The sequence below is a fragment of the Dipodomys spectabilis genome, unplaced genomic scaffold, assembly GCF_019054845.1.
Source record: "Dipodomys spectabilis isolate Male_0828 unplaced genomic scaffold, ASM1905484v1 ptg000085l, whole genome shotgun sequence".
Classification (NCBI taxonomy): domain Eukaryota; kingdom Metazoa; phylum Chordata; class Mammalia; order Rodentia; family Heteromyidae; genus Dipodomys; species Dipodomys spectabilis.
The window spans coordinates 313,599-436,574 of NW_024870762.1; the positions used below are offsets into that span (position 1 = coordinate 313,599).

Genomic DNA, 122,976 nt, shown 5'->3' on the forward strand with positions numbered 1-122,976 from the left:
TTACATATTTTTTTTTTTGTGGGGGAGGTTGCAATATATAAATTTTTATTTTAATTAAGTTTTTATTGTGAGAATACTGTACAAAGGGGTTACAGTTACATGAGCAAGGTAATGAGTACATTTCTTATTCAGCATTGTTGCCTCCTCCTATGTTTTCCCCCTCCCATCCCTTCCCTCCCACCTCCTCAACTACACTACCCCACCCCCCACCCCCGCCTAAATTGTAAAGTTCATTTTTCGACATAGCATCTTGTACATCTCATTGTTGCAATGGGTCAATCTGTATCCCTATTTAAACAATTTGGTTTTTTTCCCTTCCCCTCCCCAGATTATACCAACACCAAATACAGTGGCAAACATGGGTTATACCATGGGGGAGGGACGTACAAAGCAACAAAGAAAATTGACTCCTCCACGGGGCTTTCTCTGCTTCGGTCACGAGGCAATAAGTTACCAGGTTATCTTTAGCTAGCTGACCGGATACTAGGCTAACCACAGCCCAGAATGTGTGGCTGGTGTGTGGGTGAAAAACTCCAAGGGTAGCCTGAAAAAAAAAAAAAAGGGGTGAATGGTATTTAGCTTACAAAGAGCCGAGATTGATTTAAATGTGACTTTTTTTTTTTTAATTTAAAAGCCAGTGCCAGTCTTCTATGGGTTCCACTTACAAATGTTCCCAGATTTGGATGTGAACCTAGATAAGTGTTCAAGACAGAATTCTTCTTGGCTCCAAAAGACTGTGTATTTTGGGTGCTAAAAGTGGAGGCCGCATATGGAGCGGGTGTAGCTCCAGCTGCAGAAAAGTCGGGCCCATCTGAAAAAGCCTCCTGGGCCTGGGTAGACCTCAAGTCTCCGCACACTTCTTTAGGTCTGTATCCCATTATAAAAGGTTCTTATTAAAGGTTTAACATATTCATGACACTGGTAGCATTTAAACACACATACACACAATTTTGGTTAATTTCTTATAAGCAGATTTTTTGGTCATTAAAAAAAAATATATTAAAAGATACTTTAGCTTGCCAAGTGCCAGTGGCTCATGCCTGTAATCCTAGCTACTCAGGGGGCTGAGATCTGGGGAGTGTGTGTTTTGAAGCCAGCCTGGGTAGGAAAGTCCTGGTGGGACTCTGAATCTCCAATTAACCACTCAAAAACCAGAAGTGGCGCTGTGGCTCAAGTGGTAAAATGCTCGCCTTGAGCACAAAGAGGCTCAGGGACCGCGCCCAAGCCCTAAGTTCAAGCCCCACAACCGACCAAAAAAAAAAAAAAAAAAGATGCTTTCACTCAACTGATATACAACGTGTATAAAAATAGTCTCCACAATGGAGATCCCATACTAAAGAGGTAAAAACAAACCAAGTACAAACTCCACGAGCCACCTGATGGACTCCAGTCTCTGGTTTGAGTTGAACACTAGCAGATCCTGGGCATCAGATTCCACGCAGGTCTCTGCTGCTTTGTTGTCCAGCCAGGAACGTGAGGTTCAGTTGGAGTCACACCCACGTACCAGTCCTCATCCATGACAGCTGCCCATGAGTGCTGTCGCCCCACATTCCTTTTCCTCTCTCCTACCCCATCCATCCGCAGGGATGGCCCCCGCCTGGACCTCCGGCCTGGCCCTGGACCCAGGCTGGACTCTGCTTCTTTTTTCCCGGCCCTGATCCTAGTCTAGTGTCTTCTTCCCTAAATCCTCCTACCAACATCTTGATCTCTCTCACGGCTTGTTAATGTGCACAGAGGTGGGACCGAGTGAGATGTGACCAACCCCAGCTTGGTCATAGATATGTGTTTAAAAATGAGAGTGAGACAGAGACACGCACCCTCCCCTGTCTTCACTAGGGTGAAGCTGGGTCTCGCCATTTATGGACTGGATAATTCAAGTAAAGTTCCCTGCGTCTGAGAGTCACGGTGCAGATGGCGGTGTACCGAGAGTCAGAGTGGGAGAGCGACTGAGCCTGAATCAGTACTTAGATTGAGATCCTCGCTGTTGCAGCCACTCGGGAAGGCTGTCTGCTCCCCTGAGACCCGGCCTGCCACACCCCTGCGCTGAGCAGAGCCAGCGCCTGAGCACCACAGTGTAGACAAGGGAACTCCCGAGAAGGAAGGATTGCTGCTACGGTGGAATCGTCACCAGTGACTGAGAGCGGCCCCTGACAAGTTCCAACTACTCAGTGTTCCCATCTTCCTTTGTAAAACCTGGAAGGCCGAGACTGTCACAGAGGGAAGGAGAAGAGGAAGATGAGTCTACTTGATCTTGACGAAAGACAGCAATGCAACCCAAAGGAAACACTGGAAACCAAAGTCATCCGAATGAAACTCAGAGACACCTTCACGAAGTATGTAGCGGTGATTCTACACACAGCACGGAGCACGGCAGGAAGGCCTGCGTTAAGTGAGGATGGGAGGGGAAGAAGAGAGAAGACAGACAAGAAGAAAGGCAGCAAAGACAGATTTGTGCTCCTTACGAACTATGACTCCACACACGCCATTTCTCTGATTCATCTTGACATGTCTTCACATTGCACTTGCAATAAGATCCGAAAGCCCAGTGCCAGTGGCTCATGCCTGTAATCCTCACTGCTCAGGAGGCTGAGATCTGAGGATCACACTTTGAAGACCACTCAGGGCAGGAAAGTCCTTGAGACTCTGATCTCCAACAAGCTACTCAGAAACAGTGCAGAAGTGGCACTGTGGCTCAAGTAGTAGAGTGCTATCCTTGAGCACAGCAAGGCTCAGGAACTATACCAAGGCCCTAAGTTCAAGCCCTAGGACTGACCAAAAAAAAATCCTAAGTCCTTGCTTCAGTTCATGAAGGCTCCCACCTTCCCTACCGATGACTCTTTCTGCTCTGCCCAGTTATTCCTGTGTTATCTGCTCAAGAACAGGTGTGATCTGCCTGCCTTCCCTCCCGCCTGCCTTCCCAGGCAGCCATCTTGTCTCCCTCGCCAGCCCCACACTTCCTAGGACTCCTGTTTGCACAAAGCCATTTCTAAGGAGGGTGAAGACCTTGAATTCACCTTACTACATACGCAGTCAAGAGTTCTGAGGTTCTAGGAAGAATTGATAGCCTGCCTTCCATCCCACAGGGCAGAAACCCCTTATGACTCAAGGTGGGGTAGACTAGTTTGGTTTTACCATCCATCATCCGTGTTCCTGGCCTATCAACACCATCGGCCGAAGGTGCCTGTGCTAGTAATTGACTTCTGTTCTGGTCTAGATGAGACCAAATAGTAGAATCTTAAACAAAATAAATCTCACCCCTCATCCGAGTGTGCCATGTAAGCAGTGCAGGGCACAAGGCTGTGCTGCCCGTGCTGTGGTCCCCAGGACTAATGTGGTCTCTGTGCCCCTGGGCAGGTTTAACTACCTCCCCTTCTCCCCTCCCCCCCCCCCGTCACCCCCTCCCCCCACCTCCTGGACAGTGGTGTAATTAGGCAAGATCGGATCTTCTCAGATAAAAGACTTACAGGTAAAGACAGAGCTCCAGTGTACTGCTGCTTCGTGTTCATGTTATTGTATTTTCTTAGCCCTTTTATAAAAATGTTTAACCTGCCAAGCACTGGCAGCTTCACCTCTGTCATCCTAGCTACTCAAGAGGCTGAGATCTGAAGATCACAGTTTGAAGCCAGCCCGGGCAGGAAAGCCTGTGGACTCTTTATTTTTTTTTGGGGGGGGGGGGGTCGGTTGTGGGGCTTGAACTCTGGGCCTGGGCGCTGTCCCTCAGCTCTTCAGCTCAAGGCTAGCGCTCTACCACTTGAGCCACAGCGCCACTCCCAGTTTTTGAGTGGTGGTTTATTGGAGATAAGAGTTTCTCGGACTTTCTTGCCCGGGCTGCCGTGATCCTCAGATCTCAGCCTCCTGAGTAGCTAGGGTTACAGGCATGAGCCATCAGTGCCTGGCAAGCCTGTGGACTCTTATCTCCAGTCAACTACCCCCAAAAAATCTGAAAGTGGAGCTATGGCTCATGTGGTAGAGTTTAGCCTTGAACACAGACTCTCAGGGACATCACCAGGCCCTGACTTCAAGCCCTGAGACAGGCATGTACACACACACACACACACACACACACACACACACACACACACACACACACACACACACACACACACACACACACACACACACAAGTTAAACCTCAGAATATTTTAAAGACCTGTTAGTTGGCTAGTTTTCTCACATAATGGTGCCATAATGATAGAATAAAATCCTTCTCATGATTCCCCAGTGACTCTAGGACTTCAGGACATTTCAATCCTCCACTTTACCACAGAGGAAGGTGCGTAAGTGATGGGTAAAATTACTCACATCCAGAACAGTTGTGCTTTGGTCCTGATTATGTAGCCTAAGTTACTAAATCCTTAAGTCAGATTTCAGATATTCTGGTCAACATGCTCAAAAAGGAAAAGAAGAAGGCTCAAGATGCTCTCCAGTTAGGTAACGTGGACAGAGGAGAAGCAAGACTCCCCCACAGCCCAGCCTTCCCACCTGGGAGCGCGGAGGAAGGACAGAAAACGCTGCAGTCCTTGGCTCCCACCCAGGCCCCAGACTTCAGCTCTTCCAGGTACAGATCCAGCCTGCTGCACAACAAAACAGGTCAGTTGACTAGATCTCCAGTATTCTTTTTTTTTTTTTTAATTTAATTTTATTTTATTTGTGAACATACTGTACAGAGGAGTTACAGTTACATGGGCAGGATAATGCGTACATTTCTTACCAAGCATTGCAGCCTCCTCCTTTGTTTACCCTTCACATCCCTTCCCAGCCTCCCCCCTCCCCCCCAATCCCAATCCTTCTCCTTCCCCCCCCCACCCCCCCACCCCCCCGCACCAACGTTGTAAAGCTCGTTTTGGACATGACAACTTGTACATCTCATTGTTGCAACAGGTCCACCTGTATCCTTAAACAACTGGTTTTTCCCCATCTCCTCCACAAGTTATACTGACATCAAATATAGTGAAAGCAGGGGTTATACTGTGGGGGAGGGACATACAAAGCAACAAAGAGATAATCTTATAAATGTGTTAGAAACACACGCATGAAAGAAAAAAACATTAAAATACACATCTAAGGGTTCATTTTCCTGACATCACATTATCTGACCTTTTCCGCTTGACTCATACATATACTAGATATTACAAATAAGGGAAACCATGGGACCTACGTTTCTTTGGGCCTGGCTTACTTCACTTAATATAATTTTTTCCAAGTTTTTCCATTTCCTAACAAATGGGGCAATGTCATTCTTTCTGATGGAGGCATAGAATTCCATTGTGTATATATACCACATTTTCTTTAGATCTCCAGTATTCTTAACCGTCTCTGATGGATTTCAGTACGGCTCCCCCTTGCTTTTAAATGTACAAGGATGAGCACTTTCCTGATATGCTTGTTGGCCATTTTTTTAAATCAAATCTCTTTACTAATCATTTTCCCCAATTAGATGACTAAGCTGAGAAAAAGCAATTGTGCGTTCCCACACCTTTCAGTGATGGAACTAGCTGAGTCCAGGGTAATAAGGAAAAGTTAATTGGAGGGATAAGGGAAGAAAGAACTCGCTGTGCCCCGCAGGGCGGAGACCGAGGTCAGGTGTCCCACCGCTCACGTGGTGGTGCTGTGTCTGCTACTAAATCCACACGAGCTGTCTACTGCCAGATCGTTTTGAAGTATTGTCACAGACATAACAGCCACATAATTAGCAAACATACTTTGTCAGATCACCAGAATGCACAGGGTGTCGCTAGGTGTGTCAGGGCCCACACATGTTTGTGTGTGCTGCCACATTCTAGACACGTGTGGCCTGATACAGTCACATGGCAATGTCTGGCTCTGGGAGCTGTGAGAAGTGCCAGGAGGAAGAGGTTCTGCGTCCCCTCTCTGGGACACATCAGATGACATTTTTTTGTACCAGCATGTGTTGGGATGGACGGGCCTGGCTCTCTCCAGGATACAGCTTGCAAATCGTGTCTGAGTACAGCACTCATTAAGGAGCACACATTTCCCTTAACAAAGACGACATTGAGAAGCATGGAGAGCGATTTTCTGATGTGTGACACCACATCCCTGCATATCTAACTTCTAACTCTCTGCCTTGTTTAGTGCCTCTACCCATCTGTAGAATGGGTTTGTAGTCCCGGGGAAACAAGAAAAAAATGCAATCTGTACTGCTTATTTTGATGGCCACAAACTGTAAAAAGGTATCACTCCCCTCCCCCCTCTCTCTTTCTCTCTTCTGTACAGCTTTGCTGTATTCTGCTATGAGTAAAAGCTGGTTGGGGGCATCTGGACTCGTGAATTCTTTAGTTTCTCCATCTGTGTAGTCATTCCCCTTTATTGAGCACATACTTTAGTGTGAGCCAATGCTAATTATTACTACAGTCAAAGTTTACATAGCCCTTGTATACATATGGTACCATGCTGAGTTCTCTGTTTGAATTATGTCATATACTCCTGTGCCCTCTCAGTACTTACAGATACGCAGAGATAAGAGCCACTGATGATTATTTCTCTTGTACTGAGTATAGTACTCTAGTACCTCTATAGTACAGAGTATAGTACTCTATTAAGTACCTCTGTAGTACTGACTACTTCCATAGTACTATGTATTGTACTCTATTCTTTCCATAGTACTGGGTACTTCTATAGTACCAAATACCTCAATAGCACTGAGTACCTCTGTAGTACTGAGTACCTCTATAGTACTGAGTAACTTCATAGTACTGAGTATCTATAGTGGCAAGCACCTCTAGAGCACCAAGTACCTCTAGTACTGAGTATCTCTATAGTAATAAGTATAGTACTCTATGAGTACCTCTGTAGTACTGAGGATAGTACTCTATTGAGTATGTACCGGTACCTCTATAGCACTGATCATATGTATACTACTGAGTACCTCTATAGGACCAAGTACCTCTATAGTACTGCGTATAATACTCTATTGAGTACTTCTATAGTACTGAATACTTATATAGTACTTGCCAGGATCTCTACCTCAGTGAAGATCAAAAAGATCCCAAAAGATGAGTGATGGTAAAGTGTGGCAGGAAGGATTGTCACAAGCTGAGGATACCAACTTCTTTTTTTTTAATTAATAAGATTTTTTTATTGTTAAAATACTGTACAGAGGGATTACAATTACATGAACAAGGTAATGAGTACATTTCTTGCCAAGCATTGTTGCCTCCTCCTTTGTTTCCCCTTACTATCCCTGCCCTCCCATTCCCCCCCCCACCCCCCACCCCCGTCAAAGTTGTAAAGTTCATTTTTCAACATAACGTCTTGTACATCTCATTGTTGCGATGGGTCCACCTGTGTCCCTATTTAAACAATTCGTTTTTTCCCTTCCCCTCCACAAATTATACCAACATCAAATACAGTGAAAGCAGGGGTTAAACCGTGGGGAAGGGACATACAAAGCAACAAAGAAATCATCTTATAAATATGTTGGAAACAATCGCAAGAAAGAAAAAACATTTGAGTCCTTATCTTGGGGTTCAACACCAACTTCTTGAGCAGCTTCCGGGGGCCCTTGTGGAGAAAGGGGGTTTTAGGATGCAAGGGGACCAGGCCTGGCTGGCGTCTGGGGAGTGAGCGCCTGGGTGCTAGGCATGTAGAGAGCAGATCAACAGAGATCACTGAGACCTCACAGCCAGGGCATCACGCAGGTCACAGAATGGAAGAGGCAGGGACATCCGCAGCCCTCGGGAGGCTGAGTAGATGGGTCTTGGTGGCTCACGGGACCTGGGGGAATGGGTAAGGACGAGGTCTGAGCGGCCAGTCAGGCTCTGCACATTGCTGAGAACAGCGTGTTCCTTCCCTGCTGCCCCAAGGACTGGCCCCCGCGGCCCCGGGAACACCACACCAGCACGGGCATCACTGCTGTGGGAGCCCAGAAAATGGCACCATACCTCAAAGCACATGGCCCCGAAGGCTGTGCAAAGAGCCTCAGCCAGCTCTGTTCCTGACCTCCTCCCGCTCCCTCCTGTCTCTCGTCTCTCTTCCTCTCCCAGGCCAGCCAAAGAAACTAGAAGCTCCCTCGACAAAGCCAGCAATAAAACCTAGACACATTTCTCTCTCACGCACCCTGTCTGTCTAAGAGCCGGCCATCAGGAAATTCTCTGAACAACACGTCTGACGGTGGATGGGAAGACCCTCGTTCCAGAAGGAGCGCTTCGTAGAACAAAAACAAGCCCTTCTCTCTAGGACTCCGAGTCTACTTCCTATCACATAAAAGGCTGATTGGCTCAATCTGCCTGGCTGTTAGGCTGTGGGTCTGTCTCCTTATGGGAGCTGGCTCATCACCCTGGTGCTGGGTGAGGCTTGCTAGCACCCTCTCTACCCCAGCACTACTGAGTCCTGCTGCTCACAGTCAGCACGTCACAAGCTGTGGCTCACGGTGGAAGGAGCTTTCTTTGGCCTGGTATTTCCCAAAGACACGTCAATGTTCTTTAACAATGTGCCCTCATCGCTTCCCAGCCCTTGCTATGTCACAGACCTTTCCTATTTCCATTTATTCCTATTTCTTCTCACTCAGACCATCTCCCATCTCAGAATTCTTCTTCCCCAGGCCTCTCCTAAGCCCTTGTCTCCCTTGTAAGTAGAGTCAGCTCTTTCAGTAACCCCTCTCCTCCTTTGACACTGCTATTGAGACAGAGTATAGTTTTATTTGGAGAATAAGTCAGCTTGAATTGAAAATTGCTAGAAAAATAATGGAAATTATTTGTAAAGTCCAAGTCTAAATGAGGTAAAAGCTTTGGAGGAGAGCCTTCCATTTGAGAGGGTTTGGAAGTTGTTTTAGCTGTCACTGGATCTGTTTCTAGCAAAAACTTTGAATAGGAGTCGGTTCACAAATGGACTGACAATGACTTAGCCATTTGGGGAAGGGATCCACGAGGGGGTTGGCTGTGCTTTTTTTTTTTTTTTCCGTGGAACTATGAATAGGGATGGAAATTATGGATGATGAGTCAGTGCTGCTAAGCAACAGGTAATGGGACAGTTGATCACGATGTTGAAGATTCTAGGGGCCGTTAGACTTCCGTGACTGCAGTGTTTTATCTAGGAGGAGCTTCGGTAAACTAAAGCAAATACAAAGACAATAATAATAGTAATCTTGTTTGGGAAGGTTTCCTGTCAAATGGAGGTATCATGAGTTTCTAGTAGTCCTCCCTAGGGCCGTTGCTAATGGAAAAAGAGTCTGTCTGACCACTCCTGAAAGCATCTCCCCACAACAGCCTTCCTTCTGTTCCCTGCTCAATGCTGAACACTAGAAAATGGAATAGAATGTATGGCCGTCTCACGGGGGAGCCCTGCAGTTAGGGCCTAGGCAGACTATAACATTTGATCACATTCAGCAGACACCATTAGCACACCTCTGTCCTATCTGTGTGTCTGTCTACTTACTCACCTTTCAGTCTAGTCATTTACTCCTCAGTCCATCTGTCCATCTACCTACCCACCTACCTACACATCTACCTGCCAGTCTACCTGCATGCATGCCGATCAACCGACCTTCCTACCCACCCGTCTGTTTTGGAAATCACCATCTATACCACTGCTGGCATTTTTTTTATCTAGTGAGGGAGATAAATAGATGGTGTGAGGAAAGCAAGAAAATGGCCTAAATCATTTGAACTTTCTCAGAAATACTGTGGAGCCAGTCACCAGTTCCAGACTCTGAGGAAAAGAAGGTGTGATTGGAAGAGGAAGCACAGATTGTAAGCTGGTGGAAGTCGATGAGCTGGGGATATCAAGCTGGAATGGAGGCCCACTAATGGCACTGATGGAGAGAAGGCAGAGGAGGATGCAGCCAGACGGGACGAGGCGGGAAGCAGCAAACAGCGGCTGGCATTGTGATGGTTTCTTGTTTACTTTCATCAACATGAGTGAATATTTGTCTAGAATCACCAAGAGAAGTAGGTGGAATACAGATCAACCTCCTCTCTCCACCTGGTCTGGAAGGAGTTAGGGGTCCATCTTTTCCCCACTGGCCCTGGAGTTTGGGGTGAAAGTCTGTGTTTATAGTCAGTCATGTTCACGAAGCACAATAGGTGTACCTGCTCAAGCAAATGAATTTTTCCAACAGGAAGAGTGCTGTACCTCCAAACCCCTTCCAAAAACTGCCAGGGAGAAGACCTGTGCTCAGGTCTGGTAGAAGACTCTGACCAAAGGGTCCTGGAAGACCAGCTGCCCACGGCGATTTACTTGTGAGCTCCCAGAACAAAGCATTCAGTCTGTCGAAGTAGCAAGTGCTATGCTGCTCCAGAGAAGATGGCAGCAATGGGACATGCATCCGCAGGAGCTGTGGGAAGCAGCAAGACTGGCCGCAGCTGTGGGATCAGTTCTCCCATTGATGCATTTAATTAAAATCCTTTGAGCGGAAGCTATACACCAGGCATTGTGTGAAGTGTCAGAGATTATGAAGTGAATGAGACCCAGGAAGTTTCTCAGAATGGAAAGGTAGTGGTGTGGGAAGCCAGCAGGTTGGTGATACCACAAGCATCTGGTTTGACTGCATTCTAGGAGTTGATGGACCAGCTCATAAAAAGCTGTAAAAAGAAAAAAAAGTGCCTCCGAATTTACAACTTTGTTTTCTTGGCAGTCATTAGGACTGTTTAACAGAAATGAACACAGTCAGATGTCTGTTTCTTGGAGATTAGTGGTAGCAATGCACAGAATGAATTGAAAACTGGAGGTAGGAGAGACGAGACGCTCTATGAACAGCCAAGCTAAGAAACCAAGAGAGCCTGCACCCCATCGGCCATGGACTGAGTGGATGTGATGAGTATTTGCCCATGTAGCTAAGAGAACCGATTAAAGTAAGGAAAGTCTGTGAGGCCCCCTTCTTCCCATCACTGGGTATAGAGATACACACTATCATTCTAAGTGTGGCGGCAGGCTGGGACCAGGAGTATGCAGGCCAGCCTCAGGCCATGGCATCAATGAGACCCCATTCAAAGAGAGGAAAGCTAGATGCAATGAGCCTGTTATCCTAGGAACGAGATGTGTAAAATAGATGGATCACAGTCCCAGTAGATGGGTGGGTGGGATTCAAGGATCTAACTCAAAACTAGCCAGCCTAAAATGGTTACATTAAGCTGGTTATGGCTCAGCGATGGAGTGCTGGCAAAAATACTGCTGTATCGTCCATTGGCCTGTAGCCATGGGGGTGGATAAGGAGGTCCAAGGAGATGAGGTGGCAGGAAGAGACAAGGGAGAGGGAGCAGAGGGCGAGGTGGTCTGCTGATTCCAGTCGTGACAAGCGGGAGTAGACCAAGGCTAAAGAACCAGCGCAGGGAGAATGGTTAGAGCAAGAGGGACCAGGGAGAGGGTGAGGCCGCCCTTCTCCACAGGTGTGGTCAACAGAAGCGGACGCTGCAGAGCGACCGTGAAGGTTAGAACTGCAAAAGCGTGTTGGGCTTGGAAGCGATCAGTGACCTGTGGCACAACAGCCCTGCAGAGGAGGCCACGGCCACTGTGCCAGATGGACGAGTTAGAGGTGAAGACAGACATGGCCACACGGACCCGTGGAGGCTAAGGAATTTGGAGGCCAGAGTTGCTAAATGAATTTCCTTTGTGGGTGTTGAAGACATTGAAGCCATTGGCAGGAAATGGGTGGAAAGAAAAGCCGTGAGCCAGGAGACCGAGTTGCTTAGAGCAGCCGGGGTGTTTGCTTACTCATTAAACCAATATCTACCCAGCAATCGTAAGCCGCATCCTTGGACCGAGCGGGCTACGAGGCCAGCGGGTACGCGCCTCAGAGGAGAAGCTTTTGGCTTGGTGTTTTTAAAAAAAAAAAAAAAAGGAAAGGAAAAATGATTCTTTTGAAGTAGTAGCCAGGGAACCAAAAGGAAGCCAACACTGTCCTCTGGCTTGTTTGGTATTTAGAGTGTAGCAGATGAACGTCTCTACATGATAGGGCTCCAGAGAAGGCAGTGTCTGATTTCAGCAGGAGGAGGCTGAAAGGGAAGACCTTGAAAATGGTGAGCATGCAGGAGAGGGGATGCTGGCAGGAGGACTCCGGAGAACGGGGCAGGGCGGCCTCCAAGAGAGGCCCGTAATGGAAGGAAGGGGTGGGTGTGATGAGGAAGCGGGGAAGATGCGAGATGACAGCTCCCTGGAGGGGGCTTACATTTTGTGGGTGGCCAAAGATGACAGGGCTAAAAGTCATGGCAAGACTGATTATCCTTGAGGCTACAAGGCCTGGTAGAGTGGAGCAAATTCTGTCTCTTCCTCTTTTTCTTTTTTTCTTTTTTTTTCCTTTAATGATACCCTTCTGAGAATTCCCTTTGAAATAAACTCCTCCTAGATGAGGTGGTGGATGAGTTGGAAGGAAAGGTCAGCTGGCTTCTAGAATGTTCCATACCCAATGAACTCACAGGATCCCATGGAAGTTAGGAGCAAGCTCATGCAGTAGAAAGTTCTGGGAAGGCATAGGGAATATTTCTCTCTCTCTCTCCCTCTCTCTCTCTCTCTGTCACTCTCTGTCTCTCTCTGTCTCTCTCTCTCCTCTCTCTCTCTGGCAGCATTTGGCCATGGCAGCTACTGCAGCTCTCTGCAGAACGAAGCTCTGACTCTGGGCCATTTGTGTATTGGTGACAGTAGTTTTGTGGCTTCGTAGATATGGGTCATTTCCAGAGTCGGTTGTTTATAAGACTGGTGTTGTGTTTCCTAAATTGTAGGCCCCTAAATATCTCTTCACTGTTGAGGTGCCTCCTAAGAGCACCCTCTAGAGGAAGCAGAAAACTAAAACAGGAAATCAAGGAGCATCAAGGAAATGCTTCCTTCCCTCTGTAGAGTGTGTGTGTGTGTGTGTGTGTGTGTGTGTGTGTGTGTACGTACGTACATACTCAGGGAGGGCCTGGGTGCCGTCCATGAGCTTTTTTTTTTTTTTTCCTTAAGGCAAGTGCTTACCACTGGAGCCACAGATCCACTTCTGTTTTTTTGGTCATTTATTAGCGAGTTTCCTGCCCAGGCTGGCTTCCCACCACAATCCTCAGATCCCAACCTCCTGAGTACCTAAGAGTTACCGCTGTGAGCCACCAGCACCTAGTCTTTCTTTCCTGTTTGATTTGAGTCAACTATAGAGCTGAAGACGTTTCATCCTCACCTCTGACTGTGTCCTCTCTGCGACTTTCCTCTGGCTATAATCTGAACAGAACTCGTCCCGAGATGAGAGACAGTAATTACACCAAACAGCGCACCTGCCTTCTGCCTGTATGCTGGAGAATTCCTTCGGTTCTTCTTTCATCAGCTGTGAAAGTCTGGGGGTTTTACCAACAAAGATGAAAATGGTTTCTGTCAGGGTGCTCAGAGGAGAATGGATGTATTTTAGAGACTGATAAGTGGATCCTGCCTTTATTTTGTAGTGTAAGACATGATGTTTATAAAGCATCTGTCAATTGCTCTAAGAACCTAAATCAGAATTCATCATTCCGCCCTCAGGACAGGTAGGCCTAGCTGGCCTTCCTTCTCGATTGTGTTCCTGACACTTACTATGGCTAGCGTGTGTGAGAGTGGAAGTGGCGGTGAGAAGAAGGCCTCCGTCCTCCGTGCACAGGGGAGGTTTGGTTTCAACGAGGGCCTTGGGCTCTTTTTGCAAAGCCAGTGTGTCCTCTTGATCTGCCCGTCCGCTTTCCTCAGCCAGAAAGCTCCGCTCAGAAGCTGAGCGCACGACTCCTTGCATTTGGGGCCTGTCTCTGTCCCTCCTTCCTCCTCTGATTGCCAGTGAGGTTACCGCCCGTGAAGCCAGGCTTCGGTACATCTGTGACTGGCTTTGCTTTTAGTTGTTCCACCTCATACTTTTGATAGGCAGGACATTTGAGGGTGGGAGGGGCTAAGCGCCACTTGAACCCGGCAGGCCGTGTCTTTGACAGGGCCTCCAAACTTACCAAGTGAGAATAGACAGCAGTCTGTTAAATTTTTACTAGAGCCCATGCAATGTCTAGTGAACATATACATAGGTGTGTGTGTGTGTGTGTGTGCAGATAGATAGATAGATAGATAGATAGATAGATAGATAGATAGATAGATAGATAGATAGATAGATATCACAGATTGTCAGTATCTGAACTGGGGACCCCTTGTTTTATCTGACAGCCCTGTTTCATGTGCCTGCCCCTGATCTTTGCGCTACCTTCTTGTGGGCAGTTTTTTGTTTTTGTTTTTGTCTGTCATGGGGCTTGAACTCTGGGCCTGGGCACTGTCCCTCAGCTCTTCACCTCAAGGCAAGCACTCTACCACTTGAGCCACAGTACCACTTCCAGTTTTCTAGTAGTTGGAGATAAGAGTCTCACAGACTTTCCTGCCCGGGCTGGCTTTGAACCACGATCCTCAGATGTCAGCCTCCTGAGTAGCTAGGATTACAGGCGTGAGCCACAGGCACCCAGCTTGTGGGCAATTTTTCTGAACCAAGGAGGGATAATGTTATCATGACTAGCATTTCCCAGACTTTGGCCTTATAATCCTGACCACATTTCACAGGATGGTGTGCTCTGTAGAACACTGCTTGGGAAAGCATACCATGCAATATTATCAATGAGTGTTGTTAGCTACATGGAGAATTCTCTCCGTACTCTATTTATTCTTCCAATTTATCATCTGAAGATTAGCACCCAATAATCACTAACCTAAAGGAAGCAGTACCTAAGCTAGCCAGTCTTAGTTTGAGCATGTACCAGCTCAAACTGTAGCATGATGAACTTCGTAGCTTGTTCTGAACATGCTCCCAGGATCCCTGGCATTTGTGTGTAGTTACTCTGGGAAGTTTTATAACTGAGTTCCCCATTGGGAATATGGCCCATTCCACTGAAAGGCTTTCCTAAAACAGACAACTTAAACCTAAGTATTATTTATATTATTTTATTCCACTGAAATAACCTCTGCTCTAACTTGACCAACCAAACAGTCAGAATAGGTACTTATGAACTTCTCCAGGCTGCCAGACTTTCTTGCTTCCAGATCTGAGCTCAGGGCATGACGTTAACAGATACAACCCAAAGATACTTATGTATAACTCTGAGACATACCCTTGACCTTGATGAAAACCAACTTGTGGCTACCTTGAATTTGGGGGGGGGGGGGAGGGATTTGACTTTTGTACTAGTGAGATGCTTACACATCTCTTTGTAGGAGTTTTTATTTCTCTAGAAACTCAACATTTGCCATTTGAATCATTTGAGTGACATTCGTAGCACACATGTGGCCTCAAGAGTTTATGGGTGTTAGACAATAATCTTCCAAGAAGCGTCAGAACACGTTTCTCTCCCTTCAGAGCTCATTGCCAGTGAGCGATCTCATGGATGCCTATACCCCGCCTGGACCTGGTGTGTCTGCTTGGCGCCCTTTCCTTTTATGTCTCATAGAAATTTATGCTAGTAGCATAAGCTAACACTTGGCATGTCCTTTTTACAAGACTGTAGTATACTACTTCATATTTCAAGTCCTGCGTTGTTCAGTTATTCCCACACACACACATTACAGTAAAACTCTCAATGAAATATGTCACCTCCATATTTAATAATCCACCGATATGACATGAAAAAGAGCACTTGAGCCTCTTTGAGTGTTAGCTGGCAATGCACAACACTTAGCAGATGAAAGAGTGAATAAATCATCTTAAAGTAGCTATGCAGATATACCAGGGACACTCACAGAGTGCACACAGCACATGAGCATGCACACACACACACACACACACACACACACACACACACTTTTCATCTTACCACGTCTTGCCATTGCTCTAGTTTTCACAATGTGCACTGACATAACCAGTGTCCTGCCATACTTCCTGGGATAGCACTTCTGCTGGTTCATGTGTTACATTCTAGTTGTGACTACTTCTTTGCGTCTGGTGGCTTCTATGCACACAGCATGTCTCCAGTCCTTTTTGTTCTCAGTGAGTGTCTTCCATCCACTGTGTCCTGCAGACATGCACGGGCCAGGGCAGCATTCACAGTACAGGAGATAATGGGAAAGTCACGCTCTGCCCAACGTGGCTTCTTTATGGTTCCTCTCACCCAGGCCCACAGCAGTCTCCTGGTGACATCCTACATGGCAGTAGACAGGATCTAGCAGTGTTCTCTAGTTGCTCTCTCTCTCTCTCTGAACCCACTGAGCTCTGTTAAACTGATAATGTCAGCATGGATATACAACAGATAGGCTCCTTTTACATTTCTCAAGCATAAGTAAAACCCTAATTGAGTATCATACTCAATTTCATTCATTACTTCACCACTCATTACCTCCCTCCACCTTAATTACATATGCAGTGTGAAATAACCAGTTCTTGCCATTAGCAAATCGAACCCATAGGGCCTCATTATCCACAGGCTCATTGCTTCCGTGTCCAATTAGCCATTGCTGTGGAAGAGCTTCATCTGACACAAGATAGACACAGGGTCGGAAACACCTTTTTTTTTTTTTTTCACCCACAAGGCAGGTGACATCAAGCCACAGGGGCGTCTGGTGTAGCAGGGTGAGGGGAGGAATCCCCATCCCTGAGTGTGATTCGCCAGCATTGCAGGTCCTCTGGTCCCTGCTGTGAGCAGTGTTGGGTGTCTCATCATGACGCTCTCCTTTCCATCTTCTCCTAATCCTTAACAGTAAAAACCAGCAGCAAGGCCACAAATGCTCTGCCCCAGAACCCCCTATTCTCCCCAGGCTTGAAGTATCCATCAGTGATAGTTTCGTTTGCATGAATGAAAGAAACACCTTAGGAAGCAAACCTGGGGGACAGCCATCTTTCTACCTGAGGCCAGCTCCTTCCTCTGCTGTGAGGAACACAAGTAGTTTGGGGGGACACAGACTTGGCGGGAGTTCTGTAGTATGGCATGTTCTCCAGACGCCTGGAGATCAGGAGCACCAGCCGTGGGGAGAAGGACAAGATGTAGTGTGGAAGGGAAGAGGATGGGTTTCAGTCCGAATGGTTGCTGTTCTTGCCTTCGCCCAGAGACGCCCAGGTCCCTGAAAGTCTGGTACCGCTGTCCTCCAATAGGGAGTTCCCTCTGGAAACTACAGAGGCCAGGATGAAGCAGGATCCACTCACAGGCAGCTAGGCAATAAGGCAGCCCCAAGTTTGCCACGTGTAGCCACTGTGAGGACTCAGACTGTCCTGCCGTCTCATGGAGACTGTGTGCTGACCTGTCCACACAACTGGCAAGGTGAGATCTTCAGTTTCACCAGGAATACTTGAAATAATCTCCTAAGACAAATTTGAATGAAGGTATGGGTCGAGTGGTAGATTGCCTGCCTAGCCAGCATAAGGCCCTGAGTTCAAACCCCATAACCAATAAAAAGAAAATCTATCAGATAACATTGTTTTCTTTGGCAGTCCATCCTGATCTTCCCACTCCTTCCCACTTACCCGCTAATTGTGGGTATGAGGTCATATCCATTAGTATATTATTGGTACTGTGTGTTTATATTTAAATTATTTATTTTAAATACAGATAAATAATACATTTGTACAAATAGAGTGTAGATAGACATGATCTGTTTTCTGATTTTTTATATAAATATGTTCACATAATCATAATATTTATGTTTATAGGGGCATACATTTCATATAAGAATCAAATATATAAATATAATAAACACTATATTTATAATTGATTTTATATGTGATCTATAAGCAGTAAAACCTATTCTTCATATATTACTTTAAAACACGAAAATATTAATATATACATTTGCTAAGTGTGTTTTTGTCTATACATATAAAAACTTACAGTAGTGTTCTTCCTCATAGACAGCCACAGAAAATAGCAGGTGTTACGTTGTGAATTTCTGTAAGTTCGCTCAGTGAGTTATCTAGTGCCTGGTCTGCGCCGGGCAGTTAGATTTAGGAGGACAGAAAGCTCTTCACCCACGTGACAACTGTGTGAGGTGCTGCCTTTTGAAAACTGCTGTGCTCAGTCAATGTCACTCCATTATATCCCTGTAGAGCCACCTAAGTCATTTGAACCCACACTCAGCCCGATGTCATTATGTGTTTTCATGGAATTACTGGAAATTGGCCTGGCGATCGGCCTGCTGGGTAGTGCCTTCAGGCTGGCTGGCGGCCCAGAGGAGCCCTGGCCGGTGGCCTTCACTGCGTACGGCAGAGATGAGGTCGCTGCGTCTCCCGCCTCCCTTCTCACGCAGAGATGGGTCCGTTGTTGCCAGGGTCGTCAGACTGTACATACAAAGAGTGAGAGAAGTCAGGAAGTCTTCTTTTCCTACTTGGGACCATGCAGCACAGGCTTAATGGTAAAAATGAAAGGCGGAGTGGGGAGAGGAGAGACAAAATGGAGCCGAGTCCTGAGTAGGGCAGGGATGGCAGAGGGAGGAAAGTGGGAGGGGCGCAGCTGGGCCACAGCGGCACGTGAGCCCGACAAATCAAACACAAGAAGGAGGTCTCTTTCGGTGTTAAACTCCAGTTTTTCGGTTCCCAGTTTGGTTCCCATTCATGATGTCCAGCTAGTCCTCTTTTGAAATCCTCCTAACCAACAAACACCTGCCCGACTGACTCTGTGAAACTCTCTGAGCTCTCTGAACTCTCCAGGTTCCACCCAGATGTGCGAAGGCCCTTCTGCCTTTGTGAACAGAATGAATTGTAAAACCTTCAAGTGTAGCTTGAAACCCAGTCCTTGGAATTGAAATGTTTTTCTTACCTCACCTGATCCACATGAATTTAATATGCATCCTATAACATAGTTTCAAATATTGGTAGAATATTTTAGTGACTTCTTTCTATGAGGAGAGCAAACTTCAAAGGCAAGAAGGCAGCATTCCTATAGATCTTCACCATCGGTCAGATCACACTAAGACCTTTCCACTAGGTTAGAGGGACAGGAAATAGAAGCAAGGCCTCTGAGTAAAAGGCTCTGGGGGAGTCTGAGTGGGCATCAGGTGCCTGAAGTTCAGGGTGGCCGCCATTTTGGTGAAAAACTACCTAGCTGGCAGTCCATAGACACGTAGACGCATAGCCCAAGCCAGCGTGTAGTGGGGAAGGGAGACTGGTGGAGAGAGGTTAGAACCTCACGCTGCCGGCTTGGTGGTACCAAGATGAGCCTCAGCCTTCTGCAACCAGGGCTGCTCACACACCCCAAGCTGTGGTCACATTCCCATGAGCTACAGGTCACTGGCCCAGGGGACTACAGATCCTACAAGACCTGAAAAGTTAACTGACAACTCCCAGAAAGCCTGGAGATAGCTCTCTTCATTACAGGCGACCATATCACAAAGCAAATATACAATTAAACTCTGTTTAATTAAAATTAATTAATTTTAAACTCTGTTTAATTAAAATCCTATTGAACAATTTTTTTAAATCATAGGATAAAAAGACAAGAATCTAGTCTAAAACAATGTCTAACCACCACTGACTCCTGACTCCCTCTGGAGAGACATGACTCCCTTTTAGTTCTGATTCTTTATACCAAGTTGGTTAGCAGGAGCCGCCACTAGAACCATCCCCTCCTGTTTGGAAGGCTGGAGGGATTGCTTTTGCAAGTTACTGGTCACAGGTCTTGGCTTTTGCAAGGTCACAGAGCTGTGACCTTCATGCTAAGGCCCAAGAGGGAGAGGAGGAGGTGTTTGCTCATAATCTTAATCCAAATATTTTACTCCCAGAGGAAACAGACAGATGGCGTGCTCCGTGGGATTTTGGAAGCGTTTTTGTTGTTGTTGTTTCCTGAGAAAGGAACTATTTATAGAAAGAATTAACAGAGAAAGTTCAAGTGCCAGGTCTCTGTTACTAGTCAGTAACTAGATATGTCCAATGCTACACTCGGGCACACATAGAACCCCTCCCCCCCCCCCCCCCCCCCCCCCCCGCTCTGGCCAGGCCTATCCCGTCCATCCCCTCTCCAGCTGTGGGCACTATTTTGCCATTTCTTTTTTTTTTTTCTGGTCCTAGAGTTTGAACTCACCCAGAACTGTCCCTGAGCTTTTTGCTCATGGCTAGCACTCTCCCACTTGAGCCACAGCACCACTTCTGGCTTTTTCTGAGTAGTTTATTAGAAATAAGAGCCCCCTCCTCCCCTCTCTGACTATGCTGCCCAGGATGGCTTCGAACCACGATCCTCAGATCTCAGCCTCTGCAGGAGCTAGGATTATCTACGTGAGCCACTGGCTCCTGACTTTATTTTGTCATTTCTCATGCTTTTGTCTGTTCTTGTCCTGTTCCCTGTCTCCCGCCACTACCTTTTTTTTGTTCATGACAGCTGCCCTTCATCCGTTAGGCGTCTATACGTGTGGGCACCCCCAGCAAGCCATCTCTCCCCTCCTGGCTATGGTCATCTACTCTATGACACTTCTCCCTCTCTGCATGTGGTTCTAACCATCTGGTGCGGGGGGTGTCTGCACCCCCTGAGCTCCGCCCTGCTGAGGACCTCAGGTTTCTCTATTCCCACTGCCCATCCGCACACACACACACACACACACACACACACACACAGCTCACGGCAAACCGCACTCTTACAAGTTCTCCATAGGACCCCAAGTTACTCTAAAGTTTGAGAATCACAGACCTCTTCTCTCTGTAGGACACCCTACATGCCTCGATGTCGGAAGGCTGCCTTTAAAGGCAAATGGCAAAGAATACGCTTCTCAAGTAACTTGGTTGACTTTCTAGTCACCAGGGGTTTCTCATGTGTGTCTTAGATGACGACTTGTAGAAATGTGAGGAGGAATGGCATGAGAGGAGGTTGCCTTGCGAAAAGGACCAGGACAAAGAATGTGTGAAAAGGACATTATAGAAAAGGTATGAAACTTGGCTGCTTGTGGCAGGAAGAAGGAGAAAGGGCAGCAGAATGAAGGACAGGCCAAGTGTGACCAGGTGTCATTTCTATCTAGAGGTCTCTTCCTGTAGAAACACAGGGAGCTGTAATAAAGGGTGACAAGTCCCCCTTTCTAACGTCCAGAACAGGTTCTGGTTCTGAGCCTTAGACTCATGCTATCATTGGCTGATTAGTAAAGGGATCAAATTGCCAGTCCCTTTCTTGGCGCACAGGCCACTTGCCTGGGATATCGGGGAGTTAAAACCTCCGCAAACCCACGCCCGGGGTCCGTGGGAGGCCTACCATCCCTCGGGTCTTCCTTAGGCTCAGCTCACCACCTCTCTGACAGCCCCACCGATCCTGGCGCTGACAGATCTGCTTTTCTTGGATCTGGACCGTCATCTTTAAGCAGGAATAGCGGGACGCAGCGTCAATCTGTGTCTATGCATTGGCTGCACAGCGCTGGATGTTTCTGTTGGAGCAGATCCTCTTGCTGACATGTTGGCAGGCCACCTCCTGTCGCTGAGGGGCATACAGAGACTGCAAAAGAGTGATGGTGCAGAATGAACACTTCTCCATGTCCAGTGTCGTCCAGCTGCTGCCCCGTGGAGGAGCTGGACATGCCATGAGGCCTGTGCTCCAAACGGCTGCATAAGCCGAGGCACCTAGTGCAAGAGACACTACTTTGGAATCTCTATTCTGTGACCCCAGCAATTAATCTGGCATGGTGACCATATTGTAAATATAGTGCAAACCTTAGATTTTTTTTTTGGGGGGGGGGCTTGTTGTGGGGACTGAATTCTAGGCCTGGGTGCTGTCCCTGAGCTCTTTTTGCTCACGGCTAGCGTTCTGTTTTTCTGGTGGTTGATTGGAGATAAGAGTCTCAAGAACATTCTCGCCCAGGCTAGCTTTGAACCATGATCCTCAGATCTCAGCCTCCTGAGTAGCTAGGATTATAGGCGTGAGCCACCAGCACCCAACAGACTTTTTTTCTTATTAAGTCATTTGATGAAGCACTATAAATCAAAGTAGAATTCCTAAATTTGCTGATTTTCCTGAAGGGTCTTACAAATACACAGATGAGTTCCAGAAGCCAAAACCTATATTTATCCAGGCTTTGAGTCCTCTTAGTCATACAATAAATGAACTAAATCTGTGCTCATCGTTCTGAGGTCCGCATGAAAAACATTCATAATTCATCATTATTAAGTGGCTTCTGTCGACTTCAGACACTGAACTTGATGGGTAGTTTCCCCACAAACAATATTTTCGCATGAAGATGAATTGACTTTCCCTGTGATCATCTCAGACTTGAAAAGGTGGTTCCTTTTTGTTTGTTTGTTTGTTTGTTTTCCTAAACTTTATCCCTTCTCATTATCCCCTTCAGTCCGGTCCAGAGGATCTGGGCCCTGTGGCTCTCCAAAAAAGCAGGAAGTTACTTATCTCCTCACAAGGTGACTACAGAGTCTTAAATGTGCGACATTGAGAGCTAATATGAAGTGCTTAAAGCAGAGACTGAGCAGAGAGAATAGCTAAGAAATACCAACAATGCGCTCCCTGTTACTGTCATTATGAGCCTGCATGAGGCCACGTGAAGTCCAGTGGGGCCTGGGCCTCCCCCGCTGACGTCCATCCATCCTGTGGTCAGGTAGCAAATGAGGTGCGACATGATGGTGAAATCCCAGGGACCTTAAGTAACTCTCCATCGGTAAATGGTGGGCACCAGGGCCAGAATATAATGGAATACGGATTGTGTGGGACTTGAAGAAGCGTAGCAGACGCTTTAGGGGTTTCTTATGAAGGAAGAGAAGAAAAATGAGCTGACAGCTGAGGGAAAGATAGAATTGCGGGGGGGAGTAGCTAGGACAGGGAGACTTTCACAGTTCAAACTTTAGCTTCCCTCCACCACGCAGCCTGAGATGGAATGATTCCCACTCTTAATCTCTTAGGCTGGGGTGCCCCCCGTCCCGCTCCATGGGTATCACCCATACATTCTACAAGACAGGAATTCTCAAATTAGGAAAGTTTGAAAGACGCTAGCTAACACATCCCTTCCCTTAAAAACCACACAGCATGCATCAGTCAAACGTCTAGGAACGCCTCCTGCCACACACACACACACACACACACACACACACACACACACACACACACACACACACACACACACACACACACACACACACACACACACCACTACTTGTTTAGTTTGACCTATTTGTCTTTATGTGTTGGGGGTGGGGGTGTGCATGTGCACCAGTACTGAGGATTGAACTCAGGGCTGCAGCGCGCTCTCTCTCTCGCTCTCTCACTCTCTTGCTCTCTCAGATTTTTTGCTCAAAGCTGGTGCTCTACCACCACTTGAGCCACACCTCCACTTCCAGCTTTTTGCTGGTTAATTGGAGATGAGAGTCGCATGGAATGTTCCATCCCAGCTGGATCTCAGCCTCATGAGTAGCAAGGATTACAGGCGTGAGCCACCAGCACCTTGTTTGACCTACTTTTTTAGACTGGTTTGATTCCAGCACCTCAGACCCCTGTTACTGCAAAACCTTTACTATACCAGAACATCCCTGCTTTTCACAACATCCCGTAGGAAGATGGAAATGAGATGTGAAGTTGGCCACTAAGGAAAGGTGTTTGGAGTGTCCATCAGCTCACCTGCCCTCCGGAGGCCCCACCCTGGCCAGAAAGCCAGGCCAGCACTGTGAGCCACTCTTGCTGCCTGTTTATGCCCAGGGCTCCCTCCTGTATTGCACAAATGACCAGCTGCTGGGATTCACCAACCCATGTGTGCAGGTCCCATTCTGGCCACCAGTGCCCAGGCTGCGTCCTACACAGCTGTCCCTCCACTGTCCCTCAATAGAACCGAGGACACTGTAGAGCTGGAGCCTTCCTTACAGGAAACGTGTCTGTTTTGTGGGTCTTAGGAGAATGTAGTTATCTCATCTGCTGAAAATGTGGTTGGTAAGTGTTTCGTTCCGGAGTGACCACCAGCATGGAGTGTGGGAGCCGCGGGTGTGGATTCTTTCCACCTTTCTTCCCTTCCCCTAAGTATGTTTGGCAGCCCCGAGGCCCCTGGGGTCCCCATGTCCACTTCCCCCCATCATGCTCCCTTGATGTGAAAAGCATGTTTGGAGGCTGATTAAAGACAAAACTGGCAACTGCTGGCTGTTGAGCAATTCTCTGCGGATTCACCGAGCTCTTATCTTGTCTTGTAAACTCACCAGAGACATTTCTTACGGATTGTAACTATTTTCCACTGGGGATACTTCTTCACTCATTCATCTTAATTATTATTTTTTTCCAACCCAAAGGATCAAGGATTGAGAACCAAGAAAATATCACAATCATTTTCTTTTTTTTTCCCCTTCACAAATGAAATGACCATTCTTTTACATCTGAACATTCGATTTTTGTATATTTTTTTAAAGCCTCTTGAGTTCTACAGGGTATTTATTTGTTAGGAAATTTAACCCGTATTTTATTGCCTGAATGATGTAGTTCCTCATATTCTGTTTAAAAAAAATTTCATGATGTGATGGGACTACCTCTTCTCTAAAGCCCATAATTAGTTAATCTATGGCTACAGTTTGGAAGCAAAATACGTCCCAGTGGGTTGATCCTGGGTGATACTTTTGGAAGGTGACAGGACGCTAGGACATTGAGACTAGGTAGGAAGTCCTGAGATCATCAGAGATGTGTTGTCAGCCCCTTTCTCAGTCCCGTGTTCCCGGCCACAAGGTGAGCACTTTGCCCACGCACACTCCCACCAGTGCCACCCAGCCAACCGACCAGAGGCCCAAACAGTGGATCTTCCGTAAACCCTTAAAACTGTCAGCCAGAATAGACGTTTGCTCTTTAGAAGTTAGTTATTTCAGTCACTTCATTATGGTGACAGAAAGCTAATGGTCACACCCTTGAACACACAATATTTTCTTCTGGGGCATTGAGTATTAACATCTGTCCCTTTGTCACCTTTTCCTGTCATGGGAATGGGCAGTGTCTCCTCCTAAGATATAAATATCCCCGAGACTAGAACTGGTCCATGATCCTGGGACTCGCGCAATTGAGTTAATGTGCAATTTTTGACTTAAAGGATTTTTTGTCAGTTGTGGGGCTTGAACTCTGGGCCTGGGCGCTGTCTCTGAGCTCTTCAGCTCAAGGCTAGTGCTCTACCACTTGAGCTACAGCACCACTTCTAGTTTTCTGGTAGTTAGTTGGAGATAAGAGTCTCACAGACTCTCCTGCCCGGGCTGGCTTTGAACCACGATCCTCAGATGTCAGCTTCCTGAGTAGCTAGGATTACAGGCATGAGCCACCAGCACCCAGCAAGGATTTTTTTTTCTTGAATGCACAATAATGTACTAGGAATGACTCCATGTCACTCATCAGATATGGTCATGAATTTCCAGCTACATGTCAAATCAGTAAACATTCCACACACAATAAAAAAGAAGGGAGAAAGAAAGAAAGAAAAAGAAGAAAGAAAGGAAGGAAGAAGGAAAGGAAGAAAGGAAGGAAGCAAAAAAGAAGTGGACAAGAATCCCTAAAGGATTAAAGAGGAAGTGGGTTCTTCGGTCACATTTTTTTCCAAGAACATCAAGCCAGTCAAGTTCTCACTGTTCTTGTAAACAGAGGATGTTGTACATGTGCTAGTTGTGCAACCAGAGCTGCTGTGGCAGGAGGAGGGAACAACGCTATGATGAAAAGACCCTCCCACCTCACCAGCTTGCATAGAAGGAGACCCGGGAAGGCTCTGCAAGCCTGGAGGGCTTCTGGGCAGAGCAGTATCTTCCTGGGAGCCAATAATGAGTATTGGGAGAGGGTAGAGAAAGGCCAAAGCAGCTGCTGAGAAGTTTCACACTGAGCGGAATGTGTACAGTGTGGAGATAGCCATGTGCTGTGGTTGGAGCAGCCCCACCAGATACCTCATGTTGAGATTTAATCCCCGTTGTGACATATGAAGAGATGGGACCAAGTGGAGCCCTTAAGAAGTGATTGGTCCATTCACTGATCCAGAGGCTAATGCATTTCAAGAGTAGGAGATACATTAATCCATTGATGGGAGACCTGTAGGGTTATCTGGGCTCTGTCTCTTGCATGCACCCCTCTAACTATGCAATGCTGTATACTGTCACAGGACCCTTCAGAGCCCCACCAAGAAGGCCTTTACCAGATGTGGCCCTAAGTCTTGGGTCTCCTGTTCTCCAGAACCATGAGCTGAATTAACTTGGGTTAGGGTTTTGGGGGTATTTGTTTGTTTGTTTTCCAGTTTGGGGGCTTGAACTCTGGGCCTGGTACTGTCCCTGAGCTGCTTTTGCTCAAGGCCACCACACTACTTCTCACTTTCCTGCCCAGGCTGGCTTCGAACAGCGATCCTTTAGATCTTAGCCTCCTGAGTAGCTAGGATTGCAGGTGTGAGCCATCTCCACCTGGCTTGACTTAACTTTTATTCCTTATAAGTTACCCAGTCAGTGGTATTCAGTTCCAGCAACAAAAAACAGAGAGGGATGCTATGAAGCAAGAACGTTATGCTATTTGGAAAATAGCCAATCTACCTCCTGTTTGGTTATCTGTAATAAGGGGTACACATGGTCTCTGGCATAAATAATTCAAATTCACAGACCATACTTCTCCCAAAGGCAATGTTTTTAATATCCCTACCATCAAACTTTTTCTAGAACTACTTTTTAAAAAATAAAAAAGATTCAGAAGACTGCCTAAGGTTTGGATCAGACTTCAACGGGAACAGAGAAGGAAAGAATCTGACATAACAGGCTCTCGGAAGGAATGAAATGACGGGAGGAATTTCGAGTCTTGGCTCCACCATTAATTACAGGACCTTGAGCAGGTCACATAGCCACTTTACCATCATCCACTGACCAATAAAACCTCAATGTCCTCATCTGTAAAATGAAGGGGTTGAACTATGGGGCCTCTAAGGCCCCTTCCAACTCTCAGATTCCAGAATGTACATGATTTGTCTTGCATAAATACATTGTGAGTCAGTCGGGATTGGCAGTGTTAGAACTAAAGAATTCTGTCACAGGGGTATATTCCCTGCGTTTTGTAGGAGGAAGAGGAAAAAGCCCAAGGCTTCTACCACCGCTTTCTCTGCACCAAGCATGTAATATGCATCCAATAAATGTAAGGGCCTGAGCTACATCCTAGGCAAATGTAAGCTTTCTTCCTTCTCCAAAGGGGTTTCTTTTCAGTTGTGAAACAGTCAGCTTCATGAAGGAAATAAGACCCAGGTTTATGGTTTAGATGTCAAAGAGAAAAGAAAGTCACATTAAATACAACCAGTTCTGTGATTTGGGCTGTGATTCTTCCTGTAAAAGTTCAGAGCCTGCAGAAAACATCAGGCTGGGGATCCAGGACCTAAAATCAGGCCCAGGGTGAGGTTCCTCGGGACCTTCACCTTGATCACCAGACTTCCGTAGACACTGTAACCAGCCCATGCACAATGCACAACGCACAACACACAACACCGTACACCAAGTCTCCTTTCCTCCAGCCCCAGTCAAATGTCCCTCCTCCTCCTTCAAGATTTCAGCAAGAAACCTTAATGTTTCTGCTAATGCTGCCCTCAAAACCATTGTAGATTTATGCACCTTTTGGCTTCCTACTGCTGACTGCTCCCAAAACCAAAGCCGCAGAGTCTGTATTTTATGTATAGGAATATCCCAATCACAGGAAAACAGTGCTGACATCTACTGGCTAGCTACTGCTGAGTACTAAGCCACTCCAAAGGTAATGACTTCAAACACAGACAGTAATTGTATTGTTCTCCACGGTTTCTCTCGATGAGGAGTCAGGGTAGTTCTGGCGTAGGGTTTTGCGTGTGGTGGTGGTTGGATGGGGCTGGACCTGGAGTGGCGAGGGAAGTCGATCTTCCCACTTTGTCCTGGGGCCTCTTCGTGCAGTGTCTCTCTGTGGACTTTCTCACAACAGGGCAGTGCCTAGCACCAAAACAGCTTGCTTCAAGTCCGTGGCCTGGCTCACAAGTCAGAGCACATTGCCTTTAAGGACCCAGCCCAGAAAGCCCACCAAATTCTATACAAAATACCAAGGGAAATAAATTAGGCCGTGTCTCAGTGGTGATGGGAACAGGGTTTGGAGGAACGTGAGCCATAGGTGATCCTCTAGTGACCACATCCCTGGATGGTGCCTTCGAAGGGCCTGCCACAGAGCCTGACCATTCGTGTGGCCACTGGGAAATCGTCACTGAGTCACTGCTACTCACCGTTATTCCAGGCGGGTTGTATTCCTGAGCCCCACAGCGTCTTGTGACATATTGTCTTAACTTTCTTCTCCCCTTCTAACCGTTGTCTTGAATTGCTAATAGAATGCTTTGGTAACTTTATATTGCATAAGAATCAGAGAACATTTGCAAAAAAATAAAAAGAAGAAGAAGAAGGAGGAGGAGGAGGAGGGAGGAAGGAGGAGGGAGGAGGAAAGAACATTAGAGCTAGGTTCTGTCATATTTATCCCATCCACCAACCTTTTTTTTTCTTTTTTTTGGTGGATGACAGACCCCAGAACTCAGCACAGCAGGGTTATTTGCCGCTCACACCCGGGAACCTACCTACCTTACGGGCAGTCAACGTCAGACTCAGAAAACTCTTGTTTGTTTCCAATCCAGAATGTATTTTCCCTGGTAGCATTCTCGCTGCTCTCCTCTGTAAAGATGTGAGAGACTTCACTTTTCCACCTTCAGTCCAAAAGTTGTTATTTCCTCTTATATGGTATTTTTCTTCTTGTTGTGGGGTCACCGTGTGCCGTGGGTTCACCGTTTGCCACAGGGTCTGCTGCACACAAACACAGCATGTGTCTGTGGGCGCCTGGAAGCATCCATGAGAACTCCCTGGTGCCAGGGAGACAAAGATGGAAAAAAGAACGCAGTCCTCCTTTTCCTCCCTCCCTCCCTCCCTGTCTCTGAAACTAAACCTGATAGCACCATACTCATTTCTGTTGTTGCTTTATGAATATCCTTGGAAAGCCACCAAGGGCCAGGTTTGTCCTCTGCATGTTTCCTGTGGTCCCTGTTGATGAAAATCGTTTGCACATATCCATGGGTGGAACTCAGCCAGAGGATAAGAACATAAATGTCGTGGGTCAGACACACACCACCAGCGGCTGACTTTTTAATGTATTTTCTGCATTCTGTTGTTCCCTGGGCTCTAGGAACTGCTGTAATGAAGACCTTCAGTTTGCTTTTTGAAATGACTGATAGCGGTATACAGTTATGGTGCCTCTAGGTTTGTCATAAGTAGGGTTTTTCTGAGATTTGGTTTGCTCGTTTGTAAGACCTTTATCCCTCCGCGCTTCCTCAGATGGTTCTCCCTCGCAGCTGTTTTCCCGGTTCTTTTTAACTGGCCACTGGAGTCCACCCGATGTCTACTGTTACTTGAAGGCACTGTGGCTGTTGTCACAAGTATTAGCCTTTTCTACTCTTTGTACTTCCTGTTTGGAGCTTTTTTCTGAGTGCTAGGATTCTTTGTTTTCTACTCTAGTTGAATTTTAAACCTTTACTCCTCTCATGACAAGTAAGAAATAAGTAAGTCAAGGTTATTTATTAGCAGCATTAATTGCATGGGTCCAGGCAGACCTTACGCCCAGCTGCATAGCTCTCAAGTTCATTACCATGACAATCCCTGCCTTTTAAATTAACATATGGGCACTGATTTGTGTTTGAAACAAAAACAGTGTAGAAAACTGTTGGTAGTTGTCTTTGAAAAAAAAAGAAAAAGAAACTGGAAAAAGATGAAAATATTCATCCCACACCAGAAATCCAAATGCTTAAAGGCAATTTAGAACACAGATTTTTTTTTTAAATTTCAAATCAGGACAAAGTAGAAAATACCTTAAAACCTATTTCCATAGTGGTTGTCACTTTAATTCAGGTAAAGACATGGAGGCGAGCTCTACTATAAAAAAGCCTTGGGTTTTTTTTTGTCGGTCGTGGGGCTTGAACTCTGGGCCTGGGCGCTGTCCCTCAGCTCTTCAGCTCAAGCCAAGCGCTCTACCACTTGAGCTACAGCGCCACTTCCGGTTTTCTGGTGGTTTATTGGAAATAGGAGTCTCACGGTCTTTCCTGCCCGGGCTGGCTTTGAACCGCGATCCTCAGATCTCAGCCTCCTGAGTAGCTAGGATTACAGGCGTGAGCCACCAGCGCCCGGCAAGCCTTGGGTTTTGAATCGTTTCCCTGCCCTTCAAATTGATGTCAGGGAGAAGGTGGCTCCAAGAGTCCCATATCAGATGGATGCTGTCAAATCTTAGAAGATAACATGACCTCTATGAAATCACTAACTTGGCTATTCTAGAAGATAGGTATGGTGATCTAGCTCAGAGTTACTGAAAAGTAATGGGGGACTGGCTCATGCACACTAAATCCCCAGTACTACAAAAGACAAAGCCTCAAATCAATCAGTAAGAATTTATATTATTGTTTATGGCTGCCAAGCAAGCCAGAATTCTAACGTTGGATTGGGGAGTGACTAACCAAGACAATCTCTTTCTAGCAGGAATGCGTGCATGGTACTGGTTGATCCAGGTGCTTTCTGAGCTGCTCTTTCCTGTGAAGTTTTGTTCTTTCCTCCATACTCTTTATATTCCTTACCTCATTGGGTCAAAGGTGATTACCACAGGAAGTGCTCTTGGCATTAGCACCGCCCCTGGAGAGGACAAAGCAGGGTTAGGTAGAGACATTGATCTACCCTGTACCAACTGCTATGCCAGGTCCTAAAGCGTCCCAAAGCCACCGAGGAGGCAGGCAAGGATAATATAGTCTGTTTGGAATATAGAAGGTACCATAAGATAAGCTCATGGGGTCAAGGAAAGTTCCTGAAAGAAGGAGGCATCTTTGCACCCTGAAGGGTGAATGGTAGTCATTAACCAGGCAGAGAAAGCAGCATGTGTGGAAATCACATGACAAACCACACAAGTTGATCACTAGACATGGATAAGAGCAATGGAATCAGGTGGAAGGTCTGAGCCTCAGGAAGCTGGGATGGTGGGATTTCCCCTTCCCCACTCTGCCAATCGAGTACAGTGAGTACCACGGGTGGCGATTCTCACTCTCACCGCTACAGTCAGCATCAACGGCACTGACTCACGGGTGAAAAGCTCATTAGGAAAAATACCAGGTCAAAATGGACAATTTGGGGAGGGTGTGTGTGTGTGTCTGTGTCTGTGTGTGTGTCTGTGTGTGTCTGTGTCTGTGTGTGTCTGTGTGTGTATGTGTGTGTGTGTGTGTGTGTGTGTGTGTGTGTGTGTGTCTGTGTTGGTCCTCGTGCTTAAACTTTGAGCGCCATCCCTGAACTTCCGGCTGAAGGCTAGCACCCTAAACCTTTGAGCCACAGCTCCACTTCCATCTTTTTGATACTTAATTGGAGATGAAAGTCTCACAGAGTTTCCTGCCCAAGTTGGCCTTAAACTACCAACCTTAGATCTCAGCCTCCTGAATAGCTAGGATTATAAATATGCGCTACCAGTACCCAGTTCATAATGGGCAATTTTTTAATCAAATAATACAGAAACCATGCATGACAGATGCAAGTGAGATTTTGTGAGATTTTGGAGGAGATAGATGGGTGGATAGACAGATAACACATATACACATACATACATGCATTCATGCATGCATACATACTCATGCAAGCATATAATTAGAGATTATCTGAATAAATTCTAGCCAAATAAATGGTCAAGGGTTAGGACTAATATTTACCTGAGATTGAACCCAAAGTCATCGAACCCCATGATGAAATACATTTCTGGGACGTAGGAATGGATGTGAAATTTTATGGAAAAGTAATCACATAATTGTATTATAAAAATTCGTACCTAGATTTTTTTTAGCAGTTTCACGTCCTAAGGCAGAAAGCAACCCCAGCCTGGAAAGGGAGCTCTTGGATTCTTTCTGTAGCCATTAAGCTTCTCAATTGCAAAACTAAAACCAGATACTGGCCTGTGTGCGGTGGGGGCTGCAGGTGCTTTCTGAGCTGCTCTTTCCTGTGAGGTTTCGTCCTTTCCTCCATACTCTTTATATTCCTTACCTCATTGGGTCAAAGGTGATCACCGCAGGAAGTGCTCTTGGCATTGACAGAACTGCTCTGGAGGATGAGCATGACTGGGTAGAGACCCTAAGCCGAGAAAACTATCTCAAAGAGGCCCAGGTAGGCCCCACCAGGAGCTTAAAAGATAAAAGATGTCTCCCTGGGATTGTCCTATATTAGGGTGCATTTGCCAGCCTTTGGGTGCTGGCTGCCCTTAGGAAGGAAACTTAATCTTTTTTTTTGTTAGTCATGGGGCTTGAACTCTGGGCCTGGGCATTGTCCTTCAGCTCTTCAGTGCCAGGCTTGCTCTACCAATTGAGCCACAGTGCCACCTGCAGTTTTCTGGTAGTTTATTAAAGACAAGAGTCTCACGGACTTTCCTGCCCAGTCAGGCTTTGAATCGCCATCCTCCAATCTCAGCCTCCTGAGGAGCTAGGATTATAAGCATGAGCCACAGGTGCCCCCCTGGAAATTTGATCTTAAATGAGGTAACAGCTTTCCATCTGTCCCTTTGGGGCACCAAGGATATGGATGAGCTGTCTGAGACCTTCAGATAGGGCTAGCCTTGGCCTTCCACGGGTCAGCCTCACTCTCAGCAGCTGGAGACAAAGTCCTTTGGCCCTGGTGGGAACATGGCCTCAATGTCCACCACAGCGATCTGATGTGGGTCTAGACTTGGAATTTCCCCTTCCAAAGACATTTAAAATGGCAGAATTGATACTGTGCTTTAGAGCTATCTCTAGAAGAAGTGAAAATCCAAGTCGTTCTTTATTTTTCATCGCCTTCAGCTTCAGTTGAATGAAGTTACTAAAACATAAATTTAGTTGTTAAATAAAAGAAATTATAACCCAAATTCTATTAGTGTTTATTGCTCTTTTAAATTTATAAATACCCATTGGCTCAGAAAGGATATAGTGCTGTTCTTAAGATCATTTGACATATTCTTCATTATTTATTGTAAATTTTTTAAATCTTTCCTTGTCATATATAGAATATCATACTTATTATAGCTCATTTTAGTCTTTTGGCAATAAATGTGTATTTATAGTCCATCTTACTGGTAATAAATTCAGACACCAATCAGATAAGGGGATTTTCTACTCCAGTTACCTCTAGATAGCCTTATCTATATTTCAGAGCGAGACGTCAGATATTAGTGATAAATTTAAATCACAGTGCGTTTTTATTACTAGCCCCATTGAGTTTCACACAAGCTGGGCACTCACATTGTCACTGGCCATTCGAAAGGTCAGTGATTCCAGAAACCATGTCACAGGTGTTATCCACCCCCTTGGATTCTCATGACTCAGCCCAAGCTGAATTTCAGGGTCTCCCTAATACATGCGTATATGTGTTTTTTGGCAAAACGTATTTCTTCTGTGCGTCCCCTTCAGATAGTTTAGAGACCGCTGTTCTGGTTAACACAGTACTGCATAAGACACCATCCTACCACATGGAGGTATGAAGTAAGAGCCGTTTCCTTAGAACTCGTGACTCTGTCCGACAGAGTCAGCCTGTGGCTGTCAGCTAAGCAGGGCTGAGGCTCCAGGACGGGTCACCCAGATCCTCGGTGCCCTGAAAGCTTTGGGTTCTGGGAGTGTGCCCCGTCCTCTCTGCCTCTCTAGGTCACTGCACGGCCGCTTCCATTGTCCACTGTGATCGCCGGCGCCCTCATACGGAGGAGGCTCGAGCTGCCCAGAAAGAAATGAAAATTGCTAATCTTCTTCTGAAAAGCAAAAAAACTGATCCTAGAATTGGCCTGGACTTGCTAATAACACACCCTATTGATCAAGAAGAAGCAAGTGGGGTCCCGAGTGCTGCTTCAGGAACCCCCTTGTGTGGAGGAATGGGTTTATTCATTACTGTGAGCCTCCTCTGCTATGTATCTCACACTGTGTAGCACCTACACAATAAATACTGTTGGATCGAGTTATTTACTGAGCATCTGCTACAGGGCGAGCCTTATAAAGAAAACAAGTTGGAAATGTGGGGTTCTGCCACGGGACAGGACGAGTCACGTACACAAGTAGGGAGAATACACCAAGCACGGAATGCATGGTGGCAGCAGCTTAGTCCCCTGAAGTCGCTTCCAGAAGCGCCCTGGCACCGCTGCGCGGCCTTCGCCCATTATCATCCATCTCACAGACTGAAACCACCTGCTCCCATCCACAGTGGGCCTGCAGTCTGCTCTCGGTGAATTGAAGAACATGGAATATTGGCTGAGTCCCTTTTCTTTTTGCTTAAGTCTCTGGTTCCTGGCCTTCCATCGGAACTCAGTGAATCGTTTTTGTTTTGTTTTGTTTTGTTTTTGTTCTATTTTTCCAATGAGCAGAGCCACCAGTCAGGGAGAAATGTCACTTTCAGAAACCTCGGCCTCTGTCAGAGCCTCATTTCATTCTATTTACTCATCCTGAGATGCTGGTGAGCTCTTTTCCACTTCCCTTTTCTCCAAGGGCTCATATCCTGAATATCTTGGTAATAGGCCTTGAGTTTCACCTCTGGATCCTGGATAAAAGCCTGGCAGAACAGCAAAACATCGCAGTGTCTGTGCCCTCCCTGTGCGGGTCAAACTCCAGATCTCTCGCAGATGCTTTGCAAGGCACTCCTCTAAACTGTGCGCCCCGGCCATGGATTTCACATTGTTCTCGGGGTGAGGGGGAGGCTGCCTTTTACACTGCCCGCTGGGAAACTCGGCGTGTCGCAGGAGGGTGCACCCCTCCGCGCCGTGACTCACTGATGATGTGTCAGGTGGGAAATCTCTTTTTAAAAATCACTATTTCCTCCTAAACCCAGCTGCAGACATCAGAGGCGGGGCTGGGCGGGGGCTGTGCACGCTGGAGTTGGAGGAACAACGCTAGGGGAGATGAAAGGCGCTCACCAGAAAACCTGCAGGAAGCAAAGGTTTCGGTACCTGGCCAAACACGTTCCTGTCCCTGTCGCTCGTCCTTCAGGCTGCCTCTTGTGCCTCTTTGTCACTCTTTTATTCCTCCCCCAAAAGGATAGTGCCAGAGAAAGAAGAAGACCTCAAATCTGTTTACTCGTTTATATTTTTAGAAGAAAAAAAAAAAAAACCTCATCTTTTCTTATGCAGAAGGACTAGGGGTGGAAAACTACACGTCTTAACTGAGATCAAGGTTTGGTATTACATTATTTTTCTTAGCCTTACTTTGGTCAACAGAACAGGCTGACCAGGGAATGGAGGAACTGGGTGGGGAAAGAAGGGACTAGCTTTCGGATTGAAGGTCTGCAAGGAGATCATAAGCAAACCACTTCCCTGCTTCCTTCCCCAGGGCTCAGTTTCCCTCTCTGCAATGTACAAGTGAGATGAAGGTCCCCACAAAAAAAAAAAATGTATCCTGGTACTGTGGACCCGGGCAGATATCTGTAATGGATTAAGGTACCCTCTTCCAGTCAGCTGGGAGACTGGGCTTCACAATCAAATCCATGAAGTTCTAAGCAGCTGCTACAATGGATGGGAAGGGGACACACACACACACACACACACACACACAATTCAGTCACTCAAACTCTATTCATTATCAGTGACCCAAGGGGCCCAGGACCGATCTAGCGAATGGCTATCCACTATAAACTGAGCTTCTCAGAGCATCATCTGCTCGGGATGAGGATGTGGCGGCAGCAACAGAAATAACCCAAACTCCTCCAGTTATATGACACGGCCGGCCACTTCCATCCTCAGTCTCTTACAAAGCTCTGTCCACACCCAGAGGTCCCAAGAGCCCCATTGGTCAAGAGCTGGTCTTTTTACAGTTCCCTCATGATGGACCAGGCTCGAGGGGACTGTCCAGCTTCTTGCTCCTCTCCATTGCTATCCCTCTCCAGACTGTAGCTTCTAAGACACCCCAAAGCTTCAATTACAAAAACTCTCCAACCCTGGGCTGGGAAGGTGGCTCAGTGGTAGAGCGCTTGCCTTGCATGCATGAGGCCCTGGGTTCGATTCCTCAGCACCACATAAGCAGAAAAAGCCAGAAGTGGCACTATGGCTCAAGAGGTAGAGCGCTAGCCATGAGCTGAAGAGCTGAGGGACAGCGCCCAGGCACAGAGTTCAGGCCCCACGACTGGCCAAAAAAAAAAAAAAAAAAAAAACTCCAAGCTGCTTTATAGTCCCCCATTTCTCATTGCACATGTGCAAAGGTCACCTTGTCTTTATAGAGCCATCAGAGTTAAGCATGGGGAACAGACACTGAGTATCATGGTCACACTGCAGATAGAAGGGGTGGCCTTGGAAGGTGGTGAGGCTCAGGACAGACAGGGGAAAGTAGAAGACATCCTCACAGACAAAGAAAATAACTCAGGCAGAGGCAGAGGAGTGGGAACATTGAACAGACACCCGCAGCCTGGCAGGGGTAAAAGATGCCCATTGGGGTCTTCCAATGGTGGACAGTAAATGCAGTGCTGGGCGGACGAGTCTGTGGAGAGCTCTGAACACCAAACAGAGTTGCCGGGATTTGGGGCTGAGAGCAGAAGGAATCATTTCTGGCAATCTGTCTAGAGGGGTTTGAGGGAAGATTACGCTGGCAAGGGTTTATAGGAGAAACTGGAGGAGGACAGACTGTCTGAGGGATTAGTTCAAAAGGCTTTTATGCAATTCATCCCTCAAGGAAGTTTAAATTTAATTAGAAAATGAGGCAGCAGTGTGTGTATTAGGCAGATTATTGGCACATGTGTGCATCTTCCTTAAAATTAAAAAAAAAGTATATATTTTGAAGAGGTGATATATCCGCATGGCTCTTAAATGAAAATGAGCTAAAGAGATATATAGTGAAAAGTTTGGTTCCTACTTTGCCTCTCTCCCATACACCACCCCCACCAGAACCATGTCCCCCACAGAACCATGTCCCCCACAGAACCATGTCCCCCACAGAACCATGTCCCCCACAGAACCATGACCCCACCATCACTGCCACCACCACTAAACATGTTCATTTTCTTCTTGTGTGTGCTTCCAGAGCTCATTTCTATAAACTTAAGCAAACATTAATGTAGCTTCTTCCTTTTCCTTATAAGAAAAATTAGCATGCTATGCAACGCTGCTCTGTACTTCAATTTCTCTCACTTACAAATAGATCTTGTACAGGGTTTTTTTTCCCCATACTTTTTGTCGGCTGCAAAATATTCAATTATATGGAAAGCCAGCTCCAAACCAAAGGATGTGGTTTCTAACAGTCTTGTGTTATTATAGATGATGCTGTGAAAATTAGCTTGTCATGGGCTGGGAAGGTGGCTCAATGGTAGAGCGTTTGCCTTGCATGCCTGATGCCCTGGGTTCCATTCCTCAGCACCACATAAGCAAAAAAAAAAAAGCCACAAGTGGCGCTGTAGCTCAAGTGGTAGAGTGCTAGCCTTGAGCTGAAGAGCTGAGAGACAGCACCCAGGCCCAGAGTTCAGGCTCCATGACCGGACCAAAAAAAAAAAAAAAAAAAATTAGCTTGTCTTTATGTCATTTGGTGTAAATTATATGTCATTTTGTATTCAGATGCATAGCCATACAACAAAGTAGATGCTGTAATAAGTCTATATGCATTTATAATTTTAATAGAGATTTCTGCGTTGCCCTTTTCCCTAAAAGGGGCTGATTTTCAGCCCCACCAGCAGTCACTGTGATAGCCTTACCAGCACATTGGGTTATTATTTTAGAGGGTTTTCTAGTCTGTTAGGTGCAGTTTTTGTGCAGTCCTAATTAGCTTTTCTCTTATTGGAAGTGGAATTGAACTTTTTCTATAGATTATGAGCCCAATAAATTACAGTTTCCTTAACTTAGGGGCCTAGCTTTGTCATTCTATATCTCTCCCAAATATCTTGCTACAAAATAGATTTTCAACCAAGTTTTTAAACCCAGCAGATGTTTCTCTGAATAAATGATTGAGTAAATGCTCATGACACTAGAGTTAGAAACCTTAAGTTAGATAAAAATCTTCCCCTCAAGAAATATAAAGATAAGCTGTGTAGCTGTGATCCTAGATACTCAGGAGGCTGAGATCTGAGGCTCTCGATCAAAGCTATCTGGGGTGGAAGACTCCATTCCAATTAGCTACAAAAAACAAAAAACAAACAAACACTGGTGCAGAGGGGGAGAAGCTAGCCCTGAAGAGACTGGCTAGCACAGGGACTTGCTCAGGGTCAGGCAATTCTAAAGAAGAACCAGAGCCTTTGACTCAGGCCTTCCCAGAATTCCTTTCTTAAGTCATTACAAAATTATTAGAGAACCCCAGCATGCACAACTGGGAAGGGGAGAGGAACAAAAACAGAAAAACAAACAAGAGCATTATCCTCACTTTTCAGCAACAGAAAACCATCATAAAACTATACTCATTATGTTCTGAAGTTCTGACAATTGTCCTGAATCCCCTCCAGGGGATAAATAAGGGACTAAAAGTCCCAGATGACAACCCTGCCCACGATGCCACAAGGCAGCGTGCCCCCTGCAAGGCAGTGAGCTGGCCGCCACAGAGGGGTAGGCTCGCATGCCACACTCACAGGGCCCCACACAGCCACACACAGATCTCGCCAAGCATGCACCCTACCAAGCGCCACAGCCCTGGAGGAGATGGAGAAAACCCCTGAGGCCACAGCCCCGCCTCAGCAAGAGAATCCGGCCTGTTCATTACAGTTTTGTGATCAGTTATGTCCCCCATTGAAATATTCAAGAATCTGACTTTCTGACATGAAATACAAGGTTTGGAAGATATCCTAATTTATTCATCTAAGTAGAGAAGATTTACAAAGCATTTATGATGCATCAGTCCCTTTAGTTGCTGGGTACCTACAGTTTAAAATATTTCTTAACTAAGAAGGAAATTTGCTTTGAAAATAAATTCATTCTGGGCTGGGAAGGTGGCTCAGTGATAGAGGTCTTGACTCGCATGTATGAGGCCCTGGGTTCAATTCCTCAGCACCACATAAGCAGAAAAAGCCGGAAGTCGTGCTGTGGCTCTAGTGATAGAGCGCTAGCCTTGAGCAAAAGAAGCTCAGGGACAGAGCCCAGGACCAGAGTTCAGGCCCCACGACCAACAAAAAAAGAAAGAAAGAGAGAGAGAGAGAAAGAAAGAAAGGAAGGAAGGAAGGACGAAAGAAAGAAAGAGAGAGAGAAAGAAAGAAAGGAAGGAAGGAAGGAAGGAAGGAAGAAAGAAAGAAAGAAAGAAAGAAAGAAAGGAAGGAAGGAAGGAAGGAAGGAAGAAAGAAGGAAAGAAAAAGAACGAAAGAAAGAAAGAAAGACATTCGCCCCAGAACAAATAACATAGTTATTACTAATTTTTCCCTATGGATTTCTAGTCACTCATCATGACTTCCATAGAACCAAAGATTTTTTTTTTAATACTTCAAACTCTCAAGATAACTTCCCTTTAAACAGTTCTTTCTCAAAGGTCTTCTACTTCTTGTTACCTATTTTCAGATAATAGCTTTTCTGTAGAGACCCATAGAAATAATGTGAAGCCTTTATTCCCAAAGATTATACTTTCCAGAGACCAAATAAAAAGAAAGTGAGTGGAATTGTCATGGTCAGAATCATGGTCCTGGATCAAAACTCAAATGAATTTTCCACAAAGAAAATTATTCATTGAAAAAGATATGTCCTGAGTTCTACCATACTCTGGTTACCAAATTAATCAGCGAAGCACCTCCATGGAATAGAAAATAAAGGTTTCAAAAAGAAAAGTCAAGCTAGAAAAATCTACCTCATGTTCAAACCCTGATTTCTATTTCATTTGACCTATGCATCAAGTAGAGTCATTCAGGCAGTACCAGTGGGAAATGAAGTCTTTCAGAAAAGGAAAATTTGCAGAAAATAAAAACCAAAGCTGATCTCTTTCTTTTCAACTTTAACCAGTTTTGACAAATGTCATGCTGAAAATCTGTTGCACACAGTTCTGGCAGGACAGGGACAGTGGGTTGTTACATGACACCCAGTCCCTTACCCTTGATCTGGTGTCCTAAGTTCCAGATCCCAGGCAAACGGCATGGGATCTAATGGACTCAAAGCCCAACACAGCCCCGTCTTCCGCCTTCCACCATTAAAAGTGAGAGGATGTATGGGGGAAAGAGGGGCTCTTAAAAGTTTTCATTGCACATATGCAGAAAAAGCAGCAAAGTGATACTTTTCCATCTAACTGGATTTTGTATTGTCCTAATTTTTTTTCCTTTTTCTTTTTCGTGAAGACCTAGGGTATAGAGTCATTTTATGGTCAGTCACAGCTGGAGAATGTAAAACATCTGTCCTTGGCTATGTGGTGGCATTGAAGTGAACCCCACTGCCTGCCTTGCCAGGGCTCCCCTGGGAATGCAGGTGACTAGAAGTGCTCAGTGTCTCAGCAAGGTCAGGAAGGCCTAGACAACTCTGTGTATGTGTGTGTGCATGTGCATGTGTGTATATGTGTGTGCACACGTGTGTGCATGCATGTGCATGTGGTTTTCAAGTTGGGTAGGGACAGAATGTTTGGGTTTTTTGCTCTTTACTATGTAGAAACCCCAAAGTCTACTTGATTTCCTATTGCAGTTGGCATGGACTATGGATTTTGCTTATAATGTGCAACTGTGTCTAGTCTTCCAATAATACAAAAGGCAAAAATACCAACCATTATACTTTGGGGAGGGGGTCATTGCTCACTTGTCGTTTTAAGGGTACAGTGTTTTTCTGAGACAAGGTTTCACTCTGCAGCCCAGGCTGACCTGGGGTGTCTAGCAACCCCCCAGCCTCAGCTTCCCCAGTGCTGGGACTGTAGGTGTGAACCACCATGCAGAGCTGAAGGGTACAATGTTTGAATCAGGTTTTCATCCTGCAGCCATCACAGGCACACATTTGGATGACCGATGAAATGACCACGCCTCAGTACAACCCAAGATGTGGCGTGGCCATCCCCAACCACGTGACCAGTGCCCTTGCCCGGGAAGAGTGTGGTGGATCCAGATGGGCAGAGCACAGGGAGCACTCAACCTTAGGACACAGAGACACGTGGAAGGAAAGGTCAAGCTGTCCCAGGGAGGGAGTATACACACAGGCTGGCAGCAAATCCAGCTGCTCCTCATCCAGTCATACCTTGACTGGGAAGAGCAGCGGGGATGCATGCACCCGAAGGGACGGCCCTGAGGAGGAAAGGTGGAGGCTATAAAAGATACCAGGGGGAGTAAAGGAACAGCAGGAGAGGAAATGAAACCAGAAGGGAGGGGTGTCACGTTTCTTTTGGCATTGAATACACTTTCAGATTGCATCCTGAAACGTTGCTGGACCAAGGTTTTACAAACTTCTGGAAAACTGAAGGCCTTAGCTTTGGCACCCCTAGCCTTGTAATATCAAATCACAGCTCCATGTTACGTTTTATTAGTCCACGGGAACAGAAAGGTCCGGGGCAAAAAGAATTCCGTGGTGTTGCATTAAAGGAAAAATATCGGATCAGCTTAAAGCATTATGGTTGTAAAAGAATCCACTGTAAGAAGGGCAGAGAATAAGAGAATTGGGACTATAAGTTTCGCTTTGTCCTCTAAAACCCAGCTGAAGGCATTGGCTTAGTGGTAGAGCATTTACCTAGCAAGCACAAGGCCCTAAGGTCAAACCCCAGTAACACACACACACACACACACACACACACACACACACACACACGCACATCACACACACACACCCTCTGGTTAATACTAGTGAAGAGCTCTTTTTGTTTTACCTCACTTGTTTTATTTTGGCATTTTGAATATGCCATTCCATCATTTCTGATAGAAGTGAGCACCATTTTTTTTATTAAAACAGATTTCAATATAAGCAAGTGATCCCCAAAAGTAAGACATACATAATAAATACCCCAATATTTTACTGTTTCAATGTTACATTTTATAACAATAGTTTACTTAAGTAGGTAATCTACTAGCTGGGTGCCAGTGGCTCACGCCTGTAATCCTAGCTTCTCAGGAGGTTGAGATCTGAGAATCGCAGTTCAAAGCCAGCCCAGGCAGGAAAGTCCATGAGACTCTTATCTCTAATTGATCACCAGAACCAGAAATGGTGCTGTGGCTCAAGTGGTAGATCACTAGCCTTGAGCTGAAGAGCTCAGGGACAGTGCCCAAGCCCAGAGTTCAAGCCCACAACCAACAAAATAAATTAAAGGTGATCTACTTAGAAGACAAACAGGGATGTTATATTTTTGTAAGTTTTGTTGCCTTTTCTCTAACTCATTAAATATGATTAAATTACAGATATACTATCATGTTATTCAACAAATCACATGTGTAAGTTTTAATGAGAAGACAAATACACTTTCATAGCTTTTCTTTTTTTAATCTGGCTCTTAGCCTTCCTGAAGTTCCCTTGTCTATAACACATCATTTGCCCTTGCTGTTTTCAACATTTTCTCTTTGTCTTTAGCTTTCAACATTTGAGCTATGATGTGACCAGGTTTGCATCTCTTTGTATTTATCATTAGAATTCTCTGAGCTTCTTTATGTAAGCTATTATTTGGAACATTTCATTTAGGATTTTTTTTTAATTTTTGGCAGACCTCCATTTTTTTTTTTTTTTTTAGTATTACCCAGATTTGAACCTCCTCGCGCTCTCTGTCCCATAAAGCCAGTGATACGTGTTTTCACTGAGATGGGGCTTTCTGAACTACCACATCACCATTGTGCAAATACCAACCCTTTGATTAATTTTTTGTTTTTATTTGATTTTTTGTTTTTGGTAGTGGTACTGAGAATCGAGCTCTAGGCTTCCACATTTGCAAAGTGAGTGTTCTACCACCTGAGCAACGCCCCCAGTCCTTTTGCTTTTCTAACTGGTTTTTTAGATATTCTCTTGCTTTTTGCCCAGGCCAGCCTCAGACTATGATCCTCCTACCTCTGGCTCCCACGTAGCTGAGATTACAAGTGTGTGCAACCAGCCCATATCTTCTGATTCTTAGCTGAGAAACAGTTATTATATGTTCTGTCGGGCAGTCTTAAGACATGTGGAAGCTGGTATTTGAAAAGGGGAAAATAGAAAGGGAGGAGAGCGGGTGCCTCGCCACACAAAGGTGATCAGAATAGTTTCCTGCGCTGCCTTCCAGCGTTTCCATGTCTGCAAACATAATTGAACATCGCACGCCTGTGAGGCTCTGGGGTAAGTCCTTGACTGCAACTTCCTGAGGTCAGGTAGCGCCCAGCGCAGCCTAAGAGAGGGGCAGGAGCAAAGCAAAGCTGGGCACCTGATAGAGCAGGCAGGGGTGAGGCTGGAGCAGAGAGGGGAGGAGCGAGTTCTGCCAGAGCTTCAAGGAGAGCGGTGGCCCAGGTGCCACCTCAAAGAAGGAGCACAAATGCATTCAAGGAATGGGAACTAGTAGGGTCAAAAAGAAAAGTGGCGCGCCTGAAATGACTGGAGAAGGCAGGGGTGAGTACAGTTAGACCACGAGGGGCCCAGTATGTAAGAGTATCAGAGGAGAAAGTGTGATGGGGCCAGAGCCTGGGGTGTAAGTCCGTAAGGTATGGACAAGATGCTGGGAACACTGGAAACTCCTGAACGTGGCTGAGCATCGGAGAGCATCTTCCGATATATTTTAGAAAGAGATTCCTGACAAGTATGGGGGAAGGTGAGAGTAAAGTCAGGGAGACGGACAGGGAAGGGCTGCATTCATCCAGCGTGAGACGAGGCTTTGAGCCAGCGCAGTGGTGCTGGAAATGAACAGGAGGAAAGATGGGATGAGGGAACATCAGAACAACTTTGTGACCAGTTAAAGTATCAGGGAAGGAAAGGAGGGAGTCAAGGAGGACTAGGAAGGTTCACCTTGACAGCTGTCTCTCAGCGATGTTGCTCTAGATTGTCATCATTGCGTTTTGTTGCTGTTGTCTTTTTTTTTTTTTTTTTTTTGTTGGTCATGAGGCTTGAACTCATGGCCTGGGTGCCACCCCTGAGCTCTTTTGCCCAAAGCCAGCACACTACCACTCTGAGCTATAGCTCCACTACTGGTTTTCTGGTGGTTAATTGCAGATGAGAGTCTCACGGACTTTCTTACCCAGGCTGGCTTTGAACCACTCTCCTTAGATCTCAGCCTCCTGTGTAGGATACAGGAATGAGCCGCCAGCACCCGGATGTTTCTTTTTTTTTTTTTTTTAAGGGACCAGAGTTACTTGTCTCACGATCTTCATCTTCCACGTCTCACGGTAGGGTACCATCGCTCTCCTTCTCAGCCCTCCTTGAGAAGTGTGTAGCCACTGACATCAGCCACCAGCAAATCCAGATGTCACCTTGAATGCTTATGCAGACCTGAAGTACGGCGTCACTGTCCCCTGCTGAAGTAGCAGAGCGTACCTGTGCACTGTTCTGGAATCAGGAAATGTACCAAGGGCAAGATGCCACGAATGTTTGGAAATGTGGTTTAAGAGCTGGGACTCAATGGCTCACACCTGTAATCCTAGCTTCTCAGGAGGCTGAGATCTGAGGGTTGCAGTTCAAAGCCAGCGTAGGCAGGAAAGCCTATGAGACTCATCTCTACTAAATACACACACACACACACACACACACACACACACAAAAGCAATGCTTGGCTGGGGATAGAATTCCATTGCTGCTGGGATGGAATCCTTCAAGGCCCAGGTTCAATCCCCAACACTGCAAAAACAAAATTTAAATTTTTTTTAATTCAAAATACATGGAAGTGGTACTGTGGCTCAAAGTGGGAGAGCTCTAGCCTTGAGCAAAACAACAACGACAACTCGGGGACCATGCCCAGGGCTTGAGTTCAAGCCCCACAACGAACAAAAAAATTTTTAAAAAAATACAAAGGCAGTTCTTCGAAGATCCTTACTCCCTCCTGGTGTCTCGCTGTACTCAATTCAGCAAGTTATAACGATCTCCCACAGTGAGGCGGCCAGGGGTTCCTGGAGGGTCCCGTGACCTAGATGCTGCTGGCTAAGCGGGGTCTGTGAGCACCCCGCCTGGCCGGGCCGCCTCAGCCCATTGGCACCCAGGCTGTGGGGGTGCGAGGTGCCAAGCGATGATGTAACAAGGTTGAGGAGGGGGGGTGCCCAGTGCCAGCTCTGCATCCAGCTCCCACTTTGAAATGGACGCCCCTGACTTCGCCTGCTGTGTGAGAAGAGCAAGCATCAGATCCCAGTGAAGGGCATCTCGCTGAGCCCCTTAAGTGACCGCTCAGGTTCGTACCTAAGGCACTGGCTAAGCTAAAGCAGCCACTGGATTTAGTGCCCGCGGTTCCCTCATCCTCCAGATCCTCAGCAGCCATAGTAAATGTGTTTCCACTGAGGAGGGAATTGCACATGATCTCCAAATGCCTGATATCAGAGCCAGGCCACGGTGACCCCTCTCTGCTAAGCATAAGACTATTCTTACACTCTCTGAGAATAAGAATAGACCTGCTGGGCTGGGAAGATGGCTCAGTGGTAGAGTGCTTGTCTGGCATGCATGAGGCCCTGGGTTCGATTCCTCAGTGCCACATAGGCAGAAAAAGTCAGTAGTGGTGCTGTGGCTCAAGTGGTAGAGCGCTAGCCTTGAGCTGAAGAGCTGAGGGACAGCGCCCAGGCCCAGAGTTCAGGCCCTATGACTGGCAAAAAAAAAAAAAAAAAGAATAGACCTGCCCCCAACCTCCCTTCAGAGCTGACCCTCCCATAAAGGGCAGAGGGCAAGGACCCCAGCGGCTGGCTCTGCCCCTGGCGCCCTCGTGATGGCCACTTTGCCCTCAGACCATACCCATGACAGATCATAAACGGGGTCAACCTCCAGCAAGTCAGGAATGTGGGTACTGACCAAACATGTGGATCCTAGGGACAGAGGACAATGAAAAGCCACCCCAGTGACACCCAGGTGAGGTCAAGAACGGCCACCCACCGAGGTATCCTTGTTACTTTTTTTTTTTTTTTTTAATGTTTTTGAAGAATTTTCTGTTACACAAGAAATGGTTCCTGAGCAGTGAAGAAGAGGAATTCCAAGCTTGGGGTTTTGTCCCTTTTGTTAGGTTCAGTTATGGTAGAAAAAGGTTGGGAGAAAATAGCTCAAAATCAGAGATTCTCCTTCCCTTTCTTTTTAAACATTGGAATATTCAAGCACTCTACCAAACAAAAAACCATATTGTTTTAAAACTTAAATGTTCTGATTCTAAAATACGTGCTATTTGAGAATTATTGCCAGAGAGATTTGGTTGGATTATAGGTGGGGGCGGATGAGAAGGAGGGAGACAGGTGAGTCAGAGGCTGGTCTCTTGCTGTGGACAAGGAGGAACAGAAAGGACTCTGAGAGGTTCACCTGTTACTCATTCAAAGAGATGAAGTTAGGCCAGGTGGCTCATGGCCTGTAATCACAGCTATACAGGAGGCTGAGATCTGAGGATCACAGTTAGAAGCCAGCTCAGGAAGAAAGTCCACAAGACTCTCATCTCCAATAAACTACTCAGAGAAAGCCAGAAGTGGCACTGTGGCTCAAGTGGTAGAACACTACCCTTGAGCACAGAGATGCTCAGGGACAGAGCCCAGACCCTGAGTTCAAGCCCCAAGACTGCCCCCTCCCTACCCCCAAAAAAGAAGATGAAATTAGGAGCCAAATGTTACAGAAAGAATAGAGGCACAAGAATATACTAGGAAATTTTTCATTCCTTGTGGTTCTTTTAGTTTTAAATATTCACAGGATATAAAGTTAGGCCAAGAACTTTCTATATGACCTATTAATATAGAAAGCCTGAACAGGGTTTTCTCACCCAGGGCTTTATTTACCTTGTGAATTTTTTTCTTTAATGTTAGATATTTGATCCATCTGAAAGAGGCAGTCTTGCCTTGATAGCTCCAGCTCTGTGTCTAATTACCCACTAATGATTGTTAAGAAATCCTGGGATATTGAGGTGTCATGCAGGAATAAGGACACCCACTCACAAGGAACTCAGCAAGGCAAAGTTTACTTCTGCAAGAGGGCCCACTGATGACAAGAATCCAAGTAAACAAGCATGGAGTGGGTGGGCAGGTGCCCACGCCTGATCCCGCACACAGTGGGCCCTGCCACCCGACTGGATTGGCTGAGCTCGGGCACAGGGGCGGGGACTAACATTTACATCTTGGTGGCCAAGGCTGGGCAAGTCCAAGGACCTCACATCTTGCTGGACAAGACTTGAGGGCAAATGGGGCCTAGCAAGAATCTAGAAGAAGCTAGAACTAGAAATAGTTAAGATGGCAATACCCTTTAGTAGAGAAGGCCACTTTCTTTATACTGAGAGGTCAGTAAGGAGGCCCAGAACAGAGTCTGGGGCAGAAGGCTGGTATGGACAGAAATAGGACAAAAGGGCACCACATGGTTCAGGAATACTCTGACAAGGTGGAGAGGACAGGAGGATGAGAAAGCAAACATTGTGCACTAGAATGGCCAGTTAGGCGCTGACAGATAATTATTGTAGTCTGACTTTATTTTCATGTCTTTTATTTTGATTCTTATCAGCCATAGGGATTAGGGAATTCAAACATTATTCAGTGATGGAGGGATTTTATTTGGAGAGATATACAATGATACCATCTCATAACAATTATTTCTGTGGGCGCGACCAGAAGCGATGGATTCAAGAAACAAGAAAAGCAGTTGTATACGGGAAGTAATATGGGTAAAGATGTAAAAAAAAAAAAAATGAAAATCAATTCATTTAACCCAGAGACAAACTCCCCGAGTGGCTTATGGTATCTCCTGGATTAATTGGAGATCTCAAACCATTCTTCAAACACACACACACACACACACACACACATTTGGACCCTGTATCCTGCCAGGCCGTTCAGAGACCATCCTTTCTTCTTGAATCCGGGACAGTGTTAATTATACCCAGAGCACAGGGGAAGAAAATTTGTCTGCTCAGATCAGTGAGTACTTACACAACTGACAAAGAGGAAACCATTGCTTTAGCATCTCCTCAGCCAAAGAACTCCCACGAGAGTGGATGCCCTCCAGATCGGGCTTTGTAAATGGGAGCCTCCCCAGCCCCCCTGGCCCCCACACCCACCCCTCGGTCACATCTACTTCACATGATTGCTGTGTCAGTCAGTTCCTCTGTGAAGTAACTTGCCTGGGGCAACTCAGAAGCATCTAGCCTTGCTAACTCTTTAACAAGAGTTGTGGGTAAAAATCACCCAAAAGGGGGGAAAAATCGTTCTTCTTTGGCATGAATCACAGTAAGTCCCAGGGAGCTGGGCGGGGCTGAGTCTGGGGAGAAGTTCCCGCATCAGACACAGAAGGACTCTCCATGCTGTCGTCTGCAGAGGCTGACTGGGCATCAGTTCTGAAATGAATTCTCCTGATCCTTTGCTTTCTGTGCCATTTTATTTTATTTGTACTGTTTAATTTGTTGCTTGGCTTGCAGCAGGCCTGAGCTGGTCTTTGATCCATGCGTCTGGAAAGCATAGTACAGGGTGCTCTTTCTACTCCTCCTGCTCTTGTAATAAGAATGTTCCTTTTAAAAAACAAAATTATCTTTTTCTTGGTTGATCATAGCATTTGGTAATGGGGAGGGGGGGAGCCTGATAATTTAGTTAAAATGAGTCACTTTTGCACCAGACCGGGAGCCCCATGACTCATCATTACCAGTTCAAAGACTGGTTGTTTGTAACAAGAGGAAGCCCAGCCACAGGGGCTTTCAGCCGGCTCACTCTTTGTATTCTTTATGTCCAAAGAGTAAATTACTGCCCAAGGTACCCCCTAAAACTCATTAGTGAGCCCAGTGAAGTGAGAGGCAGCTTGGAGCTGAGCAGACCTCCCCAGCCAGCCCGCGCCAGCCGCCCGCAGTGACTCTGCCCGACCCCTCTGCCAGGGCGCATTTTCTACAGCAGAGGAATGCCAGTCTTCCTTTTCAAGCAAACCACTTCCAGGTTCCTCTTCATCCTGCTATTTTAGCCCCCTCTTTCCTTCCTTCCTCCTCTTCCTGCCACTTGGGATATTAAGGACCCCCCCCCCCCCGCCCCCCGTGGCCTTAGCACGGTTAGTCACAATCTACTTCTGGCTGAAAGAAATGATAGGATTTGGGCTGGGAAGGTGGCTCAGTGGTAGAGTGCTTGCCTTGCATGCCTGAGGCCCTGGGTTCGATTCCTCAGCACCACATAAAGAAAAAAGCCGGAAGTGCCGCTGTGGCTCAAGTGGTAGAGCGCTAGCCTTGAGCTGAAGAGCTGAGGGACAGTGCCCAGGCCAGAGTTCAGGCCCCACGACCGGACCCAAAAAAAATAAAAAATAAAAATAAATGATAGGATTTTAAAACACACACCAAAAGAAGCCAGTGGGTGAAGAAGTCAGTCAGATGCTGTGCGTGCAAGTTCCAACAGAGAAGCTACGCATGAGTTACTGCTGTCTGCAAAGAAAGCAGAAGGAGCCAGGTGCCAGTGACTCATGCCTGTCATCCTAGCTGCTCAGGAGGCTGAGATCCAAGGATTGTGGTTCAAAACCAGCCCAGGCAGGAAAGTCCATGAGATTCTTATCTCCAATTAATCACCAAAAACTCGGATGTGGAACCTTGGCTCAAGTGGCAGAGCACCAGGCTTGATCAAAAAAGCTAAAGGAAGGGGCTGAGAATGTGGTTCAGTGGTAGAGTACTTGCCTAGCATGCATAAAGCCCTGGGTTCAATTCCTCAGGTACCACATACACAGAAAAGATCAGAAATGGTGCTGTGGTTCAAGTGATAGAGTGCTAGCCTTGAGCAAAAGAAGCTCAGGGGGGCTGGGAAGGTATCTCAGTGCCTTGCATGCCTGAGGCCCTGGGTTCGATTCCTCAGCACCACATAAGAAAAAAGAAAAAAGCCGGAAGTGGCGCTGTGGCTCAAGTGGTAGAGCACTAGCCTTGAGCTGAAGAGCTGAAGGACAGCATCCAGGCCTAGAGTTCAGGCCCCATGACCGGACCCAAAAACAAAAAACAAAAAAAAGAATCTCAGAGACAGTGCCCAGGCCCTGAATTCAAGCTCCAGGACTAGGGAAAAAAAAAAAAAACGCTAAGCAACAGCCCCCAATCCTTAAGTTCAAACCTCAAGTTCAAGCCCCAGTACCAGCACACATACATACACATAAAAAATGCAATAGTGTTTATGTGTGTCCTACCCCAGCTCAAATGCACTACATAAATGGCCAACCTGTCCCAACACACTCTGAAACCTCTAACTGAATCAGAAAGCCATGATGGAAGAGAATGTCACGTGGTAGAGGGCCAGAGCAGGGACTATGGAGGTGAAGAGCCCTTGATAGCATGGCTACGAGGACCTGGAAGAGTCCGGGCACGTGGTTTATGCTAAGATGGCTAGCGGTTTGGCCCCCTGGCCAGCACTGCGTGCATACACCACCTTAACAGCACAGCTCCATCCGTTTCTGAAAACTCCAATAGAAACAGGAAGCCAGCCTCCGGTTTTGATGTTGAGGCTGTGGGGTTCCCAAAGGACCATTTCAGTGGCATAAAGGGGATGAATGCAAGTGTACTAGGCTGGGTATGGGAAGGGAGGCCCACTCGGATGGGGAACGTGGAAAGCCCTATTGGGACGCCCTTTGGGGAACCATCCTGGTGGTGAGAGGCGAGCACATTGTCCGGAGAGGATTCTCCTCCTGAGCACCTCACTGTACACGAGAACCTCTTCTTCTGTCTCACCCGTGAAATCTAGGCTCGGGAGCGGGAACGTTTTTTACCTCCTATCATGTCCCTACCTTCAATAACTATATCCAATACAAAGCCAAGGCTTTGTAAAATACGGTTTTTCTGTGCTTGTAGAAGTAACCCAAGGAGGAGAGGAGGATGGCTCAGATAAGAAAGAAAAGGACTAAGGAAAGCAGAGAGGTTGGGGAGTCTGGGGACTACAGACCGGACAGAAGATTGGCTCTTGATAAGATGATGACTGTTGCACTATTACCCAAGGAGAGGGGGGCGGGGGCTGGTATCCATGAGAGCCCCGTGGTGGGCACAGGCCTGGGAAGGTGAGGGAGCCTCCTGGCCTGCCTCCTCGACTTTCTCAATGAGATGAGGTGGTTCCTGTGGAATGAGCCTGGCTCATGTGGTCGGGAAGCAGAGAACGCAGAAACCATGGAGCCAGCCTGGCCACGCAAGCCACACGCTCTCTCTCCTAACCCATCATTTGTAACCACCGTCAGATTCCTCCTACTGTGTTAAAGCGGTCCGAGCACGCCACACTGCTTGCTGCGGGCGGGTTTTCAGATGACTCATTATTACTTACTATGATAATTATAACTCATTTTTTACACTTTCACTCGGTATAGCGTGTTCCATATTTATTCCATCGTTCTGTCAGAGGCTTAAATCCATGATTCATGGCTGCCGTCTCCTGTTTTATTTATTTTTATTGTAAAATATACGTGCAGGGGGGGGAAATGAGCTTGAGTGATATACACAGTTTAACAAAAAGCACTCTTAAGGAAAACAGTTTCCTTGGAGATAGCTGACTCTTGCTCATCCTTGCAGTCGGCCAAAGCTTGTTGGCAGTCTGTACAACTTTCTGGGCACCTCAGCTCACAGGCGCACGTGGAGTGAGGGGTGGGGAGGTGGGGATGTGAGGTAGCCACGGAACCACATCGCCGTGAAGATAGCTGGTAGTTCTAAAGTGGAGGCGTACGCAGAATGCCTGACGTCCGCTCTCATCAATCCTCCGTTGTATAATGAGGAGTCTAAGACTGAGAGCATTGTTAATGGCAGACAGGCCCCAAGCTGTATAGCCAGGCCCTTGGAGCCACGCCTTCTGATGCTACATCCTAGCTCCTTTACCCACGTGCTGAGCCCAACTTACAGAAGAACAGTCTGATCCCATCATCAGGAAACACTGATGAACCCCTCGATAGCTCCCGCTGTCCTCTGCCAGGAGCACCCTGGGCAAGCAGGGCGTGGATCCCATCCTAGCTGCTAGTTCCCTTAGCAGCTAAGGGAAGCTTCTAGATCCTGCCAGTCAATCTCCAGCCATGCCCTAGATCTGGCGGGCTGGTCAGCATACAAGAGCCTTTGCCCTGCTGCCCCCTATCAGGGTGATACCAGCTCCCTTCCCTCCACCTCCTGTTCCTCTCCTTGGTTCCTTGGAATAGACTCTGAGCAATCCCTCTGCCATCTGACCATGGCCCTCCCCTTCCCCTCCCCTGCTCTGTCCCTCATCACCAAGACCCTCAACACATCATCTAGGAGTTTCTCTAGCTTTTGGATGGAAGCTTCGATCTGTTCACACCTCCAACATTAAATTGTATAGTCGAGGATACTGTGGACTTGATTTAGAAAAGGGGTCTCAATGGAGCAGAGAGCCAGGACTTGTTGACAGATGGCCTGGCCACCATCTGACGGAAGAAAAGTCCTGGGTACATGGACAATTGATATGTCTTAGGTGAAGCGCCTCTGGAGGCTCGGGAAACAGAGGACACAGAGAACCCGGGACCTCCTGGGTCCTTCTCGCCTGTTTTGCCACCTGACATCTTGCATTCCCGGGTCAACCAGCTCCCCCACGTCAGCTATTGCTTACCTCAGTATCCCCACTTGCTCCTATCTCTAGTTCTTCTGATTACCATGCACTGATGGTTTCCTGTCCACACCCTAGCTCACAGCACTTCCCAGATCTTCTGTTTTTGTTTTATTTGGGAGTCCGGTTGTGGGGCCTGAGCTCTGGGCCTGGGTGCTGTCCCTCAGCTCTTCAGCTCAAGGCTAGTGCTCTACCACTTGAGCCACAGCACCACTTCCGGCTTCTTTCTTTTTGCTTATGTGGTGCTGAGGAATCAAACCCAGAGCCTCAGGCATGCAAGGCAAGCGCTCTACCACTAAGCCGCCTTCCCAGCTCCCATGATCTTCTGTTTTTTTGACCATCTCCCACCTCCTGACCCCACAGAGCAGGCATCTGAGGCTGGCTAGCAGGCCTGAGATGTAAAGTGATTATTTCTGCTTGGACAGTGATGTCCACTTATCAACACAGCATGCAGTAGGAGCATTTGGGGAAAAGCTGATTGAATTCATAGAAACCCAGTAAAATGATTGTTGCCGGTGTCTGGGATTGGAGGAAAGGAGCAGATGTTGGTCAAAGTGCACAAGCCTTCAGCTTTAAGATGAGTACGTTCTTAGAATCCAATGAACAGTATAAGGTACCTGCATTAATAACACATATTAATAATCCATAAAATTTACTAAGAGTAGGGCTTAAGTATTCCCAACACATACACATGCACAAACACACTAATATTGAGATGTCAAATGTTGATTTGTTTAATTGTGGTAATCATTTCACAAAGTATTTATACATCAAATCACCACATTGTATATCTAAAAATATATACAGTTTGGTAAATTATACCCACAAAAATAAGATAAATTTTATTTTTTATTTTTTTGGGGGGTCTGGTCATGGGGCCTGAACTCTGGGCCTGGGCGCTGTCCCTCAGCTCTTCAGCTCAAGGCTAGCGCTCTACCACTTGAGCCACAGCGCCACTTCTGGCTTTTTTCTTTTTGCTTATGTGGTGCTGAGGAATCGAACCCAGGGCCTCATGCATGCAAAGCAAGCGCTCTACCACTGAGCCACCTTCCCAGCCCCTTAAGATAAATTTTAAAAAGAGGTTTTTGGAGTCAGACAGACCTAACATCAGTGTTATAGCTTGGCTGCTTTCTGCCTTTGAGTCCATGTTAGCCTCTTGCCACTTCAGTTACCCAACATGTAAAATGGCCAGCATGGCTCCAGTGAGATTATCAATGAGCTAGCAAACGTGAGGCCTCCAACTCACAGCTGTGTTCGGTGCCATTACTAGTGCCATTACCAAGCTACTATTTGTAAAACAGAGCAAGACCTGTCACATGCATACACACACACACACACACATACACACATACACACAAAATCTTCCCCAGTTTTTTCCCCCTCAATAGGTAACATTAACATATTTAAACCCATTTTACTTCATACTTACTTCCAAGTCTAGGAAATGGAATTTTGCTTAAATCCATAGGCATTTCAAAGAAGGGGTATTTTTTACTACTGAGCCAAATTATAAATCTTCAATTTCTCTGTGTGTGTGTGTGTGTGTGTGTGTGTGTGTGTGTGTGTGTGGTGGGAGTTGGACTCAGGGCCTTGAGCTTTTCCTTTACTTTTTCTCTCAAGGCTGGTACTCCACCACTTGAGCCACACCTCCCCTTCTAGCTTTTTTGCTAGTTATTTGGAGATAAGAGTCTCATAGATTTGTGTGCCCAGGCTGGCTTAAAACCACGATCCTCAGACCTCAGTTCCCGGAGTAGCTAGGATTATAGGTGTGAGCCATTGGTGCCTGGCTTTTAATTTTCTTTTAAAACACATATTTAAAAAACAAAGAACCTTTGAGACTGCAGTGGACTCCATCCCCAGCTCAGGCAGGGAAGGAAAGGGGCCTCGTCTCCTTTTTTTGGGGGGGGGGGCCTCAGAGCTTGTCACCAGTTCTTTAGTCTCTGTCCCCCAAGCACAGACTGCCATGGAACTCGACTCCTTGGAGTGGCAGCCCTTCAAGGGGACCTTGTAAGGTCATGGCTCAGAACTCACAGATCCTGCTGGATGAGCCCCAGAGGAAGGCAGGCTTTCTCCCTGCCCTGCGGACCTGTCCGTGAACTGCCCTTCCACCCATACAAAGTCAAGACCATACAAACGCCCACGGTGGGCCCAAATCGTAGGCGTTGGAACTGGACACCCAGGCTCATTCGGGTGTGGCCACATCTATGGACTAAAATCAACAGGGAAAAAAAAACTTAAGAGCTCCCGTCAGGCATGGGAACAAGAGCGAAGGTGTGCTATCTTATTCAATGGAAACGTTACCAGCCTCCAGGTTCCTGAGCTCACACCAAAACCCAGAAATGCCAGCATGACCCAGGCTGCGTCTGTCCACCCGTTTCTCTAGACAGCCCACACGGGCACTTGATCCTGAATGAGACTATGTGTAAAATCAATCTCTGGAGAGGCTAGGAGAGGAAATGAGTGCTTTCTGCTGTTGGCCTTGATGTCCACTGCACCATGACGCAAAGGAGAAAACTCCCTTGGAGGCCCCATGCCCACTCTCCTGCCCTTCCAGGCCTTTCTTCACCTGCTCAGGGCAAAACTGTGAGTCAGACATAGCTGCTCAGACAGAGGACAAACACACCGTACCCTGAGCACTGCCCCCCTTGACCCCACCCAGCCCTGCCGCTGGGCACCCGAGTGCCTGCCGTGGGTCCCTGGTGGGAAGTGTGATTTCTGGCACTGAGAATAGGAACCCATTTGATTTATTTAGATGCAGTGCTGCCGCCACTGGGCGGGTCTCCTAAGGTTTATGTGGCTTTCCACTTCAGATTTTCCCTTTGCTCTCCTCCCTACAGCTCCTGCCAAGCCTTGCTGGGCTTCAGCCTGGCCCAAGCCAGCCTTGAGAATCTCCTAATTGAAGGTTCTCTTTTGGACATCTTTCATGTGGCTAGGAAACCCCAAAGCAAGTCCTAACCCAAGGGCCTGCAGCCTAGGTGATACCCCAGCTCGAGCCCAGGGCTTTTAACCCCACAGCCCATCCTCAAAGCTGTCCATCAAAAGCAGAAGTGGGGTAGATGAGCGTCTTTGGCCACCCCTGGAGATCCCATCTCTGGCCTTCACATCTGCAGTCACTTTGGCCCGTGGCTAAGTGGTTTTTATTCTTCCCCCTCATCCTCGGATTCCACACCTGCCAGACCCACCCAGCAACCCCTTCCATTGCGGCTGGCTGTTCCTGGCTCTTTCAACTGAATCAGAACCACAGGAGGCGTCCAGAGCTATGACCCTGCTGGGGAGGGCCTGGGGGCAGTCCTCCAATATCCGCCTCCAAGGGGACAGGGCAGGTGGCACAGGAATGTTGAAAGTTGACAGCAGTAACTATTATTAAATGCCCGTTGCCATCTCGGTGTTTAGTCATCTGGAAGCTATCCGTTAGAGGAAGAGTGTAGATGCCACAGACGATTGGCAGTGGAGCCATTCCGAGAACTCTGGTATTCTGACAAGTCTCACTGGCAGAGGATGCTGAGAATGCTTAGCTAGGTGTCCCGGGGCCGGGAGGAAGCAGAGGACTAGCCCTGGCTTTCGTGAATCTCCTGTGACCCTTCTCCTTCCTGAATCGCAGCATCTGCCCCACAGGAGCGAGAGGGAGGCGAGACCGAACCTCAGAGGTCCCCTCTCATCTCCCTCTTGGGATGGTGTGTTTCTCTTGCTACGTGCCTTTAGCCCTACCTGTCCCATGCATTCATTCAGTCTATGAATCTTTTGTTGTCCATACAAGATGCTGTTGATGGCCCTTTGTCCCCAGAGTTTCTAGCCACAGCCATCATTACTTCCCTCTTTCTAGCCCTGGGGACATCCATCTTGGATCACTGACTTGCCTCCGATCCTCATACTGTCCCTAGCTCCATGTTTCCTGCCCGGTATGCCTTGATAGGTTGTCCCTTTGTCCCCCAGCTCTGTCTCATCCCTCATCCAAATTCTTCCTTCCTCCTCCTCCTCCTCCCAGCATTTGGTTCATCCTAACTTCCCCCTACACACACAGGGACAGCACGGTTTTCTGATTTACGTGAGGATATTTTTGTATATTTCACCAAGACCAACGCTTACCCAGAAATCCCCATGTGTATGGAACTGTATCAGGTTCCACACAATAATCTACACCCTCTCTCCTTGCCCACTCCTGCCCTCCCTCCCCTGCATTCTCACGTGGCAATATCCAAGCCATCTCCCTACCTTCCATTTCAAATGTGTGAGTATCCTCCCTTGTGCAGCCTGCCCCGCCGCCCGAGCGCTGAACACTTCCCCCACCCAGCTGTGAGTCCTCTCAAGCCTGTGTTCCGAGCCCCCCTCTCTGGCCACCTTCCCCCCCTCCCCCCCCCCCGCTCCACCCCACTGGTCATCTTTTCTCCCTCTCTTCTTCTGCACTCAGAGAACCCAAGGCCTGGCATTGAGTGAATGTCTCCCAAAGAAAATAGGTCCTTGGCTATGACTGGGAAACCATTGTTTAGCATGAATACCACAGCCCTCCATCATTTCACCCCTGTCCACTTTTAAGCAATAGCTTAAGCAGCAGTAAATTGTTTGGGAACCGCCAGGAAACTAAGCTCGGGCCCACGGGGGCCCAGCTAAAGGAAATCAGCCCCATGGCGGCACTGGCAACTCTCCAATCCCGTTTTGTCCTTGCCTTTTAGTTTCCATGGGACCCTGCATTCAGACGGAAAGAGCTTCCAAAGGTACTGGATTATACTCTTTAGCAAAATAAGGGACAGAATTGTAGGATGGGAGGTGGGGGAGAAATGGAGCATTAAGAAACTCGTAAATAGCTGGGCACCAGTGGCTCATGCCTGTAATCCTAGCTACTCAGGAGGCTGAGATCTGAGGATCATGGTTCAAAGCCAGCCTGGGCAGGAAAGGCCCACTAGAAAACCAGAAGTGGCGCTGTGGTTCAAGTGGTAGAGCGCTCGCCTTGAGCTGAAGAGCTGAGGGAAAGTACCCAGGCCCAGAGTTCAGGCCCCACGACCAACAAAAAAAAAAGAAGAAGAAACTTGTAAAACACCAACGCAAACAAATCTGGACTCCCAGTGTTTGCAGAGATCCAAAGCAAGATTTGAAACTTCCTGCTCATTGCCCTTTCCGTCTACATGCTCTTGAATCAATGCCGAAAGCCGGAAAAGATTACACCCTTGAGACCTGTAAATATTTTCCAACCAATCTAACAGCTCAATGTGCAATGTCGTGTTGGGTTTGGAGGGATCTCCTGTAGTAGCTTTTAAATGGTCCTGTGACTCAGCAAGCCAGCAGGATGAGTCTTTTGAAGATAAGAGTCTCTTGGACTTTTCTGCCTGGACTGGTCCCAAACCGTGATCCTCTAGATCTCAGCCTCTTCAACTGCTAGGATGATAAGCATGAGCCACCAGCACCTGGTTTCCAAGGTCATTTTGATTGGATGGCAGGACCACCTAGATTAGCATCATTTTCTTTTTAAATCACGCTTCTCCTGCCCACCCCAACCTGGGATCTCCACTTCCTCTCTACCTGGCAAATACTGACAGCCTTCGCAATGCAGTCCAGAGGCTCCTTCCTCCCTGAGCCTTCTCCCTGTCTCCCTGACAGAGATCGCTCTCCTGCCCCGCTCTCCCCTCGGCTCCCTCCCTGGGCATCCCTATCACAAGCAGCAGCGTGGTTATTTGTTGTTCACCCTTCTTTCTCTGAACTCTGTAAACACCAGGATGAAAGCTTTAATCTTCTTGTTCAGTTTTGCATTTCTGTCACCTGCCTCCCAACTCCACTCACATAAGATAAATAAACAATTCTGGAGGGAAGAAAGTAAACAGATGACTGTCTCATTAGCAAGGTGAGCTTTCAACTACTCTTCCTGCTCCTCCTGCTCATTCTCTTCCTGATGTGTGCTTCAGGACTGGAGGGCTCTCCGTTCTCCTAGGGAAAAGGAAGCAGAGATAACTCTATAAAGTCTATGTAAAGGCCTTGCATTAATTCTGTAGGCAACTCCAAACAGAGGGTGAGCTCTTGTATAATCTCAAAAGAGCAGGATGTAGGCTGCAAGCAAGCACAAGGAGGCTGGCCAGAGGTAGAAGGGGGGAGATGGGGCTGAGTCTTTCCTCGGGCCTCTCTCTGCAGACCCTCGGCCTCTTGCTCCACATGCTGGTCTTCCAGGAAGTCTCTGTAGGCATCCAGGCCTTGCTTTACCTCTTTGCCTTCAAACTAGGGCCAAGACCAGTCGCCTCATCCTGGCTTCCCTCAATGGACACTCAGGAAGCCAGTGGCTAGGATCACAGCCATCATCCCATGTCCATGGCCCTGTGGTGCTCACGAGCACCAGAACCGGCCCTCCATGACAGTGGGAAAAGGGACAGCCCATGGCACTGCAGGACCCCCCCCCACCCCGAGTGTCTTTTGTCAGTTACCAGAAGTGTTCAATACTTCTGGTGTACCTTTACCACACTCCGTTTTGCAAACTGGGATGTGTGTATATACTATTGTGCTGCTTGCTGGCTGCAGACTTCGATCCTGTAAAACACAATCACAAGGGCCTTTCTATCTGCACTTCCTTCTCTGTGCTCTACACATCCATTCTGCACCTGCTGTGTACCTCAGGGAAGCAGAGCCTGAAGGAGGAGAGGCCATTTTTCCCACTGCCACTCCCTGGCTGGTAGAACCTTCTTTCTCGTCATCTCCTCTGTGAGACCGCTGGGGAACCCCACAGGCAGGCTCTGGTGGAGAGTGTGTGGGGCTTTCCTCTCCTAATTGTATCCCAGACAGACTCGTGCCTCCCACCCGCTGTTGTTATTTTATTATTCCACAAAAGCATGCATCACTACAGTTGGACAGGGACTGGGAACAGGGAGAAGGTAGAGAATGTGTCCCTGGGCTCCTGATGAGCTCTGCAGGGGATGGGCGGGGGGGGGGGGGGGGGGGGGGGGGGGGGGGGTGGGGGGGGGGGGGGGGGGGGGGGTGTTTGGAATGTGCCTTGCAAATGTCTCCTACATCCAGGTTCCATATCAATCATTCCCAAGTCCTGCTAGATTGGGGAAGTGTGCAGGACAGATGTGGAGTCAGACGTGAGCCGTGCCCATTTGCTTCTGATTGGGAAAGGGTGGGGTGTCATTGTGTGTCTCACCATTCAGACATTCTCCATGGTGCTATTTTTATCCCAGGAATCATCAAATTGGTGTCAGATGGGTCGCTCCGGCTCCTCATGCAGAGGCTCAGAGCTGGGACTCAGCGGGTTTTTTCCAGGGAAGAGAGGTTATTGGATGAGGTCCACATGAGTGTGTCTCTGGAGCCCCAGGCCTTCTGGTGAGCACCACTAGCCCTGATCTGTGCTCCTGTGGATTCAACTGAGCCATCAGCACATCTAGTCATCCCTGGTCCTGGCCACTTAAAAGACATATTCCAAATGGCAGCCATTAAGCAAGGGACACACACACACACACACACACACTCACACACTCACACACACACACACACACACACACACACACACCTCTACCTTCACCAGTAGGGATTATTGTGTGCGGTGACTTGTCTGCTTGGGCCTCAGAAAGCTTTGGGGAGCTGGTGACAATCAGCTAAGGCTGACTTTCTAGAAGCAGGGCTGTTGGGGGAAAACATGGCCTCCCAGGCAAACGATCTCAAAAGGGACAGAGCATCAAGAAAGACCCTGTGGATCTCTGCCGATGTGAGCCATGAGCTCGGCTTTCACTGAGGGACCCAGGCATCTGCCACACTGACCCTTGTCATGGATATGTGAGGAGGAGGTCCTGCTGCAGGGGTGGTCCAGAATTTGAACTCCGAACCAGACTCAGCAGTGAGGGTTGGGCAGTAGTGTCAAATAACAAATACCAGGTATTAAGGCCAGATATGAAAATTGGGCCTTACCATTGGGAACCTAAGTCCTAGATAAAAACCAGTATTCTTGGGGCTGGGAAGGTGGCTCAGTGGTAGAGCGCTTGCCTTGCATGCATGAGGCCCTGGGTTCGATTCCTCAGCACCACATAAACAAAAAGAAAAAAAGCCAGAAGTGGCGCTGTGGCTCAAGTGGTAGAGTGCTAGCCTTGAGCTGAAGAGCTGAGGGTCAGTGCCCAGGCCCAGAGTTCAGGCCCAACGACTGGACCCCAAAAACAAAAAACAAAAATAAAACAGTATTCTTGGCCAACCATGAGAAGCAAGTATGAATCCCTACATGGAGAATAAGGGTAGAATTTTTAAAAAATAAAAAAATGTAAGCTACCAGCACACATATGTTTATTGCAGCATTATTTACCATAGCTAAGATATGGAACCAACCTAGATGCCCCTCAGTAGATGAATGGATCAAGAAAATGTGGTATATATACACAATGGAATTCTATGCCTCCATCAGAAAGAATGACATTTCCCCGTTTGTTAGGAAATGGAAAGACTTGGAAAAAAATTATATTAAGTGAAGTAAGCCTGGCCCAAAGAAACCTAGGCCCCATGGTTTCCCTTATTTGTAATAACTAGTACATGTCTGAGACAAGCAGAAAAGGTCAGATATGTTGATGTTAGGTGAAATGAACCCCAAAATAAGGACTCAAATGTTTTTTACTTTCATGCGTTTGTTTCTAACATATTTATAAGATGATTTCTTTGTTGCTTTGTATGTCCCTCCTCCACGATATAACCCCTGCTTTCACTGTATTTGATGTTGGTATAATTTGTGGAGGGGAGGGGATGAAACCAATCGTTTAAATAGGGATACAGGTGGACCCATTGCAACAATGAGATGTGTAAGTCCTTATGTCGAAAGCGAACTTTACAACTTCGGTGGGAGTGGGTGGATATTGGGGAGAGGCAGAATATGGAAAGGGATAGAAGGGGAAACAAAGGAGGAAACAACAATGCTTGATAAGAAATGTACCTTATTATCTTGCCCATGTAATTGTAACTCCTCTGTACAGTATTTTCATAATAAAAAAAAGTGTAGACTTTTCAGCTGTGTGCCGGTGGCTCATGCCTATAATCCTAGCTACTCAGGAGGCTGCGATCTGAGGATCACAGTTTGAAGCCAACCTGGGCAGAAAGGTCTGTTAGACTTACCTCCACTTAACCACCAAAAAACCAGAAGTGGTGCTGTGGCTCAAAGTGGTAGAGTGCTCGCCTTGAGAAAAAAAAAATACATAAATAAAGCTCAGGGACAGCACCCAGGCCCTGAATTCAAACCCCATGACTGACAAAAAAAAAAAAGAGTAGAACTGTTTAGATTTCTGTCTTTCTGTCTGGATTATAATGCCTGGAAATTTGGGATGAAATTTAACAGAAAAGCAAATTGGGGCAAAACAGGAAAAAGAGAGGTGCGGCCCTGAAGAATGGCAGAAAGTACATTCACAGATGTTCTCGGCAATCCGGGGCCTGGCGCTCTGGTTTTCATTTCCTCTGGCCAGACATTCCAAACCCCACTCGCTGCCAGTCAATAGCCGGGGCCCTGCAGGCCCAGCCCTGTGGGGTTCCGCGGGTACCACTGCAAAGGCCTCCCGGGTAGGTTGGCGGCCAGCTGGACGAGCCCAGGGCCACCTGTCTGGCCAGAACCTAACTCTGCTGTGGGCCTCTTGGAGCCAGGACTGGCTCTGTGGTCTGACTGCAATGACAATGAAATTAATAAGATCCTTATGCCGTGACTAAGGCCGCTTCCCTATGTCTCTGAACAGGGATGAGAGAGGAAATGTCACTAGGACGCCAGGAGGCCTTTGAGATCTTCAAGAGGGACCACGCTGACAGCGTTACCGTGGATGACAACAAGCAGATTCTAAAGCAGAGGTAAGGCAGGCTCTGAGAGCAGCTGGTACCCCAAGGCTCAGCCACGGTGGAAATCTGCTACCGGCCCTTCCCCACTGGGTCAGCCTCCCTTCTGCAGGAAAGGCACGCGGTCCCTGTGGCTTCACGGAGACACATCTCCGTGATGGGGGGGGAGCCCCATCACCCCTACACCACTGGACTAAGCAACTTGAGGGAGAGGGCGGTGGCAGAAACTCTATCCCACTTTCACATCACAACATCGTGAGTCTTCATCTGCTCAGAAGATAGAAAGAGAACACTTACGGGCCAACTCTAGTCTCAGAACTCCAGGCCCAGCAGCTCCGCTGGACAAAGAGCCCCAACACATTTTAGCCAACATGAATGCACATCTTGTAACCCAGAGGCCTTTGGGGCATTCTCCTCCACCAGAGCAGACGGCATCTGCTGGTGGTAATGTTATCAAGCAAGGACGGGTTCTGGACCGCTTTAGAAAAGAAAAGCAGATCTGTAATGTGTCATAGCTAGTCTGTGAATTAGAGGCATATGCTCCAACTGTTACAATCAGACTGTCAGATACGTCATCTAGGACTCAATAGAAAGAGTTCTAGTCTGGCAGTGAGTTGCCTCCAACTCCAGGTCTCAGTGGAACTCTCCTGGCAAATTTTCAAGACCAGTTTGTTGAACCGAAAGGAGATCTGTGTTTGGGGGTCGTGTCTTTAAGTGACAATTCAAGGAAGGCTGGGAAGTTGTTGAGCTCTCAAGAGCGGACGTGTGGAGGTCTAGATCCAAACAGCAGAGGAGGTGACTTTGAAGGAAAGGTACAAGAAAGGAAAGAGGAAGCAGACAGAAAAGGGAGAAGCAGGAGAGAACAACTTCTTGAGAGCCAAGAGGGAGGACGGCTTCAGGAGAGGCATACAGTCAGTGATGTCAGATGGAGGGAGGGAGGAGGGAGGGAGGGAGGGAGGGAGGGAGGGAGGGAGGGAGGGAGGCCTGCATGTAGATCTGTCCACAAGAGGACCATCCAAGTTGAATTAGAATGAATCAAAGGAGCAGAGACCAAATATGAATAATGTGTTTTTGGACCAGGGGTGTGGCTCACGGTTAGAACCCTGGCCTGGTGCGTGGGAGGCTCTGGGATTTCATCCCAACACTGGAAAAAAAAAAAAAAAAAAAGGTGTCCAAAAAGTTCACGTTAGATGAAAAACATTTTTTAAAAGAAAAAAAAAAGGAAGAATTGGCCAAGATAGTAGACCGTGGAAGCAAGCCAGGGGCAAGGGAAGTAGAGAAACTCAGGGTCAGGCTGGGGCAGCAAGGCCTCCTGCAGACTAGTGGCTTTGGAGCCAAGAACTCGGAGGGGTTGACCCTTGGAAGGAGGCATGAATAGAAAACAACTCGAGGTGAGCCTGCCCTGGGAAATTTGAAGACTTGTGAATGATAAGCCGTGTCACACGGCTGCCACAGAGAGGGTCAAGAAGGCGGACGAGAAGAAGAAGGAAGGACAGACAGCACAGGGCGCTGAAGGCCTGGGCTGTGAGAAGGTGGGGGCTGGGGCTCTGCGGGGATGGTGACAGATGGACAGCAGTCCTGGACAGCAGTCCAGCCCTTCTCAGTCTAAGCAAGTCCACGCACCCCTGCAACCTTGCCATTCCATATTGGGATATATGTCCCAAGATGCCCTCATCGACAGTCCCAAGGGCACATATATGTAAGTAGATATAGATATATAGATATATGGCATCTCATGGCAGCACTACCAGGAGCTGAAGAGAGTCAGACACATTGGGGGTGCCTGTCGCTAGCTAAGCAGGTAAAATAATGGGGGAGCCCATAGCTCAAGATGCAGCTGATGGACACAGTGGGTTCAATGTCTGCATGCCAACAAGAATAGGTCACAGTGCCATGTAGGAACGCAGTTGCTATAATGCACAGATGTGTGCACACAAAACTACAGCATGCAAGCAAAAGTGTAGGAGCCAGACAGGAGAATAAAGAGGAATGGAAGAGCACATGAAAGAAACCAGGGCATGGGCAGGAGATAAATTGAGTCTGGTCAAAGCTGAAGATGCTCTCTGTAGGAAAGTGATTCTGTGCACACAGCACCAATCTTAACGCGTGGGTCCAGGGGTTTTGCAGACCTGCGCCTGCATGGTAAGCCATGCATTTTAGGTATAGCCAGTTGGATGCACTAGCACAGGATATCTTTCTTGGCTGTTTGAAGAAAGCCTGGTAAGTAGAAGCCAACTGCCTCATCCTTGAAGACTTCCAAAGAGGCTTCCAACATTCCCAGGCCAGAGGCTTCGTAGCTTACCCTTGATGACTCATTAATCCTGGCTTCCTATTAAAATGACCCCTGGAGCTTTAAACCCTACCAGGTCTGGGCCCAACTCTTCAGGTATTCTGATTTAATTAGGTGAGACCTGAGCAGCCCATTAAAAAAAATAATAATAGATTCCCCTAACTGGCAGATTTCGAAACCCCTGGTGTTGACAGTGTCCAGAGACATTGAAATCCAGAATCTCTGAAGTAGAATCCTCAAAACTTTACAGATTAAAAAAAAAAAAAATTACTAGCTCGAGTTTAAGAACCACTGATAGGAAAAACATACTTCATCTTTCTTTGTCTAAAATTGCCGTTTGGGTTTGTATCTGAGTTTGGGTCTGTATCCAGTGTGGAAGTGAGTGGAGACCAGACAGGGCCATGCACTCACCACCATCTTTGCTTGAGTTCATTATAGTCCTGACATCCTGTGCTTGAAGTTTAAACAAGTTCACACAGAATGGACTGCAAATATGGCGGCCCTTTTTTTCTGATGGCCACTGTACAAGAGAATTCATGAGTCTCACCCTCTCTCACTCTTGCAGAGAGAGAGAGAGAGAAAGAGAGCTCTTTCTCTGAAAAGAGGTCTTCCTCACAGTAAATCAGTGTTTTAAAATCGAATGAAAAATCACAAAACCAGCCCATATGTTTTTTAAAATTCCCACATCTGTGTACTGTTACTGCCCTACCATTCATTAAAGGACTCTGGTTCCCGAGGGTAAAAGGGTTTAACTCAAAACTTACCCTTTCCTCAAGACTGGTTCTTTTGTTTGCACCCATGGAGATACATAGCAGAGAACCAAGAGACAAATGTCCTCATGTAACAACACTGTACAACCAGTGTCCCAATAGTGTCCCAATATCGGGTGTCAAAATAAGGCCACTTCCATGATGTCTTTTGGGCCTGGGCTCTGCCCCTCAGCTCTTCAGCTCAAGGCTAGCGCTCTACCACTTGAGCCACAGCGCCACTTCCAGCTTTTTTTCTGCTTATGTGGGGCTGATGAATCAACCCAGGGCCTCATGCGTGCAAGGCAAGCACTCTACCACTGAGCCACCTTCCCAGCCCCCATGCTGTCTTTTAGGTAGCAATGTCATTCCATGGATCCCAACCCCTTCCACACCATTTCTTTAGCTCCCCCTAGTGGCAAGGAGGACCCATGTCAAGGTCTATGCAAGGACTTGCCCATCATGGCAATATGGACAAGGGACCAGAAGAAGGCCTTGGCTGGGGACGGCCTCCTCACTAGGCTAATAAGACTCTATGTGAGATCTCGCTTTTCTGTGGGTCCTGAGCTCCCTGGACCCATCAGCCTGGCCTCCCATTTTACTCCCTTCTCCTCACATCTAGTAATGGTGACCTGAGGTTTCTGGCATGACGCCCGTCATGTTGTAAACTGGTCCAAAAGAGAGATTAGAACTAATGACCCCCACCATACAAAACCTTCTCTATCCCACAGAAAATACGTCCTAATCCCTAACGTAGAGACCTTGGTGGCCCAGAATCCCTTCTGACTCCCTCCCTTCTCCACATACAAGACCAGGATGGAGGATGTAAAGCAGGTACCTCATTGAGAGGTTTTCCTGCTCTTCCTCATCCCCTCCCTCCCGCCCAGTAAACTTTGCCTCAAGGCATTTCCAGGATCCCCAAGCTCTGGTTCACAGTCTGGGGGAAGTTGTGTTTCCTGCCTGTGACAACCGAAATAAGATATTGGCGCACTAATAGGATATTTGCCCTTCCACGCCCCACAGCAGGCAAGCCAGTTTTTAAGCAGGATTTTTCGGTGGAGGACAATTACAGATCACAATCACTGCATTTTGTAGGCATGACTCATCCTTCGTGTGTAATAATACAAAGAGAGGCTGCTGGCCCCGTGCTTGGCAAATATCAGTGCCCAAGCAAAACACAGTGAACCCTCCTTTGTGAGAGAAACTGAATCCTACAGACACAGAGTCCCATTAAATAACAAAAGAAGAAATGAACAGGGAGATTAACTACAGTTGGCAATAAAGGCATTGATAATGTGAACTAAAGCGAGAAAAAGAGCCCCTCCACTCAGTTGGATCCATCCAACATAGAATAGAACAGCAATCTAAAACCAACAGGAAAACCAGGCCCAGCGTGGAGAGAAATCTCAGGCACCATCTGGAAATAACACCCATGACAAATAGGAGCTCCCTGCTTTGTAGGAGATGTGGATCTTAACCTTTACTATTTTTCCATTTGTATTTTTGTACTTATACCTTGTCTGATGAACTACAATTATGAACTCTGAAAACAGAGATTAGATTAGGATCTTCTTGGCCTCCCCCACAGTTTTTTAAATGGTGCCAGACACAAAAATAGTATTACAAAACCTCTTATTTTGTTTGAGAATTGACACATTTGACATTGCCTGGCCAGGAGCACGGCTTGAGAGAACAGGTAGCTTCCTACAAGTGGGAAGACACAGCCGCAGCTCCCTGAGAGTCAGGGCGGAAATGCCAGGACCGCCATCTTGATGGGGAGAAGAAAAAACAGGAAAGCATGATCTTCCTCCCAGTGAAATGGCAGCAGCTGGAAGTATAGCTGTAGCTCAAGTGGTGGAGTGCTACCCTTGAATGAAAAAGCCAAATGGGAGCACCAGGCTCTAAGTTCAAGCCCTAGTACCCAACACACACACACACACACACACACAAAAGCAGCCACCAAGGTACCCTGTGTTGGTTTGCAGATGAAAGAAATGTCCAAATATCATCTTCTGACTTCCTCTCTGATGAGGAAAGATAAGGGAAAGTTCTATGAAAAATCGACATCATAGCGAGGCCCGAGTGGCTACTCAGGAGGCTGAGATTGGAGGCCTGTGCTTTGAAGCCAGCCGGGGCAGGAAAGTCGGTAACATGCTTATGTCCAATTAATCACTGAAAAAAAGCCGGAAGTGGCACTATGGCTTTAGTGGTAGAGCACTATCCTTGAGCATAAAAGGGAGCTCAGCACCCAAGCCCAGAGCCTGTCCCAGCCTGGACACACAGCCCTGGGATCGCCAACATTCAAGGGCCAGGCTGACAAAGGAGAATCTGCAAAGGAGACTATGGAGCTCCCGGAGATGGGGAGAGGAGAATGGACAGCCAGTACACCGCAAGCCAGTGACAGTGCACCGGAAGCCAGTGACACTACATCCATCCCAGTGTCACACTGGGCCCACCCGGCACACAGTGTCCCAGGAAACTCAGCCAGGGCACTCTGTTCACTGCTGTCCTTCTCCCCACCCAGCCCCAGCCCTTGCCCCAAGAGTCTGGACAGTGGGTAGCCAGTGTCTGCCCAGGAAGGGCACCCAATAAGCCCCTCTCCCCAGAGTGATCTGCACAGGTAGGGACACTCTGAAAGGAGTGGTTTGGGGCAGGGCCTCCCCTGCCTCGTCCCCAGGCTCAGCATCCCTAGTGCAGGCCCCACCCCACCCCCTCAGTCAGCTGTGAGCCAGCCTAGCGCATCCCCCAGGAAAGTCTGCACCTCCCACCATCTCCACCTCTCCCATGGCATGAGCCTCCCTTAGAAGACCAGACAAAGGCCAAGTGGGCCGGCCTTCACCCCAGCATGGGTGAGGATGAGGAAGATGGGCTGGCCAGGGAGGAAGGTGTAGAGAAGCAGGCAGGCAGGACAGAGGCTGAGGTGATCTTGGCCTTCCTATTCAGCCTCTTCGTCAGCCTCCCCTTCATGGCTCACCTCCCTTTCCCTTTGCCTTCTTTCCCTCTGGACTTAGGCTCAGGGATCAGGAGCACAAGCGGGTGGGGTGCCCTGGAAGATGGATGAATAAACGTTCTCAGAAGCCAGTGCAGGGCTGGGAAGGTGGCTCAGTGGCAGAGTGCTTGCCTAGCATGCATGAAGCCCTGGGTTCCATTCCTCACTACCACATAAGCAGAAAAAGCTGGAAGTGCCGCTGTGGCTCAAGTGGTAGAGTGCTAGTCTTGAGCACAGAGAGGCTGAGGGACAGTGCCCAAGCCCTGAGTTCAAGCCTCCGGACTGGCCAAAAAAAAAAGTGCAGCCCTCAGACCATGCCCCCACCCACACCCCCACAATGGGAACCCCATTTTAACAGTGAGAACCCCATTTTAACAGTGGGAACCCCATTTTAACGGTGGGCCGAGAGCTGCAGAGGAGCGGCTGGGACAGCCCGGGCTGCTGGGCATGGCCCAGGGAGGTCTGAACTCAGCCCTCAGGGCCCCTCCTCCTGCCCCCCGACCCATCTGGGCCCTGTGAAGCCCACGCGGGCTGGCCCAGACAGTGCCGCAGTGGAAACCACCCCTTCTGCTTCTGTCTTCCCATCTATTAGTGCTGTGCTTTCCTGCAGAACCGACAGGCGCTCCCGCAGTTTCGCAGCCTTGCTGTGGTATGTGCCCGTCCTCAGCCCGTGGAGCAGGCAAGGAGCGGGGCATTGGTTCTGTGGGCGTGGTATAACTCCCAGGTCCTATTAAACCCGAGGGCCCAGGGCAGGGCCCAGTGGCCAGTCACTGTCCCTCCTATAGCAGAACCCTTAGTAGGAAGGTAATCGTCATTGTCTCAATGGCCTAGAGCCAATCTCAGCTTATGCCTGTCCAGCTGCAGAGGCCAGAGGGACTGACTCAAATCTAGATTGCGTCAGATGGCTCAACTGCTCTGTCCCTAAGGTGATCTGCCCTGCTGAGGAGAAGATACACCTAAACCACAACGAGCTAGAACTCAACGGCCTTAGCTAGAGAGCCAGGTTTGGAGTTCCAAGAAGCCCAAGAGAAAAGGAAAACTTAGTCCCCTTCCCTTCAGCTTCTTGTTTGCAGGCCTAGGCCACGCCAACAGATTTGGAAAATAGCAATTCCATAATTCGCACTTCTTTTCTACCAAGCACAGAGCAGCCATAGTGCCTGGACCTGTGCTTATGTTGTTCTTCTGCCTGGAAGGCCCTCTTCTCCCCACCTCCTCCAACACAGCCTTCCGAGGCTGAGGACTGACGGATGGACTCACTGGAATCCCGCATCTTAGACTATGGAGGCTTGATGACAAATATAGTTAGAGAGCTATGAAGCATGATGGTAGCCATGTGAAGGTCTGTCCTATGAGGCTCTTGATTTTGTGTGCATTTGGAAGTTTCCAGAATAAAAAGGGTTTTTTAGTTCTTTTTAAATTTATTTTTATATTTTACATGAAAAAATTATTTAAAACCCCTATGTAAACACACACACACACACACACACACACACACACACACCCCTATGCAGCCACAAAACCCAGGTGAATCCCAACTTTGGGCTGAGGCTTGTAACTTGTAAGTCATGGGCACACCCCTGCCCGGCCAGACTCCACTGGCTCCATGCTGTTACCCCAGGGGGCAAGGTGACTCACCCTGCAGTCTTCTGTACTTCGTTTCACAGGTGATTGATTGTCTCTTTAACTTCATGGCAGAAAAGGAGCGGAAAGGAAGGCTACTCCCATTTTGTAAGGAGTCACTTTGTAACAACCCCCTGTTTCCCCAGCCCAGGGCTGGGCAAGCACCTGGGCATCTCACAGACACATGATTAAAAGTAGAAATGGGCCAGGTGCCAGTGGCTCACACCTGTAATCCTAGCTACTCAGGAGGCTGAGATCTGAGAATTGCAATTCAAAGCCAGCCTGGGCAGGAAAGTCCAGGAGACTCTCATCTCTAAGAAACCACCGGAAGACTGGAAGTGGCACTGGGGCTCAAAGTGGTAGAATACTAGCCCTAAGTGCAAAAGCTCAGGGACAGATCCCAGGCCCTGAGTTTAAGCCCCACAGGGCTCATGGACTAAGCACCAACATAACCACCTGATGAGTTACTAACAGCAGAGCCAAGTGGAAAGAATCAGGACACAATTGTTCATATATGTAACATAGTCTCACACTACAGAAACTGGCTTAAAAAAAGACATATCAAAATGTGTTTCTCTGTAGATAGGGGATTATTAGGACTTGGTTCTCTCTTTAATGTAATTTCATTGTTGTTAGGGTGTTGTGGGGGGGGGGGGTCACCATTTTGTAAGTCAGGTAACAAGTGCAATTCTTTTCCGACAATGTCGCCCCTTCCTTTGCTTTCCTTCAGTTTCCCCCATCCCGTCCCTGCCCACAAGTGTCATAGCTCCTTTTTCACATAGTGTCTGCTGAGCACCAGTGCCTGCATTTGCTCCTCCTTCCTCCCTCCATTTCTGCAGGGCTTTTTTTCCTTAAATTGCACTTTCAAAATCTGGTCTGGTCATCATCTCTAAAGGGGAGTCAGCACATAGTAGCTATTCTCAGCTTTGTAGGTCATGCAGCCCGCAGCCCATTTACTCCATTCTCAGCTGCCAAAACATGAAAGCAGCCATAGACAAGATGCAAATGGACAGCTGTGGCTATGTACCAATAAAACTTTATTTAAAGAACCGGGCAGTGCTCTGGATTTGCTTGTGACCACCCATGATTTGCCATTCTCTGATATATCACTGAGTGTGTGTGTGTGTGTGTGTGTGTGTGTGTGTGTGTGTGTGTGTGTGTGTGTGTGTGTGTGTGTGTCTGCGTTTCTGGGTGCCTGTGTGTCTGTCCCAGTCCTGGGGCTTGAACTCAGGCCTGGGCATTGTCCCTGAGCTTTTGTGTTCAGTATTAATGCTCTGTCACTTAAACCAACAGCTCCACTTCCAGCTTTTTGCTGGTCAATTGGAGGTGAGTCTCACAGACTTTCTTGCTTAGGCTGGCTTCAAACTGTGATCCTTAGATCTCAGCCTCCTGATTAGCTAGAATTATAGGTATGCGCCACTGGTGTCTGGCATTGTGTCACTTTATAATCAGGAAAATATATTGTTTAAAATAATACTATTTAGCCATAAAATCCAAACTGAGCATAGTGATCATGCCTGTAATCTCAGTTACTCAAGAAGCAAAGATCAAAAGGATCACCACTTGAGGCAACAGCTGAGGGGAAAGCCAGTGAGGTTCATTACGGCATAACCATCCAGGCATACTGGACCATATCCATAACCCCAGCTGTGCATGAGGAATATCTTTCTACTAGAAATAGAAAGATAGCTATCTGAGGCCAGCCTGGACTGAAGGGCAAGATCCTATCTCAAAAATAACTAGAGCAAAAAGGTCTTGGGATATGACTCAAATGATAGAATGCTTGCCCAGCAAGCACAAGGCCTTCAGTTCAAAACCCTGTAATCCTTATCCCCCACCCCAAAGAAAAGCCAGATGCTCGTAGCTCATGCCTCTAACTCTAGCTACTTAAGAGACAGATCTGAGGATCACAGTTCCAGGCCTGCTTGGCCAAAAAGTTCATGAGAACCCTTTTCAACCAAACTGGACAAGGTTTTCCTACCTTTGTGAGAAATGTAAATGGAAGATCACAATCCAGGTACCTGCTGAGAACCTAGTTCAAAAATAATCAAGTACAAGGTCATGTCGAAAATGAGCTTTACAACATTGATGCGGGCGGGGGAGGGGGGGGAGGGTTGGGGGGGAGGGGGGAGGTAGGGAAGGGATGTGAAGGGTAAACAAAGGAGGAGGCTGCAATGCTTGATAAGAAATGTACGCATTATCCTGCCCATGTAATTGTAACCCCTCTGCACAGTATGTTCACAAAAAACAAATTAAATTAAATTAAAAAAATAATAATAATCAGTGCTGTTGGCACAGCAAGCCTAAGCCTCTGGATTCAATTCTTAATACCACCAAAAAATAAAAAATAAAATAAAAGAATACTTAGTTGCATGCTCAGTAGATCACATCGCATTATACAACTGAAATCAAGCCAGGCAACAGTGGCTACTCAGAAGGCTGAGATCTGAGGATTGCAGTTCAAAACCAGCCCTGGCAGGAAAGTCCGTGTGACTCTTACCTCCAATTAACTACCAGAAAACCGGAAGTGGCACTGTGATTCAGGTGGGAGAATGCTCACCTTGAGCTGAAAAGCTCAAGGGCAGCGCCCAGGCTCAGAGTTCAAGCCCCATGGCCAACCATAAATAAATAAATAATACAAAACAAAATCAAAACTCACAAATTAGACCATTTAAGGATAAAAAATTCTACACTTGCGTGATAGCTATGCGAATTCAAATGTTCTCTCTCTCGTTAAGCCTAATAATTTTCACTGACATCGATTTTTCTCTTATGTCCCTTAATAAGGTTTTATACTATATTAAAGATCGCTCCAAAATCTTTACTTTTAAACATAATGTTGGGCGAACAGAAAAAGTAACCTTTTTCTTTCTTGTTCTTTTTCTTTGCTTTTTTCCTTCAGGTTTTCTGAAGCAAAGGCCCTGGGAGAAAGCATCAATGAAGCACGGAGTAAAATCGGTGAGCCTCCCTCCTCGTCCCATTCTCCTGGGGAAAACCGGGTCACCCTGTGCAAATGCTCCCCAACCCCCTCCCTGGCCAGCGAGGTCTGCTTCGAGAGGCGGTCCTGCCAAGGAGGCTGCTTTGACAGGGCCTCCAGCCATGCCACAGCCGTCAGGAAAAGCACTTGCTTTCCTCTTGCTTTCTTCTGGTCTTCGTGTGGGCTTGAGTTCAAGCATCCCAAACAGGACATTTTCCTTTGCCCTGATGCTTTTCAACGACAGCTCCGGCTGCCCTAGCCATGCAAGCGGGTTCACCGGGTCATACTTGCAAGTGCTGTGGAACGCTCTTGCACCTCCTAACGCGCATGCATCTCAAATGAGGCGCAAAGTGAAAGCTATGTGCAGCGTCAGTTCCATTCAAATGCCAATAGGAGGAACAGAAAGGGGGGAAAGAATGTCCAGGGGCTGTCTACAGTGCCCCCACTCCACGCGTATTCTGGAAAGGGCAGCAGACTCGGGATACTAGTGCTGGAGGTGGGTGTGCTCAAAGCTTTTGCAAAGGGAGAAGGAAATGTTTCTCTTTTCCCAAGCTAGGAAACACAATAGACACCCATCTCCCAGCACCCCCCCAAACCTCAAAATGGGGTACCTTCAGCCTTGGCCTCTTATGTCCCAGCGATCAAGGGTTGCCTGTTCCCAGCTGGCTCCCTTTCCCCTCACCCCTCCACAGGGAGGAGAGCACAGAAGCCCCTGTGCGGTGTCCGCCTCGGACTTCTGTGTGCACCTCTCTGCCACTGAGGCAGAAAGGGCTGAGCACCAGACCCCGAGTGCGCCAAGCCACCACACCAAGAACCCCGTGACTCATCTTGTGGCTCTTAAGTTTAGGCCCAGGGTCTCCTGTAGGGAGCATGTTCTTGTGTGACCTCTCACCTCTAGTTGAACAGTGCCGCCTTCCATGATTTTGGCAGTGCCAGCCTCCACACCTGCCACGGCAGTAACCACAGGACTTCTGTGTCACTTTGCAGGGTGGCAGCCTTTTGTGTTTTGTCTCGAAACATAGCCTTTTTTTTTTTAACGTACGGAGGTTTGAACACAGTGTCTCTCTAGGCCGATGCTCAACCACTTGAGCCATGCCTCCCGCCCTGCATGTTGCTGGCTATTTTAGAGATGGAGTCAAATGAACTTTTCTAATCCAAGCTGAGCCCAGAGCCATAGTCTTCTAGATCTCAGCCTCCTGAGTAGCTTGGATAATAGGCAGGAGCCACCCACGCCAGGAAGGAAATGCCTCTTATCAATACTCCAAAATTACAGTCTTTACTAGAGTCACTATTGCTGCCTCTTCTTTGATCTTTATATTAAAGTTCGTAGGTATTTTATTTTTTTTTTCCGTAGGTATTTTATATGAGAAAAAGGTTTTAAGGTTTTTTTTTTTGTTTTGGGTCCGGTTGTGGGGCCTGAACTCTGGGCCTGGGCACTGTCTCTCAGCTCTTCAGCTGAAGGCTAGCGCTCTACCACTTGAGAGCCATAGCGCCACTTCCGGCTTTTTTCTTTTTGCTTATGTGCTCCTGAGGAATCGAACCCAGGTCCTCAGGCATGCAAGGCAAGCGCTCTACCACTGAGCCACCTTCCCAGCCCCAGGTTTTAAGTTTTTGACCCTGTATCCTAATGGGTTTCTCTTAAAGTCTACGTGTCTTACTGGAAACACTTAAAATTGTTCTAAAGAAGGGTTCATCGTCTTCGGACTTGCAGGGTGCTGACACATAGGAAAAGAGTGTAAGCCTGCTTCTTAGCCTATTTCCCCTAAAGTGTGGAAAGGCGGATGGCAGAGATGGGGTGTCCTGAAATGATCCCCATAGTTTATCCAATAAAGAAGTCAAGTCCAGGACACTTCTGCCTTCACAGGACCAGGGCTTCAAGTGGGAAAGCAGGTGCTGTGCAGAACATATAGTCTGAGACCATAGCAGTGGGTTCTACCTGGCACAAGCCATGTGGAACTGAAGGAGGGAGGGAGGGAGGGAGGGAGGGAAGGAGGGAGGAAGGGAGGGAGGGAGGGAAGAGAGGAAAATGGGAGGCAGATTCCAGTTGCTGCAGCCGTTGGTCAGCACCGTTTTCCTTGGAGGGATCAAATGACCATCTTTACCCCCAAAAGAATAAGGCAGAAAGTTGCTTCCCCCCAAGTAATATAAGGTTATACTCTTTAAAAAAAAATTATCTAAGGCTGAGGATATGGCTCAGTGGTAGTGTTAGCATGTGCAAGGCCATAGGTTCTGTCCCCAATACTTAAAAAAAAATCTAACTCAATCAAAATCAAACTGTGGCAGCATTAATGAAATACACTAATTAGTAATGGAAGGCAAGCCTGCGCCAATATACATGGTTTTTCAATCTGTATGCAAGGGATCATAGTCACAAATATGATAAACTCTGCATTCTGTGGTGCAGTAATGTATTCTGGTGGATTTAGCTTGCCATGTTCAAGGCTAGGCAGGTCAGAAAGTGCCAAAGAGCAATGTAGACTGTGTGCCTGGGTCAGATGCCCACAGTGAAGGGAGGGAAGGCCGCTCTCGACCTGCCAGAAAAGATGTCTTTGTAACTTATATCAAAAGCCCTGGGCAAGTTAAACATTGGTTTTCTTTATTAAATAGTGAGTATAGTTTACCTCAATATTGAGATTTGAGCTTCTGGGCTACTGGGAAAGAGGCTGGATCTGTAGCATTAATAAAGCCAATGTTTGAGCCAGGCACTGGTGGCTCACGCCTGTAATCCTAGCTACTCAGGAGGCTGAGATCTGAGTATCATGGTTCAAAGCCAACCTGAGCAGAAAAGTCTGTGGGATTCTTGTCTTCAAGTGGTAGAGCACCAGCCTTGAGCAAAAAAAAAAAATACTAAGGGACAGTGCCCAAACCCTGAGTTCAAGCCCTAGTGCTGGCGCACGCGCGCGCGCACACACACACACACACACACACACACACACAACCATCCTATTATTTCCTTTTCTTTGAAGAAGCCAACCCAACCAGGTAGATAAACTCTCTTATCAAACTCCTATTCATCCTTTCTCATCACCCATGTATGTCAAGAATAAATTGAAGCCAGGCACTGGTGGCTCATGCCTGTAATCCTAACCTACTCAGGAGGCTGAGATCTGAGAATCGCGGTTCAAAGCCAGCCCAGGCAGGAACGTGCATGAGACTCTTATCTCCAATTAACCACCAGAAAACCAGAAGTGGCGCTGTGGCTCAAGTGGTAGAGTGCTCACTTTGAGCTGAAGAGCTGAGGGACAGTGCTCAGGTCCAGAGTTCAAGACCCACGACTCACAAAAAAAAAAAAAGGAAGGAAGGAAGGAAAGGAGGGAGGGAGGGAAGAAGGGAAGAAGGAAAGAAGGGAAGAGAAAGAAAGAAAAATCCAAGCATGCTTGTTGCTGTTGGAGAGCCATTGTGACTAGCTTTTGGGGAAAGCTGTAGGTAGCTCGTTCACGCGGCTGTGGTTTGAACACATTCATATACACAACACTGCCATCCGGGAGGCCTCAGATTGTGCCCTGGAGCCCAAACTCTGGGAAAGAAGTAGGCACTTAGTGGCCGTTGCCCACAGCACACATTCTTCACTTGCTGCAGTTCATCTCTCTTCCCACAACAGTGTTTAGCCAGCCTTGTCTTTGGCAAAAGACAAAGGCAATAAATGGTTGTTCCTTGGCATAAGGCCCAGGCTAAACCAGCCAGGAACCAGCCGCTTCTGGAGGCAGGTGGAAGAGTTGACAGACACCTCTTCTTGGCACCTCTTCTCCCCTCCCCAGACCCCCTGGGCCTAAATGGAAACTGACATCCTCACGGAGGCTGCATAGAGATTTCACGCATAGGCTGCCTGGCTATCAATGCAACGATGATAGAGAGTGACCTAGAAGGAACTGGTGATATGTGTGAAGAAAAACGACAAACACCTGAAACACTAGCAAAATATTCTAGAAGTGTTTGTCCCTCCGTTCCAATTTCAAAGTAGGATTTCAACCCGACACTTGAGCAACGCCCTTTTAAAATATTTCCCTGGCCCGGGAGATTGGGGAAATCACTTCCTGTAATTGAGTCTCCATCCACAGAATCAATAGGACACTATTTCCCCTATCTTTTCTGTTTTGTGCATGCTCGATACTGAAGTGTGCACTTGAGGTCTCCTTTTGTACCTAACCCCTGCATGAGAGCTTCTAGAATCTTCTAGTTCATTCCCCTACGTGATAGCAACATGAGACAGGGATATCCTTTGGCCTCGCTTGGTCACCAAATCCAAATATCGAGGACACATTTCATTGCATACTTAGTCTGTGAAGACTTGCCTACACTGTCTCATGAAGTTCCACACTGGCTGCATATCCCTAATCTGTAAGTCTGAAGTCCACATTGCTGCAAAATCTAAACTCATGTCATGTTGTGTGGTGAATTGTGGGGTTTGCTTTGGGGAAGTTTCACCAGCACTGTCCACAGACATACTTCAGAGTCGGAGGTGGTTTGGCTGCACACCTTTCAAGTAGGGAATTCTTAGCCGGTGTCATCGCATCATGGATTCTGCCATTTGCTTAACACAGTGACTTACAAGTGCATTTTACCGTCCCACTTGGACATTCTTCACTTATTATAGAGTCTGTAATGGAGCTTGGTCCTATGGTTGTTGTAGTCTTAAGATTCTATGAAATAATGATATGCCTATTATTCTATAGACTTTCTGAAATGGAGTTCAGTGAAGTGACCTAGTAAATGACCAAACTGAAATTCAAATCCAGATCTAGCGCATATGTCTGTAACGCTAGCTGCTCAGAAAGCTGAGATCTGAGGGTCAGAGTTTAAAATCATCCCAGGCAGGAAAGTCTGTGAAGCTTTTATCTCTAATTAACAACCAAAAAGCTGGAAAAGGAGCTGTCGCTCAAGTGGTCAAGTGTGAGCCTTGATCTTTTTAGCTCAAGTGCCAGTAGTGGTACAAGAAAGTGAGAGAAAGAGAGGGAGAGACAGAGACAGAGACAGAGACAGAGGTAGCAAGTCAGAGACAGAGACAGAAAGTTTAAGTACAGGTGTTTCTGCTATAATGAAATGAATACAAAAAGGACACCCTAAAAAATAACACTGATCTTGGGGAAATTTTTTTTTTGGGTCCGGTCATGGGGCCTGAACTCTGGGCCTAGGCGCTGTCCCTCAGCTCTTCAGCTCAAGGCTAGCGCTCTACCACTTGAGCCACAGCACCACTTCCGGCTTTTTTTTCCTTTTGCTTATGTGGTGCTGAGGAGTCGCACCCAGGGCCTCTGGCATGCAAGGCAAGCGCTCTACCACTGAGACACCTTCCCAGCCCCATGATCTTGGGGAAATTAAGATTAGGAAATGCCTCTTAAAAGTCCATGCTACTGTGTAACTAGAATTACAGTTACCATCCTGATAATAATAATAATGGCCTAAGTCCACGTGTTAGATGCTAACACACAAGGAAACATCAGGCTTTTCCCACAACACACAAGGCCCTAGATTTGATCCAGAGCACCACAATGGGAAGGAAGGGAGCTAGGGAGGAAGGGAGAGAAAGAAGAGGTAGGGAGGGCAAGGGAAGGGAAGGAAGAGAGGAAAGAGAAGAAAAGAAAGAGAAAAGGAAGGAAGGAAGGAAGGAGAGAGGGAAGAAAGGAGGGAAGAAAAGAAAGAAAAGGAAAGAAAGAAGAGGAGCTACTATTAGCATTGTAAAGAAATACCTATAAGTTAGTGTTAGAAACAGGAGAAGGAACAATTACTCTTCAATTAGTTTGAAAGCATATGTAATCATGTGAAAGGTCATCTTGTCAATAGCATGTTCAGATGGAAGTAGATCCTAGGAATGTTGAGGCATCTCTCAGAGATGACTCGGGGTGTCTCATGGAGCATGGATGATTTCCTGAGGTCCCTTCTGTAATGGTTTCGATGTCCCTGAAATCACAGGGTGTTCCAAGACACGCCGTTATCTGAGTGACAGCACATAACTACTGTGACAGATACCCTCATGAAATTGATTGCATCTTTTGCTGTCATCCTTTGGAGCTCAAACAGAGCCATGATTTGATATAAGCCAGAGGGCTGGAGAACACTCACTGACAAGAGGTACCCCTGGAATTGTCATGTAGAGAGGAAGAAGTAAGGATGGGCTGGCAAGTTGGCAAATGAAGATGGATGGCTGTCTCCTGTGATTCCCCGCAAAGTAGTCTTACCTTGGTGAGTGAACCCTGAACCTGCCCAAAGCCCATATCAACCACACTGTAGGCCAGACAACAATTTATTAATACATCATGCACAGTGTGGCTAGTATAGTCAGGGTCTTTGAACCACCTCTATCCAGGGCACCTCCTTCCAGGGAATATAAAACTAGATTCGTGAATGTAGGGCTGACAAGTAGACATCTCCAGGCACAGAGGGAATAGACACAAAAAGAAGTCAAGAATTTGGAAAGACAGGCATCCACTGTCCACAGGAAAAGCAACCCTCCATCAGTTATCATCTGTGCATCTTCTCTCCCAACCTTGACCCTCAACTTAACTAGCTGCCTTTGGGACACAGTACCCTTCCCCCGGGGTTTCTTCTTACTCAGCCATTTATGATTTACCCCTCCTGCCTGCTTCTCCAAGATGAACCCCAAGTCACTCAACCTAGCATTTGGATCATAATCCTTAGTTAGGCTCTTTGGATTGTTGGAAACAGAAACCTAGTTGCACCGACCCAGACTCAGGATGGATGACGGGGTGACAGAACTCTCCTGAGGACAAAGTAGTGGGATCCAGGCTCCTTCAACTGGAGCCATCAAGAGCCGCAGGCCCAACATCAGGGTGCCCCTTCCCAGGCCGCCCTCCGAGCAGCTCTTACAACCTGCTGACCGTGCTTGGGTCTGCCCTGGCCACAGCTTTATGGAAAGGATCTTTTATCATTAAGTGTCCAAGGTTAAGGAGCTCATTATTTGTGTATTTATCAGCTCAAAGGCATGAGAAAGAAGTTGACTAGTCCATCTAACATTTTCAAAGCCTCCAGGACTGCAGCTGCCAAAGGGCTTTTACAAAATCAGAAACCTCCCAGTCAGATGGCAGTGGCTGAGGGAGGAAAACAGGTCTGATGTGTCAGAGAGTAGTGGCCTGGCTGGCTAAGGTTGTGACAGAGAAGGCAGGAAAGGGCAGGGCGGGCGGGTGATTGACATCTAGAACTTCCTTCTTGTGCGCTCACAGAGCTGTGGGAAGGATTTTACTCCCTAACTCTTACAAGGTGACACCAATTTCTGAATCTTCTGATTTCCAAAGATGCTCCTCCCCGTAGCCCCTTTGTTTTGCCAAAGAAAGTGACCAGTCTTTGTTGGGCCTTCTGCCAATTCCAGGGGTTTTTATTATTTTTATGAAGCCAAATCCACTGAACTTTGTTTTCTATGCTTCCCTGTGACAATAATAAAAGGGTTGTTCACTGCCGAGAATATGTTACTTTCCTAAATATTCTTTTTTTTTTTTTTTGGGTCCGGTCGTGGGGCCTGAACTCTGGGCATGGGCGCTGTCCCTCAGCTCTTCAGCTCAAGGCTAGTGCTCTACCACTTGAGCCACAGCGCCACTTCCGGCTTTTTTCTTTTTTCTTATGTGGTGCTGAGGAATCGAACCCAGGACCTCAGGCATGCAAGGCAAGCACTCTACCACTGAGCCACCTTCCCAGCCCCCTAAATATTCTTGTAGGTTTTCTATTGTTGCAGGTTTTTGTTTACATTCATTTAGGATTTATTATGGAATATGATATAAGCAGAGGCTCTAAGTTGAGTCTTTTTCAAATGGTCAATTTTCCCAATACCTACTTCATTTTCATGAAATGCCTTGAAATGTTTTCTCCTTCGTAGGAGAATCATTTCATCTTTTCAAAAGGCTGCTGATACATTCTAATCTGAGCACAGCAGTGAGGTGCATCCTTGACATGATAATTCTCATCTGGGATTTCAAAAAACAACTTTTCCAGTGGCTGCTATTATCTATATATCAGAAGCACCCTGCCGAAATGCCAAGCCTGGCTGAGTGCCAGTGGCTCACGCCTATTAACCTAGCTACTCAGGAAGCAAGACTGGAGAATCACAGTTGAAAGCCAGCTAGGATAGAAAAACCCATGAGACTCATCTCCAGTTAACCAGCAAAATGCTGGAAATGGAGCTCTGGCTCAAGTGGTAGAGTGCTAGACTTGAGTGAAAAAGCCAAGTGAGAGTGGGAGGCCCCGTACCAGCACAAAAATTAAATAAAGGAAAAAGAAACTTCAACTGTTAGTAAACCTGGCAGCTGCTGGGGGCCAGGGGTCAGGCACGTCTGTGAGTGGGGTCCGGCGAGAGCACATACAAGTGGCTACACTGGACAGAGGGGTGATGTGCATCCTGGTGAGCCAGACCAGTGACGTGAGGTTTATCACACTCCTCACTACAGCCGCAAGTTCAATGTTGTGAACTTGTAATGAGATCTCTTAGGAGAAGTAGCTCAGTGTCCAGTGTTAGCCATTGCTAACAAGGCTCATGTACTGAGGGACTTGCCCAAACACATGGGTATCCTGGTGCTTAACCTCTGAGTTTGGGTTCTGGGAAAAGACAAATTGTTCTAACCCATGGGTCCCTGGGACTGCTTGTGTACACAAAGTTGATGAATGCCAGCGGTTTGCTGAACTATGTGAACCCCCTTCTTCTGGCATGGTGGTGAGTGTTGAGAGAGTCAGCATCTGGTTTAGTGATCCATGGTAGATGATGAGGTAAGGGCCGTTTGAGTCAATGGAGTAGACAGAAAGACAGGCTGATCAAGCCACTTGCAACAATCCTGTATCTCCTTCCATCCTCTTCTGTGCATTTATAGATTGATGGATGAATGGATGGATGGATGGATGGATGGATGGATGGATGGGTGGATGGTAGATGGATGGATGAATGGAGGATGGATGGCAGATGGACGGATGGATGGATAGATGGATGGACAGATGGTAGATGAATGCAGGATGGATAGACAGACAGACAGACAGACAGACAGACAGACAGACAGACAGACAGACAGACAGATAGATAGATAGATAGATAGATAGATAGATAGATAGATAGATGATGGATGGAGTGAATATGGATAGTGGGTGAGTGAATGGATAGATAATGGGTAGATGGATGGATGGACAGATAGTATGATGGATGGTGGATGGATGGATGGATGGATGGATGGATGGTGGATGGATGGATGGATATTTACAAAGTTATCTTATTTGTTGAATAAATGGGACCACAGTGTGCACATTATTCTGTGCCTGTCTTCTCCCATTTAGCAGTGAGTATGCATCTACAGCTCACTATGTGAGGGATGGTAGGGCTACATGATCTATTGGCCAAATGTTCATAACAAACATTTCACTTTGTTCCAGTTTTTCTCTGTCACAAAGGATGCATGCATTGTGTGTGTGTGTGTGTGTGTGTGTGTGTGTGTGTGTGTATGTGTGTGCACGTACAAATGCAAGTGGTTTGGGGGAGCAGGGCAAGGTGCCAAGAAATAGGATTGGAAGGACCAGGGCATGTTTATTTTTCATTTTCATGAGGGTTCCGGAGTTATCTGCCCCAGGGGTTTCGCTCATTTATATTCCCATCAGCGTGTAACTTGCACTTGCTTGTACACAATAATATCAGCCATTTTAGAGTCTACCAGTTGGAGAGCACAAGTATGGTATTTCATTATGGTTTTAATTTGCATTTCCCTAACAGCTGGCGCAGTTGAATTCTTTGTCATTTATCTCATATTCTTTGCTGATTGGTTGGTTGGATTTCTCCTTTGTAGGAGTTTTTTGTATCCTCTGGATATTGAGCCTTTATCTATGAAATATATAGCAGATGCTGTCTTGCTGTCACTTGTTTTAATTTTCTCTTAGGATTTTTGGAAGTACCCTAGGAGAGTTGTTTTTCCCTGTTGTTTTTGTAAAACTTTAGATAAAACTGGTTTATCTGCTTTTCTCTCTTATTTGTTTGTTTGTTTTTGCTGGTCCTGGGGCTTGAACTTTGGCCCTGTGCGGGGTCCTTGCATTTTTGTGATCAAGGTTAGTCTCTACGACTTGAGCCACAGCTCCACTGCCGGCTTTTTTATATGTGGTTAATTAAAGATAAGTGTCTCACTGATTTTCTTACCTAGTCTGGCTTTGAACTGCAATCCTCAGATCTCAGCCTCCTAAGTAGCTAGGATTACAAGTGTAAGCCACCGGTTCCTGGCTGCTCTTGTCTTTTTGAAGCTGTTTTGAGTCATTGACTATACCTAACCATCATACTTCCACAGGAGAATACATAAGTTATACATAAGTATAACTGCACAGATTGTCAGGAAATCATGATTGTCAAGAAGGAGCACTTGCAGAGGTGAATTTGATTGAAGCACGTAATAGGAATGTATGGAAATATCACAATGAAACCCCTTTGTACAATTAGTGTACTCTATTTGAAAATGTAACTGAAAGTACTAACATAAAATCTTACTCAAAGAAACTCAAAGTTACTCCAAGAAATCCTACCTAGATGAAGCTCTATAAAAATTGCTAAAAAAAAAAAACCTAATAAAGACAAATAAAAAAGCCAGGAAGAGGCTACAGTAACAACTACAGGGCATGTGATACTACACACACAGAAGGAAGTAGAAAAACATTTTTAAAGAATTTCTTAACTAGCCAGGTGCTGGTAGCTCACACCTGTAATCCTAGCTACTCAGGAGGCTGAGAGCTGGGGATCATAGCTCAAAGCCAGCCCAGGAAGACTTTTATCTCCAATGAACATCAGAAAATTGAAAGTGGCACTTTGTCTCAAAGTGATTGAGTGCTAGCCTTTATCAAAAGAGCTGAGGAACAGCATCCAGGCCCTGAGTTCAAGACCCACAACCAACAACAACAAAAAAAAAATGCTCTTCCACCAAGGGAATATTAAACACCTCAGCTATATTTGTGTGTGTGTATAGGTGCCAGGTTTTGAAAAGTCACTTGGCTTTCTTGCTCATAGCTAGTACTCTACCACTTGAGCCATGCCTCTAGTCTGACACTTTCCTGATTGGTTGGAGATAGAGTCTCATAGACTTTTCTGCTCAGACTGGCTTCAGACTGTGATCCTCCAGGTCCCAGTCTCCTGAGTAGCTAGGATTATAGACGTGAGCCATTGTACAATACCCAGCTCTCAGCTGTAATTTTGAAATGAATCTTAGGTAATACACAGATAATTCTGTAGAAAGGGTGGCTTCAGGCAGTTCTGTGTGCATTGAAGGTAAAAGGTGTGTTGAATACAGTAAGAACATTTGCCTCCATATTGGCAGGAAATTGAGGGCTTAGGCAGAAACTCCAGGCCTTAGATTTATCCATTCAGAAATTATTGTTCGTCTATTAAACAAACACAGATCCATAGGACAGACTGGTTTAGAATGGGGACAGGAAGGCCTCTGGGATTGTACCACAGAACCCCTAAGAAACCAGACAGTGGTGGCTTGTCAATCAGGTCTTGAAATGTCCTACAAAAATATCATGGGGAGCTTAACCAGAAGCAGTCATGCTGCGGCCATTTTCCCATCTATGGTGAGCCCGAGTCTCACGAGTATGCTTTGCAAGATTTTCGAGTCCTACATATAGACAGGCTGATTATCCTCCAGCCTCTGTGCATGTAACAGCATTGCCACAGCATCCCTGAGGTCCTGGAAACCTTGCTCTAGCTTCTTCCATTGCTGCAGGGTCCTGCCTGCCTATCTGCAGAGTGAGTGAACCGGGCCACAGGCCCCAGGCCTGACCACAGTGCTCTGTTTGCATTGCTGGAGGATAAGACTTAGAAATAGAGACCCTCAATCCACCTCAAGTGTTTATCCTCAGAGCAACACACCCGCCCTGCCCGAGCTGTTTCCATGGAGATGAGAAAAAAAGTCAAGCTTCTGATGTTACAGCTTCATTCCCAAGGTGGCACTCCAAAGGGAGAAACTGAGGCAGCAAGAAAAAATAGTTCACTCCACCATGCACAGTGTCATCCACGGTCTGGGTCATCTGGCTTCTATTAGAAGAGCAAAAGAAGGGGCTGCTACCACTTACCCCCATCTGCCAAGCTAAAAAACAAACCAGACCCCCAAAACACCAGCCAGGAGGCCTCTAAGAAATCAGGCCCCAGACCAAACTAGAATGCTTCATTTCCTCTCCTCTTACTGCTGACTTTGGTCCCAAAGAATTAGCTCTGTTGGTAAGAGAATATATTAAACTGTGGGTAGTGATAATGTTTTTCAGACCAGGGGAATGAAGAACAAAAAAAAAAAAAGAAGAAGAAAGGGTAGAGCAGACGCTGGCAGAGCCGCTCCCGTGTGAGCGTGCACAAGCCAGTGTGACTTCATCTCCTACCGCCTCCTGCGCTTATCACAGAGCATGGGGCGCAGGCTGGGGCCACAGGACCAGCATACCCCAACAGGCCCCCACCAGTGGCTAGACCGTGCTGCCTGAATTAAAGAGTAAAATGATGGAGCTGGGAAGGTGTCTCAGCGGTAGAGTGCTTGCCTGGCAGGCATGAAGCCCGGGGTTCAATTCCTCAGTACCACATACACAGAAAAGGCCGGAAGTGGCACTGTGGCTCAAGTAATAGAGCACTAGCCTTAAGCAAAAGAAGCTCAGGGGCAGTGCCAAGGCCCTGAGTTCAAGCCCCAGGACTGGCAAAAAAAAAAGAGGTAAAATAAAGTGAGTTGAGAAAGTACAGGGGTACCCCTGAGAGCCTGCTGACCTCACCAACAGAGCACAGCCCCGTAAGGAATTAGGGGTGTTCTGCCAGCCATGCAGATGCTCGGGTCTTTTAACGGCACGCACAGGATCTTGGCTCCCGGGGGGGTCCCCCTCCCCCCGCCCGCCACTCCCCACTTGTTAGCATCACCAGTGATTTCCTAAGAGCCAGGTAACATCCCCACGGTGCTTAAAATAACAACCCACAAAGATTGCTGACCTAAGACGCCGGGTTTGGAGCCAACCTGTGGAAAACACATTCCTGCCATTTCTGTGGTACTGAACCCCATTACATCCAACCTGTTGTCTCAAACCAATGGCATCCGAAGGCCTGGCACGAAGTTCACAACCGGACGGGCCCAGGTCACACCGCCCCCACCCCGGAGGGCGAAGAGACGGGATCACAGAAGACACACATGGCTGAGGAGGACGAGGGTCTGTTTCCAGTGAGAGATTCCCAAAGCCAGAGGGAACTTCTCCCCCGACTCCTGGCCTGCCCCTTCTCCCCCTCCTCCCCCCCTCCACACCCCCACCACCTGGTCACACTCCTCCAAAGACAGAGCTCGTTCAAGTCCAGGCCCTCTGGGATAAAGAACAATCCTCAGATTCCTCCACAAATTCCCTGGCCACTTCTGCCTCCTGATGCTTAGCAAATGGGGGTCGGGTGTGTTTGTGTTGGACCCCACAAGGCCCGGCCAGCGTGGCCAGGAGAGAGCCGTCTGCAAAATATTAGCTTTTGAGATTTTTTTTTAAGAAGGGCAAAGACACACACACACACACACACACACACACACACACACACACACACACACGCGCGCACACACGCGCGCACACACACACACACATTTAACCAGATTTCCTCTCTTCAGCAGTTTGAGAGTTGGGATTGGCATCCATTCGGAATCTAATCAGCCCATCTGCACTGGAAAGAATGTCACCCCCTTTCCAGTTTGTCCCGGCCTTCTCGCCCCTCGCTCGCCCATAGAAGCCACCCCATCCTTGTTCCTGGAGGGGCGACAGCATTTTACATAGGAAACTTCTCCCAATGAGTCCCACATGTCCCCAGCCTGTGACAACCCAACCAGGCAGCATTGCCCTTCCTCTCCATTCCCAAACTCTCACGGCCACAGATCCCCGCTGGCTTCACTGCTGGAAATCAGTTCAGGCTCAGAGATCTCTCCACGCTGCCTCTGAGCACTCTGGAGTTAGCTAGCTCCTCGTCCCCTTCTGTGGTGGCAGGGGCTGCCATCTGCTGGGCACAGTAGACCTGGGACCTGCACTAGCAGGACAGAGAAGGTTGGCTCCATGGTGGCACGCTTGTCCAGAACCCATGAGGCTACCCAAAAACAGGAAAAGAAAAGAACTATCATAATATTTAACGCATGGTTGATTTGTTGTTTTCATTCTCTTTAAATAGTTGTAGAAAGGGGCTTCAATTCAGCGTAGGTTTATGAGTCCACTCACGCCTTCCATAGTTCTCCCCCATCCCTCCCAGCCCTGCTCAGCCCCTCTATTTTCCTAGTGTCATAGGATAGATGTTGAATGTTATAACCCCTTCCTCTCTTCATTCCTCCCCCTGGCTTCCCCCTCGCTACCCACCCATCAGCTTCCTGGTACTCATTTTTGTTAGACTGTGAGTTTGTTGTTCTAAGGAGTTCCATCATTTGCATTTTCCCCTGCCTATACCATCCATATTTTGGTTACTATTTCTGTGTACATGTGCTTGTGACCCTGTATGTATTTACTTGTATCTTTATAAATTACATCAAGCCAGGCACTAGTGGCTCACGTCTATAATTCTAGCTACTCAGGAGAGCTGCGGATTGTGGGGGTTTTGGAGGTTTTTTTTGGGGGGGGGCGGTCATGGGGCCTGAACTCTGGGCCTGGGCACTGTCCCTCAGCTCTTCAGCTCAAGGCGAGTGCTCTACCATTTGAGCCACAGTGCCACTTCTGGCTTTTTTTTTCTGCTTATGTGGTGCTGAGGAATCGAACTCAGGGCCTCAATGCATGCAAGGCAAGCACTCTACCACTAAGCCACCTTCCCAGCCCTAAGGATTGTGGTTTGAAGCCAGCTCAAGTCTGTGAGACTCTTATCTTCCATTAACCACTCAAAAACCAGAAATAGTGCTGTGGTTCTAAGTGGTAAAGTGAAGGTCTTGAACAAAAAGAGAGCTCAGGGACCGCGCCTAAGCCCTGAGTTCCAGCCTCATGACCTACAGAAAATAAAATGTGGATCTAACTTCCACATAGGAGAGAAAACATTCATCCTTTGTCTCTCTGAGTCTGATTTTACTTCGCTAACATAATTTTCTCCAGGTCCACCCATATCTTTGCAAATGATGTACTATCATTCTTTTTATTGGATGAGTAAAATTCCATTGTGTATATATACATTTTCTTGAATCATTAATCCATTGAGGGGTATTTGGGCTGTTTCCATTCCTTGGCTGTGGTAAATAGTACAGCAATGAACATGGTTATACTTAGGGCTTTGCTGTATCCTGAGTTGTAATCTCTAGATAAATGCTCAAGAGTGGTATCACTGGATCCTAGGGAAGTTCTCTTGTTTTTTTTTTTGGTCCGGTCATGGGGCCTGAACTCTGGGCCTGGGCACTGTCCCTCAGCTCTTCAGCTCAAGGCTAGCGCTCTACCACTTGAGCCACAGTGCCACTCCTAGGGAAGTTCTATGTTTAGATTTTTTGAGGAATCTCCACCCTTCCACAGTGGTTGTACCAGTTTACAACCCCATCAACAGTGTAATAGAGTTCCTTCCCCCTCCCCCTATCCTCGCCAGTGTCTGTTTTTTATTTGTATTCTTGATGATGGCCAATCTTACTGATGGAAGCTCTGTTGTTTTGGTTTGCATTTCCTTTATGGACAGAGATGTTGAGGATTTCTTCATGTGACTACTGGCCGTTTTTACTTCTTCTGAGAAGTCTCTATTTAGCCCATTTGCCCATTTATTAATTGCATTGTCGATTGTTCAGGGGTTTAGTTCCTTGAGCTCTTTCTGTGTTCTGGGTAATAGGCCACTGTCTGAGGGATAGCTGGCAAAGAGCCCCCATTCTGTAGGCTGCCTTTTCAGCTTACTAACTACAGACATGGAAATTTTTTCAGGACCTCTCCCCCCTGAAGTTCAACATAAAGCTTATAAATTACTGTTATCTTTGTGGTGATTGCTTCTTCGTGTCTGGTTTTCTTCTCTCTGAGCCTTCTCTTGCTTCTGATGCCCTCCCTTAAAGAGACACAGGACAAAGCCTGCACCTCCTTCCTTGCACATGGCTCTGTTTCCAGCCCTTTCCTGTTCCCATGGGTGACAATGTGTATGCACGTCTCCCTCCAGACTTCCTCCATCTCTCCAAAGCTGTGCTGCAGAAGTATGCCTTCCGGTCTGTCTCTGCTTTGCCTCCTCATTCTAGCTCTAGCGTCTGGCATCTTCACCTTCCCCAGATGCCCGGATGAGACCCACTGGGACACAAAGCTGTGAGTAGAGCCACGGGAACTAGGCAGAATTCACATTCAGGGAGAGAAGACAAGGTCACTTCTGCAAGGCATCTGCCAAGACGGCAGGCAAGTCCCTCTCCACTTCACCCCTTCCTCACTCCTCTTTGAAAATATTTAGCCACAGAAGAAACAAAAGGGGGGACGAGTTCTTACACTGTTTCCTAAATGAAAATAGCACAAAGAAGGTAGTCATCATCACAGGCTCTGAAAACAGGACCATTACCACCGGCATTTCAAGCGAGCTTATTAAAAAGTCATTTACTTCCAATTACAGAAATAAATCACATTTGACGATAAAGGAATATGAAGGACCCCGTTACTAATGAAAGCAAGACTGAACTGGAGGCAGGAGATTCAGTAGAGATAAACTACACCCATTCAATGTTGGAAGCAGAGTCAGTGACTGCCAAAGGACCACGGCTCTGCTTCGTGGAGCCCTGGCTTGGGCCATCACAAAGGTGGCTACCATACCCCATAGGCCTGGGCCCTCCCTTGGGAGGAGAGGCACGGCAGTAAAGTCCTCAGGGCCCCGGATAGGTTGTTAATTTAAGCCTGAGAGATGTTGCCATCAAAGAGAATGCAAGATAATCAGGACCTCAGAAACTTGCTTCCAGCATCCTCATGTGACACTCTCTGTCGTACAAGACGCCCTCCCCTGCTTCATTGTTCTTCTTGCTGCCAAAGTTGATGTTGTTATCCTGCCTTCATGAAGAAACTGAAGCGCAAATGGGTTAATTAACCCAAGTCATGGGTAGTACGTTCCTGGGCTGAAGCCAGTCCACCTGTGGCCCAAACCCTATGTCCTTTCTGCTGCTATAGGCCCAAAATCCCCTGTGAAGTCTTTTCTGCCACTTTTCCTGCTCTTCCTGCTGCTGAGTCTTCAATGCTGTTCAACCATCTCAGGACCAGCCACACTCCACTGAGACTCCTGTGTCTTCCCAGGCTCCTCCCCTTGAGGCTCAGCATCTTCTGGTTCCCTTGAGTGGTTCTCCTGAGTTTCAGTGATACAGGCAGCCCCATGTGACCGCAGGAGACAGCACGGATCCAACAGGAGGCCTGGCCCATTGCTCCACAGAGAAGCACCTGTATAGGCAGCACATTTTAAAACATGACCTTTGAACCTGGAAGCTGAACATGTTTCCCATTCGATTTTGTCTGGCGTTTGCAGCCTCTTGTTTCTCCTGCTGTCCAGCCTCTTCATATGAAGAACAGTTCCCAAGGTACCAGGCTGGCTCTGGGCAATGTTCTTTCACAGGTTGAGTGGAAGTTTGACAGGGGTTGATTCTGAGTGGGGTGTGTTTCCCCCTACTGACTTCTTTTTTTGTCCATCATGGGGCCTGAACTCTAGGTCTGGGCACTGTCCCTCAGCTCTTCAGCTCAAGGCTAGTGCTCTACCACTTCAGCTATAGTACCACTTCTGGCTTTTTCTGCTTATGTGGTGCTGAAGAATTGAACCCAGGGACTCATGTATGCAAGGCAAGCACTCTACCACTGAGCCACCTTCCCAGCCCCCACCACCACACACACACTGACTTTTTTAAAGCACTAACTGATTTTAAAAATGAATAGCCAAGCTGAGCGCTGGTGGCTCACACCTATAATCCTAGCTACTCAGGAGGCTGAGATCTGAGCATCGTGGTTCAAAGCCAGCCCGGGAAGGAAAGTCCGTTAGACATTTATCTCCAATAAACCACTAGAAAACTGGAAGTGGTGCTGTGGCTCAAGCGGTAGAGCGCTTGCCTTGAGCTAAAGAGTACAAGGACAGCACGCAAGCCCAGAGTTCAAGCCCCACGACCAAGAAAAAAAAAAAAAGAAGAAGAAGAAGAATAGCCAAGCACTGGTAGCTCATGCCTGTAATCCTAGCTCCTCAGGAGATTTGAGATCTGAGGATTGTGATTCAAAGCTATCCTGGAGAGAAGCGTCCATGAGACTCTTATCTCTAAGTATTCACACACACACACACACACACACACACACACACACACACAGAGCCAGAAGTGGAGTTGTGGCTCAAGTGATAGGGTACAAACCTTCAGCAAAAAAGCTCAGGAGCAGTGCCTAGGCCTTCAGTTCAAGCCCCAAGACTGGCACACACACATACACACACACACACACACACACACACACAAATTAAATCAATAGCCAGGCACTAGTGTCTCACACCATCATCCTAGCTACTTAGCAGAAGATGTGAGGATTTCTGTTTGAAGCCAGCTAGCACAGGAATGTCCACTTAAAGCAAAAAGGCCAGAAATGGATCTGTGGCTCAAGTGGTAGAGCGCCAACAAAAATATTTAGGGACAGTGCCAGGCCCTGAGGTCAAGCCCCCAGACTGGCCAAAAATAAATAAGTGAATAAAATAAATTTTAGCTTAGAGTAAAAGAAATTATTAAATGTATCAAAGATCAATATCAAATTGGCTGTTTTCAAGTTTTGTTTTTTTTGTTTTTTTGTTGTTGTTGTTGTTTTGTCAGTCAGGGACCTGAACTCTGGGCCTGGGCGCCGTCCCTCAGCTCTTCAGCTCAAGGCGAGTGCTCTACCACTTGAGCCACAGCACCATACTTCTGGCTTTTTCTGTTTATGTGGTGCTGAGGAATAGAACCCAGGGCCTCATGCATGCAAGGCAAGCGCTCTACCACTGAGCCACCTTCCCAGCCCTGTTGTCAAGTTTTAATCCAAGTTTTTTTTAACTGTATATATGTGTGTGTGTGTGTGTGTGTGTGTACAAATTCAAACATCATAGTACTTAGGATTGACTTTATACCCTCAGTGAGCCCCACCACTCTGCCTTCACTGTTGGTGGAGGATCTCTGCAAAGTGGCCTCTAGAGTAAGTGGGGGGTGGGCTGTTGGAAGAGGCAGGACATCCCTGCCCCCATCTGGAGCAGATGAACCTCCGGTGCCCCCAGGCTGCTCGGGAGCACGCCCTGCACTACATCTGGAGATGCACAAATGAAAGCCAGAGGCCACTGGCTGCACAGGCCCTGCCCTGGGCCCGGACAGCATCCCCGGCAAGCCCAGCCCCATCTTCAAAGAACACGATTGAGATCTCCAGCTACTCCTCCAGGGCAGATGGTGGAAGCTGGCTGCATCCCTTTCTTTTGCTGAGATAAGAACTTTGAAGCATCTCGTAACCGTCTTTTGAGTGGACGCCAACACCATCTCTGGCCCTGAGCTCCCTGAGATATTTAGGATTTAACAATTCATGCTGTTGGCCGAGCTGAATTTTTCTTTTTCCTTAACGCTTACCTGCTTCTTTCTATACGTTTGTTTGAGCTTTACGCAGATGGGCTTATTTGCTTCCTTCTCGGAATATGTTTATAGAATATTATCACGTACCAGAATGGTGCTATCAATAAGCTCCTTAGCTTAATTAACCATATACAATAGCCAAAATGCCTAAGCTTCCGATGGAACATGCTAATCTTGTGTGATTATTATGATTACTCCAGTAGTCTGAATGAATATCCCGTTGGAAAAGAAATTGGGTCTCCTAGACCCGCTATAATTTGGTCATTTTTTTATAAATGAGAGCATTCCTCAAAATGTTATTGTCACATACTGTCCTAATGATAAGGAAGCAGCTGTCTCGAAAACCCAGACCGCTACCTGGTGTTTCTATCCTGAGCTGAAGTGCTCATCAATTATCAGGCACGTGGGGTATGCCCTCCCCAAAGCAACAGGGCCAAAAGGACCAGGAGCTCTTGCAAAATCCCATGGGAGCAAACTGTCAGCTTCCAATGACATTTTTTTTCTTAAAAGTATTGATGATGTTTTTTTTTAGAATGAGCTGAGTTATTCTCTCTGCATGGTATAATTATGTTATCAAAGATGAGGCTTAGCATACTGAATGGGAGAAGAGCCATGACTTCTGGGAAACTGAGATGTCATTTTGGAATGAAAAGGATTAAAAACTTTTGCCCGGCATACACAGCGCTCCTGGTCTCCCCATTTTCTTCTTCTCTGTTGGACTATTCTGGAAACCAGCAAGAGCCAAAGGCTTCCCAGAACCTCCCCACACCCACCTGAGACCAAAGCTGAGCACCCCTCTGCTCCTAGTGCCTGCCACCAAGACTTGGCTATGGACTGTCCCAGTCCAGCAGGAGTGACAGGTAACATCTCACCCATGAGTGGTGGGCCAGCGACCAGGCGCCATTTTGCTTGGACATCTCAGTTTCCTCTTGAAGAGTGGCAGTGAGCTTTTAAATTTTAACTTCTTCTCGTGCATATATACAAATCCACTTTCATATAAACCTTAAGTCACACAAGCTTATTAGAGCAAACCTCCTTTCTTTCCCATGCGTGGCCTTCACTTGGATCCATCCTCCACCCTTCTGGTCTGTCACCTCCCGGGACAGCTTTGCAGATCTCTCCCCACGGAGCTCTGTGCTCAGAGGCTCACAAAGATGCGCACACAACATAGACAGAAGGCTCCGGCCAGTGTCTGGTTGACCAAACTTGGGGTTGTCTTTACCCTTTATCCTCCATTTCTTTGCTCCCTTTTTCCTCTTCTCTTTCCTTCCACTGAATTATCAAAATCTGGCATCCTCTCCCTACATACAATACACATCCCCTGCCTTTTTTCTGATCTTGTATTGCTTTGGCTGCCAGAGAACGTATTCTTATTCTCCCAGAGTTTAAAAAAAAAAGTAAATATAACAAGATCTGTAGTTACTCAACACATATTCCTCTTCCCAACCCCATCCAAGGTCACGCTTGTTTTAACTCCCCTCCATTTCTCATACCCTTCTCCTTCATCGCCATCTTGTTAGGATTAACTATAGCTTGTTGTTATTATTATTACATATGGTTTTATTAGCTATATCTTCTTACTATTATGCACTTTCTCATAGTCAGTAGTTAAATACTTCAACTTAGATATCTTATTCATATTTTGTTTACCAGCACTTCGTCTCAAAACTTTCTCTACATGTACACATTATATGTGTGCATACATATATACATCTGTGTATAATACACATATATGGATATATATATACACGTACACACACCCATGCGTGCCTTCAGGAGGTTGTGACCAGACTAACCAGGACCAAGCATAAGATTAACCCAGTTGTCTGTGCTTCTACATCAATAAATGTCTCTATCTGCCTGTCCAGAAAATTACCTTCGCCTGTAACTCACTCATGTTTCAGCTATTGATTTTGCTCTCTTTTGTAGCACTAGATTTATTCCTATGTTTTGGCCCGTTGGTGGGCAGGCCCATTTTTACTTGACACACTTTTATTTCTCTAACTTGATTTATCTTTTGTGCTCATTCCTGTCTGGCTGACAGTCCCGCTAGGTCCCCAACCCAGCGTGAGCTGTCACAAAGACATTGTGGAGGGCCTCCCCCTCCACAGCCGGACTGGGGACAGAGCAGTCTCACTGTATGGCCAGTTTGCTGGGAGGCGGATGTATACCCGCCCTCCTGGGGCTGGCAGCGGGCAGGACTAGATCCCCAAGCAGCAGTGAGGACAGGCCCCACCCCCTCACAGCTCGAGCTAAGCCAGGCCCCCATTTTGCACCATGCACCCTGAGTTACCTTCCTGCTTCTGAAACCTGGAAGCCTTGCAAGATCAAGACCTGGGCCCAATTCGCTATTTTGCATTTCTGCCCTACTTCAGAAATAGGCCTTTGTGATCTAAGCAATGTCTTCTGATATTCCTCTTTATTGTAACCACCACGGCTATGGTGAGAAGCGACGGTTCTGGCCCCAAACAGATTTTTCAGATAATGAAATATATATTAGCAAGGGGGCGATGAATCATCTTATTTTTAAGGCATTAAAGGATTTACCCACCTCCATGGGTTAGAAATTCATCTAAGGATTACACACCTAATTTATTCCAGGTCCATTACTTTTATGAACAGCCTTAGGGCTCTAACCTTTTGATTATCACAGACCCTCTGTGTTAGTACAAAGAAACTGGCTTCCTGCGACACGGTTGAATCGACGCCCTGGATTCTGATCCGCTAAAACTCACATTTCACAGAGACCTCGGGAGGAACCAGCCGTCCATATATTCTCCCCACAGCCACCTTCTACTGCTTTTTGAGTTTCCTGGGATGCTGTCTTGGTTGGGCTGAACAGAAGACTGGATTCTTACCTGGGTTCAGAGCCCCTGGGGATTAACTCAGCACCCCCCACCCCCACCCAGAGCGTAGTGTGAACACAACCCAATCTCCCTCATCCCTCACCTGCCTGCCAGACACTGTCGCACATGAGTATCCTCCTAACCTTCCTGCACCCATGTCCTGACAGCCCTGTTCAACAGGGACATCAGCCAGCCCTCCTCATCCCTGCCTTCACTGTTCTCCTTCAGTCTCACCTCTGGTAGAGATGTCCGTGTGTATGTGGGTTAGAGGGTGGCGGGGGGGGGGGGGGGGTGTATCATGCACGCACATGTGGACATTGCTCCTGAGCATTGGCGGGGGGCAGTTGTGGGGCCTGAACTCTGGGCCTGTGTACTGTCCCTGAGCTCTTCAGCTCAAGGCTAGCGCTCTACCACTTGAGCCACAGTACCACTTCCAGCTTTTTCTGCCGATGTGGTGCTGAGGAATCGAACCCAGGGTCTCATGCATGCAAGGCAAGCGCTCTACCACTGAGCCACCTTCCCAGCCCCTCATATTTCTTATTCCCATCCTCCAACCATGACATTAAAACATCGTGCTGTCATTAAGTAGCCTAATCCAGCTAAGAAGTACCAGAGTTGGGATTTGAACTCAACTCCAGCTACCTCAAGATTTGTCATTTATTTTCTAGTACAATAAAAATAATAAAGGGGTTTGCTTCATCTCAGCCCTGGGGCCATGATTAAAGTGATAGAGTACCTGCCTAGCAAGCCTGAGGCCCTGAGTTCAAACCCCAGTAACCACCAAATCAAACTGCCGAGCTCAGGCACAGCTCCTAGGAAGCAAAGCGCCGCTGTGGATTGGATATGGAACCAAATGCACCGCGGGATCATGTGGGGATTGCACCCCGATGGGCAGGGTGATAGTTTTTCTTCCCACTCTCCCGCCATTGCCGTTTGCCATGAGGTGACTGAATTAAAGCAGTGACCTCTCCAGAACCCATGCCGTCGCATTTGGATGTTCAGCTTTCAAAAACCATGGGCTACATTCAACCCCCTTTTCCTGCTAGAGTTAGCCTGCCTCTGGTGTTCCATTATAGTAACGAACAATAAACTTAACAACCAGGCGCGCTGGAGGAGGGCAGGGTTCAGCCTTTTGAGCTACAGCATACTGTCACGTAGTCACTGATGCCTGTGCTATCCTAACATTCTTAGGCTAGAATGGGTTTCCTACTAGGTTGCATATGAAACATAGCGCTCGGTATCCAGTAATCGAGCGATCTGTGCGTATGACTGGGTAGTGGCATACGCATCTGTGATATGGCACCGTACTCTACCAGCCACGGGGACAGCCTGCCGCGGCGTGCGAGGGAATCACCCGCGAGCGGCTCTCCTCTGGGCTGGCCAGGCAGTCCTCACACATTGTGAGTGACCTCAAGCGATCGAGCAAGTGTGCAAAACCAAGCATGGGGTGTAAGGGAGAACTGTTGCATCCCCAAGCTGAGCAGAGACATCCAAATTCCAGGTTTGCGTCCCCATGTGGGTAAGGCTTTTCCTGTGACGTGCACGGTAACAGAGAAAGCTTGCCCTAGACGGTTCACGACTCCCACACGCCTGGTCAAGGTTATTCTCAAGGCTACGAGTCTCCTCTGGAGCTCCCTCTCTGCCCCTCCTGCTACCCAGTCCATCCAGTAATGAACTGGCTAGAGGCATGGTTCAGATGGTGGAGCACCTGCTCAGCAAGCCAGCCAGGCAAGCGCAAAAGCCTGATTCCAAGTATTGAGCCAGATGCTGATGGCTCACACCTTTAATCCGAGCTTACTCAGTAGGCTGAGATCTGAGGAATGCAGTTCAAAGCCAGCCCAAGGACTGGGAAGGTGGCTTAGTGGTAGAGTGCTTGCCTAGCATGCACAAAGCCCTGGGTTCAATTCCTCAGTAACACATACACCAAAAAGACTGGAAGTGGTGCTGTGGCTCAGGTGGTAGAGTGCTAGCCTTGAGCAAAAGAAGCTCGGGGACAGTGCCTAGGCCCTGAGTTCAAGCCCTAGGACTTTGGGGAAAAAAAAAAAAAGGTCAGGCCAAGCAGGAAAGTCCATGAGACTCTTATCTCCAATTAACCACCAAAAAGCTGGAAGTAGAGCTGTGGCTCACATAGTAGAGCACTAGAATTGAGCAAAAGAAGCTAATAGACAGTGACCAGGCCCTGAATTCCATCATGAATACCAGCACAAACCACAAATAATAATAATAATAAGATGATGATGATGATGATGATGATGATGATGGTGGTGGTGGTGGTGTGGTGACAAACTATAAAGGGGGGAGTGTTGTGATATGCAGCCTATAATTGTGCCAGGTGCTGTCCTAAGTTACTAGAGGAAAAATTACTAATTACCCACAATCTCCTTTAGGAAGAGCCCTTCTCTTCCCACCCCCCCCACCCCCTTTCAGGTTAACCCCCAATTTGGATTCCCTGCTTCCCTCCCAGTCTGTCCCCTGCCTCAGGCTGGGCGGTCTCTGTTTCTGCTTCATCTCTTTTCCATACCTCCAGATGGGGATGTGGCCAAGAACCCAGGCCAAAACCAGCACACTTATCACTGTGGTCATGACAGCAGGCTGCCTGCTGGGTAGATTCTGTGAGCAACACCCCCTCACCCACCCCCACCCGGCAGCTCCTTCCTTTGCCAAAACCTGGGGAGCCGCAAGATCCGGCAGATTGCAGCGGTGACTTATCTTCACGTGAAGAATGGCTCTGCTGGCAAAGGCAGTCCTGCGCCCGCTGTGAGGCTATTTGTAGAAACGTATTTAGGCTATCTCAAAAGATTACCAGATGGTGGGAGACACTAGTGGGTTTGCCAAAATTGAGCATCACTAACTTCACAATGACTTTCGTCAGCGGGGAACGTTAGAAAGACCCATCCCTTGTCCTGTAGGAATGTCTCGTTATTCTGAGCATCGGTTTTTGTACGTACAGAGTTGGTAGAATTCTCAGTCAGGCGGAGGGCCATGGAGAATCCTGCACCCTCTTGTGCCCAACAAGCTTCCTGGGCTTTGGGGGGAGGTAGGGGGAAAGAGTCTTTCTAATTAGCACAGAGAAAGCTGCCGTGTGCTAGGCTGGACACTGCTGGCTACTTCCAATGGCCAGGGTGAGACTGGGCGCACACTACAGGAGGCAGTGGTCAGCAAAGTCACTGTCCAGCGAGGACACAATCCGCTGCCTGTCCCACAGGAGCTAGTCCCCAGCCAAGCTGGCTCCCAGGCACTTGTGAGGTGCACAGCATACCCAAAGAACAGGCAGGGCCCCAAAGCGTCACTGGCTGGCTCTCTCGTCTGTCAAGACGAGAAAATCCTAGATGACCTGCTCCCAGAGGGAGAGACATTTCTATAATGGTGTGCCGTATTTGTTGCATTTGAAGTGTGTGTGTGTGTGTGTGCACGTGCGCACGCGCGCGTGCGTGGTTTTAAAAACTCAGTTCAGCAGCTGGGCACCAGCAGCTCACACTCGTAATCCAACTACTCAGAAGGCTGACAAATGAGGATAAGCCAGCCAAGCGGAAAACTGTTGAGACTTTTATCTCCAATTAATTGGTGAAAAGCTAGAAGTGGAGATGTGGCTCAAGTAGTAGAGCGCCAGGCCTTCAACAGAAAAGGCCAAGTGAGTACAAGAGGCCCTGAGTTCCAGGACCAGCACAAAATAAATAAATAAGGAGCACACAGGCAGGTGCCCCAGGGCCTCCCCTGAACTATCGCATGCCTAGAGGCAATGGCCCCGTTGCTGAAGGACTGTCAATGTTTTGAACTCAGGGCCTGGTGCTGACCCTGAACTCTTTTGCTCAAGGCTGGCACTCTACCACTTTGAGCCATGGCACCATTTCCAGTTTCTGAGTAGTTAATTGGAGATAAGTCTACCCTGGCTGGCTTCGAACCACAATCCTCAGCTCGCAGCCTCTTGAGTAGCCACAGGAGTGAGTCACCGGGGCACGTGCAGGACCGGTAATGTTTAACCCAGAGGAAATATGGTGTTCTCAGCTAGGGGAAGATCTCTCTCTGTGCCAGTGAGAGATCCTTTTCTATTGGCTGGCTTAAAGAACAAGGCAGCCAGTGACTGGACCACCAGGAAGCAGGCACCAGCAGTAACTCCCACCCAGCTTCATCCACGGAGCAACCTGGCTATGTACAAGGCAAGAGACATGGCCTTTCAGTCCGTAGAGTGGATTCCTAAACTGGGTGGAAAGTGACCCTAAATCACCTCTGCCATTCTTCCCAGTGTAACACTGACCAAGTGTGTTGAATGACAAGAACTGCTACAACCACCCATTGCCTGCTCCTCTGTACCCTTGGGGGTGTAGAATGTGCTGTGTGTGAGGAAAGCAACGCAGTGGGCCAGGGGCAGGGAAGTTCCCACTCCTACCCAGAATCCCTCTGGGGCCTGCTCACATGGGACCAACCAGCAACACAGACAGCGCTGACATGTTAACAAGTGTGCTCAACCCAGGGACGTAAACAAACCCCAGGGCTGCTGTTTGGCCCATGCTTCATGCACGGAATAGTAGGATTTAGAGACTTAAGAGACAGAGGGTGGCCCGGAGGTCACTGCAACTCAAATCTTAACCGGAGCAAGAATTTCTCCCTCACAGCCCAACAGATGGTCGCCCAGCACTCGGGAAAGAGTCCCCTCCTGTGTGGAGACATTTAGTCCATCTTGAGACAACTTAATCCACCTTGAAACAGTACCTGTCAGGAGCTGTTTGTTGGGGTTTTTTTCCCCTCAGCTGGGTCCGGTCATGGGGCCTGAACTCTGGGCTGGGCGCCGTCCCTCAGCTCTTCAGCTCAAGGCTAGCGCTCTACCACTTGAGCCACAGCACCACTTCTGGCTTTTTTCTTTTTTGCTTATGTGGTGCTGAGGAATCGAACCCAGGGTCTCATGCATGCAAGGCAAGCACTCTACCACTGAGCCACCTTCCCAGCCCCCAGCTGAGCCTTCTTTTGACTTGATTTCTGCCCACAGGAGTAAGACAAAAGCTATCTGTTCTCCCATTCACATGACAACCCTCAGATATCCAAAGACAGACATCTCTGGACCCGTCCTTCCTCCAAGTCCTTTCTTCTGGTCTCCATAACTCAGGTCACCCGAGATTATTCCTCACAGGGCATGACTTCAGCCCCGTCACCATCCATCTTCTGAATTTTTCTTCTGCTGGTATTTCTTACAGAGGAAGCTTCCAGGACAACTGTGATGTCACCACCGCAGGGTACCTTGGAACAATCACCTCCCTTGGCTCTACATCCTATAGCCTGCTGAATACAACCTAGAATTCTTTGAGTTTCATACCTAATAATCCACGGTCAAAATGGTTGTCAGCTAAGCCCACCATATTGGATGCTTAGCATAGTTTTGTGTAAGTTAAAGAAAGATGTGGATTTAAAGGGAGTTCCCTAGGGCATTAAAAGACTAAATGCTCTCTTTCCCTTCACTAAAATAATAAAACATTAGGGCTGGGAAGGTGGCTTAGGGGTAGAGTGCTTGCCTAGCATGCATGAAGCCCTGAGTTTGATTCCTCCGTACCACATAAACAGAAAAGGCCAGAAGTGGCTCAAGTGGTAGAGTGCTAACCTTGACCAAAAGAGGCTCAGGGACAGTGTCCAGATCCTGAGTTCGAGCCCCAGGACTAAATAATAGTAACAATGATAATAATAATATGAGAGAGTAGGACCCTAGCCTAGTGACCAATAACGGAACTCCAAGATGGCAGAAGGTGAGGGTGAACGGTGTTTGCATTGATGTGCCGGGACACCCTCTGTCACCTCCCCTTCCACCACAACCCGAGGTCTGGCCTGGTGTCCGTCCTGGAGGCTGAGGCTGCTCTCACCCCTCCTACTCTCTGCCTCGTTAACGGTTTGGTTTTCAGTTGGCCACTGCTTCTAAAGGGAGCTCTCCCTCCGGTCCGCTGGAAACTCACTGGCACTTTTCCTCTGCCTTTCACAGGCCGTCTGAAGGAAGAAATCACCCAGCGGCACAAGCAGCACGTCGCTCTGGGTGAGTACACAGCAGAGCCCCCGGGGACCGGGCCACGGTGGGAGCTGACCGGGTGGGGAGGGGCGGCCCAGGACCAGGCTGGCCCGGCCCAGACGTCAGTGTGCTCCTCCTCTGGGGTCTCATTCTCCCACCTGGACAGCGCCTGCAGCCAGCACAGGGTCTCCTGCCCCTCCAGCCACATCCTCCTCCTCCCGGCCCGTCCTACCCCACTCCTAACCTCAATCGGCGCTGTGTCTCAGCCACTCAGGGACTGCCTTCAGCCTTCTAGAGCCTCTGCTCACCAAACAACGTACCAACTGGCAATGGAAGAGCACCTGCCTCCGCACGTGGCCCCGTGCACCCTGCCTCCCGTTATCCTCATCTGGGCCTTTGAGTGGGCAACATTTGGAGGCTTGCCTGTGGTCATGTGGCCTGTGCGTGCCGAGCAGGACTTGAACCCAGTTCTCCCTCAGTCCCAAGGAACCACCTGGAAGGACAGCCTTCAGGAAGGTAGCTGGCAGCAGTTTCTGGGGAGCCCTACTTTCCTTCCTCTCCAGCTATCCAGGGCCAACCACTTATGCTCCAGCCAGGGGCTAGCCTGGGATCCCCCCTGAGACAGCCTGGGCCCAGGCATGGCCCACGGTCAGGGAGGGCAGCAGGATGGAGGAGGCGCGTCACTGGGATGACCCATTCCACGCTAGCGACTAAGATTCTTTCCAAGGCTGATTCTTCCGTTGTGGTGATAATAAGGATGGTACGAAAGCAGATGTCCGGGCTCCCCGTGCTGGCCTGGGAGTCGAGAGGCCGCCAGGCCTGCCCTCCATTACCAGGCACCTCTCTGCAGCAAGGGGACCCTAACCCACGGAGCCAGTCCCAGGAGGGTAGCATGGCCTTTGTTGGGAAGATGAGCAAGTTGAGTGCAGCCTGCCAGGTGCTCACCCTGGGCAGGTCACTGGGCATGGAATCGCCCTGAGGGCTACTGTCCAGCGCTCTAGTCCTCATGATGCCAGTTTATTAGAGACAATGATGTGAAAATGCTGCCCACCTTCTGGGCAGGATTCGTCCCTCTGGAAAGCCATCTGCATGGCTCTCAGCCCCCTAGGCCTTCAGGAATCTCCGGCGTGTTGTCCTTTGCAGTCCCGGGGCCTCAGCTCCTCCAGGCATCTCTCTGGGGCCTTCCTCAGCAGGGGGCAGGGCCAGCAGGGCTCAGCTGGGCCTGGAGCGATCAACAGACTTCAAACACAGAGCATCTGGGCTAGAAGTCTAACTAAGGGCATTGGAAAATACCTATTTGTTTTTAAAAGCACCCTATCCCAACTAGAGAGGGAGAGTTAACATCTCCCAGCTGCCATTTTGAGATTAACTGCCAGGTTGTCATCCAAACTCCTTAGGAGGTGGTCTGGGATCTGGGGGTCCCCGGTGTCCACATTGCCAACAGAGTCCCTTCTCACCTGTCAACATTGCAGATCGTCTACAGAGCTGTCTCCTGCCTCCATGCTCACCCTGCCGGCGCCAGTTTGGGCTGCGGGCTAGAACAAGGGACTCCAGCAAGGCGAACTGTCCACCCAGCACACTGGGTCGCCTGGTGTCCTGCCATTTGGCCTTCAGATGGGGGAACATAGCAGTGACTAGGCTTGCAGGGCCCCTTTTAAGGTCTCCATCTTCGTCATAGAGTCCTCTCCCGCTTTGTTTCTTCTCTTCTCTATCCCTTGTCTTTCGAATGTCTGTACTAGGGCTTGAACTCAGGGCCTGAGTGCTGTCCCTTCACTTTTTGCACTCAAGGCTGGTATTCTACCACTTGAAGGGCTTGAACTCTGGGCCTAGACACTGTCCCTGAGCTCTTCAGCTCAAGGTGAACGCTCTACCACTTGAGCCACAGCACCACTTCTGGGAATCTGGTAGTTTATTGGAAATAAGTCTCGTGGACTTTCCTGCCCCAGCTGGCTTTAAACTGAAGACCTCAGATCTCAGCCTCCTGAGTAGCTAGGATTAGAGGCCTGAGCCAACAACACCCAGCTTTCTTTTTTTTTTTTTTTTTTGTCAGTCGTGGGGCCTGAACTCTGTGCCTGGGCGCTGTCCCTCAGCTCTTCAGCTCAAGGCTAGTGCTCTACCAATTGAGCCACAGCACCATTTCCAGCTTTTTCTGCTTATGTGGTGCTGAAGAATCGAACCCAGGACCTCATGTAGGCAACGCAAGCACTCTACCACTGAGCCACCTTCCCAGCCCCTTTCTTTCCTCTTTTATTTCCCCTTTTACCTGCATGTTTCTAGGTTTCCACCAAGGTGGGGGTTTTTTTGTTTTGTTTTGTTTTGTTTTATTGGGGTCCAGTCATGGGGCCTGAACTCTGGGCCTGGGTGCTGTCCCTCAGCTCTTCAGCTCAAGGCTAGCGCTCTACCACCTGAGCCACAGCGCCACTTCCGGCTTTTTTCTTTTTGCTTATGTGGTGCTGAGGAATCGAACCCAGGGCCTCATGTATGCAAGGCAAGCGCTCTACCACTGAGCCACCCTCCCAGCCCCATCCACCGAGGTGTTGATGGAGCGTGTAAGGCGGTGGGGAGGATGGACAGGTCTTAGCAGGAGACGTGTGTCCATACATTCGGCATTAGCACATGACTCTGGAGGAGAAGGAAGTGTGTATAAAGGCAGCCCCCTCTCCCAGCAGAGCACAGCTTCAGCTGTGATGTGAGAGGCACCATTTGGAAGAGATCACAGAGCTGATGATGGGATGATATACCCGGGGGATTGGGGTGGGGGGGAATGGAGGGGTGCTGGAGCTGACTCATTCCATAGCGTGAGAGCCAACTGGTAACGTTTCAGGAATTCGGGGAGCTGTTATTAAACACAGTTGATGCTGAAAATCAAGTTATGTAAGCTCACAATTATATTTTAAAAACATAGTAACAAATACTTAAAATCCACCACTTGCTAGCTAATCTTCTGTTTTACTATTACCCGTGCGATTGTACTGACCTACCATAGCTGCCCAGTGGGGATACTACATGGGAGTGAACTTCTGTACATCTCTCCCCAAGTCCACATGCAGCCGCATCACACTGGTAGCCTTAAATCAGCCATGGCGGGAGGATTTACACCAAGGAGATAGGCAAACGTAAATCTAACCTTCCTTGTTCTTGTTGTTGTTTGCAGAGACAAGCTGTAAACACTTGTCCCTACCCCCCCTGGCTTAAAGACCAGGCCAGCTGTGTGGAAGGTGGGGTGCACGCATGGTTTAAAAAACCTCTTAAGAGAGGTTTTTTAAACCACTCCCCCTTTCCAGACTAAATGAACATCCCAAATGGGACTCTGTTTACCGCCTGCCCAAACTCTATCAGGAAACCTAACAATCTCTGAGCCTTAGTCCTCCTGAAAAACCAGTAGACAGGGAGACTAATGTGGACAGAAACGAGGTGGGAGAAGCCCTGGGCTCCACCTGTGCACCCCTCAACATGGAAGCCACAACCCTCTAGGAGAAACATCTGCCAGGTACCCACAACTCCCCAGGGGGCTGAGATCTGAGCATCGTGGCTCAAAGCCAGCCTAGGTAGGAAAGGTGGTAAGACTCTTATCTCTAACCACCAAAAAGCTAGAAGTGGAGCTGTGGCTCAAGTGGTAGAGTGCTAGCCTTGAGTAAAAAAAAAAAAGTGCTCAGGGACAGTGGTGCCCAGGCTCTGAGTTCAAGCCCCAGTATGACAGAGTATGAGAGACAGAGACAGAGACATATTAATGATCACTTATAAAAGCATTATCACTGGGCACCTGTGGCTCACACCTGTAATCCTAACTACTCAGGAAGCTGAGCTCTGAGGATCACAGTTCAAAGCTCACCCGGGCAGAAAAGTCCCTATGAGACTCTTATCTCCAATTAACCACTCAAAAACCGGAAGGAGAGTTGTGGCTCAAAGTGGTAGAGCACTAGCCTTGAGCAAAAGAGCTCAGGGACAGCACCCAGGTCTCCCTTCAACTGACAAAAAGAACATCATCAACAAAACAGAAGTTACTGGTGGACTTGGAGGAGGACTGAGCCCACGCACCGTTTAGGAATAATGAAGCAGCATCAAGAGGGCAGTAGTGGTGTGCTGGGCTGAATCCACCGTGAGGCTGGCGCGCTGTCGGCCTGGCTGTCCTCAACAGCGTACAACTGCAGATGGAGCAGATGGGGCCGTCAGCCAACGTCCCTGGAGAATGTTTACAGTATTCCAGGCATGGTTCTACGTTCTGGTTTTTGTTGTTGTTCTTGAATGCCCCCAAATACCTCATGAGGCAGACACTAGCATTGCCTCTGCCCTGTAGCTAAGGCCCAGACAGTTTAAGTAAACCTGCCTAGCTTTGCTCGGCTAGGGACGCAAAGCCAGACAACCTGGCTGCTCCATGCCCCGCCCAGCTGCCCCCCTGCCCTGGGCCTCTGCCCAGCATCCTGGAGTCCACTCGGAGCATGGATTCAGCGCCTACTCTCAGAGAATTCCTATTCTCACCAGGATGAGATGCCACAAACAAGAAAAATATCTCTCGGTTCAATTTTTAGTCTCAGAAACATGTATGCATCCATCTACCATCTTCCCGTGACAGCCACAAAACCAACTCAGCATGACCCACTCCGGAAAACCTTCCCTGGCGTCTGTTCCCAAGTGTGCTCTTCCTCCCAGCCCCATGCACCGCTGAGCCCGCCAGCCTTGTCCTGTAATTATTCACGTCCACCCATTCTCCACACTAAAAGCAGTCATATTCATCCTTCTATCCCCAGCAACCAGTGCCAACAGTAAACATGCCAAATCAATGGGCAAATGAGTCCTTCCCCAGGTGACCTCCAGACTCAGCCCTCTTGCAAAAGGACAATGAGACATTTGAACATAAAATAAGTCCATTTAAGAGAAGTAGAAGGAGTAAGTGCTTTTGGACCCCACAGCTGAGCAAATTACACACAGGCAATAAATTTGTCTAGCTGTGGAGGAAAAAGAGGGGCGACCCAGCGTTACAGCAGGAAGCATGCTAACTAATTTCTCTGCAGAAATAGAATTTCTTCCTGGAACTAAACACAAGTCAGAATTTATGGTGTGGATCCTTGTATAAAGGACACTGAGTGACAGAATGAAGGATGCTCTCCACTGCGGTTTTACAAAAGATACCAAAATGTTGCTCAACCAGATGATCCCTGCATCGACCTTCCATAAAAGCGGGAGGCCTGACATGAAGGCATAACTCACCCAAAGTGTTTATGCGAGCAGCCAAGATAATACAATCCAGGTACTCCGCTCTTTGATGGTCACAGCGAGCAGGAATGAGACCGTCCTGGCCCAGGAATGCGGACCCTGGCCTCTCTCCTTCCCCCTCCCTCCCTCCTTTCCTCCCTCCTTCCCTCTCTCATTCTCTCTCTCTCATATATTTAATCAAAGGCTGGATCCCCTTCAGTTCACAATCAAAACTCTAAGGCGAACCTGTGGTTGACACTTAAAATACACGTCACACTGCCAACAGCATGGGAACCCGGTCAGGTGGGAGGGACAGCCCTCCCCCCCCCCCCCCCCCCCCCAGCTCAACACCAGGGCCTCAGGCTCAGGCAAATCCTGGAAGAAAAGGCCTGTTTCAGAAGCTCAGTGTTTGAAAAGGGAATCTGTTGGGCAGTTGGCGTGAGAGAGTTTATGTGAATGTGGCGGGGGGGGGGGGGGGGGGGGGGGGTCAGCCCATGGTATGGAATTGTATGTATTATGTCCACCATGTGAAGAAATCTCAGGAGTAGAGTGTTGCTCCAAAGAAAGAACACTGCTGAAGGACGTGGAGAGAACGGAGCCATTTCTGGAACACCCAACCCCTCCAGTGCTGTCCTTGGGGAGAAACAGGAGCTTCGCTGCATTTCCTTCTTGAAGGATGACGTCAAAGCAGAAAGATGCTTAGCACGTGTGCATCTAGTTGTAGTGCCCGATGGACATGGGCGGGGGGGGGGGGGGGGGGGGCGGGGTGGTCCACCTGTGCCATTTTGTCTCGGGCCAGGAAATGATTCCACGATGTTTCAGGGATGTGAATCATAAAGAACAGGCAGCACGCGCCGCCGGGGGTCAGGACAGGGGATTGGGGGCGGGGCAGTACCAATCCTGGAAGGTTGGATCAAGGTGGGGAAATGGCAGCACTGGCAAACAAGGAGACCTGGGCGAGAGGGGCGACCTTCATACCCCACCCTGGGCTTCCTTCATCTGCAGTGGTCTATAGTAATCCCCAGCACTCACTGGAACCATTGGATCCCAAGGGAGATCCTCATCTCAAAGAAACAGGTAAAGACTGACCTAGAGTGAAATCCACATCCCAGTTCAATGCTGGACCCCCCACCCCGCCCCCTCCTCCTCCGTGTTTGTGTCAGGACCATTTTTACTTAAAGGTGAAAATAGAACTCCTGTCAATTCCAGGCAGGCTGCAGGGCGGCTGCTCATGGCCTTCAGGTGGGGGGCTAAACTCAGTCCAGGGCCCTCACAGACTCCCCACTAATCCTGAGAGGAAAGGGAGGGGCCCTCCCCACCCCAGGGGAAACAGCAGACCCCTCCCCAACCCAATTGCTCATTAGCACCCAACAGCACAACAAAAACAGGTCATTTTAATTAACACGATTAGTATTAGCGACTGCACAAAGGGGTTTTCGTTACAATATTTCCAGACAGGCACATAATATTCTTTGATCCAATTTATCCCCTCTGGTACAGTCTTATCTCCCTTCCCCTTCCTCTTTGTTTTTTCAGATGTAATGTTAGTGTTATTATTAAGGTGTTGCCATTTCATGATTCAGGTAATGAGGATATTTCTATTCTTTCTTTTTTTTCTTTTCTTTTTGCCAGTCGTGGGGCCTGAACTCTGGGCCTGGGCGCTGTCCCTCAGCTCTTCAGCTCAAGGCTAGTGCTCTACCACTTGAGCCACAGCGCCACTTACAGCTTTTTCTGCTTACATGGTACTGAGAAACCCAGGGCCTCAGGCATGCCAGGCAAGCGCTCTCCCACTGAGCTACCTGCCCAGCCCCAGGACATTTTTGGGGGGTGGAGGGGAGATGTCATCCCTTCTTTTGCTTTGCTCCAGTTCCCCTCCCCATCCCTGCCCACAAGTTACACAGTTCATTTTCCCTGGAAGTGGTGCTCTGGTAGAGCGCTAGCCTTGAGCTGAAGAGCTGAGGGACAGCACCCAGGCCCAGAGTTCAAGCCCCACAACCCACCAAGAAAAAAAAAAAAAAATTGCTGGGCACCAGTGGCTCACGCCTCTAATCCTAGCTACTCAGGAGGCTGAGATCTGAGGATTGTGGTTCAAAGCCAGCCAAGGCAGGAAACTCTGTGAGACTCTTATCTCCAATAAACCACTCAGAAAAACAGGAAGTGGTGCTGTGGCTCAAGTGGTAGAGCACTACCCTTGAGCTGAAGAGCTGAGGGACAGCGCCCAGGCCCAGAGTTCAAGCCCCATGACCAAAAACAAACAAACAAAAAAACATAGTTTCTTGGCAACGAGGCTTACTGTACATTTTGGCTTCTGTCACACAAGTGTGCTGGTAGTTCTAGTGTACTGACTTAGATTCCTTCAGATGCCTACCCAGGGATGATGCAACAGTCACCTGCTCATTCGTGTTTCGTGAGGAGCTTCTATACGGATATCCATAGTGGCTGTACTAATTTACATTCCCACCAGCATCGTGTAAAGGTTTCCTCCCCGCTCCCTCCACATTTTCACTAACATCTGTTCTTTGTTTACTTGATAGTTGCCATTCTCACTGAGGTGCGATGGAACCTCAGTACCATTTTGATTTGCAATTCCTTTAGGGTTAAGGATGTTGAACATTTAATACATGTATTAGCCTTTTGTGCTTCTTTCAGAACTACACAACTCACTTGCCCGTTTGTTAATTGGAGTACTTGTTCTTTTGGTGTTTGATTTTTTTTTGAACGCCTTATGTATTCTAGATATTAATCCCTCATCTGATGAGTAGCTGGCAAAGATTTTCTTCTATTCTGTGGCTGTCTCTTCATTCTTGTTATTGGTCCCTTTGAGGTTCAGAAGCTTTTTTTAATTTGGTGTAATACCATTTGCCAATCTTTGCTCTTATTTCCTGAGCTATTAGCTATTTAGAATCTCGGCCTATGCCTGTGTATCACTGTTGCCATTTCAAAATCTCAAGTCTTATAGGTCTTTGATACACACACACACACACACACACACACAAAGGGGTGGTCATTTATATTATAACTGCAGTCTTAATCATTCAAATGTCCTTCAAAGGCCAGACTTGCCTCGTATACCCCAGCTAAGGCCAACTGTCACCAGGAAAGGAACATAGACCATGTTCACTTCCTCCCTCATCCTGTTTCCCCAGGGAGAGGACCCCATGATTAATACTGTTACATTGTGGCTTGGGCCCTCTGGGCAGGTGGATGCCCAGAATAGACGCCTTGGCAGTGAGGGAGCCTTTGCGGATCTCTGGTCCTGAGCAGGCAACTTACTCAGGCAGTTGCTGGGCTCCCAGACCGGAAGCCGCATTTCCGCTTCTCGCTAGGCAGCACTCACAGTAGGCGTGGTGAGTAGTAGGCTGGGCCTAGTGTCGAGAAGCCATGGTGGGTTTGGAGGAACCACAGCACCCCAGGGGTAGCCACCGACACAAGGCAGGGACTTGAAAGCAGAGGAGGCTGTGCAGAAGGCCCTGCCCAGCTGGCAGGAGCTGCGGCCTCCGCCCACGCCATGACCCTGGCTCTCCGTCTCCATAGAGATGTCTTGGCCAAGCGTCTTTCTCCTCCTGTCCTTCATCCCTCACCAGTGATCCCTGCTGACTGAGCCAAGACAGAGAGAAGGGGATAAGGAAGCCCAGTGATCCCCGCGGGTGTGGGAATGGGGAGGGTGGGCGAGGGAGGGTCTGGAAAAGCCGGTGGGTTCGGAGTGCATGCCGCGCACAGGCCCCCCACATCCTGAGGCCTTCCTCTGGGATTTTCTTTTTTTTTTTTATTTTTTTTGTCATTGGGGCTTGAACTCTGGGCCTGGGTGCTGTCCCTGAGTTCTTTTGCTCAAGGCGAGCGCTCTACCACTTGAGCCACAGTGCCACTTCTGGTTTCCTGGTGGTTCATTGGAGATGAGAGTCTCAGGGACTTTCTTGCCTGGGCTGGCTTTGAACCGCGATCCTCAGATCTCAGCCTCCTGAGTAGTTAGGATGACAGGCGTGAGCCACCAGTGCCCAGCAGGGATTCTTTGTGGAGCCCTATGAGAGAGAGTCTCAGTCATGAACAACATGAGTCCTCCTGAGCCCCCAGCTCCACGGCCCTGCTACGGCATGGAGGGTTCCCAGCCTCAGGGAACAGCTGGGCAGGCTGGGGGGGGAGGGGAGGGGGCACAATGCACACACTAAGTGGACAGGACTTTTGGCGGGGGAGGGGGAGTCTGGCAGCCATGGTAACGTGAGTAGCTGGTGTCTGGGACACGCTGTGCCCTCATTCCGGATGTCCAAAGTCCCATGCCACAGGCATGGCGCCCTGTCTCTGTTCAGCCAAAAACTTCTGAAAAGAAACAGGGCCAAGCCCGGCACCGGTGGCTCACGCCTGTCATCCTAGCTACTCAGGAGGCTGAGATCTGAGGATCATGGTTCAAAGCCAGCCTGGGCAGGAAAGCCTGTGAGACTCTCATCCCCGATCAACCACCAGAAAACCAGAAGTGGCACTGTGGCTCAAGTGGTAGAGCGCTCGCCTTGAGCTGGAGAGCTGAGGGACAGCGCCCAGGCCCAGAGTTCAAGCCCCACGACTGACCTAAAGGTAAATAAATAAATAAAAATAGGTCAAGCCATTCCTCTCCTCAGCACCCGCTCCGGCTTCAGCTGAGCCCCTCAGCAAGCTCAGCTCCCAGCTCTCTTCCTTTACCAAGGGCTGCAGACACCCTGGTGGCAAATATGTGCCCCAGGCCCTTTGCACTCACTCCCATATGCTCTGTCCCCTGGTTTCTGCACTCTTGCTCCTCCTCTCCTTCCTTCAGGTCTCTCTGCCTTCTTCTTCTGCCTGCATCCTTCATTTTCATGCGGCTTTGGCTTTCCTGTGCCACGGGTTGGCACGCAGCGCTGCCCTCTGGGCGCACTAAGCACTCAGCCAGGTCACCAAGGCTGGTTCTCAGCCCTGGTCCCACATTCACGTCCCCTGGGCCCCCCAGGCCTGAGATGCCACCTCCCCTTCCCCCCAGTGCCTTGGAGGAGGCTGAGGAAGAAGAGGGTCGTGTACCTTGGCTGGAAGCTCAAGGTCTTGATGCGTCCTGGGGTTGGGGAAGGGCTGCTGGGGGTCTCCCCTGGGGACGCAGGAGGAGAAGGATTGGTAGAGGTGGAGGTGGCCACGCGTGGGCCCTGGGAGTGGAGGACGCGGAGGGAGGTTCCGGAAAGAACTCGTGGGGCCCTCTCCCACTTAGGGTGCCTTGAGCTCTTGTCATCCGCGTGCACATCACGCCCCCCCTCCCTGTGGAGGTCGGCAGCTGGCACCTTTCTCCTCTAGGAATCTCAGAAAGCATGGGAGTCTCCGAGCCAGACCTGCAGGAAGAACAGCTCCGAACGCAGCTGGAGGAAGAGAAGAGGAGGTACCCTTCTTGGCCTCACAGTCTGACCCCTGGCCTCCTTGGGCCCCCAGGAGGGGGGGGGGGGGCGGGGGGAGGGGCTGGAACAAGTCAGGAAAGCAGGCCCAGCAGCGGCGGCGGGGGGGGGGGGGCGGGGGGACGGGGAGGAGGGGAGGGAGGCTCAAACCACGGGAGCAGAGGCTGGCCTGGCCCGAGGAGGCCAGCTCGCTGCACTGCCCGGGCCAGCCTGGCTCAGGATGCAGCCAAGCTTGCCCACTGCCGCCATCTAGAGGCACCAAGAAGCATGCCGCCAAGAAGCATCCACCCCAAGGAGCTGGTCCTCACCCTCCCGTCCCCGCTCCCCTAGCCCTCCTCTCCAGGCTCCTCCTTACCCAGCAGCTTCACCCCGCCCCCCTCCAGGTCTTGGGAACACCCTGAGCCATCTAGGGGCACAAAATGATTCTACTTCTAGAGTGAAGAGCACCGTGCATAGGCAGGGACATGACCCTCCTAGAAAAGCCCTCAAGACCTGGGGGAAAGAGAGGCTGGGAAGGTGGCTCAGTGGTAGAGCACTTGCCTACCATGCATGAGGCCCTGGGTTCAATTCCTCAACACCACATAAACAGAAAAAGCCAGAAGTGGCACTATGGCTCAAGTAGTAGAGCGCTAGCCTTGAGCTGAAGAGCTGAGGGACAGCGCCCAGGCCCAGAATTCAGGCCTCACAACCTACCAAAAAAAAAAAGGGGGGGGGGGGGTCATGCATGCGTGTGTGTGTGTGTGTGTGTGTGTGTGTGTGTGTGCACTTTAGTAAAAGACTTCTCATTCTTGAAAGTGCGTGTGTGTGTGTGTGTGTGTGTGTGTACCTTAGTAAAAAGCTGTTCTCATTCTTGAGGTTCGCTTATGGGCCAACTCCATAGATCTCCATGGGCCTGCTATACAAAAATGAATCACTTCTACTTCTTGTATTTTTTTTTTCCTTTCATGGGGCTTGAACTCAGGGCCTGGGCACTACCCTTGAGCTCTTTTGCTCAAGGCTAGCACTCTATCGCTTTGAGCCACAGCTCCACTTCCAAAGAGGGGGCTGTGGGTTATATTTTATTTTATTATTAAATCACTCTACTTCTGTCCAGTGGACTCCAAACCTGAGGCCAGCCCCTGGCCTCAGTGGGCAGGCCCCGGGACCCCCCTCCCCTCCCCGGTCAGGGCGGCACTGCCGGATGCCAACACCCTGCTTCAGCTGGCCTCCTGCCACAGGTACAAGACGATGTTCACGCGCCTGAAAGCCCTGAAGGTGGAGATCGAGCACTTGCAGCTGCTCATGGACAAAGCCAAGGTCAAGCTGCAGAAGGAGTTTGAAGTCTGGTGGGCGGAGGAGGCCACCAACCTGCAGGTAGGGGCGGGGCACGCAGGATGGCGTGCTGGGGCTCGCAGGGGATGGAGGAAGAGGAGGGGATGCTGGGCAGGAGGCAGAGGAGCGTGCGGATGCCCGGGGCCCATCCACTCTCCATGCTGGCTCATGAAGCGAATGCTTGCTCGAGTACCAGGAGCACAGGAGCTGGAGTACCTGTTTCCTTGCTCTGGCCCCAGGGAAGGGAGGGGAGGCCCAGGAGTCACAGTCCCCAAGCCCAGAGACCCTGAGCCCTGGCGTCACATAAGCTGTCTGGTGACTCCAGGTGGACATCTTAGAATATTCAGAAGATGCGAAGGAGAAAGTCAAAGTCCCTTTAACGTTTCCACTTGGAGAGGCTTTTTTTTCCCTCGGATATACATGAATGTGTGGGGTTTTTTTTTCCTTTTTGTGCCAGTAGTAGGGTTTGAACTCAATACTCTCAGCTTTTTTTTATTTGCTCAAGTTTAGCATTATACTGCTTGAGCCACAGCGCCACTTCTGGTTTTCTAGTGGTTTTTATTGGAGATAAGAGTCTCATGGACTTTTCTGCCCAGGCTGGCTTTATCTCAGCCTCCTGAGTAGCTAGGATTAAGGCGTGAGCCACCAGCACCCGGCCATCAATGTACTTTTACGCAAATAGAATTCTGTTCTTTTTCAAGTGTCACAAATGGCTTTTTTCCCCCAACTTAATTGTTTAGAATGACTATTTCTGTTCGTGTTACTTTCTACAAGATCATTCCTGGATGCTGTATAGGGATATATTTTAATCAGCTTAACCAATCTGTTCTTGATATTTAGATCATTTCTCATTTTTCCACTTGAAACATATTTGTGGATAATTTTTTGCATATTCCCCAGACAAATTCCTCGAATGTCTCTGTAATATTTTGAAGGCTAAAAGAACCTGCCAGGAAGTGTTAGAAACCACCCAGAGCCGGCGGTCCTCCTGGAGCAAGCCCCTCAGTGGTGGTAGGAGGGAGAGACAGAGTATACACAGAATAGCACTGTCGCTCATGTGGCCGGCAGAGTCCTCAGCTCCCCTCCCGGGCAGATGCCCGCATTGTTAAGGACATCGAATCTGAGAAGATACTTCCAAGGACACACAGCCAGGCAGTAGCCAGTATATTACTGCCGGGTATGGTGATACATGTCTGTAATCCCAGCCTTCCCGAGGGCTGGGACCATGATGTTGGACACCCAAGGATCCCCTCCAGATGATAGGATTAGGGATCGTACTTATCTTTGGGGGTTTTCTGGGCTTTTCCTACTAGAGCCTGTAATACTCTCCTGTCATTAGAATGCGGTCCTTGTGACTTTCCACCATCCTCCATCGCCTCCCCCACCCCACTCCACCCCTCCCTAAATCCACCCCCACAGGTCTCCTTGCTAGGTTACTTTGTTGTTGTTGTTATTGTTGTCGTTGTTGTCGGTCGAGGGGCTTGAACTCTGGGCCTGGGTGCTGTCCCTCAGCTCTACCACTTGAGCCACAGTGCCACATCCGGTTCTCTGGTGGTTTATTGGAGATAATAGTCTCATGGACGTTCCTGCCTGGGCTGGCTTCGAACCTTGAGCCTCAGATCTCAGCCTCCTGAGGAGCTGGGATGACAGGCGTGAGCCACTGGCACCGGCTTGGTTACGTTAGCGTAGGTAGCTAGCATTACGGTCATAACTATTATTGTTGTGGTTGTGGTTGTTGTTGCTATGATTGCCATACCGGTGTATATACCAATTTTGACCACTGGCTTTTCTTCCTTAAGGATTCTGTCAAGGGCCGAGGGTACCGTGCGGGGGGGGGGGGGGGGGGGGGGGGTCAAGTCCTTGCCCTCGATTCTATCCCCACACTGCAAAAGAATAGAGACTGTCTCCCCATGAAACGCCTTCTTGGCCCGACAGGTGTCTTCTCCAGCCTCAAACTCACTGCGCCAGGAGAAGCCCCTCTCGCAGCCATCCAGCTCCCAGCGGGACGGGCTCCAGCTCCCCTCCCACAGAAGGTAAGGGAGGCCCCAGCCCGGCTCCCTGACCCACGCATGCCCTGTGAAAGAGCTCCTTCCAGGCCACGCAGCATGGCGCCCACCCTCCAGGCTTCTGGTGGCCAGCCGACCTGCGGCCATAGTCTCTTGCCTGTGTGCTGAGTGGGAAGGGGGCTGGGCAGGAAGGGGATGCGGGTGGGAGCCGAGGGCCTGGCTCAGGCCGCAGGACACAGGGCTAACCGCTGGCCTGGAGAACAATCAGGAGCGGCAAGAGCAGCCTTCCAGAGCTCCAGGGGCCCAGGGCAGCCTGTGGCACCTTCCCGCACACCACAGCCTCATCTCCTCCCAAACACCCAGCTGGCCAGGAGCGCGCACACGCACGCACACACACACACACACACACACACACCCATGCACGCACGCACGCACGCACACACGCTGCCTTCCACCCTCACGGGCCGCTGTCAGGGCAGAGGCCGGAGCACCTGGAGTGGGGCATCCAAGATCAGAATGCGCGGTGGACTTCACTTACACGAATGTGTCCGCTCACCCTCACTGGGACACAGCGGCCACGGCCACGGCGGCCACGGCCACAGCTTTCACAGCAGTAGCCCTTCCCAACCGTGTGGCCCTGATCAAGCCAGCCCCCGCTCTGGCATCCCCCCCCATCCGTGAGCTACGCCCACGTCCCTCCCACACCACAGTTCTATGACAGAGGGTCAGCGCCAGGGGCTCGGGTCTTACTCAGGAGGCTGAGATCTGAGGGTCGCAGTTCAAAGCCAGCCCTGGCAGGAAAGTCCATGAGATTCTTACCTCCAAAGAACCACCAGCAAACCAGCCATGGAGCTGTGACTCAGCAGTAGAGGACCAGCCCTGAGTGGAAAAAAAACTCGGAGACGGCTGGTCATTTTCTCTCAGGCTGCCCGCTGGGCCTGGCCGTGTGGCGTCAGAGGTCCTGAGGCCCAGACCTGGCCACCGCTCACAGTAAACACGCCGGCAGCCCACGAGGCCTAATTATAGCTAACACTGCTTATTAATCCTTATTAATGGAGATGATTCTTTCTGATAGTGGCTGTGGGGGGGATGGAGGGAGGGGGATCCGCAGGAGACATGGGTGTTGTGCCAGCGGCTGGTTGAACAAAGCAGAAGGACAGAGCCCCCATCCCAAGGGCCGTGGAAACGGAGCTGTGACATTGGGGGCCTCCCCAGGGTGGGCCCAGGGACTGGAGGAACCCTACGCTTTGCTGCGCGACACCCTCCTGCAAGAGCTGGTGGACACAACAGACAGGGGTGGGAGGGACACCCATGTCCTTCCAACAGCCCACGGCTTCTTCCAGCAGCCACTTTAAAAAACGTCAGGCGGCGCCTGCCACCTTGTGGCCGCCCGAGGCCCTGCAGCCTCCGAAGGCATCTGGGCTGGCCCCGTTAGTCTGGCCCACAGTGAGCGTCCTCGGCGGGAGGCCGGGCAGGAGCCACGCTGGCACACGTGGGACTTCCACGCACCTCGGGACACCTGTAGTCACGGATGCTCCTAAACAGAGGCCCTGGGTTTCTCTGCTTACAAAGCTCCCCTTCCCTGTCTCTTCTCTGGGTTTGTCTGCTGCAGTGACAGGAGCTCCAGGAAGCACCCGCCCTCCCTGTGCTCCAGCCCATGCAGCCCCGGGCAGAGCAGCAGCGACACCCGGCGGGAGAGCAGGTGAGGGGTCTCCCCCACCCCCCCAGGCCCTGGAGAGGCATCTGCCTCCCCCCTCCCCCAGCCTGTCCCCTTCCCCTACCCCTCAGCCCAGGAAGGCCCCAGAAGCTCCAGCTTGGTCTCCAGCTGGGGTGGTTCTCCCGGGGCACTGGGGCCCCTCAGCAGAAGCAGAGCTGCCGTGCCCAGCCTCGAGGCTGGGGCTGTGGACTCCGTGGACAACACAGTTTGTGCCCTCTGACTGGAGTCCCCGCCCACTTCCTGCTCACCTGGCAAAGCCGCCCAAGGCTGAACCCCAGCCACAGCACCCCTTCCCCAGGCCCCTTGTGAAGGACAGCCCTCATGACACCCACTCACCACCTTTCTGAGGACTGCACTGTCACCTGGGTGGAGGGTGGATGAGCAGCTGGCACACTGGCAGCCACTGGCAGCCAAGGTGTGCACTGCTCTGAGATTTTTTTTTTTTTTTTTTTGTCATGGAGCTTGAAATCTGGGCCTGGACGCTGTCCCTCAGCTCTTCAGCTCAAGGCTAACACTCTACCACTTGAGCCACAGCACCACTTGCAGTTTTCTGGTGGTTTATTGGAGATAAGAGTCTCACAGACTTTCCTGCCCGGGCTGGCTTTAAACAGCGATCCTCAGATCTCAGCCTTCTGAGTAGCTAGGATGACAGGCGTGAGCCACCAGCGCCCGGCTGCTCCGGGATTTCTTAAGGGAGTGGAGAGGGAGGAGGGAACACCCCACTTCGTGAGGGGGTTCCCGGAACTCCCACACAAGACTTCGGCGTACAAACCCCTGGCCCCGCAGCCGCAGAGGGAGCCGGAGCCCCTGGCTGTGTCCCTGAGCGACATGCCGTTCTGTTTTTAAGGGGAGGCTGGGGGGTGGTGCTCTATGATGGGGGTGCCTGGGGACTGGGTGCGGGAGGCTTGAGGAACATGGAGTCGGTTGGGTCCATCTGGGGCACAGGGAGGTGTGGAGGAGAAGAGAGGAAGAAGGGGATAAAAAGGGGGGGCTCCAGGGGGAGGAAACAGGCAGAATAAAGGCCCGGGGGCTGGAAGGAGGTTGGTTCATTCAGATGGCAGAAAGAAGGCCATCATGGCCGCCGGAGAGCAAAGCAGCATGGGAGCACCCGGGCGGGGGGGGGGGGGGGGGGGGGGGGAGGGGTCCGCGGCGATGAAGGAGGGTGTGAGGTAGGGATCGAGGGAGAGAAAGGCTGATGTGATGGGGGACCCAGACACCCACAAAGGAAATGTACTCCGGATGGGAACCGAGTCCAGCCACGGGCGTAGCACTCTGAAGCACGTGTTTGTCCACAGCCCCCCCGAAAGGCCTGTGTCGTCCATCCCCCTCACCGGGGACAGACAGACGGACTCCGACATCCTGGCGTTCATCAAGGCCAGACAGAGCATCCTGCAGAGGAAGTGTGAGTACAACTTCCCCCACCCCCAGGGCGGGGCGGGGCGGGCGGCCCTCTGGGGTGGGGGGGCAGTCTCCCCGCTCTGCTCCCCAGCATTTGCGGGGAGGGGTGGAGAAGCCAGCAGGAAAGGGAGGGGAAGGAGGGGGTTGGCTGGCCCACGTCGGATCCCGTGGCCAGCCTCCGTTTCCCCCCTGGAGGCCGTCCCGTGGCAGCCTCCGTTTCCCCCCTGGAGACCGTCCCGTGGCTCAGGACCAGAAAGTCCAAGACGGGCCCCGGGGTGGGCGGCGCGGCGGGCTTTGTCGCCCTCACCCAGGCCTTCGGCCCCCTTGCTTCTCCGGCCCTCCTGGCAGCCCTCCCTTGCCCAGCCTTCTCTGAACAGGAAGGCGCGGAGCCAGCGATTGTCTGGCCGTTGCTGGCGGTAGCTCTCGCCAACGAGCCGTGGACGTAAACACCCCTTGAGCCCCACGCCTGAGGACTGTCCATCCTAGAGGAAGCCCCAGGGTGGCCAGTGGCACCACGGGAGGAGGGGGCCCTTCGGGCCTTCAGCACTGCTCCGCGCACGCCCCTCCCCCTTGCTCTTGGCAACTGACCATCTGCCCTCAACCTGCCCAGGCCTCTCCCTCTGCCTCCTCACATCCGGCAGAGGCCAGGCCCAGGCTCCCACTCCCGCCCTCGTTCGGTGGCAGCCTCGCCCGGAACCGTCGCCTGGGCAGGTCCCAAGTCACCCTCCCTTGATGGCCTCTTAGTCCGTTTTTCATGACCCTGCTGAAATACCTCCTGCACAATCACTCATAAAGAAAAACGGTTTACTTTCCCTTGCAGAGGTGCAGGGGCGATTTCCCAGGGCTGGGAGTGTGGCTCAGTGGTCGAGGGCCTGCCTAGCATGCATGAAGCCCTGGGTTCCATTCCTCAGTGCCACATACTCAGAAAGAGCCAGAAGTGGCGCTGTGGCTCAAGCGGTAGAGCGCTCGCCTTGAGCTAAAGAGCGCAGGGACAGTGGCCAGGCCTTGAGCTCCCGCCCCAGGACCAGGGACAGGGATAGACATGTGGGGAAGAGCCCTGCCGCTGGGCGCTGTGTTCTCCAAACACACGGCATCCTGGAAGTCATCCATCAAAACGCACGCGGGTTCCAGCGTCCAGTTTCCATTCTCAAAGGAAAAAACAATTCTAGCTTCTTTGTGCTGCATAGGAAGCCCCCAGAGAGGGTGGAGAGGGGTCCCTTCCCCTCCAAAGGCTCCCCTCCCCAGGTGCAACCACAACTGACCATGGCCCAGGCCCACCTCGCAGCCCTTTATACTCAGCCCCCCCTGCATCAGGCCACCTGTGAGGCAAACACACAGGCCTGGCGGTGGCTGTCCCAGCCAAAGCAACACTCCCCGCCCGAGCCCTGGGGCGCCCACCTCCCCCACCCCCACCCCACCCCACCCCTGCTCTTGATTTAGTGTGCAGCGGGCTGTCAGGGCTCCACGGAGCACTCATTACCCGGAATTTGCGACTACCACGAGCCCAGAGAAGGTGATTGAACACAGGCCTCGCGCCTCTCCGCTGGCCGGGATGAATGCACCGGACTCAGGACGTGCAGATGGTTTAGGTCTCCTCCAGGGGCACGCGGGACAAGTATATATCCCCCCTGAGCTCCTTAATCATGTGTGCAGTCAAACCTGCCGGGTCCTCGGCCAAGGACGCTTCCTCCCTCCCAAGGCCTTCTGAACCACTCTTAATCCCTGAGTCTGAAAGGATTTCCATCCAGAAAAGAACCTTGGAGCCACCCCAAGCCATGAGCCCCTCTGCTCCCAGAGCAGCCCAGAAGAGGCCTTTGGTAAGCTATGGAAAGTAGGGGACAGGGAGAAAAGAGACCTCAATTGTAGAGCCATCTTGGCCCAGTGTGGCCTTGGAGAGGCCCCCACCATGAGCCCCTCCCCTGGAGTGGGTCCTAAGCCTCTGCGGAGTGAACGCCCTCAAAGGTCTCCTAAAGTGCCCAACTGAGTTGTTAGCACAGAAGGGCCTCACGGTGACACCTAGCCCCACACCATGAACTCCATCGCTTAATCCGTGCAGAGTGAACACACTAGAAAGGTCGCCTTGAGGGTCATGTGGTGGTCCCTGTGAGAGGAGCTCTGTCCCGCCATCCTCCCCCCCCCCATTTCCCCCCGATCATCACAGGAGTCCCAGGCTCAGTGGCTCTCCTGGGTGGGAGCTGGCCCTGACTCCCTCTTCCTCTCCACCGGCAGTATTAACTTAATCCAGGCCCAAGCTGCAGGTCAGTGCCAGCCAGTCAGCCCCCAAACCTGCCCAGCGGACCCCCAGTTCTATCCACACCAGTCCTTGTGCTGGAGAGACCAGAGCTGAGGGTTTCAGCCCACCCAGAACCAGTGAGCCCAGGGGACAGCCGCACATCCAGAGCGACTAAACACATCGCCCGTGTGCCCCTCATCTTCCTGCCTGGCCTCCAATCCCGTTAGGATGGATCGACATAGATTTACAATGAGCAACAGGCCAGAAGTGGGTGGCTCACGCCTGTGATCATACCTACTCAGGAGACCGAGAGCTAAGCATCAAGGTTTCAAAGTCAGCCCAGACAGAGACTCATCTCTGCTTAACTAGCCAAAAGCTGGAAGTAGAACTGGCTCAAATGGTAGTGCACCAGCCCTGAGTTTATTTTTTTTTTAAACCAAGCAAGAGTGCCAGACCCTGTGTTCCAGCTCTAATACCAACACAAAATAAAATCCAAATAAGGATGCGTCATTCCAAGCCTGGCACACACGCAGCACTGGACCTCTGCAGGACCTATGCAAAGGCCTGGTGGTTTCCTCTCCCTTTCTCCTTCTCTTCCTCAGCCACAGGGAGCAGAGGGGCCTGCTCTCCAGCCACTGCCCGACCCGGGGCCACGCCACGCTGGCTGCAGCTGCACCCCGCCAGGCCCTCCGTTCCCAGTCCAGCTTCAACCCCTCAGTCTCCCTGCTTGCTGCAGTATCTCTCTCTCTCTCTCTCTTTTTTTTTTTTTTGATCAGTTGTGGGGCTTGAACTCTGGGCCTGGGTGCTGTCCCTCCGCTCTTCAGCTCAAGGCAAGCGCTCTACCACTTGAGCCACAGCGCCGCTTCTGGAGATGAGTCTCGTGGGCCTTCCTGCCCAGGCTGGCTTCGAACCATGATCCTCAGATCTCAGCCTCCTGAGTGCAGTATCTCTCGACATCACTTTCATTACTCCGGTAGAAAAGCTCAGAAACTGGGTTGGGAAGGTAGCTCAGTGGAAGAGTGCTTGCCTTGCATGCATGAGGCCCTTGGTTTGATTCCTTAGCACCCCATAAGCAGAAAAAGCCGGAAGTGGTGCTGTGGCTCAAGTGGTAGAGTGCTAGCCTTTAGCTGAAGAGCTGAGGGACAGCGCCCAGGCCCAGAGTTCAGGCCCCATGACCAACCAAAAAGAAAAGAAAAGCTCAGGAACTTCCTTTTGCACTTACTAGCCAAATGTTAAGAAAATTAACTGTGAATCATTCACCTCACGTGGCAGTGTGTGGTAACTCTAAGGATGACTGTAAAGATGCAGGCGCTGAGCCAGGAGGTCTAGGGTGGAGCCTGAGACTCTGCATTTCTTAACGAGCTCCCAGAGGAGGCTGCTTCTGGTGCCCACAGACCAGGCTCTGAGAAGCAATGAGCTCTGTGGGCGGGCTTCTTTTCCCAAGCAAGTGAGGAACATAAGGCCCGGAGAATCGGGCTGACCTGCCCAAAGCGGTGCCATGGGTTAGGGACCGTCCTGGCTAGCATTCAAGGCCCCGCTTCTCATTCAAAGAACCCTTCACCATGCCCGGCCTCAGGAGTTATCAGGACGGAAGCCACAGGGTCAAGAGGCACCATTCTGTTCATCTAATTCACATCTGTTAATTAGCAAAAAGCAAGAAGCAGGGCTCCAGTGACTCGCGCCTATAGTCCTAGCTACTCGGGAAGCTGAGCACTGAGAATTACACGGTTCAAAGCCAGCCTGGGCAGTAAAGTCCAGGAGACTCTCCAGTTAACCACCAACAAGCCAGAGGTGAGGCTGTGTAGGGCACAAGGCTAGTAGGGTACTAGCTTTGAACAACAACAACCACCAAAAGGCTAAGGGACAGAGTCCTGAGTTCAAGCCCAGGACTGGCATTAAAAAAAAAGAAAAAGGCAAAGCAAGGAGAGTCTCTCTCTCTCTCTCTCTCTCCCCTCTCTCTCCCCCCTTTCTCTCCCCCCTCTCTCTCCTCTCTCTCTCATGGGCATCCATGAACACCACAGAGTTGGAAAAGGAGTTTGGGTTCTGCTCAGAGGAAACCCCTCCCTTCAGCGAGGGAGAGGGAGGGCTGAAGGCCCTGGGAGGCGGGGCACGGCTGGGGGCGTGGTCAGCAGCCTCCTCTCCGCGCCCACTGGCACAGCCTAACCAAGAGCATCCTGTCCCCTTGTAGGTCTGGGAGGCAACTGACTTTCTGGTGAGCATCCAGCCAGGATTCTGCTGCAGTTAGGAAGCACGCATGGAGAGGCCTCCCCTCTCCCCGCCCTGACTGCAGAGGGGACCCGTGGGCTGCCAGGAGCAGCCGGTGGATTTGACTCCCGTGGGAGGGGGCCGGGACGCTCTCTCTAAGGATGGTGTCCTGGAGGCCAGGCCGGGTTGGTGGTGATGCCCTTCCGGGAGCTGCTGGCTGGGCCGGGCAGGAGGAGGGCTTCAGCTTGCGGTGGTGGAGATGGCCGACGGGGAAGGATAGAAGCCTGGAGGTTGGAAGGTCGGAAAGCCACGCCATCATAAATTAGAGGCGGGCTGCCCGGGGAGCTGTCACGGAGCAGGAGAATGAGCAGTTACTTTTAGCTGTTTACCAGCCCACTGCCTAGGCGTGTGGGAGCTCAGGAATGGCCATGACAGGCCAGGAAGGGCATCAAGCCCCAAGAGTTACAGAGCCTTCTGATGGCCGGTGCCCACCTCCCTCCATCATCCTCCACCATCTCAGCCTCTGCCACCTCAGCCTCCATCTCAGCCTCCATCATCCTCCACCACCTCAGCCTCCATCTCAGCCTCCATCATCCTCCACCACCTCAGCCTCCAT

The 122,976-nt window shown here is 48.9% G+C and overlaps 1 protein-coding gene across 1 annotated transcript; it reads left to right on the forward strand.

Annotated features, from left to right (window-relative positions):
* Positions 1-4,544: 4,544 nt before the first annotated feature.
* Positions 4,545-119,445, forward strand: LOC122111138 (kinesin-like protein KIF6). Its single transcript, XM_042683873.1, has 12 exons — positions 4,545-4,590; positions 61,918-62,026; positions 72,559-72,614; positions 100,893-100,943; positions 111,396-111,477; positions 112,708-112,843; positions 114,737-114,834; positions 115,318-115,484; positions 116,023-116,103; positions 116,380-116,509; positions 117,820-117,926; positions 119,363-119,445. Exons 2-12 carry the CDS (start codon positions 61,920-61,922, stop codon positions 119,437-119,439), a joined length of 1,092 nt encoding a protein of 363 aa, XP_042539807.1. The 5' UTR covers positions 4,545-4,590; positions 61,918-61,919; the 3' UTR covers positions 119,440-119,445.
* The last annotated feature ends 3,531 nt before the right edge of the window (positions 119,446-122,976 follow it).

Coding starts and splice junctions, on each gene's coding strand:
- LOC122111138 (XM_042683873.1), top strand. CDS start 61,920: ATGAGAGAGGAAATGTCACTAGGACGCCAGGAGGCCTTTGAGATCTTC. Junction 100,944..111,395: donor CAAGCAGCACGTCGCTCTGG/GTGAGTACACAG, acceptor TTTCTCCTCTAG/GAATCTCAGAAAGCATGGGA. Junction 112,844..114,736: donor AGGAGGCCACCAACCTGCAG/GTAGGGGCGGGG, acceptor TTGGCCCGACAG/GTGTCTTCTCCAGCCTCAAA.